This window comes from Balaenoptera acutorostrata, chromosome 2, assembly GCF_949987535.1.
Source record: "Balaenoptera acutorostrata chromosome 2, mBalAcu1.1, whole genome shotgun sequence".
Classification (NCBI taxonomy): domain Eukaryota; kingdom Metazoa; phylum Chordata; class Mammalia; order Artiodactyla; family Balaenopteridae; genus Balaenoptera; species Balaenoptera acutorostrata.
Window position 1 is genome coordinate 183970321 of NC_080065.1, and position 129681 is coordinate 184100001.

General features: G+C 55.8%; 5 protein-coding genes across 10 annotated transcripts; 1 reads left to right on the forward strand and 4 right to left on the reverse strand.

The window, feature by feature from the left end:
• Nucleotides 1–25278: 25278 nt before the first annotated feature.
• Nucleotides 25279–89750, forward strand: NFIC (nuclear factor I C). Of its 5 annotated transcripts, XM_057538068.1 has the most exons (11): nt 31650–31804; nt 41120–41651; nt 67889–67960; nt 71671–71745; nt 72539–72662; nt 73296–73420; nt 80240–80365; nt 82135–82319; nt 82903–83050; nt 85258–85343; nt 89487–89750. In XM_057538068.1, exons 1-11 carry the CDS (start codon nt 31775–31777, stop codon nt 89502–89504), a joined length of 1521 nt encoding a protein of 506 aa, XP_057394051.1. In that variant the 5' UTR covers nt 31650–31774; the 3' UTR covers nt 89505–89750. The 5 variants fall into 5 exon arrangements, with proteins under 5 accessions (XP_057394042.1, XP_057394051.1, XP_057394033.1 ...); XM_057538059.1 differs by lacking the exons at nt 31650–31804; nt 85258–85343 and adding an exon at nt 25279–25436; XM_057538050.1 differs by lacking the exon at nt 85258–85343.
• An 8892-nt stretch (nt 89751–98642) lies between these two features.
• On the reverse strand, nt 98643–101532 carry LOC103003195 (small integral membrane protein 24-like). Its single transcript, XM_007176543.3, has 3 exons — nt 100175–101532; nt 99974–100085; nt 98643–99139 (listed from the first exon to the last, which is right to left on the reverse strand). Exons 1-3 carry the CDS (start codon nt 100251–100253, stop codon nt 99040–99042), a joined length of 291 nt encoding a protein of 96 aa, XP_007176605.1. The 5' UTR covers nt 100254–101532; the 3' UTR covers nt 98643–99039.
• A 103-nt stretch (nt 101533–101635) lies between these two features.
• LOC103002910 (small integral membrane protein 24-like) lies at nt 101636–104507 on the reverse strand. Its single transcript, XM_007176542.2, has 4 exons — nt 104304–104507; nt 103532–103643; nt 103206–103271; nt 101636–102050 (listed from the first exon to the last, which is right to left on the reverse strand). Exons 1-4 carry the CDS (start codon nt 104368–104370, stop codon nt 101918–101920), a joined length of 378 nt encoding a protein of 125 aa, XP_007176604.1. The 5' UTR covers nt 104371–104507; the 3' UTR covers nt 101636–101917.
• Nucleotides 104508–106411: 1904 nt separating this feature from the next.
• SMIM44 (small integral membrane protein 44) lies at nt 106412–106994 on the reverse strand. Its single transcript, XM_057540477.1, has 2 exons — nt 106793–106994; nt 106412–106650 (listed from the first exon to the last, which is right to left on the reverse strand). The coding sequence occupies exons 1-2, from the start codon at nt 106992–106994 to the stop codon at nt 106412–106414; spliced, it is 441 nt and encodes a 146-aa protein (XP_057396460.1).
• Nucleotides 106995–109875: 2881 nt separating this feature from the next.
• Nucleotides 109876–119567, reverse strand: DOHH (deoxyhypusine hydroxylase). Of its 2 annotated transcripts, none has more exons than XM_007176545.2 (5): nt 119440–119567; nt 114976–115300; nt 113258–113334; nt 111911–112151; nt 109876–110650 (listed from the first exon to the last, which is right to left on the reverse strand). In XM_007176545.2, exons 2-5 carry the CDS (start codon nt 115247–115249, stop codon nt 110331–110333), a joined length of 912 nt encoding a protein of 303 aa, XP_007176607.2. In that variant the 5' UTR covers nt 115250–115300; nt 119440–119567; the 3' UTR covers nt 109876–110330. The 2 variants fall into 2 exon arrangements, with proteins under 2 accessions (XP_007176607.2, XP_007176606.2); XM_007176544.2 differs by lacking the exon at nt 119440–119567 and adding an exon at nt 119253–119387.
• Between the last annotated feature and the right edge of the window lie 10114 nt (nt 119568–129681).

Consider the following 129681-nt stretch of genomic DNA (forward strand, 5'->3'; position numbering starts at 1 on the left):
ACAATCTGTCCTCCCCATAATGACCACCAGAGGGTGCAGGTGAGCACCTGAGGCAGGTCCTCCTCCCTCTTCTGCCCACAGCCCTCCAGGGCTCCCACCTCCCTGGGGTAAAAGCCCAAGTCCTCCCCACCGCCCACAAGGCCCTGCACGACCTGCCCCATCCCCTCCCTGCCCTCCCTTCCTCCCTCTCTCCCCCTCGCTCACTCTGCTCCAGACACGTGGGCCTCCTCGCTGTTCCTCCAAAGGAACCAGGCCTGGTCCTGCCCCAGGGCCTTTGCACGAGCTGTGCCTTCCACCCGAGATGCTGTTCCATATCCTTTGGCCAAATTGGCTTTGTCTCATTCCTCAGTTCTCAGCTCAAATGGCCCTCGGACAGTCCCCCTTCCCAACTAAAGCAGGTCCTTCTGCTGTTCTGTCCTTACCCCTCCCCCATTCTTCTCCTGAATGCAACAAACGCAAGTTGCAATTACATTCTGTGTAATTCTGTATCTCCCACTGGACCACAGATGAGAGCAGGGATTTCTGCCCTGGACTTCTCTGGGTCCCCAGCGCTCCACATAGGACATGGCACACAGGAGGCGCTAAATAAATGTTTATTGAAAGATGAACAAAGGAGTAGATAAACATCACACAAATAATGTGCATGACAGAGCAGTCACAAACTCCCATCTCTCCAAGCTCAGCACCTTTATTCGCCCTGCTCTGGCCGACTTGATAATAATTTTAAAATAGTAGTTCATAGATGCCACTCTTTTTTTTTTCGCTTTCCATTTTTAAGATTCAGTTACATACGGGATAAGACAAATCCAGAGGGCAGAAATAGACCTCGATATATTTGGGGACTTTTCCAATTGGTGGAGAAATGACGGATTCTTCGATAAATTTTGATCGAAGGACAGCTTTAAGGAAAAAAACTCCAACATTTTATTTTGGTATAGTTTTAGAGAAAAGTCACAAAGGTAACACAGAGAATTCCCATATACCCTCACCTGACTGCGCTGATGGGAAAATCTTTCTTAACAGCTGTGCATTTGTCACAACTAAGAAATTAACATCAGGATAGTACTATTAACTAAACTCCGTCTTTTAACATCACTACCTGAGTTTTACCATTTTTTCTATTAATGCCCTCCTTTTGCTCCAGGATCCCACATGGCGTTTCGTCACCATGCCTCCTTAGGCTCCCTGGGCTATGATAATTTCTCCATCCTTTCTTGTTTATCATGACCTTGACTGTGACGAGGAGGACTGGCTGACGTCCTGAGAACATTCCCGGATCCGGGTTTCTTGCATATTTTCTCATGATTAGACCGGGATTTTGGGGAGGAAGACACAGAGGTGAAATGCCCTTCTCATTACACCCCATCAGGGGTCCCTGACATGCACACATAAACACCCTGAGGATAACCTTTTTAAAAAAATTGAACAGTAGTTGATTTACAATATTGTGTTAGTTTCAGGTGTACTGCAAAGTGATTCAGTTACATATATATAGTCATATATTCTTTTTCAGATTCTCTTTCGTTATAGGTTATTACAGGATATTGAATATAGTTCCCTGTGCTATACAGTAAATCCTTGTTGTTTATTTCATATATAGTAGTGTGTATCTGTTAATCCCATACCCGTAATTTATCCCTCCCCCCACCTTTCCCCTTTGGTAACCATAAGTTTGTTTTCCATGTCTGTGAGTCTGTTTCTGTTTTGTAAACAAGTTCATTTGTATTATTTTTTAGATTCCACATATAAGTGATATCATATGATAGTTGTCTTTCTCTGACTTACTTCACTTAATATGATAGTCTCTAGGTCCATCCATGTTGCTGTAAATGGCATTATTTCATTATTTTATGGCTGAGTAGTATTCCATTGTATATATATACCACATCTTCTTTATCCATTCCTCTGTCAATTGACATTTAGGTTGTTTCCATGTCTTGGCTATTGTAAATAATACTGCTATGAACACTGGGGTGCATGTGTCTTTTTTTTTTTTTTTTTTTTTAATATCATTATTTTTTATTTATTTATTTATTTATTTATTTATTTATTTATGACTGTATTGGGTCTTCGTTTCTGTGCGAGGGCTTTCTCTAGCTGTGGCAAGTGGGAACCACTCTTCATCGCGGTGCGCGGGCCTCTCACCATCGCGGCCTCTCTTGTTGCGGAGCACAGGCTCCAGACGCGCAGGCTCAGCAATTGTGGCTCACGGGCCCAGTTGCTCCGCGGCATGTGGGATCTTCCCAGACCAGGGCTCGAACCCGTGTCCCCTGCATTGGCAGGCAGATTCTCAACCACTGCGCCACCAGGGAAGCCTGCATGTGTCTTTTTTAATTAGAGTTTTCTCCGGATATATGCACAGGAGTGGGATTGCTGGATCATATGGCAACTCTATTTTTAGTTTTTTAAGGAACCCCCATCCCATTTTCCATAGTAGCTGCACCAACTTACATTCCCACCAACAGTGTAGGAGGGTTCCCTTTTCTCCACACCCTCTCCAGCATTTCTTATTTGTAGACTTTTTGATGATGGCCATTCTGACCAGTGTGAGGTGATACCTCATTGTAGTTTTGATTTGCATTTCTCTAATAATTAGCAATGTTGAGCATCTTTGTTTTTTTGATATTGAGTTGTATAAGCTGTTAGTGTATTTTGGAAATTAAGCCTTTGTTGGTCGCATCATTTGCAAATATTTTCTCCCAGTCTATAGGTTGTCTTTTCATTCTGTTTATACCCTGAGGTCAACCTTGATCACGTGGTTGTGATGGTCCACCAGGTTTCCCCACTGTCAGGCTACCCTTGTCCCCTTTTCCTGCTTTGTTCTTTGGAAGCCAGTCACTAAGTCTAGCACCCTTAGACTCACCTCCAAGAGGGAGGAATAGCTACATGAATTATGTAAAACTCTTCTGCAAGGAAGATTGTTCTCGTCTCCTCCATTTATTTATTTATTAATTCATTTATTATGATCAGTATGGACTGATGACATGTTAATGTTAGGTTTTAGTTTATCATCTAATACTGCATTATTCATTTTTTTGCTTTGATTTTTTTTTTTTGGCTTTGACATTGGAGCTCTTTCAGATGGCTCCTGTGAGGGGGAAGGACAATTTTTTAAGCCTTGGAGAAGAAAACTTAAATTGCCTCCCTATACTATATCTTTCAGCAATATCCATTACAAATGGGTCAACAGTGAAGCCATAAAAAAATTAAAACACAAAAGTACTAGAAGAAAATATGGGAGAAACTGTTTATAGGATCAGAGAGGAAAGGCCTTTCTAAGCAAGCACAAAGTCCCCTGAAGTCATAAAAGAAATGTTATGTTTTATTACATAAAAAATAAAATTTCATGGAGGGCAAAAAGGCCCCCAAATCAACAACAAATGTGAGAGAAATATTTGCATCATACTTGCAAAAGATTTTTGCCAGACAACAAATATGTAAAGAGTGCCTACAAATCAATAAGAAAAGACCAACTGAAAAAAGATGCAAAGAATATGAACGGACCATCCCAGAAAAGACCTGAAAGAAATAAAAATGGATTCAAAATCTGTGAAAAGATGTTTGACCTTATAGGGTGAGACATTCACAATAAAGCTACAATGGGATTTCTATCGTTCGGATTGCTTAAAAGCTAAAGTTTTCTTGTATGCTGCATTGTAAGTCATGGGGCACTGGTTCTCAACCAGGAGTGATTTTGACCCCAGAGGATACCCTGCGATGTCTTAAGACATTTTTGATTGTCATGACTAAGGGGAGGAGGCTACTAGGACCTAGCGGGAGGAGGTCAGGGGATGGGGTTCAATACCCGACAATGCACAGGACGCCTGCCCCTCCCCCAGCAAAGAATGGTCCAGCCCAAAACGTCAATAAGGAAGCAAGCTCTTTTGTGTATTACTTGGGAGAACATACATTTTTTAGAGGCAATTTGGTATTATAGCATCTGCCAAAGTTTAAAGTGCAAACATCTTAAAAAACATTTCTTTTTAATTGAAGTACAGTTGATTTACAATGTCGTGTTCGTTTCAGGTGTACAGCAAAGTGATTCAGTTATGTATATATTCTTTTGCAGATTCTTTTTTTGTAAATTTATTTTACTTATTTATTTTTGGCTGCGTTGGGTCTTCATTGCTGTGCAAAGGCTTTCTCTAGTTGTGGTGCTCGGGCTTCTCCTTGCGGTTGGCTTATCTTACTGCAGAGCACGGGCTCTAGGTGCCCAGGCTCAGTAGTTGTGGCTCGCAGGCTCTAGAGCACAGGCTCAGTAGTTGTGGTGCACGGGCTTAGCTGCTCCGCGGCTTTTGTGGATTCTTTTTCCTTGTAGGTTATTACAAAATATTGAGTCTAGTTCCCTGTGCTATCCAGTAGGTCCTTGTTGGTTATCTATTTTATACATAGTAGTGTGTATATGGTTTTTTAAAAATATTTATTTATTTGGTTGCACCAGGTCTTAGTTGCAGCAGGCGGACTCCTTAGTTGCAGCAGGCAGACTCCTTAGTTGCAGCAGGCAGACTCCTTAGTTGCGGCTTGCCAACTCCTCAGTTGCGGCATGCGAACTCTTAGTTGCGGCACACATGTGGAATCTAGTTTCCTGGCCAGGGATCAAACCCGGGCCCCCTGCATTGGGAGTGCAGAGTCTTAACCACTGCACCACCAAGGAAGTCCCTGTAGTGTGTATATGTTAATCACAAACTCATAATTTACCTTTTCCCCCAACCCTGCAAACACCTTTTAACACCACATTTCCAATTCTTGCAGTATATCCTCCATGTCTGCAGAGATACATGTGTAAAGGTATTTGGCACCATATTGTTTGTGGTAACAAACACTGGCAACAACCAAAATTAGCCTCAAGAGAAGACTAATTTATAGAAACCGTGGTCAGCAGAAAACAGGATGGTGGTTCCTCAAAAAATTAAACATAGAATCACCATATGACCCAGCAATTCCACTCCTGGGTGCATCCCCAACTGAATCAAAAACAGAGTCACAAAGAACTATTTGCACAGCCCTTGTTCATAGCAGCATTATTCACAATAGCCAAAAGGTGGAAGCAACCCAAGTGTCCGTCGACAGATGATGGATAAACAAAGTGTGGTCCATCCATACAATGAAATATATTATTCAGTCTTAAAAAGGAAGGAAATTCTGACATGCTCTCCAACATGGATGAACCCTGAAGACATCATAGTGAATGAAAAAAGCCAGACGCAAAAGGACAAAGTGTCTGATTCCACTCACGTGAGGTCCCTAGAGGAGTCAAATCCATAGAGACAGGAAGTAGATGGTGGGGACCAGGGGCTGGGGGGAAGGATGGGACGTCAGTGTTTAAAGGGAACAAAGTTTCAGTTTGGGAGGATGAGAAATTTCTGGAGATGGATGGAGGGGATGGTTGCACGACAATGTGAATGTGCTTTATGCCACTGAGCTGTGCACTTAAAATGGTTAACATGGTAAACTTTATGTTATATATCTTTTACCACAATTTTTTTTTTTTTAAAGTGTGCATCCATGCAGTTGACTTCAGTCCTTAACAAGCTGCTTTGGCTGTTGATGGGCAACCATCTCTTAGGACAAACCAAGTGATAAAGGCTGCAATGCTTATGGGTCCCGCGAGAGGGCAGCACATGACCGGGAGACCCGCCTTAACGCTTTGATCCACGTTCGCACGTTACTGAAGGTTTCCTTTCTGTTTCCCACCTTTTTTGTTTTGTTTTATTTACCTCTGTATTTCTATCCTTTTTTCCTATTACTGTCCCTCCATAGGCAAATGTCTCAAGTGTTCAGCGTGTGTCTTTTTTACATCTATGTGTCATTGAAAATGTATTCTGTTAGGTTGCATGTATAGGTAATATGCCTGGAAAGATGATGCATGAGTGACTGTGTGGCTGTGTGCCAATAAAACTTTATTTATAATAGCCAGGGATGGGCTGTGTATTGGTCAGGGTTCTCCAGAGAAGCAGAACCAATAGGGTGTGTGTGTGTGTGTGTGTGTGTGTGTGTGTGTGTGTGTGTGTGTGTGTGTATAGACATAGACAGACAGATAGATGTAGAAATAAAGATAATTATTTTAAGGAGTTGTCTCATGCCATGTGGGAGCTGGCAAGTCTGAAATTTGTAGGGTAGGCCAGCATGCTGGAAATTCAGTTATGAGGCAGTGTTGCAGCCTTGAGCCTGAAATCTGTAGGCCAGGCAGGCTGGAGACTCAGGCAGGACTTCTGTGTTACAGTTTTGAGGCAGAATTCCTTCTTTCACCAGGAAACCTCAGTGTTTGCAGTTAGGTCCTTCGACTGATTTGACGTGGCCCACCCACATCCTGGGGGGCCATGTCCTTCACTTAAAGTCAACTGATGCAAATGTGAACGGCGTCTACACAATCCTTGCACAGCAACATTTAGACGAGGGCTCACAAAATGTAACCATCCCAGGCTGAATTCGATCCATAGGCCACAGTGTGCCAACACCCATGTCTTAATTTCCTGGGGCTGTTAGAACAAAATGTCACAAATCAGGGGTCTCGAGCCACAGAAATTTGCTGTCTCACAGCTCTAGAGGCTAGAAGTCCAAAATCAAGGTGTCTGCAGGGCTGGTTCTTTCTGAGGCCACGTCGAAGAATCTGTTCCACATCCCCCTCCTTGGCTTGTAGACATCTGTCTTCATGTTCACACGGCCTCTCCCTGGGTGCACATCTCTGCCCAAATTTCCCCTTTTTAGAAGGACACCAGGCATATTGGATTAAGGCCCACCCTAATGACCTCATTTTTAGCTTGATCACCTCTGTAAAGGCCCCATCTCCAAATACCGTCACATTCTGAGGTCCTGGGGTTTAGGACTCCCGTGTACGCGTTTGGGGAGGATACAATTTGCCTCGTAATACCCTGTTATAAATGTGGTTGGTTCTTTCTCCTTACTGTATAATATTCCATTGTATGAATATACCTCACTTTTTTCATCTGTCCTAGTAAGGATGGGCATTCTGGTTGTTTCCATTTTGGGGTTGTTATGAGTGAAGCTGCTATGGCTGTTCCTATATGTGCCCTCTGGTGGATAGACGTAGCATTGCTGTTAGGTGTGTACCTACCTGTGTCAACTGGTAGTGACGGGCTGCTTCCCAGGGGGCTGCCGCAGTCCACACAGACACACACACAGGTGGGCTCCCAGCAACCCTCAGCATCATCCATCTTTCTCATTTTGCCCCTCAGACAGGTGTAAAGTGATACAGCTGTGCTACTCTGCATTGCTCCTGGGTTGACCATTTCTGCTTTCCTCTGAAAGTCGCCTGTTCACACACGTTGTCCATTTTGCTCTAGGGGTGCCACCTTTTTGTAATGGTTTTGAGGAGCAGGGCCACTGTACGGCACACCTCCAGGGCAAATATTCCCACTGGGATGTCTTAGAACTCAATTAGACTAGAGTGAGAATGACTTCCCCTGCAATATGCAATACAGCAGCCCTGGGTAGGAGTTCCTTGTATACTCCAGCTATTGGCCCTGCCATTTCTCCTCCTGTCCCGTCATCTCTCTATTCACTCTGTTCCTAGTGTCCTTGACTGGACAGAAATCTTTAATTTTAATATCATGGAATTCACACATCCTTTGCCTTCTGGCTTGTGCTTCCGAGGCTTTGTTTAAGAAGTTCTTTCTCACCCCCAGGTCCTAAAGTTCTTTTCCTACATCTTCTTCTATCAATGTTCCTGTTTTTTCTTTCACATTTAGGTCTTTAATCTAGGGGGGCATCCATCTGCAGGTGACATCAGCCAGGGAACCAGTTTGAGTTTTCTCATGGAGCAAGCCAGTTTTCCCCAATGCCGTTGGTCCAGCCACCCCAGTCTTTTCCTCGTTGGCTTGAGGCATCACCTCTGCAGATATCCAAGGATGCACCTCTGGGCTCTCAAATCTCTCTGATGGGCTCATTTGATTATTTTAAACATCTTGCCCCATTGGATGCCGTTGGTGAGGTGTGGACACTTACTCTATTTGACAGTTGGGGAAACTGAGGCTCAGGGAAGGGAAGAGAGCTCCCAAAGTCATACTGTGGGAGGATGAGGGTAGAGTCAGGACCGGAAGCTAGGGCAGGTTGAGTGTTTTCATTGGTTCTGTTTATATCCATTAGTGTAAAGCAGGGGGTCGCAAGTTTTTTCTATAAAGGGGCAGATAATCAATATTTTTAGCTTTGTGGGCCAGTCAGCCTCTGTCATGACTATTCAACACTGCAGTTCCAGCATAAAAGCAGCCATAGATGACATGTAACTAAATGGGATGGCTGTGTGCCAATAAAACTTTATTTATAAAAACAAGTGGTGGACCGGACTTGGCCCCTGGGCTGTAGTCTGCTGACCACTGGCCTAAATGTTTAGCAAATCCTGCTGGGTGTCAAGCTCTGTTCTGGGCACTGGAGATAGAGCAGTGACCAAGACAGATGTGCACAAACACAGAAATGAATAACTTCTAACAATGAGGAGGCTATGAAACAAAAAACAGGATGACAGGTGGGTGGCAAGTGGGAGGGGAGAAGGGAGGGAAGGCCTCATAAAGAAAGTGTCCTGAAAGATGAGAAGCCAGCCTTGAAGAAATTGGGGAAAGATGTCCCTGGCCGAGAGCACAGCCCATGCAAAGGTCCTGGGGCAGGACTGGGCCTGGAGTGTTGGAGGAACAGCGAGGAGGCCCGTGTGGCTGGAACAGAGTGAGCGAGGGGGAGAGAGGGAGGACGGGAGAGCAGGGAGGGGACGGGGTAGGTCGTGCAGGGCCTTGTGGGCTGCGGGGAGGACAGTGGGATTTTATTCTTAGGGTGATGGGAGCCATGGAGAAATCGAGGGCCTTTTTACAGATGGGATGGGGTAGGGGCAGGAGTGAAATCCAGGAAACCAGAAAGGAGCTGCAGCAGCCCCCCTTGGGCAAATGGCTTCACCCTTCAGATTCTCAGTTTCCCCATCTGTAAAATGGGACCCATGAAACCCACTTACTCCACAGCAAAGCAAGAGCCCACGGTATGTTCACACGCGCAGGTCTTGGAGTCAGATGAAGATCCGAGGTCTAACTTGAGCTGCTGGAAACCACCTAGGCCCGGTCAGTGCCCCACACACAGTAGGCCTGCAGGGATGCTACAGGGTGTGGGCAGTGGAGGAAACTGTGTAAATGCCCAATTTCAGGAAGACAGAGGCACGGGATGGGGGTGCAGAGCAGAGGGTGAAGGGTTGAAGCCGTGCCCTGCTTGGCAAGTCCTCGGGGGCAGAACCCCTCCTGTCCTCTCCCGTTTCACTCTCCCTGGGTCTGTGCCAGTCACGGGGTGGGGGGCTCCCCAGAACTTCCTGGTAGATTCAGTTACTATGACGGGTGTGGTTCCTGAAAAGGCTGGGGGCTGGTGGTCGGGATGGGGGGAGGGGACCATGGGGTGAGGCAGCACGGGGACCACCCTGTGGCGCGGCCTGGGCCATATAAGGAGCCTCTCCTGCCCCCTCCCTGCCTCCGGGGCCATCAGACACCTGCAAGGGGCAGCGGGCAGCCAGCCCGGGAGTTGGGAGGAGTGGGAATTCCAGCCTCTCCCTCATCCAGTCCAGTTACTGCTGCCAGCCCAGGCCCTGACCTTTCTCCCAGAGCCCGGAGCTGAGTAATCGTTACCGGAAAAATAAGTCAGGCAGCTGAGTGGCTGCAGCGCATCCTCATGGGGTTGGGGTCACTCTGGGTCCCCAGTCTGGTTGCTGGAGACCAGAGTACCATGGCCATGATGTGTATCGGGTCAAAGTTCCTCCTCCCCTCCCCCTGCACTCTCTACCCACTACTGTGCCCACACTGCCCCCAACACAGGTTCCCCACCCCCCAAAAGTGACACTGCCCACCCGTCTCACAGCTCCCTGCAAGGTCTGACAAGTGGGTGCAGAAAAAGGCCCAGGCATCCCTGGCTGCCCCAAGCATTCTCGAGCCCTGGTCCCGCAGACGCCTGGGTCCAGGAGGAGCAGGGCAGCAACTTGGCTGGGAGTCTTGGACGTCAAAGGGAGCTGGATTTGAACCTCAGCTCTGTCATTTCTTTGCAGGGTGAGCTTGAGCGGGTGAGCTTGAGCAGCTGACCCTCCCTTTCTGAGCCTCAGTTTCCACCTCCGGGAAATGGGAACAATAAAACAGCCCTTCCTGGTTTTGTGAGGCTCCCGAGGGATGCCCACGTGAGCATCCCAGAACAGAGCATGGTCCTGAGTGGCCATGCAGTACACACAAAGAGCTCCCCAAATGTGTGCAGGGTGCTTCCCGGGTGCCAGGTCCCTGTGGGGCTGGAATTCCAGAGAGAGAGACAGACCACAAAGGAAAAAGAACACAGTGTTGAGGGACACTGAGTGCCATAAGGAAAACTGAAATGATCGTTAGACTTTACTACTGTTTCAGCTGGCGTTGTTGATGGCCAGTGGATAGTGTGGATAGCCCATGTTCCACACAAGGCCTCCCAAGGCCTGGGATTATTTAGTGCCAACTGTGTACCATGCTCCAATCGCGGCTTAACCCTGCAAAACGCATTTCCCAGAAGAGAGTGTGAGGTCTCGGGTTTGTCCAAGGTCACGAGCCAGTTGTGCAGGCAGGGCCTGGGAGCGGACCTGCCGGGCAGCACACTTCCTGGACCTGCCGCCCCTCCTTGGGCAGAATTGGCATCCTCCCAACTGCACCGGCCCCACCAGCCCTGAGCTTCCCCCAGCAGGGGTCCAGGAGGTCTGGACTGGGGAGGGGCGTGGGCAGGGCGGACACTGGGGCAGGGTATAGAGGGAGCAGGGTGCCGCCACCGACCCCCAGGGCTGCCTGGGAAGCGCCAACGCCTAATCCTGGCTCCAGAGGACACGTTGTACTAGAGATTATATAAACCAACCTCTCCATTCGTTGGCTTAATTCTTTCAGGCTTTTCCCCTCATCTGTCATTCTTTAATCGCCCTGTTAACGGAGCTCCCGGCCAGGCCTCTCTCTGCAGCCTGACCCCAGCCACTCCCGTCTCTCTCCGTGAAGATCCAAGTGGGGGCCTCTGCCAACCCCCAAGGCCAGGTCGAGGTGGTGGAAGGGGTGCCGGGGGGAGGGGTGGGCATGGCGGATGCAGCGTGTCTGAGAGACGGGAGCATAGGGCCCAGAGCAAGGGCGCCCAAGTCAGGCTCTGACCCCACTCTCAGTTTCCTCCTCCAGAAAGTAGGGGTCCCGACCTCCAGGTTGTGGAGAAGGCCACGAAAGGAGCGAGCACATAGTAGGTGGTCAGTTAACGTGGGCCGGTCACCATTCTGATGAACCAAGGGGTGGGATGCCCACCCCCACCATGGGGCAGTGGGTACAGGACAGCCCGGGACTGGCCCTGGGACCCCATGACACTGGTGGCCCTCGCCAAGACTCGGTGCGTCCCTCTGTGAAGTGGGGAGGCCACCTCCCCTCAGCTAAGCCTGTCAAGAGAGTAAATCCTGAGAGTTCTCATTATAAGGAAAAAATTTTTTTCTATTTCTTTAATTTTGTATCTACATGGAATGATGGATAAATATATGGTGGTCATCTGAAAAATTAAAATAAATTAAAAAGCCTCTTATCCTTGAGAAAAAAGAAAAAGTTAAAACCTAAAAATAAGTAAATAAATACATAAGCCAGGCCCATTGCACAGACGGGCAAACTGAGGCTGGGTTCCCCTGTGCGTCCGGGACAGGGCTGGGAGTTGGTGCCCAGTGGAGGGGAGGCTAAGATGGAGAACTGAGCTGAGGGCATCAGTCTCCATGGCCCGATTCCAAGTCATGGCCACCCCTGCTCTGAACCTCTGTTTCCCTCCTCCAACAGATGGGCCGGGTGGGCGGCGATGTCAGGGTGCCCGCCCTCCCCACCCTGCCGCTCTGCCCCTTTACGTAACCCAGCAGCACAGCCGGAAATCACGGTGCCAACGACTCTCTCCCTCTGTAACCGACTTCCTGCGGTTATGGCCCACCTTGGATGCCAGCCGCCCTCTCCCCACCCCACCCCCCCGGGCCGCAGAGCCAGGGAGTCCAGTCCTTATCCGAGGCTCCCACTCCCAGGAAGCCAACCCCCTCAAGTGGCATGTCTACCTGGGTGACCGTGGCTGCCTCCTAACCCACAGCTGGAGGTCAGAGGGCAAAGGGCAAAGGCCAAGGAGTTCCCTTTTCAGATCTAGAGGAGCAGGAGTTGCCTCCTGATTTCTGGAAGGGAAAGAAACCTCCTATTTGGCAGGACTTTTCTGAGCTGCTGGCAGGAAGTGGGAGGGAGCCCCCACGGTGGGAAGAGGAGACCCCAGCCCTGCTCAAGGGACATGAGGAGGCATCTGTGGGGACACTCCTCCAGCCAGCAGGGCAGCCTACAAATAATGGCAACCATGGCCATCATAAGACTGTGCCCATTTTACAGATGGGCAAACTGAGGCAAGGATGCCTCCTGCCTGAGGCCACGCCATCTGTGAGCAGCAATGCTAGGGTCTGAGCCTCCAAAGGCCTGACTGCTGGGGCCTGGCGGGTGGGGGTGAGGAGAGGAGGTCTCCTGGGCTCTCTGGGGCTGGAAATCACAGTGCCACTCTGCTCCCATTGTTGCACGGAACTGGAAGGTCTCTTCCCTGCAGTGGCCCCTGCCAGGCACGTCAGTGAGTTCCTCTGGGACAGATGGGGAAACTGAGGCCCAGAAACCGGAAGCAGCTTGTCTGAGTTCCCACGCAACAGTGGGAGACGCCTAAGCTGGGCAGTACTGGGGGCCAGGTGGGCAGTGTCCCCACGCCCGCCCTGGATGGCTCAGCAACTCCCACCCCGTGAGATCCAGCCTCAGTTTCTCCAACTGAAGGAGAGATGGCAGAGAGACATGAGCAGGACCTTGGAGGCTGGGCCCGGGGCCGGCGTGTGTGGGCAGGCTTCGGAGTTCCAGGCGGTGCCCGAGCCTACACCCAGGTGCCCGCGCCAGGCCCTCCGGCAAAGGCGCTGGGTGGAGGCCTTCCCCATCGCCTCCGTGGAGGGCTGGGCTTGACTCCGGCCGCCACATTCCATGGTCTTCTCGCTGTCCCCAAACATGGCAAGCTGCCCCTCCAAGTCACTGGGCAAGCATGTGGCAAAAGCGGGATTCCAACCCAGCTCAGCCCGACTCCAGAGCCAAGGCGTCTGGAGAATTTCAAAGCGTTCAGGGATACAGCTCGCCGGCCAGCCAGGAGTCCCCTGCCCACGGGCAACGGCTCACATCTTCCAGAGCCACAGTTTCCCTGTCTCGTCCAGAAGGGTCATCACACACCTGCTCTTTGCTCTGCTCCACTTTCAAGGGCGTGAAATGTGTCCAGAGGGGGAGAAATTTGGGGTAAATTTCCTGTTCCCTGGGTCTCCAAACCCAGGAAGTTCTACCAGGTGTCTAGCCCCAGTCTCTCTTGCTGTTTTGCTTCCCTTCCCTGCTGTTTGGAGGGCTGCAGAGATGAGCCCAGAGAAGCCGGGGGCGGGGGGGGGGTGCTGCACCCTGAGCAGGTCGACAGCAGCACCTCCCACATTCTGGGAGGGTTGGGGTGAAGGGCTAGGGAGGGCCCAGGTCGGCAGAAACAGGGGTGCAAGTCTGAGGTGACCTGGGAACTTGTATGTCGCATGGGGCCACAGAGCCCTGGAACGGACCTGCTCTTCTCTGGGCCTCAATTTCCCCATCTGTAAAGTGGGGGCAATAGTACTACACCCCCCCCCCTCATAGGGTGGCTTTGAGAATCCCTGCATTGAGTGTGTAAAAGATTTAGCACAGGGTCGGGCTCCCAGCAGGTGCTGGTTGATATCGGCTATTGATGTTCCTATTATGATACAAGTGAGTGAGTCTGTCTACACTGCAGGCAGCGGTGCTACGCAAAGCATTTAACAAGTACCAGAGCCCAGGCTGACTAATAAGAATAGATTTCAGCTATGGACGCTGGGAACCCACCTCTGGATAGGTGAAGAGGAGGCTCTGTGTCCCAGGGAAGCGACCATTGTGGGGGGTGGGGGGTGAGCTGGACCACAGGCCCACGAATTGTGCGCTCTTGTGGAGCCCAGGGCAGCCTGGAGAAGCAGACGCAGTGGTCACAGGGCAGAGGACAGAGAGCCCAGGACAGAACCAGGGCAGTGAGGCGGAGGGAGCCTGAGCTGGTCTCGGGCTCAGTGTGTGATTGTGGGTAGGTGCCTCGGTTTGCACTCCTGTGAAATGGGTTGAGGAGAAATAGGCCCGTCGATGGGGGATGTGTGTGTACGAGATGGAGTCACATGTAGAAGAGGCATGGGAGGTACCTGGCATAGAGTAGGTGCTCGATAAACCTGTCGTGCTTTCGTTGTCCATGCCTCCCACAGCTGTCAGGAGGATCAGTGAAGTCCACCCTGTAAGAGCCTGGCCTGCGGCAGCAGGCAAATACATGCTTGTTGAGTAAATGGTGACGTTCAGGCAGCCTCTTTCTTGCACACAATGTTTTCCAGTTTCCAAAGCGCCTAGACCTCTCCTGCAGAGATTCTACCCCCGGGGACCCTGTGGATATTTGGGGCCGCATCATTCTCTGTGGGGCTGTCCTGGGCACTGTGGGTGATGAGCAGCTTCCCTCTCCCCCCGACCCGTCATGACAACCACAAATGTCCTCAGACGTGGTCCAGTGTCCCCTGGGGGGCAGAGCCGCCCCCTTGAGAACCTCCATGGCCTCATTAGCACCCTCACGTTCAGAGATCTCCTTTAGCAGAGGAGAGAATTCAGGCTCAGAGAGGGCGCACAGCACATCAGGGTGGAGCCAGCCCCTGCTGCTGCCCCAGGCGCCCGCGCTGCGCAGGACTCTGGTCCTACCTGGGGAGAGGTGGGCAGTCAACGCCACCGGCCATGCCAGGGTTCCAGGAACTGGCAGAAGGAGCCCAAGACATGCCACAGTTGCAAAATCTAAGGGCGGCATGCTGGCATGCCTGGGCAGTGCCACTGCCTCAGCCCCGTGGGCACCGCCAGGAAAGAAAAAGCAACTCAGAACTGGGCACCAGCACAAACGGTAGAAACCCAGGCATGGGGATGCGGTGGGGGGGGGGGGGGGCGGAGAAGAAGGATCCAATCAGAGACTGCGCCTTGCTGTGTGGCCTATCAGGACACGGCTGGGTACGTGCTGACCAATGAGAATGCCACAAAGAGTCAGGCCCCATCTCCAAGCGAAGCCCATTGGCCCAATGAAGGGGTGCGGGGTGGGTCCATTTGGTCCCCCAAATCTAGCACTCTTGGTCCCTTACAGACATCCCTTTGCTGGTGCTTCTTAACTTGGGGGCCTCAGGGTTGGTTTGAGGGAGCTCCTTGCTCAGATATGTGCCCCAGGGCTGTTATCACCTTATCAAAGCCAGAATTATACGTAAAATTTCAGTAAGTCATTCACTAAACACTTACTGATCAATTGCCACGTGCTGGACAGTGAGCAGGTGAAGATGAGCAAGGCAGATGCGGAGGAAAAGCCACACTGGAAGTAGAGGAGTCTGGGAAGAGGAACAGCCCGTGCAAAGGCCCTGGGGCAGGACCGGGCCTGGCATGTTGGAGGAACAGCTGGGAGGTCCATGTGTCTGGAGCAGAGTCAGCGAGGTGGAGAGAGGGAGGAGGGGATGGCAGGGAGGGGACGGGGCAGGTCGTGAAGGGCCTTGTGGGCCGCGGGGAGGACTTTAGTCATCCTGAGGGCAACGGAGCCCTGGAGGTCTTTAGACAGTGGGAAGATGTGTTGTGCCACCGAAGGACTGGGGTTTGGGGTACGGTCCTTCCTTTCTCTGGGCCATAATCTCCTCATTCATCAAATTGGGGAGTGATAATACCTACCTAGGGAGCTGATGTGACGGTAAAGGAAGGTTCCAGCAAGGTAGCTGGTACGTGGTGGGTACACAGCCTTCACCTGATCCAGCCCAGCCCCCATTACCACCCACCTGGACCAGCACATCCCCTCATCCTTGTCCCCAGCTCCCACCCGTGCCCTCAGTCTGTCCTCCGTGCAGTAGCCAGAGGGCCCCTGTGAGCACCTGAGTCAGGCCCTGCCCCTCCTCTGCCCACAGCCCTCCAGGGCTCCCACCTCCCTCCCAGTAAAAATCCAAGTCCTCCTGGGACACACAAGGCCCTGCACGACTTGCCCCGTCCACTCCCTGCCCTCCTCTCCTCCCTCTCTCCCCCTTGCTCACTCTGCTCCAGACACACAGGCCTCCCCACTGTTCCTCTATTGCACAAGGCATGGCCCTGCCCCAGGGCTTTTGCACGTGCTGTGCCCTTTGGAACACTCTCCCCCCAGACACCTACATGGCTCCTCCTCCACCTCCTTTAGGTCTCAGCTTATTATATTACACCCCCAAGCTTGACCCCCCACTTCCCCTCCCTCTCTCTCCCTTTCTTTATTTTTCTCCGTGTTGCTCATCACCACCTGACATCTCCTTCCACATCTTGCTCCCCATCTGTCTCCCCCACTGCACCATCAGCTCCATGAGGGCAGGAATTTTGCCTTTTTTGTCCCCTATGGCAACCTCAGTGCCCAGAACAGCGCCTGGCACAAGAAGGTGCTCTATAAATGTTAACGGATGAATTAATGAAAGAAGACTTTAATTATCTTTACCCCACTCCCTGAACTGTTCCAGCTCAGCCCCTGTCCCCCTTCCTGTATCCCCTCCAGCCCACCCCTTCCCCACCACCCCCAGCCCTGGGGGCGCCCCTGGGGTTCACTGGGCCAAGAGCGGGAACAGCAGGTGTGGCGAGAAGAACCAGGCAGGGGCCCCCCGGCGCTCCGGAGTCTGGACACGGCCCCCCAGCGCTGGCGGTAGGGCAGCCCCCTCCAGCAGCCGTCAGCCACTTCCGCTGTCCACAGGATTTGCTTTTTGAATTAGAGGAGGGGGAGTAATCAGGGCGGGCCGTGTTTGTGTTTGTGGGAAGACTTCGTGGCCTGGCGGCCTGGCGCGGCCTTGCTAGGCGGCTGGCCGGGACTCAGTTCTGGCCCGATTCCCGGGAGGGAACCGAGGAAACGGGTCCATGTGGGTGTGTGCAGACGTGTGTAGGGGTCTTGACCCCCCATCCGGCCCAGAAGCCCAGCTTGGCTCATCTTGGGGGACGCTGAGGCCTGGGCAAGCCCTCTGCTCCTGTATTTGGGCCCAGGGTCCCTGCCCCGCAGCTCCAGAATCTCTGCCAACCAAACCCCGGTGCTGAGGTTTTCGATGATGAACAGATGGTCTCAGGCCTGGCGGGGAGTGGGGTGCCGGGCTGAGCCCTGGAGGGGCACCGCGGCCCCCTGGAGGGATCACCAGGGCAGGGAGTGCCTCTGCGTCCGGGGTTTGGGGGGGTGCCATCCTCGGAGGGTCCCCCGGTTTGGCCACGTCATGGTTGGCAGAAGACAGCCTTGTGGGGAGGGCGGAGGCCTGGGCCTGCTGCCATGTCAAATTCCTCCCGGCAGCAGTTGGGGGGTGGGGGGAGGGAGAGGTTTTTTTGTTTTTTGTTTTTTTTCCAACAGAATCCAAAGGAGGAGAGAGAGCTTTTGGCAGGAGGAAGGGATTGGAGCTAAGCCTGGGCCCGGCTCACTCTGAATCACGCTCCTGGCCTTGCGCTCGGCAGCTGGAGGGGGCTGGCGGGAAGGGACAATGGCACTTATCCTCTGCCTGCACCACCTTCTCAGAAAAGGGGGTGGCCTCCTCGAAGGACAGCAGACCTGGCCTTCAACCAACCCCCAACCCCGGCTGCTGTCCCATCTCCCACCAGCTGCTCAACGGGCTTTGCTGCTTCCACACCTTTACTTAGGCTGTTCCTTCTGCCTGGATGGCCTTCCCATCCATCTCAGGGTCTCCCCAGGCCACCTCGGATCTGGTCTTCCGTCCCCCTGGGCCTAGAGGCCTGAGGTTGGAGCCTGAGGCCAAAAGAAAAATAAAAAAATCAACAATACCAATCCTGACTTTATTTAAACATGACATTTTGTTTGTCACAGATTTTCTGCAGATGCTTTAACAGATTAGTTGTTTTGATGACTGAGCTTTTGGTGCCCCCTTAAATATTGTACCCCTCTATAAGTGCCTCTACTGGCCTCACCCACGTTTCAGCCCTGGGGATCTAGTTTGTACCAGGCTGAAACCAAGGCCTGAGGACGGAGACAAGGCAAAGAATACAAAGGTCAGGCGTCTGGCCCCCATCACTGGAGACACACACTGAACAGGAGAGAGCCACGCAGGCGCTAGCGATAATGGAGAAGCACCAGCACTGAGAGGCCCACTGGACACTCAGCTTACCTGCTGTGTGACCCTGGGTAAGTCATTTCCTTCCCTGGGCCTGAATGATGCCTCTTCTATCACACAATCTAATAAGGGTTTCCCTGCCGGCCCCGAGGGCTGTTTGTGCATGAAATGGCATAATAGCCGGAGATGGCTGCCTACACAATGTAAGCTGTTATTAGGTTTTCAGGGCCACCCTTGGGCCTCAATTTCCTCATCTATAAAATGGGTGTAATGATACCTGCTATGGCTAACCTCCCAGGGCCCTGGAGGATTCAAAGGGGAATAATGATGCTTTGCAGAGGGACCTTGTGAAGGCTGAGAACGTGGGGACAATCGCTTCTGTTGGGAAGTCTGGACCCCCCGCCCCTCCATTAGAATAACACCTCCTGCAGAAACATTGAAAAGGCGTACTGGCTGTGTGACCTTGGGCAACTCCCTCAACCTCTCTGGGCCTCAGCATCCTCATCTATACTATGGGAATGATGGCAGTACCTTCCACTCGGAACTGTAACAGTGAGTTAATGCAGAGGTCAGCAAACCACATCCTAGGGGCTAGATTTTTCTGTTCAGCGATCGAGCTAAGAATGTTTAAATGGTTGAAAGAAATCATAAAGAATAATATTTTGTGACAATTATGTGAAATTCTCATCTTGGTGTTTGTCAATAAAGTTTTATTGGCACCCAGCCATGCCCATCCGTTGACATGTTGTCCAACGCAGCTTTTGAGCTACAAGGGCAGAGCTGAGTGGGTGCAACAGAGACCCTCTGGCCCGCAAGGCTGAAAAGAGTCATTCTCTGGCTCTCTGCTGAAAAAGTTTGCAAGCCCTGGCTTCCTTTGAACTGCAGTGGGCACAAAATGAGCTTGGTCCAGGTGTGTCCACTGCTGTTATTAAATCTGGGCTACTTTTCCCCTGTCAACGTCTAATCTCCAGCTTTTTCCCCACACCACTGAGGATTCTTGAAAGTCTGCCTTACTCCCCCATCCTGTGCCATCTCCTCCACAATGCCCTGCGGCTGGGCACTTAGGTTGTTCCTATTTGCTAAGGCAGAGCTGCAGTGGACAGCCTCGTGTCTCAAGCTCGTTTATTTTTATGCAAAAAACGCCCTCCATCATTCACTGGGTGCTAGGTCCTGTTCTGGGCACTTGGCAAATATCAACTTATTTCATCCTCGGTATGACTACTGTGTTCCCCTCCCCCATTTTGCAGATGGGCAAACTGAGGCTCAGCAAATTGAGGTGACTTGCCCAAGGTCACACTGCTGGGATTTGAACCCAGGCTGGGTGACTGTCTGTGCCTTGGGCCGCTCTCCTCGTTCCTTGAGGTAGAGACCCAGAAGCCCAGTCCTTGCAGCAGAGGGGACAAGGATTCAAAGACTCCATTGGTTCAGTGGCAAACTGTCCTCACTGGATATATTTGAAGATCACTTAGGGCCAACGTGGCGTTTGATGCTTGAGCCCCACCTAAGGCCTCCCGAAGGCAGGCCCTGGACTCTGAGATTAGCCAGGAGAACTGGCCATTTCTGCCAAGACAGGGAAGTGACAACCCTTGGGTAGAATCCAGGTGTGGATTTGGGGGCCCCGCCCCAAACCAGTAGCTGCTTTTTGATTGGGCCTGGGAAGGGGGCGGGGCCAACAGGGCTCTGCAGAATCCAGCAAGCTTTGGATTTATCCCTCACCTTCCCCGCTCCCCCACCCCTGCTGCCATCTGATTGGCACTCTCCCCATCACTCACCAGGTCTGCAATGATGCATCTGCTCCTCTGTTTGTTCAGTCTTGGCCACCGGATGTGGGGCAACTGAAATTCCCCATCCCTCTGGAGGGCGTGTCAGATGGTGCAACCACTTTGGAAAATAGTTTGGCAGGTTCTTAAAAAGTGAAACACACACCTACCACCGTGGGATCCAGCTTTTACTCCTAAGTCTTTGTTCAAAAGAAATGAAAGCCTATGGCCATGAAAGACTTTGACATAAATGCACTTAGCATACGACTCATTCCACTGCCAGACATTTACCATCACGAGGAACAAAAGCAAATGTTCATACGCAGGCTTGTGCATGGAGGTTCATAGCAGCTTTATTTGTAATAGTCCGGAACTGGAAACAACTCAGATGTCCCTCAGCAGGTGAAGGGATACAACATTAACACATCCAGACAAGGGAATACTAGCCAGTGATAAAAAGGCATAAGCTATTGGTACATGGAACAATGTGGATGAGCTGCAAAATAATTATGCTGAGTGAAAGAAGCCAGACACAAAAGAATGTTATTGACACTTGACCACGCCCATTGGTTTACTTACTGTCTGTGTCTGCTTTTGTGCTAGAGACAGAGCTGAGTAGTAAGTGACTTTGGGTAGTCAGTAAGTAACTCTCTGGGCCTCAGTTCCCACATCTGCAAAAATGGGGCTAGGCATATCACCTACGCACAGGTGTGGGTACCTGTGTGGCTTTCTTCATGTTCTTACGTAAATGTTGGACGCATGTCTTTATCATTCAGCGATTTGGGTTTTCTTTTTTTTTCCTCTGCATAATAAAGGACCTTGGAGATTAGCTCATATCAGTGCTGTGATTGAGGAACGCTGATGCGTGTGTGTGTGTGTGTGTGTGATTCTTTTAAATATACATTTAACATATACACATATTATATAATGTACAAATATAAATTATATAATATATAATAATTATACATGTGTTCCTAATATATACTACATAATACATGTTTAGTACACATGAATTTTATATGATTCATTTTTATATGTATATAAAGACTTAAGATACACACACATATGATTCTTTTTAAAAATGGGATTTTAAACAGGCGTTGTCCCTCTGAGACTTTCACTTATTCAACAAATATGTATTGAGCACCTACTATGTACCAGGCACTGTTCTCAGTGTCAGGGACACAGCTGTGAACCATACAGACAGCACCCCCTCCCCTGACATGGAGTTGACAGTCTGTTCCCAGCACATCCTAATTTTGAGTTCGTGATTTAGCTGTTTATTTGGGCTTTAGATGCTGGCATGAGTTTAATCCCAGTCTGACTCACGACTTGCACTTATCATTGTTCCATTTATTAGTAACTTTAAATGTTTGCTAATAGACTAAATACCCAAATCCTCAAAATAAATACCACCAGGGTAAACAGAACTTTCACAATAACACCTCAAAGTGCTTCTTCCTCATCCTACTTTCTGGGCTCCTCTCCCCAAAGTTAACCATACTCCTGAATCCTCTCTTTTCTTGAAAATAATTGTATCTCAAATATATATTCCCCCAAAATGTTGTCTCATTTTAGTTACTCTGAATTCATAAAGAGGGACTCATGCTGTGTCTAATATTTGGGAGTTTTTTGTTCCACTCCATGTAATGTTGCTAAGTCTATCCTTACTGTTTGCCTGTGGCTGAGAACACCACTGTGGTTGCTGATTAATATGCCACTGGATGAATTTCCCACAATGCATTTCTCCATTCTCTCAGCGATGAGCACATTTGGGTTGTTTCTGGGTGTCCGCCTTCTTCACAGTGCAGTAATGATGATTTTGTGGCATGTTTCCTGGGGCAAAAAGCCAGGGTTTCTTGTGGATATGTATCTGGGTGAGGAAAGGCTATGTTATGTAGCACATGAATGTTCAGTGTTGTCATTAATATCAGTCTGTTTTCCAAAGTGGTTGCAGTGTGGAAGAGCCCTGTGTACCCACAGCCTCTCCATCATTTGGTATTGTTGGACGTTTTAAATTTGGGGCAATGATAATGGGACCTTGATGTGGCTTTGTCATGCATTTCCTTGATCCTTAAAGAGGTTGGACATCTCTTCATGCACTTATTGGTCACCCGTGTTTCATTGTTTGCGTGCTTTTTGCACATTTTCTTTTGGGGTAGCTGCCTTTTTCATACTGAAACTTCTTTTTAAAGGATTGTGTCATCCCATCAGAAGGCTATACCATTATTAATAGCATGCATTCTCAGCAAGGACAAAAATCAGTTCTTGGGGGGTGAAAAAAATCTTACTCTTTTAATGTACAAAACACAGATATACATACAGTATATAAACAAATATTCAGTATATCTGAGTATTAAAATTTCATAAGGGGTGATTAGGAAAAAAAAGTCTAAAACAACTGGGGGGATAATGAAAAAAAGGCTGAGAAACACTGATTTATAGCAATTTTCACAAGTCTATGGCGATTAGGGGCATACATACCTTTTCCCAAGTTCAGGATAGACTCCCGGAAATTGAACCATAAGGTCTGAACTTGGCTTAGGCCTCTGCCATGCCTGCCAAACTGCTTTCCCAGTTCATATACACATTTACCTCCAGGCAATTTATGAAAATGCCTGTTTTACCACATCCTCACCAGCACTGGGTTTTATCAATTTAGAAATCTTTACTGATTTTGATGGGTGCCAAAGCATGGTAGGTTCTTATTGTTCATTATTCTTTCTTTGGTCTCTGTAAGCCTGGACATTTTTTATATGTTTACTAATCAGTCTGTCTTTTGGGAATGTTCTAGGGTGGAAGAAATGTAAGCCAACACATCTGGAAGAAAGGGGATCTTTTATATACAGTGGCAGTAACTTAGCAGAGTTGTGTCCTACAGTTATACAGAAAGCAGAACTTGTAAGTGATGAACTTGGATATTTAGCAGAGGGGACTTTCCAGTCAAGTGTCGAAGGTGCAGCCCCGTTTCTTCTCGCTGCTTATAGCAAAATGTGAGAGGAAAGAGATAGATAGATAGAGGGAAGAACTGTTAAGCAAAAAGGAACCAGGACTTGATAATTTGGGAGATTCTCGCAAAAGAAGCCAAAATCCGGAGATTCACTGTCAGGAAAGCGTCCTCCGGACCATCACTCATCACTTACTGACTGGGTAAAATTGGGCAAGACTCTAAACCAGTCTGAGCCTCAGTTTCCTCATCTGTGAAATGGGGATACAAAGGTAATAGCAATCAACTACGTGCCAATAAAAATTAAAAAAAAAATAAAGGTAATAGCACCACCCACCTCATGGGGCTGCTATGAGGGTAAATGCGTAGCCTCGTGTAAAGCATTTAACTCTATGCCTGCAGGCCCAGGGGTGGCCTTGTGGGGAAAATGATGGGTGGGGGTCAGCTTCTGTGCCCCCACTACTGCCATCTGGACCCGAATCCCTGCCTGGCTGACATCAATCCACCCCCCGCCCCCCCCTTCCCCCCCGCCTCTCCTCCCAGGTACCTAATTCCCTGAGGTAGGGGAGGAGCTGAGGGTTCAAGCTGGGGATTAACAGAGGCCGATTAGAGTCGAGCTGAGAGCAGGGGGTCTCTATCCTCTTGACCCTTTCTTCTCCGGAGCCAGAGCCGGTGTATCCACCCTGGCTCCTTTTGGCTTCAGGTGTGTGAGAGGGGAGGCCACCTCCAGAACCTCCCCCCTCACCTGCAAAGCACCCTGGAAGAGCCGTTAGGATTAGGACCCTTGGGCTTCTGACGTGCTGGTTGAGGAGCTCCCCCTCTCTGGGCCTCACTTTTCTCTTCTTAAAAATGGGGAAAGGAATGTGCAGATCAAGCCGGAAAACCTCAGCGTCCCAGAGCGAACGCTCCCTGCACGCCTGAGATATTGGCTACATACTGAACACCTACTATGTAGGCAGAGCTGCTGTTAACCACCGTTTGCCTGAGATTTTCCGGCCCCTGGGGTGCCCAACCACGCACAGAATTAACTTCCAGAAGACCCCAGAGTCAGCCATGGCTCCAGAAGGGCGGTCCAGGGCCTAATTCTGCTCCCGGGGTGCTGCCTGCCCCCGCCCGAAACCCTGGCGTCCTCCCTGGGGGAGCTGAGAACCACCTCCCCAAAGGGGTCCCTGAATCCTGGAGCCCCAGTTGGGGGGAAGTGAGGTCGCACGCAGGGGGAAACCCAGACAGAAGGACGGCAGCAGAACCTCCTCCATCCCACCAGGTCGCGGCAAGCCCCCCTCCCGTCGTCCCCCAGTTGCGCCAGACGCAGAGCCTGAGAGGGGGCGGGGAGAAGGGGGCGGTGCCTACTCTGCGGCTGCCGGAGGAGGGGGGACTGCGGGAGAGCGCGTGGCGGGGGGCGGGGGCGCTGCGGCACGGCTTCCCAGCCCGCAGCAGCCCGCGCAGCAGGGGCGGGGGCGCTGACCCTCCACGGCCCGGCCCCTCCCCCCGCTGCGGAGGCTTCTCCCTTAATCCCGACCCGGGGAGGGGGCGGCCGCTCCCCCCCACACCTACCGAGCCGCCGCGCGCGCTCCCCGCCCCCCGCCCCGCCTGGAGCCCCTGCGGGACCCCCAGGGAACCCCTGCCCCCCAGGTCTGTCACCCTCAGTGTCCGAGTCTCTGTCTGTGTCCCCATCTGTCCCGTCTCCCCGCTGTGCGTGTTTGTGTCTGTGTATCCGGGACACCTGCACTCAGGGGCAGGAGTGGCTGCCGCGATGGCCTGGGGGAGGGGTCCGGGGGGGTCAGCGTGTGGCTCAGTCCGCTGTCTGAAATGTCTTTCTACGATTGTCAATCTGTGTGCGTGTCTGAGTGACACCCTGCTGGCTGTGAGTCTGTGTATGTGACAGCGTGGAGGCTGTGGGTGTCTGGGTGACACCCCGAAGGCTGTGAGCATGTGGGTCCCCGTGTGTCTGTCTGGGTGACACCGCAGGTTGTGAGTGTGAGTCTGTGTTCGTGGCATCCTGCAGGAGGTGTGCGTCCAAGAACCGCATCGGCTGTGAGCGTGGGCCCCGGTATATCTGGGTGACACCCGCAGACTGTGTGTGTCTGTAACACGCCGCAGGCGCGTCGGTGTGCGTTCTGTGTCGGTGTCGGAGTCGAGGAGGCCCGGGCCGCGAGTGTCCCCAGCTGTCTGCGTGTGTGTGTATCTGTGTGTGTGTGTGCGTGTGTGTGTGTGTGTGTATGTGAGCGCGCGCGCGCCGTGAAGGTGGATCCGCTCCCTCCGCAGCGAGCCCGACCCGGGCCCCACGACCCGCCGCCGCGGCCGTTCGCCTGGCCTCCCCTCGCGCGGGCCGGGCCGGGGATGGAGCCGCGGCTGGAGCCGCCGTAGCCGGGGCCGGGGCGCGGAGCGGCCTGAGGCGCGGGCGGCGCGCGGGACCGGGGGGAGGGCGGGCCGAGGGGAGGGTCCTGGGCTGGGGGGGCGGGAACGGCGCGCCCCCTCCCTCGCGCGCTCGCTCCCTCCCCCGCGCGCCCTCCCTCGCCGCCTCCTCCCGCCGCCTCCGGCCCCCCCTCGCCGGGGACCGAGCGCGCTCGCTCCGGCGCCGGCCTCGCCTCCTCGCAGCAGCGCCATGGTACGTCGCCGCCCCCACTTTCGTTTTCGCCGGGGGAGTTTTTGGGGTGGTGAGTGGGCTCCGGGCGAAAGTTGAGAGGCCTGGGGGGGCAGGGGGCGGGGGCCGCCCGGGGGAGGGGCTCGACGCGGGGACCCCCCACACAACCGCCGCCCCGGGACCCCCGCCCGCCAGTCCAACCCCCCCCCCGCGGCTGGGGGCGGAGCTGGCGCGCGGGGCGCAGCGGGGGACCCCAAGTAGGGGGCCCCTCGCGGGCACCATGGAGTTGGAGGGGAGGGCGGGGCTCCCGGGAGAGGGTCCCCCCCAGGCCAGGCCTCCGCCCCCTCCCTGGCCCGGCGGGAGAAGGTAGGCGGGAGGGCGCGGCTCCGGGCGCAAGACCCCCAAGCGCGCAGCCGCCTGGGAAGCCGGGCCCAGGGAGGGGGCGCCCGACGGGGCCGTGCGGGGTGGGGGTCGCGGCGGCCCTCGCGGGTTGCCCCGGCCCGGGCGAGCGCGGCGCGCCAGCTAGCGGAAAATGGCCGCTGCGGAGAGGGGCGGAGAGCGCGCAGCGGCCGCCGCCGGGCGCCTTGAACTTGGAGCCGGGCGGGCGGCCGCTCTCGGCGCCGCGCAGGGGCAGCCACCCGGCCGGCCCTAGCGCCGCCTGAGCCCCGCCCCCCGGCCGACCCCAGCTCCGCCGCGGTCCCAGCCGGGAGGGGTCACCGGGTCTAGGCCGGGCGCGCCCCAGGCCCGCAAGCGCCGGTAGCTGCACTTGAGGGTTCCGGTGTCCGGTCCGCTGGTGCAGTGGCATCTTCACTCGAGGGGTGCGTTTGGGGGCCCCTGTGCTCTCAAACGAGTCAGCACGGGAATCCGGGGGTGCATTCGCGGGTCTGTGCAGCTAGGTGGTCCCATGCCTGTCCGTGGGTCCGTGGGTCCCCGGGCGTGGGGTCCTCTCCTTTATGTATCTGTGTGTCTGCACATCCACGTGGCTGTGTGTGTGTTGTGTTGAGTGTTGTTAAAGCATTGTGCGGCTATGGGACAGTGTGTGTGTGTGTGTTAGGATAACTGGGCGACTGTGCCACGGGTCCCCGTGGGGCGGTGTTGTGAAGCTGTGTGGCTGAGTTGGATGTCCCGGGGGACGTGATGTCCCTGGATGACCATGGGGGTGTCCACGTATGAGTGTGTGGAGGTTAGGGGGTTGCCAGTGAGTGGGGAACTGTGTCGCGTGGCTGCGTCTCAGGGGACAGTTGGGTGTCGCTGTGTGCGTTTGACTGGCGCTGAGTGACTATTCCTGGGGATGGGTCTACACTCTCCCCCCCACCCCCACCCCCACCCCCCCGCCCAGTTCCTTTTTTCCTGTAACCCGGGCTGCCGGATGGGGAACGGGTGCTTCCTCCACCTCGCCAAAGCTCTGTCCCCTCCTCTCACTCCCTACCCCGTCCGCTCCAATTACCCCTGCCTCGGGGTCCCCTATCTGCATGTCCCCAGGTGGTCCCAGCTTGAGGTTCGGGCGCGAGGTGGCGCCGGGACGCGATCACTCGGCGGCGATGTCTCCCGCCAGGGGCTGCGCGTGCGCGTGGCCCAGAGGGGGCGGGGCGGCGGGGGGGTCCCCCCTCCCCCCCAGAGGAGGTCTCGAGGGATGGGTGGTTACCGAAGCGCGTGGGTTAAGTCTGGACCAGGGGGGTGGCAAAGGAGACCCCCTCGCCCGGATGGGCAGGGAGACGCGCCCCCAGCCCTACCTCCCAGCGCTTGCCCGGGACCGGGCCAGACCGGGCGGGCACACAGGGTTGTTTTCTCCCCTCCAGGGGAATCCCCGTCGCGCCCCCATCCCCACCCCAGGGCGCTTTATATAATTTTCTAAATATAAAAGCCCCAAGGCCAGGTGGAAGTCTCTGCTTTCAACTTTCAACCTGCATTCCCTTTTGGGGGGCTGTTTGGGAAGAGGAGAAAAGGGGTCCCACGTTGACACAGGGATGCATCCATACGCAACACTCAGGGATCCCAGCTCAGGTAAGATCACCCATCCTCACGCCCCTCCGTTCCCCGTGCTCACCCTGCCCTACACCCACTGCCGGTGCTCAGACGCAGCGCTCCCCCACCCCACGCCCGGGCACTGCCCTCCACCACACTGGCCTCCATCCCCACCTGTCACCTGGTGCGCAGTCAGCAGCACACGCTCATGACATGTTCTTACAGCTATCTGTTCACAGCCACACGTGTACAGAATTCTGCCCCCACACAGGTGCACACACAGAGGCACGCAGACACACACAGAGGCACGCAGACACACACACTCGTAAACTGGCACCTGCGTTTGTGGGAGGGGGAGGAGCCAAGCCCGTTGCGCCCTCCCCTCACCTCCGCGTCCGAGCCAGGTCCCTGCAGGATCTGGAGAGCAAAGACCCCAGCTGTGGGCGCATTTGGGGGGAGGACAACCATGAGGGGGAGCAGGAATGCGGGTGCTGTGTGTCACCGTGTGTGTGTGTGTGTGCCAGTGTATAAATAGTGGGAGGGGTTCTGTCCATGGGTTCGTGTGCTTGTAAGTGTATACTTGTGTTCTGGCATGTATGTGTTATTGTGGCTGATTGCACATGTGTTGTGCTTGGGCTGTGCATGACCTCGTGTGGGCCTGTGTGTCTCTGTGTGAGTCTGCATGAGTCTGTATGTGTCCCCTCGGGTCTGGGTGTCTGTATCTGCTGGAGTCTGTGTGATGTGTGAGAATCTGTGTGTCTCCGTGTGGTGTGTTTCTGTGTGTCTTTGTGTCTCTTTGTGGCATGTTGTGTGTGTGTGTCTCTGTGTTGTGCCTGTACCAGCCCATATGTCATACCCCATTACTTCTCAAGGCTGAGGACCTTAACATCCCCTTCTGCAGGCTCAATTTCTCATCTGTAAAATGGGAACACACAGGATGCCCCACAAGGTTGCAGGAGGGGTGGCAATGTCAGCCGTGCATCCACAGGTCCTGGCCCGCTGGCTGTGTCCTCTATTCGCTGGGTATGGCCGGCCGCCGTGGAGTTCCCTGGTGGTCTCAGGCTTTGATCATCCCTCCCTGAGCTGCTCTCACTTTTGAAAGTGCTGCTGTGAATTCCACTCACATGTTTTAAGTTTGCTTTTTAATAACATGAGCGACTCATGAACATCTAAAGAGGATGCAAAAGTACCCAGAGTAAAAATCAAACCTTCCTCATCACCCCCACCCCGCTGGGACCCCCTACTCCAGAAAAGCCCTATTTCATCCAGCTTTGTCTGAGCAACTCCACATGTAACAGATACACATTCTTATAAAGGATACACATATATTCTTATAAAAGATATATGTATATTCTTTTTTTAAAAATCCCAAATGAGATCTTGAGTCTACTTGCTGAGTCTACAGCAAGGGTTCTTAACTGGGGTGGTTCTGTCCCAGGGGATACTGAGTGATGTCCAGGGACACCTGTGGTTGTCACACTGGGGGGCTCCTGGCATCCAGGGGGTGGGGGCCAGGGATGCTGCTCCACCCCACAGTGCCCAAGACGGCCCCACCAGCTATGGTCCATAATGCTGAGGGGGGAGGAGCCCTGCGCTGCAGCATGCTTTCCCCTGCGCGTTTCTTGGAGGCATCTCCATGTGGGGGTCCCTTGTTCTTTTGTGGAGCTCCATAGTATTCCAGCCTGTGCCCCCGGGTGGCATTGCTGAACTGGTCCCCACAGATGGACACGGTGGCTGGCTCCAAATTGTTGGCATTAGTGTTACAGGGTGACAGTCAACACCCTCATGCGTCTGTATCTGGGACAGTCACAGATACAGTCCGTATCTAGCCTAAGAGTGAGTGATGGGGAGCGTGCATTTTTAAACTAAAATGAGCTAAACTGTGCGCCAAAGTGCCAGGAGCTAAATCATGCAGCCCCTTTGTGGGATGTTATACACACAGGTCCAATCCGGCAATTGCTTTGTTTAGAAAACACTAGGTACGGTCCAAACACTGGCTGGTTTACCCACAACAACCCAGAGGGGTAGAAACTATTATCGTCCCATTTCACAGAGCGGGAAGCTGAGGCACAGGGAGTTTTAGCTCCTGGATGGAGAAGACATAGACCCAGGCTGCAACCCTGCACTGCAACTGGCCTGCTTTGGACCTACTGTGTACACTGTAGGGACCACTCCTGCTAAACTGGATGATATATATATATATATGTAACTCTTCACTGATGTTTGTGAACTGGTATCTGCCACCACTAATATATTAACACAGTCTTCCCACATGTTATCTTAAGGATTCCCATCGCCCAGACTTCCAAAATGCGAGATGCGTCTATTGTTGCCATTTTACAGATGTGGAAACTGAGGTCCAGAGAGAGAGAAAGAGAGAGTGTCTGTGGTCTCTCCAAACTGTGCCTTCCAGAGTAACCTAAACTGCCTTGGGAAGGCTGCCCGTGGGGCGGGCGTGGTGGGCAGTCTGGGGGTCACTGCCACCTGGGAGAATGCTCCAAAGCCAACTTGAACTTGGAAATGTCTGTGAATTGGGGATTCTGCCCTCCAGATGTTCATGGCGTTTTATTAAATAATAAAATATTGCTTTATGTTACGTCGGCATTTGGATTCCTAGACACCTGCCCTTCCCTTTCTTTCTGGGGTTTAAATGCCCCCCATGGCTGCACAGTGGATTTTTTTAAAAAACCATCTGTGAAGTGCTATTTGAATGACTGTCACCCACGTGCAGGGGGAGCCGGCGGGACGGAGGGCATATGTGTCCTGTGTGAATCCTGCCCACTTCTGGTCCAGCTCCAGGGCCCCAGGTCAGTAGCATCCGTTCCTGGGGCGTCGGTTTCCTCCCCTGTATCACGGGAGAATAACAGAGCTGTTGGCGTCTTCCATGCCCCTGGGCATGGGGCAGCTGCCTGAAGTTGGCGAGAGGTTATCATTTGTACTCGGGACACACGGGGCAAAATGGCCAAGCTTTCTAAGAATGTCTCTGTGCATATTTGACGGAAGGTCAAGGCGCTGCTAAGTGCCAGTATTCTTATGCTGATCAACCCCATGGGGTGGGCACTGTTCGTCCACTTCACAGGGGAGGACACCAATGGGGGAGCATCCTGGTCTGCTAGGTGGCGGAGGCCTCTGAGAGAGCCTGGGAGGATTCTCGGAGTGAACTGGGGGAGGGGTGAGGCTAGGTCATCAGCAGCAGGTCTGTGCCCATCTATTCCAGAGGGAGAACAACCGAGCTTGCAGAGTGTGGGCCCTGGGGCCAGGTAGCCGGGCTCCAAGCCACTCCGCATGCCTCAGTTTCTGGATCCGTGAAATGGGCACACTGCGGGGGGTCCGTAGGAATTACCAGACACCCGGGAAGAGGCTGCGAGGTTTTATCTGGCCAGCCTGAGGTACTGCCTGGACATCTTCCTCCTGGGGTATGGGGGCGACATATGGGGGAGGCCGAAGCCCCCCCAACTCCCAGTTCCCCTTTGATGCTGGCTGAGGAGGAGAGAGCAGATTTCTGGAGGCTCCCCTGTTGGTTGAGGCCCTTCTGGCCACGGAAGGGCAGTTGTAGCCAAGCTCCTCTGCCTAGGAACTGCAGCCCCTGTCTGGCTCTCGGGAGGAGCAGGGGGAGAGGATGCCGTGGGACCCCTTCTCCCGCCAAGCACCCCGGGTTGTACATCTTTAAGGGGAAAGAGGCGCGCTCGCGCCGGGCCTCTGCACACGTCACTTCTTCGTTCTTTCCCAACCCCCCCACCCCCACCCCGCTCCTTTCTCCAACTTCCCGGCCCGCTCGGGGCGGGTTGGGGGGGGTCTTCAGAATCCACCTATGGCCCCCAAATGTCCTGCAGCAGCCCACCCCCTGCCCACTAGACTCGGGCTGGCGGTCCAGGGGGACCCGCTGTGGTCGGGGTGTGCATGGGCCCGTGGGTCCCCGTCCGGTGGCCCTGCCAGGGCGCCTGGAAATTCGTAATAATAAGCAACGATGGGGGTTCAGGAGGCATGGAGAGGGGGAGCGGCTTTCGTTCCTCGCTCGCGCTCTTTTTTCCCTCGTTTCTTTGAAAGTTGGATGTTGAGAAGTGGGAGGTTCGGGGTGGGAGGGGAGAGAAATTGGGAGAGGGAGAGAGGAGGTTGCCAGAGGGAGGAGAGACAGAGACACAGAGAGAGACAGAGACAGAGGAGGAGGTGGGGGGGGGACAGGAAAGGAGGAGAGAGAGACAGAGAGAGGGAGAGAGAGAGGGAGTCGGGCGCAGGAGGGAGGGAGAGCGCGGGAGGGAGGAGGGAGGGAGACCGAGGGAGGAGGCGGCGAGGAGCGCGCCGGCCGCGGCCGCGGGGGGGGGGGGGGTTTGGAAAAATGACTCAGTAAGTTCAGCGCGCCCGCTCCGGCCGGCCCTGCGCCTCCCGCCGCGCCCGGGATGTATTCGTCCCCGCTCTGCCTGACCCAGGTACGCCCCCCGCCCGGCCCCCGGCCCGCGCCCCACCGCGCCCTGGCCCCGCGTCCCCCGCAGCCCGGCCCCGGAGTTTGGAAGCCCGAGGAGGCGGGACGAAAAAGGCGCGCGTCCCTCCCGCCGCCGCGGCCGGGATGCCCCCGCCGCCGGCCGGGGTTCGGTGGGAGGTTGGGCTGGGCCGGGGACACCTCCCCCCAGCCCGGGACCCTCACCGGGGACTCCCGCCCCGCCCCCCGCGACCTCTCCCCCTGGCTCGCCCTACAGCCTCGCCCTCCCCGGACGCAGAACGCGCTCCCCTACCCCAGCCAGGAAGGTCGGGGGGCGGCCGGGAGAAGGCCAAAGGTGGGGCTCTGCGCGAACCCCCGGCCTGGACCCAGGCCTGCTCCTAGGAGGAATCGAGGGAGTCCTGGTTGGACCCTGGACGCCCGGGGACTCTTGAGACGAGGACCCCTCTGATGCGTTCCCCGGACCACCCCCCCAAGCTTGTGCGCCGCCACCCCGGCCCTGGGCAGCCTTTTCCCCCATTATTGGCCCACGTGTGCGCGGAGGGGGAGGGGGCCCGCAAAGTTGGAGGCGCCAGCAGTGGGGGGAGGGGTGCCCCGACGTCCCGTCTCGGTCTCCCTCTCCCCCCCCCTCCCCCCCGTCCCTCAACCCCATCCCCATATTTTCGCCGCATCGATTGTGAGTTATTGAGCCGCCGCCGCCGGGAGGAGCCGGGAGGCCTGGCGTTCTGGGGTCTGGCCTGGGCACTGCGGCGCTGCGGACGCCCTCGCCAGCCCGGCACCTGCCCCTGCCCCCGCCCGCTGCCTCTCACCCCTGGCCGAGCTCCCAGACTGCCCGGGGCTCGGCCCTTGTGCAATGACCCAGGGGATGTGTGGGAAGGGGGCGGCTGCCCCTGTCCCGGGTCGCCCCTGGGGGACCCCTTCCCTCCCCCAGCTCCATGGCAGGGAGGGGGGGCACCCTCCCAGGTCTACTGGTTCCACCCTCCAGCTCTGCCCCCACCCCGGGTCCTTGTGTGTACTTAGGCCATTGGGGTCCCGGCCTCAGTTTCCCCTGAAGTGACACGGAGCTAAGGCAGGTTCCAGAGAGGGGCAGTGTGGCCTCCAAGCTGTAAAGTGCGGGGCACAGGGAGGTGGGAGTCAAGCGGGTGGCTGAGTGTCCTGAGGACCACTGTACGGAGAGCACGTGGACGCCAGTCTCCAATGGGGGTCCCCCCTTTCCTGATCCTAGGGTGCCCCTCACTCACGGCAGGCTCCCTCTCACCCACCCCCTCCAGCTCCTCCAGTTTCTGACTCCCCAGGGGGGAATGTGAGGGCCGGTGCTTAGGGGGTCTCAGGGCCTGTCCTACCCATCATCCCCGGGGTGACCTTGGGCACGTCCCTGCCCCTCTCCAGACCTTCCTTCCCCTCCAGAGCAGCTTTGGGGGTCCCCCGACGCAGTCATCACTGGCCCCCCTCTGCCTCTTGTCGCCCCAAGCTCCCCAAGAACCACGAGGGTCCTAGTCAGGGTTGCCCGGTGACCTTGGACCTCCCAGTCTCTGGGCTCAGGGGGTGGCCTGGGTGGCCCCGGGGTGCCCCCGCCTCCTCCACCCTTTCCTCGCGCTCGCTCCCAGAGCCGCCCAAGGGGGCTGAGCCCAGGGAGGCTATTCCAGGCGAGGAGGTTGGACGGCAGCCTATTGTCACTGGGCCCTGGAATTCCCCCGTCAGGACTCCTCGGGAGACAGGCCCCCGTCCACGTTGCCCAGAGTGGGTGGCAGTGAGAACCAGAGCTGGTGTTGTGCTCCCCGGGCCTGGCTTTCCCTGGGGCGCAGGGCAAGGATCAGCCAGGCGGGCTCTTGGTGGAAACGTGACAATAAAAATACCTGAGGTTGCTGTGTGCGAGGGACAGGGCGACCAGGAGACAGAGACAGGCAGAGAGGACCAGGGAGCTCCCAGGCTCGGATGGGGATGGGGTGGCCCAAGCGCAGGGGGCTCCCCCTCCTCTGCTTTTTCTCCCGTGGGTGCCCCCACCCTGGAGGGGAACCCAGGTCCCCCTCCCAGGACCCCCTCAGTGTAATCCTCGCAGCTGCTTGCAGGCCCAGCCTGGTCTGGGGTCTCCAGCTGGGGAGCCCGGAAGGACCCAGACTACCCATGCAGGACCCCCACTCCTGGCTACCTCATCGCGCCCTACCCATTGCTCTCTGTCTGTGTCTCTCCTTCTCCCTGTCTCGCTCCCTTTCCTTCTCTGTCTCTCCCTGTCTCCCCCCTTGACTAATTTTACAACCTGAGCCCATCCTAAAATAGCTCCCTTTTAGCCGATCCGACCCGGATCCTGAGCCGAGACCGGCTCGGGGCTCGGGGCGTGTGAAGTGGGGGGGGGGGGCTGCTCCCGTGCCAGCCTACCCCGTGCCCCCGGGATCCTGCCCACCGAGGGGGTGGCAGCCACGGCCCGGGTGGCCCTGGAGGATTCTGGGAGCCCCGTCCCTGTTTCAGTGGTGACTCAAGTGCTTTTCACTTTTACTCTGAAGAGGAACTGTGGAGCAGCCGTTACTTCCATAAATCCTGCCGGCGGGAAGGCCAGCCTCCCCGCGCTTGCCCCGCTCTGGGCCTCCCTCCCACCCGCCTCCACCGCCACGTTAGTTATTCCGGGTTTGGGGCCAAATCCCTCTTGGCTGCAGTGCCCAGGATTCCCCGGGGCCGCAGGCTGGGCCTGGGCTGCAGCCATGGCAGTGCGGCCGCCAGGGCCCCCTTCCTCATTCATTCATTCTTTCCTTCATTCCTTCACCTCGTTGCCTTGCTGGGCAGCACTCTTTTTACCCCATTTCTCCAGTGGGGAGACTGAGGCTGGGAGAGGGTCCCCGACTTTGGCTTGATCGAATATAATAGATCTTCATTAAGCACCTCCTATAGGCCAGGTGTCTGTTGCGGGTTTGGGGGGGAAGGCACGAGGGGCCAGCCTGGTGTGGGTTCTGGGAGGCTCTGCTGGGATTGAGGGTCCCCCAGCACCTCAGGGCTGGGACAGGGGCCAAGACCAGAGAGGGCTAGGGCCTGCCCGGGGTGGCACAGCATGGCTGGTGGGGCTGGGGATTCGGGGCCACTGCCCACCTGGCTGTTTAGCCAGGCCTGGGCAGGTGGGTGCTCCCTGTGCCCCCCCCACCCGTGGTCTGATGGCCTCTGATTGGCTCCTGTACGCACAAGCTCGCCCCACGTCTCTCTCCCTCTTTCTGTCTCTCTCCGTGTCTGTGTCTCTCCCCCATCTTTTCTCTGCGGCGGAGGTGCCTCGGCGCGTCAGGGTCGGGCGCCTTGTAAATCACGACGCTGGGATTCTGGCCGAGTCAGCGTTCTCTCCCTCCCTCTCTCCCTCTCTCCCTTTCTCTCTCTCTCTCTCTCCCTCTCTCTCCCTCCCTCCCTCCAATATCTCTCTTCTTTCTCTCTCTCTCTCCAATGTCTCTTTCTCTGCCTGAACCTCCTACCTCCCTCACACCAAATGGATGGGACACGCCGAATGTCCTGGGACCTCCTGTCCCCCGAAAGCACGTGTTCACAGCGACCCGCACGCGCGTGCACTGCCTCCTCACCTGGGTGTGTGTAGACCCTCGGCACGTAGTGCCTGCAGCCCATGCTCCCACACGTGTGAGCATGCAGACGTGCACACGTGCGTGCCCTGACGGGTCACCGAGCAGAGACCTAGGGCGGCCTTGGATCTGCATGCAGATCTCGCCCAGGTGGCTGTGTGTCTCTGGGCAGGTGACCTAGCCCTTCTTCAGATGTTTCACCCTTAGCACAGGGCCTGGTATACAGTAGGTGCCAAATAAGCTTGGCTGTGATTGTGGTTGTCTCTAAAGTAATAACTGTATTAAACATCCCATAGGCATTTTCCAACTTACCCTCCTTTCCTTCTGTCGCTATCTGCTCAGCTTGGGCCGGGTGACAGGGACAGTGGTGACTCCCCCAAACCTTTAGCCCTGAACCCCCAGCCAGGGTTTTTCTCTTGGTCTTTCCTCCCTGCTCGCCCAGCCCTGTCCAGGGTCTCCCTGAGTTTGGCCAGACCCACGTGGGTACCAGCATCCTTTGTCCGTCGGGGTGTGTGCGTAGGTAACAGGCAAAGGATGAGATTGCTCCTTTGCTGATCTGGATGCTGAGGACGCAGCAGTGGATGAAACAGATCAAAGCCATGCCCTCGAGGGGCTACAGTGTAGGTGAGGGGCTGTCAGGACCGTGCTGCCGCTTTGGCACGTGACCCAGGGCTGAGCGGGGAAGCGGGCCACACGGGATTCAGAGAGAGCAGGTGGGGTGCAGAACGGGCGTTGCTGGGAAGTCCCGAGGATGGGGCCAGACCCTGTACTCAGGGAGCTGGCAAGTGGGGCCAGGGAGTCAGGAGGCACCCAGGTCCAAGTCCCAGCTCGGCTCCTTCCTGGCTGCGTGACTTTGGGCTGATGGCTTCAGTGCTCAGTGCCTCAGTCTCTCCCTCTGGGCAGTGGGCACAACAATTGTTCCCATTTCGTAGAGTTGACAGTTCAGTACATGCTCCGCCTCGCTCCCTGTCTGTCTCCCCCACACCGTGGCCTTCTGGTTCAGCCCCAAGCATCCACCCAGGACACCACAGCACAGAGAGGGAAGTCAGGAGGCCCAGGGCTCAGACTCGCTCGTCACTTTGGCGGGGACTTTCTACTCCCTGGACTTAGTTTACCCAAAGTCTTCCCAGGGGTCCTTACCTTCCTGCCCTCACCACCTCCACTTTCCCTATTGTTCACTCTGCTCCAGCCTCACTGGCCTCCTCACTGTTCTCCCCAAACATCAGGCATGGTCCTGCCTCAGGACCTTTGCATGTACTGTGTTCTCCACCTGCAAAGCTCCTACCGTGGAGTGTCATCTTGTAGGTCTTTGTTCAAGTGTCCTCTCCTATGAGAGACCCTCGCTGACCCCCCCTAGCTAAAAAAAAAACAACCCCCGGCCCCCTCCTCAAACTCCTTTAAATTTCTCCAGAGCATTTTGTTCAACCTGGCATTTTATTCCATGTTTATTAGCTAGTTTAATATCCATCCCTGCCCACGTCAGGATCTGGGTGAGGGCCGAGCCGAGGACACTGCTGGGTCTCCAGCATCATGCATGGAGCTGACACAAAGTACCTACTCAGTAAATGTTTGTTGAACAACCAAATGAATCTCTCCCTCATTGGATAAGAGCTGTTCATAAGCTATGATGCTCTGAGCTTGAGGGGAGGAACCACTCTAGGTTAGGAACACTTACTCTGGCACCAGATAGTCCTGCGTTCAAATATGAGCTCTGCTGTTTGACACTTAACCTGGAGGAGGAGACACTGGAACCAGGGCTTTGAAGGGTGCATAGGGGTTTGGGATAAAAGCTTAGGGATGGATAAGAGATTCTCAGTAATGTTCGTTGAATCACTGAGTGAATGAAGGAGAGAGAATCCTTCGTGGAAAACTTTTGGTTTGGGAATTGGAGTTTCACGTCCTGGTTTGCTGCCCTGGACTGTCAGGATGGGAGGGCTACAGGGAGGCCCAGAGTGGGGCACAATCCAGTGTGCAGTTGACCAGTCCATAGCGCCCAGCAGGGGCTTGAACCCAGGTGTCTACCTCCCAGCTGCTGCTGTCCTCTTTGGCCAGGAAGTCCCAGCAGGGAGAGCAGGAAAGGCTGCCTGAAGGAAAGAACACTGAAGACAGGGTTTTGAGGGATGTGTAGGAGTTCAGGAGGATTCTTGGCATCTAACTTGCCTTGGCCAAGTGGGGTTTCTAGGAAAGGCCTGGTCTTGCTGCCTCCCGTCACCTTGCAGCTCTGATTACCAGGGCAATGGATAAGCTCCCCCACCAACCCCCAAAAGGGTGCAATGTCCTTTTCTGCCCTTTGTACAGAATGAGAAACAGGCCCAAGGTGGAACAGTGATTTGTTCCTGGATCATACAGAAGGTGAAAATGGAGGCTGTTGTCACCCAAGCTCATTCCCTCAACAAGTCTGCCTGGGAGCGAGTGCCTCAGCCCTGGGCCTCAGGGTTGGGGGAGAGCAACTGAGCTGGACTGAGAGACCCCAAGTTGTGTGGTCCAGGCTGGGTCTGGGAGAACCCTGAGGAGAGCAGGAAAGGCTGCCTGAAGGAAGGAACACTGGAGAGAGGGCCTTGAGGGATGTCTAGGAGTTCAGGAGGATTCTTGGCATCTAGCTTGCCTTGGCTGTCTCCCTTGCCCTGCCAGCCAGTGAGGGCATTGGGAAGTGCCTGGGGAAGAGGCCTTGGTTGTCACAGGTCTTATGGGACAAAGAGAGTGACAGGCCTGCCTCTCACCTGGGTTGACCTCCCCAAGAGGATGTGGGAGGCTAGGGCAGCAGGTCCATGACCCAGTTACAGGCTGTTTGTCTTCCTCCAGGACCAGCTGGGGTCACCAGTGACGTGGGCTCCCGCCCCTGCCCGCCTCCCTGGCATCTTTCCCCAGAGAGGGCCCGGGGAGGAGGGGGTAGGGATAAGGCAGGGGCACGGGGGCTTGGAGAGGGGAGGAGCCAGAAGAGGAGAGGAGCTCGGAAAAGGGGGAGGGGGCTCAGAGACAAAGGGGCTCAAGGGGAGGAAGAGTCTGGGCCCAAAACAATCGTAACAACAACATCAATAATAATAATAGCGCAATGCAAGCTTCTGAGAGCCGGGCAGATAATGGGGTTCATATGCTAGGAAGAGACGGCACCCCGTTCACGAAGGCCTGCTGGCTGACGCTCCAGCTGCCCCTTCCCGGCCACCTCTTATTACCGCCCCAATAAGCTCCAGGCCTCGGGGGGCAGCCACAGCCATTGCCCAGGCCTCCTGCCACCCTGGCGTCCCCTCCACAGGGGACAGTGTCCTGCGCCTCCATCGATTTCCCACCCCAGCTTCTCTGGCCAGACGACCTGGGCTCTGCCCCCGGCTCTGCTGACCGGCTGTGTGACCCTGGGCGAATCGCTCCCCACCCCTGGGGCTGGCATGTCAAGTGACATGGTGACACAGAAAAAGCACCTCTGAGGTTGGATAGGACCTGACAGGGGATCGGCCCCCTCTATCCTCCCTCTGCCTCAGCAGGTCAGCTGGGGCGGGGACGGGATGGGGGAGCGGCTGAAAAGGGCCCCGAGGTCCGGTCCCCACCACAGCTGTTACGGTGACTCACACGTTGGGTGCCGTTGGCATGGGGGAGCTGGGCTGGCACAAACGGAGCCCCGTTCCGCCCCACCCCGCGAGGGCAGGAGGCTATTTTCAGAGCCTCAGTAATAGGGGAGATCTGAGGCCAGCCCCCAGCCCCAGCACCAGCACCCCATGGCCAGAGGTGGCCCAGGGGAAATGGAGCTCAGGGCAGGGAGGGGCGCTGGGTGGACGGTACCGTGGGCATCCAGGCCTGGAGGTGGGAGCAAGCCTGGCCACATCCACTTAGAAAAACCAATGCGTGGCCCAGAGCAGCGGTTTCCTTGTCTCCCCGAGAGACCCTGGCCTCACAGAGAGCAGACTGCTCTGAGAAAGGGGCCAATGGGGTCCTGGGTTCTTGTTCTTACACCGACTCTGAGACCCTCCAGGACCTTGGCCAGGTCTCTGCCCCTCTCTGAGCTTAGTTTCTCCATCACACAAGGCGTAGTGGAGCCTCGGGCCTTTTCCTGCCCCTGGGAGATTGTAAGCAACTGAAATAATCTTTACAGCGACAACAATGTCAATAATAATAATAATAATAGCATAACGCAGGCTTTTGAGAGCTGGGCGGATAATGAGATTCACATGCTAGGAAAAGACATCACTCCCATTCAAGAAGCCCAGCACAGGCCCCAGGCAAGAGCGGGGAGGGGGGACCAAAGTTTCTCTTCTCTGTCTTCCTTTCTCCTTGAATTTCTCATCCCTTGAGGCTGAGAAACCAGGTCCTGGATGTTACGCAGACTCAGTTTCACTTGCTGAAAAATGGCGAGAATGAGACAGCCCCCTCCCACCCCTGTAGAAGGGGATGGGGGCCTCCCATGGCCCCACGTTATTCTCTGAGGGGCCCGATGGGGGCTGCCGTTGTTTTCGTGGGGAAGTCAGATGGGTGTGGGTTCCTGTCTCAGCTCTGCCCCTCATGATTGGGTCCCCTCTTGGGGTCTGTTTCTTCATCCATAAAATGGGTGTTGTGGCCACCCAGCAGCACCACTCAGGCAGAGGGAGGGGGATGTTGAAGTCACAGCTCTGGCCAGGTCGCTGAGCCTCCCAGGCCTCGGTTTTTCCATCTGTGGAATAGGTCTGTGGGGGACAGGGTAGGGTGAACTGGCCCCCAGGGGCCTCTCTCTCCAGCTCTAAACCTCCATGGCTGAGCTCCCCTTTCTCTGGTGCATTCTGCTGTCTTGCCTCCTTGGGCCTCAGCTTTCCCCGCCCCTGTAATGGGTCTATGCAGGAACCACCCCCTCTATGCAGGAACCGCCTCCCCACCCTTCCATCAGCCCCTGACATCCAGATGGCCCATCTTGGCCTGTGGACCTCAGCCAGTCCTGTCTGTACATCTGGGCTATAGGAATGACGTCTTGTCCTCATTTTTTTCATCACTGCCAAGAGCTGGTTGAGGCAGGCCTTGGACCCCTGTCTGGTGTCAGCTTCCTCTGCTGAGCAGTAGGTCTGACAGACAAGCCCCAAGTGACCCTCTGAGCCTGGTTGCTCCTGGAATCGTGAGCATCCAGTGTGTGCTCAGCCCTGCTCTGGACATTTGAGCTCACACTCTAGTTCAGTGGTTTGCAAACTACAGTCACAGGGCCCAGTGCCCACCGTCTGTCTTTATAAATAAAGTTTTATTGGAACACTGCCGTGCCCATCCCTTACATCTCCTCTGTGGCCAGTCTTGCACTACAGTGCAGAGTGGAGCAGTTGAAACAGACACAAAAATACTCACTATCCGGTTCTTTATGGTACTTTTAAAGTTTGCTGACCCCAGTTCTAGAAGGCAGAGAATGGATCCGTGCCACCAGCATTCCACCATCCTCAGTTTTCCCCATCTGTACGAAGGGTCCCCATCAGCTTCCACCTGGGACCACCAGCTTGTCCTGCCTGTACATTGGGGTTCAAGACAGTCCTCCATGAACGACTGCCTTGGCCTGTGCCTCCCACGTGGTCCAAGCCTCAGTTTCCCCATCTGGGCAATGGGTTCTCAAACGACCCAGTGAACCTCTGCTGGGTCCCCACTGGCCTCCACTTTTTTTCCCAGGACATGGAGGGATCTGCAGCAGCCCCTTGCACACCTCTGCCTGGCCCTCCTTCTAGCGGGTCTGCCTGGGGCCCCTGCAGCCTCATTCTTACGGGCGGGGCAGTGGGTCCACGGGCCCCAGCGCCTCCTGACCTCTGGTCTCTCCCGCCCCGCAGGATGAGTTCCACCCGTTCATCGAGGCGCTGTTGCCTCACGTCCGCGCCTTCGCCTACACCTGGTTCAACCTGCAGGCGCGGAAGCGCAAGTACTTCAAGAAGCACGAAAAGCGGATGTCGAAGGACGAGGAGCGCGCGGTGAAGGACGAGCTGCTGGGCGAGAAGGCCGAGGTCAAGCAGAAATGGGCGTCGCGGCTGCTGGCCAAGCTGCGCAAGGACATCCGGCCCGAGTGCCGCGAGGACTTCGTGCTGGCCATCACCGGCAAGAAGGCGCCGGGCTGCGTGCTCTCCAACCCCGACCAGAAGGGCAAGATGCGCCGCATCGACTGCCTGCGCCAGGCTGACAAGGTGTGGCGGCTGGACCTGGTCATGGTCATCCTCTTCAAAGGCATCCCGCTGGAGAGCACCGACGGCGAGCGCCTGGTTAAGGCGGCGCAGTGCGGCCACCCGGTGCTCTGCGTGCAGCCGCACCACATCGGCGTGGCGGTCAAGGAGCTCGACCTCTACCTGGCCTACTTCGTGCGCGAGCGAGGTGAGACGGGGCTTGCGCGTGCATGCGGATCTGGAGGCCGAAAGGGGGTGCGTTGGAAGGTCGTCGAGGGGGGGAGGCGGGGCCACGCGAGAGCGGTCTACCCGAGGCGGGGAGGTGGGCGCATGCAAAGGTAGGAGCCAGGAGGCTGTCCTTAAAGTCCGAGGGCGGGGACAGGTGCAGGGGGAGGATGTGAGCCCTGTGAAGGGCCAAGGGGATGAGGTGCAGTTCAGGGAGAGTCTGGGGTGGGGGGCAGGTGCGTCCAGGGGCTCTGAAGGTAGAGGCAGGCCCTGACCTTGGGGGGTCAGGGGTCCAAGGGGAGTGGCAGGTCTCAGGAGGTGAGACCCTGTCCCAGGAGGTCTGTTGGCAACAGGGGTGAGGATAGGCCAGTGACGGATGCGCGGGGGACAATCTTATCCCTCCTGGGAAAGCTGGAGGAGAGCTGGGGTTGCACTTTGTGACTGATGGTTGATCGACTCTCGGACTTCCCCCAGAGACCTGACAGGTCCCATATTTCGGCCGAGTGGGAAGCTGGGGCGCTGTGTGACTTTGGCTAGGTCACCAGTCTCTCTGGTCTCCAGCGGCCCCCACCAGCCAGCTGGGTGTTTGCTGGCTCTGTGGTCAGATGGCCCACATGGAGACTAGCAGGGTTTGCGGATGGGGAAGTCCACGGCAGCTTCCCAGAGGAGGGGGCTCCACGGAGCTGAGCTCTGCAGAACGACTGGGCAGTGATGAGTGTGGGGGTATCCCAGGAGGTCAGCCGCCTGGACAGAGATGTGGAGGCTGACGGTCGGCAGGTCTTGGTGGCCAAGGGCAGGCCCTGGCTGGGAGGGCAGTGGGGTCTGTTGCCCCGCTGTTCCTGGTGGTGTGGCCAGTGGAGCTGTCAAATGGAGGGTATCAGCATCCTTACCTGGATTGGGCCTGGGGAGACTCGCCGAGATTGTGTGTGTGTGTGTGTGTGTGTGTGTGTGTGTGTGTGTGTGTGTGTGTGTGTAGCGCGTTGGACTCTGGCCTGCCACGTGGCGGGTGGCAGCTGTGACTGTCTTCATGCGGATGGAATCAGGTGTGCCCAGAGACCCTAACAGGCACATGTCCCGTGCCCCACCGTGCCCAGCCAGGCTGGTACACACGTGGGTGCGAACCCGCACACACCCGGGGGTGCCTGAGCGTGTCAGGTGGGTGCACTCGGGTTGCAAACCCAGCCCCAAGCCCCCGTAGACCCCACAGGAGCCCATGTGATCACAACCAGAAATGATGGGGGAAGGCTGGGGGAGGGGTGGTGAGAGGAGAGGGAACTCCGGGGCTGGACTGCCCAGATTCCGAACGCAGCCCTGCCAGGTGGTGTGCTGGCTGTGTGACTTTGCCTCAGTCCCCGTCCTGTGCCTCAGTTTCCTCCTCTGTACAGTGGGGGTAACAACCATGCCAACTCTTAGCGATGCTGTGAGGATTCCATGAGGTCTCCTGGTCTCCACTGTGTGTGGGAGGGAGAGCTGGGGCAGAGTTTCCCAGTCTTGACCTTGATTCCTTGACCTTGACCCCATCTGCCCCTCCCCCGCCCCCACCAATTAGCACTGAACGCAGGGGGGCCAGAGGCAGAGGGGTAGACAAGGTGACTGTTTGCTGCGGGCGGGATTGGGGGTGTGGGCAGGGGCAGCCTTGGGGGCTGCAGTGCCCATTACCATGCAGGTCCTGGTCTCTCTCACCACATCCATCCTCCTCCTCCGCGCTGAGCTGATAAAATTTTGAAGCGAGTTTTCTGCCAGCGTCAGCACAATCTCCGGGCGCCTCCCCTCCCCCATCGGTCCCCTCCCCCCTCAGCTCAGCAGGCAGGCCAGGCCTCCGGGCCTCCCCAGACACCTTCGCGTCCGACTGCCATGATTTTGCTGGCCGGTCTGGTCAGCATCCTCACGTGAGGGCCGGGGAAGGTCAAGGCTGCTGCGCCCGCCCGTGCAGGCTCCATCATCCCAGGGGACCACTGCTGCTCAGACAGGCCCCAGCTGACCCAGCTTCAGCTGGCTGGGAGTGAGGGTCGGGCGTGAGGGCCGGGCCGGGAACCCACGCCCAGCTCAGCCGCCTGCCTAACGGCTGGGTGATCCTAAACAAGTCACTTAGTCTCTCTGTGCCTGCTTTCTTTGTTTTTAAAATGGGGCGCTCAAAAATAGCTGTCCGGTAGGAATGTTGTGTTCTCATGGTAAGCGTTCAACAAATAACCCCCATGCGGTCGTGAACACAGGTACCAGGCACAGGGCTAGGGCTTTGTGGACCGTTGTTATCAACGTTATCGTCCTCATTAGGATTATGATTTCCCGCCTCCATGCCTTTGCCCATGCTATTCCCTCTGCCTGGAATGCCTTTCCCGTATGGAAGACTCCTACTTGTGCTTCAAAACCCCAACTCCCAGCTCCACTTTCTCTCCATCAGGCATTTTTTCTGAGGACTTAGCAATTCTTTTCCATTCTCATGGCAACCCTGCAAGGCAGGGATCATTGTACCCATTTTACAGATGAGGAAACCAAAACCCAAAGAAGATAACTGCCCGGTGCAAGGTCACACAGCTAGGAAAGGGCAGAGTTAGGGTTTGGACATGGGCAGGTTCTGTTGCTGACACCCCTGCTAGCCTTCTACGCTCGGTGGCGGAAGGGGATGGAAGTAAATCACAGTGTAGGATGTGGGTATCCAGTCAACGTGGCTTGGCCACCTCCGGGCTGAGTCTGTGTTCTAGGTTCCTACCAGCTAGGGCCTCATCCGGGGTTCCCAGGCTGAGGCTGGCCCCCAGAACCCCCCTGCTGAGCTTCAGCTCCCCAACTTCCACCGCAGGACCCCCGTCTTCATCTGGGCTAGAGTTATGTCTCTCTTCTCAGCCAGGTAGTCATCTGACCTCAGAGACAACTGGTCACCTCCCTCCTCTCAGCTTGTGGGTCCCAGGGCTGCAGGGGGTCCAGGCCAAGGCCAGAGTGCTGTGCCCACTCAAATCAGCCATGCTAGGAGGCCATGGGATTGATGGGGAGTGGGGGAAATGAGCCTCGGTTGTCTTCTGGGGGCGGGTGTCACAGGGTGGGTGGTGGGACAGGCACCCGCCATTCGGCTGAAAGGAGGTACCACCTCTAGCGTCAGAAGCGGGGCCTTGGAGCCGACGGAATGACAGTGAGAGAGAGAGACAGAGAGACCCAGAGACATGGGGAGACACAGAGAGACCCACAGACGCATCATACACTCGACCCTTCCCTGTCCCAAGACAAGGGGACGAAGTCCAGCTCCCCACACGGCCTCTGTCCGTATCTCTCCCAGGGGGTGTCAGGCGGACTGTTGGAACCGCACCCCAAAGGGGAATCCCAGGCCTCCATCCTCGGGTTTATTTTGGAGGAGAGAAGGGTGGGGACGAGCCATGAGGAGGTCCCTTTAGCGCTGGGGCTGCCAGGCTGATCAGAGCCCAGGGCACTGCCTGGGGCCAAATTTGGCTTCTCCAGGCATCCATCTGGCACTGTTGTGGACACAGGGGCCTGATTCCAGGGGTGGACTCCGTGTGTGCCCTGGAGGTGGGCTAGAGGGCAGCTGGGGGGCCATGATGAGGGGGAGACATGAGCTGCACCTTGGGACATTGGAGCTGCCCACTCAATGCGTGCACTTTAGGGGGAGGGATGTGTGCAGTTAAGCAGGGCATGGGCAACCTGACAATTCTCAGTTAAATTAATAAAAATCTAATGACAGGGAAGGGTGTGGAGAGGGATGGCGGGGCAGGCACTCTGGCCAGGGAGGGCCTGAAAGAAGTGAGGGAGCTGCAGAGGGATTTGAGCGAGACTGTGTGGGGCAGTGGGGGGGCACAGACAGTGCAAAGGCCCTGCGGCTGGAATGGCCCCGAGCACAGGTGCTAGAGGGGGAGGTGAGGCCCTGTGCCTGGCGATGGGGAGGCCGGGAGTGGGTGAGCCGGCTCTCCTCTCTCCTGCCTCCCATTTGAGAAGGAGTCTGGAGAAAGCAGGGCCCAGAGAGGGAAGCCGCCTGCCCAGCCCCGAAGCCCAGCCAGGCCTCCCCGCCCCCTCTGGCGGCCAGAGAAACCTGAGGCGCGGGCGGGCACCGTGCCAGGGCGGGAGGGGGAGGGGCTGCCAGGCCCGCCCGCTCCGGCAGCTGCCAGCCCGCCCCGAGCCCCGCCAGCCCAGATGGTGCCCATCTGCTGACGCTGCCGTGGGCTGGCCTCCCGTTCCCGCCTCCTGTTCCCGCCTTGTTCGGTGCCAACCTCCCGGAAGGGCGCTGTGGGCAGGGGCTGGCTTGGGAAGCTCGCAGCTGCTAGAGGAGCTGCCCAGGGTGCCCAGGGAGGGGTCAGGAGGAACTGGGGGCAGGGGTCCCCGTCGCCTCCTGGATGGACCTGGGAAACAATAATAACAACAGAGATAATAGTAACAGCAAACACATATCGTGTGCCCGGTGCTGAGCCCATCCTACATCTGGTTTCATTCTCTCCACCACTCTGGGAAGGAGGGACTATTACCTTCTCCCCTGTTTCTGATAAGGAAGCAGTCCCAGAGATGGTCAGCCACTTGCCCAAGGTCACACAGCTCCTAAGAGGTAGAGCGAAATTAGAACCCACAGATCCTGCCTCCTTGAAATCATTAAAGGAAAAAACCTAAAAACCGCTTTTGAGGTTATCAGATGGAACCCACACCTTCCTAGTTGTACAGATCATGAAAAGAGCTGGCCCGGAATACACAGTGAACAAATGAATGAATATCGGTGAACGTTCCCGAAGTGCCTACCGTGCCCAAGTCTGGGGGCTGGGGTCTCCATAAAGCTCACCCTGGGCTCGGATGGCAGGAGAAAGGGCCTGGAGCAAGGGGGCCTGGATCAGTCTCAGCTCTGCTCCTGGCTTGCTGTGTGACTTAGGGCAGAGCCCTGCCCTCTCTGGTCCGGGGTTGGAGGAGAGCTGAGGCCAGGAAGGTAGGGCCTTGTGGGGCCACAGAGAGAAACAAGCCAGACCCTGACTGAGGGTGCTGCTGTCTCCTCCAACCCCTGTTAATCTTCATCCCAACATTGGCCCTGTGCTGGGGAGACAGAGGGCGGATGTGGACCGGAGCGCGTGTGAGGGCACCGGTTGGCTTGTGTAATGGATACAGTTTGTGTCCACACGTGCTCCAGGCTGTGTGAGGTGCATTCCCCTCTCTGCGCCTTTGTTTTCCCATCTGGAAAGTGGAGAAAATAAGAACTATGTCCACTGCATTGATGATTGGAGTGATCCCCGGACAGCATAGAGGAGGCCCTGGATAAACGCTCAGTCCCTTCCCGGATCCTCTTCCCAGCCCCAGGTGGCAAAGGGGAAGAACCTCAGTGCATCTAGTGAACCAGCAGGGGCACCTGTGACCCAGGATGGGCCCCCACTGGAAGCCGCCTCTCCAGGTGTCTGGGTGGCGGAGGGGTGAGGGGCTCTTGGCAGCCTTGACTCCCCCGGGGCTGAGCAGCCAGGTGGACCAGCCGTCTGTCTGTGCAGAGGAGGTGGCTACCCGGGGGTGAGGTCCAGACACCAGCTGACGATGTATTTATAGCGGCAGCAGGAGGCCTCTGGGCTCCTGGTTAGTGGTGCTGAGGGAGCCGCTAACCCAGCAGGTGGGAGCCCAGTGTCCGGAAGAGGTAGGGGCACGATCTGTAGCCAGATCGCCGAGGTTCAAATCCCGCTGCTCGTGAGCTGTGTGACCTTGGGCAGGTGACGTCACTGCTCTGGGCCTCAGTTTCCTTCCCTCTGAAATGGGCATGATACAGATGGTGCCTGCTTCACCAGGCTGGGTAGGGTTAAATGAGTTAATGCATGAAGAGTGCTAGGACAGGGCCTGGCACACAGTAAATGCTCAAACATGATTTGGTGCCTTAAAAAGGAAGGCTATTCTGACACCTGCTACACCATGGATGGACCCGGAGAACATGATGCTCAGTGAGAGAATCCAGACACAAAAGGACAAATACTGTCTGATTCCACTCACAGGAGGTCCCTAGAGAGTCACATCCACAGAGACAGGAAGTAGATGGTGGGGGCCAGGGGCTGGGGGAGGGGCTGGGGAGTCAGTTTTTCATGGGGACAGAGTTTCAGTTTGGGAAGATGAGAAAGTTCTGGAGATGATGGTGGGGATGGTCGCTGGACAGTGTGAATGTACTTAATGCCACTGAAGTGCACACTTAAAAATGGTTAAAATGGTAAAGTTTATGCTACTGATATTTTACCACAATTTAAAAAATTATTTGTTGTTGATAATAATAATTTGTAAATCAACTAGACTTCAATTTAAAAATTCAAAAAAACCGATAATAATAATGAATAATAGTACATCGTCTATTATACTGCAATGATAAATAATAAAAATAAAATCAGTGATGGTAATATAATCCTAGTTATTATTATCACCGCCTTTATTATCATCATCATTCCTTTTTTTCTAGCCCCAGCTCTGCCCTCTGGCCAGCTGGGCAACCTTAGGCAAGTTAGTGCCCATCTCTGTGCTTCTGTTTCTTCATCTGCAAATTGAGCATAGGGAGTGTCCAGCGATTGGAGTTAAGATCGTATCTATGAGAAAGGAACCTCTTAGCACAATGAGTGCTCAGAAATATTTGGAGTTCTTTCCTGAGTAGCCTGAGTAGGTCCTCCCTCCCCCATGGACACCCCTGCATGGGCGCCCAGCTTGCACGCCTGCACCTGCCAAGGCAGGGCCGCAGAGGATCCTGAGGACCCGAGAGGTGCGGAGCCCTCAGAAAACGGGAGGCAGCTCGATGCACCTGTGGCGGCCACCCCGGCGTGGCGGGGCTGCAGTTGCCACCCTGGCCCTGTGCCCAGCGAGCCAAGGGGAGGCTGAGGGCAGCTAGGGACATCTCCGGGCCCCCCCCCTTCCGCAGACAGCTGCCAGGCCGGCCCCTCTCCCTCCAGCTGGGCGTGGGCAGGAAGTCACAGATGGTCAGAGTCGGTGAGGGACAAGGGAGGGGGCACGTGGGAACACTGGATGTCTTGTCCAGATCAGGAAACTGAGGCCCAGAGAGGGGCGGGGCATTGCCCAGGGCGGCCCAGTAAGGGCCCTTCCTCTGGTCTATTCTGTCCCATCTTCTGTCCCAGGCTGACTTGGATGGGTGCCAGGATGGGAGACCCTGGTACTTCAGGGTAAATGGCTTGCAAATGGGAAAGGGGTTTCAAGGCCCAGGGCGGGGTGGGGGTGGGCTGTGGCTGGTGGTGCTCTAGATTGCCAGAGCTGAGGTCTGCTCTAGATCCTCCAAGGGACAAGTTCTGGAATTTCCAAGGCCTGAGTTCTAGATGCTTCAGAGATGGGATCTTTACCATCTGACAATTCTAGAATTCTCCCGGGTGGGTTCAGAGCAGCACAATTCAGTAGAAATACAACTCGAGCCATACAGGTAATTTTTCTGGTATCCACACTTAAAAGTATAAACCTACAGGGGAAATTAATTTTAACAGCCTATTCTGTTTAACCCAGGACATCCAAAATATTGTCATTTCGACACATAATCAATATGAAAAATTTATTGAGATGCTTCACCTTCTTTTTTGTCCTAAGTCTTTGAGATTCACTGTGTGTTTCGGACTGGCCACATTTCAGGCGCTCAACTCCACACGTGGCCAGTGGATGCCGTGTCAGCACTAGAGCATCTGCGTTCCAGAGAATTCCAAGGCAGATCTCAAATCTCCCAAGTTGGGTTCTTGAGAATGTGAGGACCGATTCTAAAACTCCCAAATCAATCATCAATTATCCTATCAAGTATTGGTTTCGTCAATATCCAAGAAGCCCTTAAGTGTATTCGTGACCATGGACGACAGTTTCCAGAATTCCACTCGTTGGGTTTTCACACGGCCAAGGACAAGCTCTAGAATGTTCTCGAGCTGGGTTCTAGAACATCCAGGGCAGGTTCTAGAATTCTCTGAGGCAGGGATCCAGAAAGTTCAGGTCAGAGTCGAGTAAGCCTGTCCTCAGACCCCGGGTGACTGAGCAGAACATTACAAAAAAGATGCCTGCAGAGGGAGAAGGAGGTCAATTTTCATTTTTTTGAGGCTTTTTGCAGACTGGCTGAGTCAGGGGCTGCGTGCTTGGGGGCAGCAAGGTGGATGGGGGCCCTGTTGTGGGAAAAGGTTTGGGAGCAGTTTGTGAGGATACATGACTATGAGAACCTGGGACTAGGGGGGCCCAGGAATAAGAATCAGGACTTTGTTTAATCCCCAGTAAACGTCTGTTATTTATTAGATGTTTGGACATGGAACCCTGCGTGTGTTTCCAGAGGCGCTTGTGGGGCTGTTGTGGGGAGGGGGCGCTTAGTAGGTCCTCGCTGGAAGGCAGCGGCTATAGTTGGGGATTGTGACATTTGGCAGGAGGCAGGGGTTGTCTGTCTGTGTTTGGGGTGTTGGGGTGCATTTATGGGGGAACTGCAGGCATATTGAGGGCTTACTAAATTAAATTCTCAGTAAATGTCAGGAATTGTTAGTACCATTTCATTTCACCTTGATTCCACAAAGGTAGAGATTATCATGAACCGCATTTATCACATGGGAAAATTGAGACCCAGAGAGGTTAAGACACCAACCTGAGGTCACACAGCTAAAAGGTAGCATCTGGATTCAAACCCAGGTCTGAGGGCAGATCTGAGGGCCTACAATGGTCCCTTGGGAAGGGGCTGTTTGGGGTGTGTCAGGGACCTCCCCCAGAATGTCCCAGGATCCTTCCTTTGGGCCTAGAGGATTTTGGTGCTGGTGAGTGGATGCCAGGTTCAGCTGGATCAAGGAGCACCTTTGGAGGCTGCAGCCTGGCTGGGGCCCGGTGAGGGGGGTGGCTAGCCTCAAACCCTCGACATGGGGAAACCAGGAAGGCGAGAGATGCAGCCAAGGTCACGTGTTCCCTTTCAGTCTCTGTCTCTGGATCTCTTTTTCCGTCTCTTTGTCTCTCTCAGCCCCTGTCTCTGCCCAGCCCCAGTCTCTCCTGGTCTAGGCCAGTCTCCTCCCCTCACCGCCTCCGGGCAGCCTGTGGGCTGCCCGGAGGCGGCAACAGCAGCTGAATGGGCCCCTTGTTCCTGACCACACCCTCCCCTTAGGGTCACCCCGGGACAAGCTCTGGCAGCCTGCTGTCTTAAAGAGCCAGCGCCCAGAGAGAGGGGAAAAGAGGGGGCCGCTTCGCTCTCAAGCCCCACCCCCCAGCCTCCCAAGGATGGAGGAACTGAAGTGCATACATGCGGGGGAGCACCGCACCTGGACATCCCAGCCCCACGTGATCAGACGGTGGCCCTGGGGCTGTGTGTGCATGGTGGGGCTTGGGTTTCATCTGGGACAAATTCCTTCTCCTGTCTTGGCCGCCGTTTGCCCATCTGCACCTGCAGCTCCTTGTGCCCACCCGGCGGGGGGGGGGGGTCGTTGGGCAGATGGAATAGTATCTGGGCCAGGTTTAGTACACAGTCGGCGCTCTTCTGTGCCCATCGTGCAATTATGTAGCCCCATTTTACGGAGGAGCTGAGCGGTAAGGCTCTGGCTGAGGCTACGCAGCCCAGACTTCACCCAACTCTGCCACCTCCACCTTCCGCTTGGGGCTGTGAAGCTTCAGGTTGCTCGCTTGCCGTCTCTGGGCCTCAGTTTCCCCTTCAGAGCAACGGGAACCGCCCCTGCCCACTTTCAGACTAGAAGCCTTTCACTTCTCCCGCCCCGAGGATGCTGTGGCTGGGAGATCCGGGCATCCCCCAGGTAGGAGCCAACCCAGAGGGCCTCGAACGGGGCTGCACCCGGTAGCCACTCTGGGCGGCCTCGGCGCTCCTGTGCCCCAGGCCGGCCCCACAGACAGCCCGGGACAGGTTGCTGCCGGATGGACAAGCCTGTTCCCTGCTTCCTTATGTAACCAGGTTATGCAAGGGCAGCTGGCCTGCTTACATAAGGGGAGGCCGGGCCAGCCCCAGCTGGGGAGGGGGAAGCTCTTAAAGGGGCTGGTGTCTCCCGAGTCTCCCCTCCAGGGCCCTGTGCCAACCCACGGAGGGGCGCCTTATAAACTCTGGCCGATTCTGTACCCATCAGCGCCATCATTGCCATCATTATTATTATTGCTGTTGATGTTGTTTATCATCACTCTGTTCTTTCCCAGGAGGCACAAAGCCCACTCTGCTTCTGACCCTCGGCTAGTCCCTTTTCTCCCTGAGCTTTAGTTTCCCCATCTGGGCAAGGGGGGTGGTGTCAGTGAAGGAAGGCAGTGGGGCGTAACGGGGGTGCTGGCCCCGCCACCTGCTCGCTGTGTGACCTCAGGCAAATGGCGATCCTCTCTGGGCCTTGGTTTCCCCATCTGTAAAATATGCTTGCCTCTCTAGGTTACTGAGAGGGAAATGAATTCAGACATGCGAAGGGTTAAGATGGCATCGAGCACACACTCAGCCAGTACAGCTTCTTGGTAGTCAATAAATATTTATTAAGCGCTTACTGTGTGCCAAGCCCTGTACTGCGAACAAGACAGACAAAATTCCAGGCCTTGTGGGGCTCACAGTCTGGTGGGGGAGATGGACAAAGAACAAGTTCGTGATAAGGGCTATTGAGAAAAATAAAGAAAGGCAAGGAATAGAGAGTGGTGGGCTATTTGGGGAGGGACTGTCTGAGGACTTGACATTTGAGCTGAGACCTGAGGGTGAAGAGGAAGCAGTTGTGTGAAGAAGTGGGGAAGGGCAATTTAGGCAGAGGGCACAGCCTATGCAAAGGCCCTGGGGCAGGACCTGGTGTGTTGGAGGAACAGCCAGGTGGCCCTAGAGGCTGGAGCAGAGTGAGGGAGGGGGATAGAGGGAGGAGGGGAGGGCAGGGACTTGGGCTTTTACACCTAGGGAGGTGGGAGCCCTGGAGGGCTGTGGGCAGAGGAGGGGCGGGGCCTGACTCAGGTGCTCACAGGCGCCCTCTGGCCACTGTGGGGAGGACAGACTGTGGGGGGTGAGGGTGGGAGTTGAGAGACCAGGGCTGAGGCCACCGCACTGGTTCAGGCATAGGCGGGTGACAGTGAGGGCCAGCCAGGCAGAGGCTGATTCCAGAAGCGTGAGAATTCAGTGGCAGTGGTCAGCCTGGGTGGAGCAGGACAGGGCACGTTGGTCACCTGGATTATGGGGCCCCTTCGGAGGCTGGCGCTGGCCCCCTTGCCTCCTGCTTGGACCTAGGCAGGGAAAGGAGGGGCGGGCAAGCGCAGGGCCCCCGGTCACACCCAGGGCCCCTCCTGGAGTCAGGACGTTGTTTGCGGGCAAGCTGGGGTAGGGCTCTGGTGCCTGGGTGGCCCGCGGGGCTCTGGGCGGGCTGCGCGTGCAAACTGCCGGGTGCCCAGCCCCAAGCTGGGTGTTCCACCTGCGTGGCTGCATTGTTCCCGTTTTTATTCCCCATCTCGTCAGGTGAGCTTGGGCTGGCATCTGCCCCGCCCTGCGCCTCAGTTTCCTCATCTGTGAAATGGGAATGATCATCTGTAACTGCTCGGTGGGTTCCAGGAGCACTGGCACACAGTAGGTGCCCATTCAGTGACCAGCAGCAATAGTGCAGGAGGCTTGGGAGTGAGGGAGCCCCCCGCCCCGACATGGGAGGCAGGCATGTGGAAACCCACGGTACTCACTGAGATGAGCCACTGGGCAACTAACTGAGTCCCCGCGACTGAGCCCCTGTTTTGTCCCTGCAAAATGGGACCACAGTCACAGAACCCCTGTGACACCTGGTCAAAGGCCAGCACAGAAAGGCATGTAGGCTGCTAGCACACTGTCCCAGCCCCGTGTGACACCTGGGGAAACTGAGATCCAGAGAGAATGGAGCTGCTTAGCCTGGAGTCACACAGCCAATCGGGCAAGGAGATGCCCCTGGAACAGATGGCCTGGCTTCAAGCCATTCAGAGGGCCTCAGTTTCCAAATCCGTGAAATAGGCACACTGCGGGGGTCAGTAGGAATTACTGGACACCCAGGAGAGGCTGCAAGGATTTATCTGGCCAGTCTAGACACCTTCTTCCTGGGGTACTGGCATGACCTATGGGGGGGGTCTTTGGTCTCCCCCCATCCCCATCACCCAGTTCCCCTTAGGTGCTGGCTGAGGAGGAGATTCCTGGAGGCTCCTGGGTTAGCTGGGGCCCTTCTGGCCAAGGAGGGGGCAGTAGGAGCCAAGGCCCCTCTGCCTGGAAACTGCAGCCCTGTCTGGTTGGAGCAGGCCTGTCCTCCTCTGCCCTGTAGAAGGGCTGGAGCTGGACAGTCTGGCCCACCCCAGACAGACAGGGCTGTCTGTCTTTGCTGCATACCTACCATGTGCCTGCCTAGCCTCTGCCAGACCCAGACACGTTCAGTGAGGCAGCAGGTGGTGTGGCCAAGTCTGTCTGCGTGGGTCGAGTCCCAGCTTTGTGCACTTGGCCCAATTGCCTAACCTCCCTGAGGCCTCCTCTGCCCCTCTGTAAATCTGTATGTAGCTCCTAGGATTATATGTAGCTCCTGGCAATATAAGCTCTCAATAAATGGAAGTTATGATTATTATTATCATTTTCATACACTGTTCTCTCTCCCTACAAGCCCCTTCTGTGCCTGGCAAACTCCTACTCAGACATCAAGGCCCCAGTTCCAATGTCCCCTCCTCCAGGAAGTCCTCCTGGGCCCCCAGGCCAGGTTTCTGTTATTTTCTTGGGTTCCTCCTGCCCAGAGGTCCTGCCCTCTGATATCCAGGACCTGGAGCAGTTGGGTGGGCTTCCCAAAAGAGGATTTCTGCTGATCCTCAAACAATGAAGGGGGCCCCGAGATAGGCAATGCTTAGGTGATATTCTATACCCTGCCCTCGGCCTGTTGTAGAAATCCCTTGTATCACCACTGGTTGGAGTGCACGCCTTTAAACCTGGTCTTTCCCTCTGAATATCCCCCAGTTTTCCCAACATTCCTCAGATTCCTTTGTCTGACAAGCATTTATTTTGCACCTGTTGTATGCCAGGCCCTATCAGGATCATCCCAATTATTCATGCAACAGGCATGTATTGGGTGCTGTGTGCCAGGCTCTGCTGGAATAATCGCACTCACTTGTCTGCAGACATCTGTCGACTGCCAGCTATGTGTAAGCATTGCTTGAGCACCGACTGCATGCCAGGCTCAGGGAAGAGAGGAAGCCCAGGGGAGGAGAAAAGTCTCCCACTAACCCTCCCTCCGGGCTTGGGCCCTCTAGTCTCCACCCTCCTCCTGCATTCCAGGCAGCTGGTTAAAAACGGCGCTGGAACCAGAGTAACTGAGTCGCCATCCGCTTGTCCACTCACTGGCGTGAGACCTGGGGCGAGCCCCTTCTGATCTCTGACCCCCTCTGTAAAGCGGAGCGCCCAGCAAGCTCAAAACCTACTTTCTGCAGAGAAGGAAACTGAGGTACTAAGCAGGCAGGCTCCCCAGAAACCCCTCCGGGCAACACTGGGAGGGAACCCATCTTAGCCCAGAGAGGGGCAGGGCTGGCCCGAGGGCACACAGCTCTGGTCCGGACCCTGCCCTGCTCTGGAGCCCTCCCCTTGGTGCCCGCCTCCCTGGCCTGGCTGCCAGCCTCCGGCCTTCCCCCCACCCCACCCCCGACTCGACTCCCGCGGGGCTGCCGCGTTGGTGACGCAGCCGGAGAAACTTCAGAAGGAAGGGAAGCTGGGAGGGGCCGGGCTCCTCGGCAGCCCCTGGCTGGCCGGCCGGGTGCCCCCACCCCGTCCCTGGCAGGGGGGATGCTGCGGGCTTCCGCCGCCTCCATCCACCGCGTGGCCGCAGACGGCTTCCGGGGCCGCGTCCCCTCCTGCGGCCACACGTGAGCACTTAGCCCGTGGGCACATGTGGCTCCCTGGCTCCCACCCCCCCAACACCCCCCCCCCCACCCCGATTGGGCTGCCAGGGAGGCAGGCCGAGGCCTTGGCTTGGCTGCTGGCAAAGCCAAGAATTTGCTCCAAATGTAAACAGCGAGTTATTTTAAGTCTGCCCCCCTCCCCGGGTGGCGCTGACACATTTGACATTGGAGGGGACCGGGAGGGGGGAGGGGGGGCGAGGTTGCGCGTGTGGGTATTTTTAACCTTGTTTTTCACATCCTTGGTGCCACCCGGAGTCTGGTTTGTGCCGAGCGGCGGCGGTGGTGGGGAGCGCGGGGCTCGGGTGGCAGCGGGCGGGCGCCTCCCCCCGCCTGGCACGGCTGCTACCCTCCTGGCACAAGCGCCTTTAACCCGCGCAGGCCGCCCCAGCACCCCCCCAACCATGGCCGCCCCCCCACCCCACCCCGGGAGGGGAGCCCGGGCTCCAGGCCCCGCCAGCCCGCTCCTCCCGCGCCTACAAAATGGCCGCCAAGGCCAGAGAAGCATCTGGAAGCCGGGAGGGAGCGTTGAGAAAATGGCCGCCAGAGCGCTGATGTCATCGGTGGCGTGGCCGCCAAGAGCGGCCGGGGTGGGACGAGTCCCGGCCTGCAGGCCTCAGAGTGGGCCCCGCGGCCTATGGGGGCCTCCCCGCCGGCTTTTCGGCCCGGACGCCCCCAAACCACCTGTGCCAAAGCCCCCCTGGCGCCCGCCGGACGCCCCAAGTTCAGCCCAAGGCCGCGCGTTCACCGCCCGGGCCTGCGCTGGGGCCGGCGGGGGGCGGTGGACGGCCGCTACCCTGACCCGCTGGCCCGAGGTGTCCACCAGTGCCCGGCAGGGCCTGCAGCCAGGCCGCGGAGCAGGCGGGGGTGAGAGCCAGGCCGGGTGGGAAGAAAAAAGAAACTTTTCTTTGAAAGTGATTCCGAAGCAGGTTGGCTGGGGCCCAGGCGGCCGGCGGCAGGGCAGAGGGAGATGGAAAGTGTGGTCCAGACTCGAGGAACGCGGCGGGTCAGGAAGGACAAGGCGGGGGAGGCCCGGGCGGGGGCCGGCGTCCGGGAGGTCACCCCGGCCGTGGCCTTCTGCCTCTCGGCCCTGACGCCTTATCCAGATTTCCCCCGGGGGCGGATGAAGGCCGTGAACGTCTAGCATCTTGCTTTTTTCCCTTGGATTTGTCCAAACAGCCCTTGGAAGAGTGTTGCCTGGGGGTTTTAGATCCCGTGTACCAGGATGTGGAGGCTCAGAGAAGGAACGTACTTTTGCTGAGGTCACACAGCATTGGTGAGACTGACATCCATTTCTCGTGATTGCTGGCCTTGCGGGCCTGCGGTCTTGAGCCTGCAGGGGCAGGACGGGGTGTCTCCAGGGAGAGTCAGGGTTGTACTGGAATTGCTTGAAGCCCAGGACAATTTCGGTTCTCGTTCTCCTGCTACACTACCAGGGAAGTCCAAGTTCAGTCTAGCCTGAAGCCTTCGTGCTGTGACTCAACTCCTGGCCCTCCTCAAGATGACCAGGAGGAAGCCTTGACCATGAACCTCATGCGGCAGAACTTTGTGTCTGTTTTGTTTGTTGCTGTGTCCCTGGATCCTAGGACAGGGCCTGGTACACAGTAGGTGCTCAATACATGTGTTGAGTGAAAGAATCACCGTTTCCCCTTATGCTTGGGTTTGCACAGACACTCATATGGGATGGGGGTGGAGACTCAGGACACAAAACAGGTTGTAACATAGCTGGACATACACGGGAATCCTTTGTCACACTTCTTAGAAGGGATACGAGGACATGAAACCCAGACTTCCAGAGCGTCAAGCCCAGGTCCTGTGGACACATAATCCCCCCCTTGGTCTCTTGGGCAAGAGAGGGAGCTAGACCAGGCAGGCATTTGCAGGAAAGGCATTCCAGGCAGAGAACAGCATGTGCAAAGGCCCTGTGGCAGGACTCTGCCTGGCATGTTGGAGGAACAGCGAGGAGGCCCGTGGTGTGGCTGGAACAGAGTGAGTGAGGGGGAGAGAGGGAGGAGGGGAGGGCAGGGAGAGGACGGGGCAGGTCGTTCAGGGCCTTGGGGAGGACTTGCGACTTTCATACGTTTAAAGACCCAGAGTCAGTCCAGTGTGATGAGAACTAGGACAAGGTTTGCACAAGGGGCCAGGGGAGGGTGTTCCAGAGAAGGAGACGTTAGAACCGGGCTTGGAGAGATGGTTGGAGTTTGCCTGAGAGCGAGAGGGGCAGGGAAGGTTCATGGCAAGAACGAGAAGGATGAAGGCCAGGGTCGCGTGTACGGCTTGGCCTTCCAGGATAGAGAAAGTTGAACCTCAGCTGGCGATGTTTAAAAATGGCCGGTGACACTGGGGAGCTGGGAATTCCAGGGCCTGGCTTTGGTTCTCTCTCTAGCTGGCTGGTGTTGGGAGGCGGACGTGGCAGCAAGGCAGAGCCAGCTACATTTGGAAGCCCGCTAAGGTTGGAAGAGAAATCCTGCGGGCGAGCTCACCGTGGCAGCCGAGGCGGGTCCAGTGGACACACCGCTGGGCCCCAGTGGGAACCCTAGGCTCTCCCGTATCCCGCCAGGTTTAAACAAGTGCGATTATGGTATCAGCAAGTCCTGTCCTTTGTAAATCCCAAAAATAAATTAAATATGACCCCCCTCCGTACACCCCAGGCCATCACCCTGGGCCAGGCTGTTATGCCCACCGGGATGTTTGCCCACCCCTATCCCTGGACTTCCAGCCTCTGAGAGTCCAGAATTCACTCAGCAGCCAGACTTTTTTAATGTGTGTGTGTGTGTGCGCGCACACTTTATTGTGATAAAATATATATAATATAAAATTCACCATCTTAACCATTTTTAAGTGCACAGCTCGGTGGCATTAAGCACATTCACACTGTCATGCAACCATCCCCACCATCCATCTCTAGAACTTTATCATCCTCCCAAACTGAAACTCGGTCCCCATCAAACACTGACTCCCCAGCCCCCTCCCCCAGCCCCTGGCCCCCACCATCTACTTCCTGTCTCTATGGATTTGAGTCCCTTAGGGACCTCCTGTGAGTGGAATCAGTCAGTATTTGTCCTTCTGTGTCTGGTTTATCTCACTGAGCATCATGTCTTCAAGGTTCATCCATGCTGCAGCAAGTGTCAGAATTTCCTTTCTTTTTAAGGCTGAGTAATATTCCACTATAGGGATGGACCACATTTTGTGTATCCATCACCTGCTGATGGACATTTGGGGTGTTTCCACCTTATGGCTACTATGAATCATGCTGCTGTGAACATGGGTGGGCAAGTATCTGTTTTCAATTCTTTTGGGCGTATACGTGGGCGTGGGTCACATTGGTGATTCTATGTTTAACTTTTGGAGGGACCGCCAAGCCATTTTCCGCTATGGCTGCACCATTTTACATTCCTGTCAGCCGTGCATGAAGGTTCCAATTTCTCCACACCCTCATCACCAGAGACGTTTTAAAATGTAGCATAGATCATCGCCCTTGAGACTAAAGCCCAGGCTTCCCACGCGGCCCACGGGGCCCTGAGTGGTCTCATGTCTCCCTGCTTTGTGTACGTGTTGGGGCTACGTGCTCTCTCTGTTCCCCAAACGTCCCATGTTTGTTGCTGCCCCGGGGCCTTTGCACTTGCTGTGCCGTCTGCCCTCAGCTCTCCCCATGGCTGGCTCCGTCCCATCCCTAGGCCCTTAGAGAGGTTTTGCCTGACTTTTCCGTCAAAAGTCACCTCCCCCACCCCCAGCCACTGTCTGTCCTCTCACCCAGTTTTATTGCCTCGGTGGAACTTAGAACCACTGAAATTATCTCGGGCTCCTTCTGTCGGCTCGTTTCCTGTCTGTCTCCCCCGCCTTGGCTCCCTGCCATTTCCCCAGTGCCTGGCAAGTGGTAGGTGGTCGGTAAACATCTGGGACATGAATGCCGGGGCGGTGCCTGGATCTCCCAGTTAGGAACCGCGGGAACCTCAGCAACCAGGATGGAGGGAGTTGTCCGGTGCAAAGGGGGCGGGTGCTCTGGGGCGGGAAGGGCTGGACCGGAGGCCACGGCGGCGCCTTTGTCATGGGCTGGGACAGACCAAATTTGGGCTCGTGGCCACGGACAGGAAAGAACAGTTTGTACACTCCGGTCAATGGGATCCAGTTTACATTTCTATTGTCGGTATGGTCATGTGTTTGTTTGAGGGAAAGGCCACAGGCGGTGGTGACGTTCCGGCTGCCTATGAACACCCGGCGGACCTGGGAAGTCGAGAAAACTGGTCCCAGGCCAAACCAGGGTGTCACTTGAAATACAGCCGCTGTCCGGGGCCAGTCTCACTTATACTAGCATGAGTGTGGTTAGCTGTGCTTCATGCGTCGTGCTGGAGAGCCTTTTGTGTGTGTCTCGGGAAAAAAGACCTTTCAGGAAGGTCCCGGCGTGAGGGGAGATTGTGAGCCACATAGATACAGAAGGAACCGTGTTGTGGGCAGAGGGAGCCACATGTGCAAAGGTCCTGGGGCAGGACCCGGCCTGGTGTTCTGGAGGAACAGTGAGGACGCCCATGTGGCTGGAGCAGAGTGAGCGAGGGGAAGAGAGGGAGGAGGGGAGGGCAGAGAGGGGACAGGGCAGGTCGTGCAGGTCCCTGTGGGCCACGGGGAGGACTTGGGCTTTTACCCCCAGGGAAGTGGGAGCCCTGGAGGGCTGTGGGCAGAGGGGAGACAAAGTTCGTTTAACTTCTGAGTTTGGAAAAATGCTGTCACCCAAACAGTATTTATCCCTTTGTGATTGGCCCCTCCCCTCCCGGGGCTCCTCTGATTTCAACCTCACACCCGTATAAAGTAAGGCAACAATGGAGAAAGCCCACTTTACAGACGGGGAAAGCTGAGGCTCAGAGGGGAGAGAGGCCTGACTAGTCCCAGGTCACATGCCGGGTTGTGCCAGGGCTGGGGCTTCAACCCAGGTTTCAGGGTATGACTCCAGCTTCTAAAAGATGCCCCAAGGTCATACGAGTTTGGAACCTGGAGCCTCTTCTTCACGACCCCAGTGCATTTGAAAGACTTTGAGGAGTCCAACAGCTGCCCTGAGAAACCCGCAGCGATGCTCATGCTTTTTGACCATGAACCCCACGCTCGGGTGGAGTCTGCAGACACCCCCAAGGCACACCCATAGAAAATCCCCCAAATCCCCTACTCGGCAGCTGAGAGCGTGCATTTTGGTTCCGTGGTCCTGCTCTGGCCTGTTCATGTTTTCCTCGTGCGGTCGGGAATGTATTCTGAGCAGCACAAAGCACCAAATCGAACGCCTGATCTAAGCAGGGCTGCAGAAAGCCACGTATTCAGGGATGGGCAGTGGGGGATCTGGGGGACAGCGACCAGGTCAGGAAAGAACTCGTTAACAGGCAAACGTTTTAAAGCCGGTGATGGACATGATATAAAATTCAATAAGACATTCAAGAATATTCCCCCCCTTTTTTAAAAGTAAGTCTTATTGGAGTATAGTTGATTTACAGTGTTGCATTAGTTTCAGGTGTACAGCAAAGTGATTCAGTTATACATATACATATATTCATTCTTTTTCAGATTCTTTACCCATATATAGATTATTACAGAATATTGAGTACAGTTTCCTGTGCTATGCAGTAGGTCCTTGTTGGTTATCTATTTTATATATGGTAGTATGTGTATGTTAATCCCAACCTCCTAATTTATCCCTCCCCACCACATTTCCCCTTTGGTAGCCATAAGTTCGTTTTTGAAATCTTTGAGTCTGTTTCTGTTTTGTAAATAAGTTCATTTATATCATTTTTAAAATTAGATTCCACATATGAGTGATAGCGTATGATATTTGTCTTTGTCTGACTTACTTCACTTAGTATGATCATCTCTAGGTCCATCCATGTTGCTACAAATGGCATTATTTCATTCTTTTTTATGGCTGAGTGATATTCCATTGTGTATATATATATATACCACACCTTCTTTATCCATGCCTTCGTTGATGGACATTTAGATTGCTTCCATGTCCTGGCTACTGTGAATAGTGTTGCAGTGAACACTGGGGTGCATGTATCTTTTCGAATTATGGTTTTCATGCATATATTTTTGAGAGGAGCAGATAAAACCTGGTCGGCCCATCAGCTTTCCTTGCTGTATGGCCTTGGGTAACTTACTTACCCTCTCTGGGTAACCCATGGTTGTCAGCCTTGATCAAGGATTGCTGGAGGGTGTTAGACAAAACTGTTAAATACGTAGCCTGACATCTGGAGTTCGGTAAGCTGTCTGTGCTTAGCAGTTGCCATTATTATTGTTGTTATTGTTATTATTATTATCATCATCATCATCATCCCATATCTTCTCACTCTACACCTCAGCTCCCACCTCAGTGAGGTGGAGGTGCTCTGAAATTTCCCTGGCCTGTGCATCAGAGTCTGGGGCCTCTGCTCCCATGGAAAGTAGGGTCTGGGGGCTCTGCTTCCATGGGGTGCTTTTCAGCATAAGTGGAACAGAGATATGCAAACAATTTATCTGCCCCCAGCTGTCCCCAGCACCACAATTAGTGACAGAAGGGACCTTTGGCAAAAGCAGAGCAGCAGGGGACCCCCAGCTGGGGCCTTTATCTGACTGGTCAGACAACAGGGTCCAAACACAGGGGGTCACTCCAAACCACTGATAAGAAAGGGGTCCTGGAGTTGGGGCAGGACCAACTGAGCCCCCCTCCAAGGGCCTACTGGACACCTCCTAGTCAAAAGCACAGGACCCAATTGTGAGGCCTCGGGGTGTCTGGGGGTTGATCCCAGGCCCTTTGGTGCCACCTGGTGCTGCCTGAGTTTGAATATGTCGCCTGCCTCTCTTTGTGCCTCAGTTTCCCCATCTGGAAAATGGGGATGATAATCGCATATCCCTCTTGGGGGAGTTTCGAAGATTAGATGAGTCAGTGGAGGGGAAACTTGTAGCTCAACATAGTCAAAGGAGTGACTCACCACGTATTAACTATTGGGATGTACCATTTCACACGGTGTGACCTTGATGACCCTCCCAGGAGCTCCAGTCACAGCCCCTCACCCACCAGGGGCTGCCACTCACATCTCTGGGTTGCATGGCCTCCCTTGCACCTGGCACAGCCTGGAATTATACTCCTGGTTTATTTGCTTACTTGTTCATTGCCTGTCACTCCACCATTAGGATGTCAGTGCCACGAAGGCAGGGGGTTGTGTCCATCTTGGTTGCTGCTGCGTGTTAGACACATGGCACCCTGGAGGTGCTCAGCAATCAGTTTGCCAGGTGATCAAAGGAGACAAGTAAACGGTAGTGCAGTTCAGCTCTAATTTATGGATGAGGAAATGGAGGCTCAGAGATGTCAAAGTACTTGCACAAGGACACACAGCAGAGGTTGGCAGACTTTCAGTGAAGTGAATGCTTTAGACCTGGTAGGTCACCTACAGTTTCTGTTGCATACTCTTCTTTCTCTTTTGACAGCCCTTTAAAATTGTACAAGACCCTTTTCTTTCATTATTGCCTCCCCCTAAAGAGCCCTTTTAGACAGTTTTTTTCCCTAATCACTGCACCTCATGAAATTTTAATAGCACGGGTGTATTATATATCTATTTATATACTGTATCTATATCTATCTATCTATGTTTTATAAATAAAAAGAGCAAAAATTTTTAGCCCCCTCCATTGCCCCAAGAACCAATTTTTGCCCCTACTGAGAATGGATGGATCTGGAACAGAGTCCCTCTGCCTCGGCACTGCTGACACTGGGGGCCGGATGACTCTGGGGGGCTATCCCAGACCAGCCTCCCTGTCCCCGCACCCTCGATGCCAGGAGCCCCCCCAGGTCGTGACAAACACAGATGTCCCCAGACATCGCCTTGGGGTGCAGGATCACCCCAGTTAGGAACCTCTGCGCTAGGCAGACAATTTCTTTGAATTGACATCAGCTTTGGGATATAGACTCCCTGAGCTGGGCCTCAGTTTACCAACCTCATCAATTGGGTAAATTTAATCAGATAGTGCTATGGAGCTCCTAACACAGTAAAAACTCAGCAAATGAAAGCTGCCCACTTGGGGTCTGGGGCATCTTGGGGCTTTGGACATTAGCTGGCCTTTAGCATTATACATTCTGGGTCCATCTGTTCAGACCAAAGGAAGGTCCATTTTAGGACTGGGCCTCTAGATGGGAGGAGGAAGAATTATCGGTGTCCTCTTTTTTTTTTTTTTTTCTTCCCTTGATTTTTCATGGAAACATCCAGAGCAGCTCAGCCCGATAGAACTTTGTGTGGTGATGGTGGGCGTATTCGGTGCCGTCCAATTCGGTCGCCACCAGCCACGTGTGCCTGTCGAGTATTGAAAGGTGACTGGTGCGGCTGAAGTCCTGAAAATTTAATTTCAATTTAGCCAATTTAAATTTCAAGTTGCATGTGACTCGGGGCTCCCATACTGGACAGCTCCAGAAGACAGGGTTTCCAGGAGCCAAATGACAGGCAGGTGGTTAGCAAGTGGGTGAGAAATAGTTCGAGGTTTTAGAGGTGATTAAAGATAAGATGGGGCTTCCCTGGTGGCGCAGTGGTTGAGAGTCTGCCTGCCAATGCAGGGGACACGGGTTCGAGCCCTGGTCTGGGAAGATCCCACATGCCACGGAGCAACTGGGCCCGTGAGCCACAATTACTGAGCCTGCGCGTCTGGAGCCTGTGCTCCGCAACAAGAGAGGCTGCGATGGTGAGAGGCCCGCGCACCGCGATGAAGAGTGGTCCCCACTTGCCGCAACTAGAGAAAGCCCTCGCACAGAAACGAAGACTCAACACAGTCATAAAAAAAAAAAAAAGATAAGATGGCAGGGACTTCCGTGGCGGCCCAGCATTAAGACTCTGTGCTCCCACTGCAGGGGGTGGGGTTCAATCCCTGGTGGGGGAACTAAGATCCCACGTGGCCTGCGGCATGGCCAAAAAAAAAGTAAGATGACACAATAAAAAGGAAGGAGATTCTGACACCTGCTACGACATGGATGAACCTTGAGGACACGATGCTCAGTGAGAGAAGCCAGACACAGAAGGACACACGGTGTGTGATTCCACTCACAGGGGGTCCCTGGGGGAGTCAGATCCACAGAGACAGGAAGTAGATGGTGGGGGCCAGGGGCTGGGGGAGGGGTGGGGAGTCAGTGTTTCATGGGGACAGAGTTTCAGTTTGGGAAGATGAGAAAGTTCTGGAGGTGATGGTGGGGATGGTCACAAGATACTATGAATGTACTTAACGCCACTAAACTGTACACTTAGAAATGGTTAAGTGGTAAAGTTTATGTTATGTGTATTTCAACACAATCTAAAAATCAAATTAAAACAATTTTTAATGAATGGCGTATAATTACAGCATCATATTATTTAGAAACTACACTTATTTAAATTTAAAAAGAACTATCGGGAGTATAGGAGTATAGGAGAAAAAAGAGAGAGAGCTTCTTCAGCCCAGTAAAGGGATCTGCAGAAACCACAGCTAACATTATTCTTAGTGGTGAGAGACCGAATGGGTTCCCCCTAAGATCAGAAGCAAGACGAGGACACCTGCTCTCACCACTTCCAGTCAACAGGGTTCTGGAAGTCCTAGCCAGTGCGATAAACCAAGAAAAAGAAATCAGAGGCATACACATTAGGAAGAAAGAAAGAAAACTTGCCCTATTTGCAAGCGACATGATGGTTTTCATAGAAAATCCCAAAGAATCTACCAGAAAAAGAAAAAGACTCTTAGAACTAATATGTGAGTTCAGCAAGGTTGCAGAATACAAGATTAACACCCCCAAACCAATCGCATTTCTAAATGCTAGCAATGATCAATTAGAAACCAAAATTAAAAACACACTCTCATTTACAATTGCTCCCCAAACCTACCATGTATTGAATATCAACCTGGCACCAACCCTTTTACACTTGTTATTAGCTGACTTGGAGACCCAACAAACCCTGGGAGGTGGGTTTTATTATAGTCCCATTTTACAGATGAGGAAACTGAGGCTCAGACAGGTGATATGGCTGGCCTGAGGTCAAGAGCAGTGAATAAGGGCTCCAGACTAGAGCCAGCCGTAGCCTAGGGCCATGGCTTTCAAGGTACAAAATAATAGCACCCAAGACAAAAACAGCAAGGAGATAGCAATAATAGTAATAAAACCCTCCCTCCAGTTGGTGAAGTGCTTACTACGTGTCAGCCACTGTTTGGGGCCCTTGATTGCATTCATTATCACCTTTTCCCTCCCGAGCAGCCTCTGAGGGAGAGTCTGTAATTGTGCCCATTTCACAGATGCGGGGAGTGAGGCACAGAGAGATGAGGGGTGGCGTCTGAGGCCCACAGCCCGGGCTGCCTGGTTCCAAAGCATAAGCACACAGGCGGCGCTCAAGAAACATCCCCCTTCTCGGGTAGGCCCCTGAGTGCCAGCCGGGCACTGTTGCCCGCTGAATCCGTGTGGGTGCCGGTTCCGGAAGAGGGTCTGTGCCCAAGGCCTGGAGCCCAACGGCTGGCTGCCCGGGCTGGGCCCTTCCCAACCCAGTGGCCACCCGTGCCCAGCCATGCGGCCATCCAAGCAGGACGGGCCGGCTCCAAGGGGCCGCTGGCTGCCCGAGCCCGGGAGCGGCCACAGGGCGTGGGGCCGAGCCGGGCACAGCCCTCTCACCACTGCCCAGCCTGCCCAGCCTAGTCGGCCACGCGGGGGCTGCTCAGCCCAGCCAAGGAGGGCTGCCTGCATCCGCTCCTATCGTGGATGGGGAAACTGAGGCAGGTGGGGCCGCTCCTGTGCTGTTTACAGCATCCCTGGGTCTTGCCCGCCAGTAGGTGCTCAGCGCACAGCGTGTGCAAAGGCAAAAGCGCGATGCCAGGCAGACGGCGAGGGCCCAGTGACTGTTGTGCGAAGTGTCATCATTATTATTATCCCCAAAGCAACCCTGGGTGCACTGAGGCCCCAGCAGGGGAAGTGACCCCCGCCCCCCGGGACCACGTGTCCTTGGAGGCTCCCAGAGCTGGGATGGGAACGCGCGTCTCATCGCAGAATCCAGGCGGCTCACGCAAGCGCCGTACTGGATGTCGGGATGTAAGCACTAGCTACCGAATTAAAACAACAAGGGGCAGGGGAATTCCCTGGCGGTTCAGGAGTTAAGACTCTGCCCTTCCACCTCAGTGGGCAGGGGTTCGATCCCTGGTCAGGGAACTAAGATCCCTCAAGCGGTGCGGACAAAAAATAAATAAATAAAATAAAATGATACACTACTGTGTAAAAAAACAGCAGCAAGGGGTGTGGGGCGGGGCACTTTTTTGTCATTCTAACCCTCCCTTTTCCTTGTGTACAAAATGGGTACACTAACAATGCCAGATTTGTGGCTCTCTTCATGATTTAAGGGAAAGTATGAAATGAGAACAAGAAAACACATTTGTGGTCATGTTAGGGACTTAAAAATAACAGTAATAATAATAACGAGGTGGATGTTACCATGGATCTAGAGCTCAGTATGCCCTAAGCGCTTCATATGTATCAGCTCCTTGCCACCTCCTGGCAACCCAGTCAGGCCTGTGAGATGCTTTCGCACATTTGAAAGAGAAAACTCTGAGGCTCAGGGAGGTTAAGCGACTTGCCTAAGGTCACACAGCAATAAGCTCTGGGCCTTGGAGTATGGCAGGTGGGAGGGGCCTGATTCTCTTTCTCTGGCATTTGATGGTGATTCCCGCCACCTTTGTCCTTGACCTGAGAGACAAATGGGGGGGGGCGTCTAGGGGTCCTGTCTGTCTGGGCTTGTCCATTTCCTCCCCCCCCCCCCCGCAGTCTGGGGTGGAGGGTGTGAGGGCTGCAGAGGGGACTGGCTCTACTCACCCTCCATCTAGGCCTCCGGAGCCAATAATGCTGAGCTCAGCGTCTGTCTGCTTCACCCGGCTGCCAAGGAGCCTGATTATTTTTAGATAAGATGGAGGGGCGGGCGCCGGGGTGGGAGGGAGCCCCCAAGCCCGGCGGGTGGGGCCGGAAATGTCACAGCTGCAGAAATATGCCCCTCGGCCCCCTCTCCGGGGATCCTGAGTGGCAACCCAAGACCACAGGCTGGGCCCCCAGGACTCGGAAGGCAGAGGCGGTGGGGAGGGGGCCCGAGGGGCCAGGGACTCGCCTCTCTGGCCCTCTGTTTTCCTGTCTGTGAAATGGGCATGAGAGTTCCCACCTCATATGGTAGAGGCAGGATTAAATGAGTTATCCTCACTTGACAGATGAGGAAACTGAGGCTCAGCGAGCACTTCCCCACGACTGAGCCAGCCCCTCCACTCGGGTTCTCGCCACGGTTCAGGACACAGGCAGGCTGGCGCTTAGTGACCTCAGACGTCCATGACCCCCTGGGGCAGCAGCCAGGGAGGGGCCATGCCATGCTCCAGACCACGGCGCTGGCCCAGCCTAGCACTGGGCTGATGTCTCCTCCCCTCCTGAGTGGGGGTCCCTGCGATGTCACCAACTCCCCCTCCCTCTCTTTGCAGATGCAGAGCAAAGCGGCAGTCCCCGGGCGGGGATGGGCTCCGACCAGGAGGACAGCAAGCCCATCACACTGGGTGAGTCTGGAGGTGGCGGGGGTAGAGGGCACGGGCCCATCCCCATCTTTTATTTAGGAATCGTTTCCGGAGCGCCCCCTGTGGGTTCTCTGTGTGGTCCTGTGTGAGCACCTGAGTCACTCCTCCCAGCCATGCTGTAGAGTAGGTGCTGCTGTTGTTCCATTTTGCAGAGGCAGGGACTGAGGTCCAGAGAGGAATATGGGCCTTCCCAGGGGCATCCAGGGAGCTGGGGTTGGAACCCACGACCCTGAGCTCCAGCATCTGGGCTCTGAGGTGCTCCCCCCATGGGAGAGGCCCTGGTGGGCCCTGCAGTCTCATGGGACATTGAGTGGATGAGTAGGACAACTCAGTTCTATGTTGCGGGTGTGGGAGCAGAGCCAGAAGGACAGAGAGGATTTGGAAGCTTCAGAGTCCCTGCTTCTACTCTGGTTCCCTGCCTACTCCCTCCCACAGTCTGTCCTCCCTGAAGTGGTCAGAGGGTGCCCATGAGCACCTGAGTCAGGCCCCGCCCGCCCTCTGCCCACAGCCCTCCAGGGCTCCCACCTCCCGGGGGTAAAAGCCCAAGTCCTCCCTGCCCTCCCCTCCTCCCCTCCTCCCTCTCCCCCCCTCGCTCACTCTGTTCCAGACACACAGGCCTCCTCGCTGTTCCTCCAGCACGCCAGGCACCATCCTGTCCCAGAGCCTCTGCACGTGCTGTGCCCGCTATCTGGACAGCTAACTGCTTTCTCTCGCTCCAGATCACCCAGGTCTCAGCTCAAATGCCTCCCTCTCAGAAAGATCTTCCCTGAGCCCCTCAGCTCAAGCAGCCTCAGTCACTCTCAATCTCAGCCCTCTGTTTTATTTCCTTTCAAGGAAGTTAGTGATTGCGTATGTATTTGCTTAGTTGCTTAGTGATTGCAAATGTGTTTGTTTATCTCACATAGTGGAACATCACCTCCTCAAGGGCAGAGGTGTTTGTTTTGATCACTACTGTGTCCTCAGTACCTAGAGCAGGACCTGGTACACACTAGGTGCTCAAAAAACATTTCTAGAAAGCAAAAAAGGAGAGAAGGAAGGATGAAGCAGAGGGAAAAAGAGAAACTAGAGGGATAGTATATTAGGGGCAAGGAAGGAGGAGAGATGAAAAGGGAGAAAGGAAGAAACAGCCAGTGGGTGAGGGCATCCCCGTTGGAAGGTCCGTCACAGGCATGCACAGGGAGGCTGGATGGTTCCAGGAGGTTCACAGGCCCCCAGGCCACACCTCACTGGCCATCTGTGACCCGAGTCCTCCTTGACCTCCTGTGATCCCCAGGCGCCTCCCTCCAAGCCAGATGTTCAAGGCAGGCGGCGGGGGCCATGGCGCTTGGCCTGGTCCCGTGGGGAGCTCCAGCGTCTGGTAGAGGAAATCACTTCCTCCCCGCCCGCCAGGGAGTCCCCTGGAGATGGAGCTGGGCGAGCACTGCACAAACAGGAAACCCCGGTGGGGGTGGGGCGGAGGGGCGTGCTGACAGCAGCCGGCCAGCTGGGTCAGCAGGAAGTGGCCACGGCCACTTCCCCCTGGACACTGGGAGCCACCACCCTGTCCTCCTCGGGATGTTGTGGTCCCGAGCCTCCCATCATGGGCCTGGGCAGGTAGTAATTGCTCAATGAATGGTGGACACAAAGCTCATAAGCAGGGGGCTTGGGTGGCAGACAGCTGGGGAGCTGGGCACTGCTGTGAGCTCCCTGTGGCCACTGCTGCCCCCTGGGGGCCTGGACAAGAACTGCTCCCACCACCCCCCAAAGCCAAGAGCTGCCATTCTGTGGGTCCCACCTCCACTCTGACCACTCTCTCTGGCTCCTTCAACTCCAGCCCTGTTGGCCTCCGATTTGCCAAGTGCATCCCAACCCCAGGCCCTTTGCACAAGCCATTCCCGCTGCCAGGAACATCATAACCCACAGGGAGGTGGCAAAACGTCGAGTTTAAGATCATCCTCATCGGGGCAGCCAGTTCTCACAAGGCAGTTTCCCTGTGCCAGGCGCTGTCTGGGCACTACCCGAATTTTAACTCACGTGTTCGCCTTATCCACCCCTACCTTGAGATCTTGGTTGAATGTCACCCTCCCAGAGAAGCCTTCTCTGAGCCCTTCGTGTAAAATAGGTCCCCTCCCCAGCAGGCTCCCCCGACCTTGACTGCCTCCCCACTGCCTGACACATCTCACATTTAACTGAATCATCTTTAATAACTTTCTTTTTAAATTGTGGTACAACACACATAAATGTAGAATTTTAACCCTATTAAAATGTACCATTCAGTGACATTAAGTACATTCAGAGCTGTGCACCCATCACCTCTGTCTAGTTCCAGAACATTCTCATCAACCCACAAAGCAACCCCATCTCCATTAGTCACTCCCTCTCCCCGAGTGACCATGAACCCACTCTCTGTCTCAGTGGATTTGCCTGTTCTGGACGTTTCCCATCAATGGAATCACACACTGTGTATCCTTCTGTGTCTGGCTTCTCTCACTGAGCATCGTGTTCTCAGGGTCCATCCACGTTGTAGCGAGTGTCAGGGCTTCACCTCTTTTCACGGCTGAGTGACGTTCCCGTGTGTGGAGGGACCACATTTTGTGTATCCATCATGGTTGATGGACATTTGGGTTGTCTCCAATTTCAGCTACTGTAAATCACGCTGCTGTGAACATTCATGTGCAAGTGTTTTTGACTTCCTGCTTTTATGTGGCGTCCTTCGCCCACCCTGGGCTGTGAGTCTAAGAGGGCAGCTGCTCCTGTATGTCTTGTTCCCCACTGTGTCCCCAGTGCCCAGCTCAGGGGGCGGACACTGGAGGTGCCTGGTAATGGGTCTTGCCTGTGAGGGTCGCCGGGTGGGACAGGCCTGCTTCCAGCTGTCTTGGGTTGGCCAGTGCTCCCGCCCTCTCGAGGCCAGCCTCAGTTTCCAAATCCATGAAATGGGTCTAAACCACCCCAGCCCAGAGAGGAGGGTCCCTCTTCCTTTGACATTAGGCGGGAATGGGTCCGGGCACACTGAGGATTTTGACTGCTGTCTGTGGACCCTCCATTCACCCCATGGTTCTGAGCCCCTGCCATTTGCCAGGCTCTGGTCCGCACACTGGGGACACCACAGAGCTCACAGCCTGGAGGCAGAAGGCTAAGAGACTGCAGCACTGCATGGGGTGATGAGTGAGGTAAAGGAAGCAAGCTGGTCCCTCCTAGGTAGTAGCATTCATAGCTCACAACCACCCAAGACGACAGGGTGTATGGTCCCCACTTTTGAGATCAGGGAGCATCAAAGCTCAGGGAGATAAAGTGACTCATCCAAGATCACACACCGAGCGGGCAGCTGAGATGTGAACCCAGGTCTGGCCTCCACTTGTGTGTGCAGCCTGCCACAGCACGGGGGCTCCCGAGGAGGGCTGGGAGGCGGTGTGAAGGCCCAGGCTGGAGAAGGGGAGGCTGGCTGAGGCTGCAGTGAGAAGGACTGAGCAGAGACTCAGCAAAGGAGATCCGCTCCAGCTGTGTTAGGGTGGAGGAGTCCCCGTCGGCTTGGAGGGGCTGAGCTGGCCATCCTCCTGCTGCAGGGCTGTGGTGGTTGGGGAGGTGGGTAGACAGGGTGACTGGCCAGGCTGGGTCCAGCCCCCGGAGTCTGGGCAGCCCGGAGGTGTCAAGGCAGGGAACAGACCCAGCTCAGCTGGCTGCCTGCTGACCCCCATCCTTCCTCTCTTTTCCAGACACCACCGACTTCCAGGAGAGCTTCGTCACCTCCGGTGTGTTCAGCGTCACTGAGCTCATCCAAGTGTCCCGGAGTAAGTGTCCCCGCCCACCCTGTGCTGGGACCCGAGGTGGGGGGGGTGGGCTCACACAGGGGAGGACTGTCGGAAAGGAGAAGTGGCTTTGGGATGGGGGCTCTAAGAGGGAAAGGGACTCGGGGAGGGAGGAGCAAGGAGCCCATCACCCTGCCCCACTCCCCCACGTCCTCTCCAGCTACCCTTGTCACCAAGCCTAAGTCCCTAGGAAGGGCAGTATCCAGGCCTTTCCCAGAGTCCAAGGTCAGGGTGACATGCTCTTCCCCAGAAAAGACTCCAGATGCTGGGTGGAAGGGCTAAAGAACCTTCTGCCCCAGTATCCCCCATTCCTGGGACCTCCCTCACCCCCACCCAGGAGACCCCAGAGGCCCCCCCCCTGCCTATTTCACCTCTTGTCCTCTTACCTATGGACCTGCTGGGGACCCATCCCCATCCCCAGACACCCCCATTTGAATCCTACCCCAGGGACCTCTGGGCACTATCCTGCCTTAACCCTAACCCTTGCCCTCCCCATCCAGATCAGCAGAGCCTGGCCTCTGAGAGTTCTGGGAAGCTTGGCCTCCAGCTCTGGCTATGCCTCTGCCTCACAGTGTGACCTTGGCCTCTCTCAATGGCCTTGTTCTTCTGACCCATAGTATAAGGCCAGTTTCAGCCAAATTAGGAATCAGGCCAAGTTGGGAAGCGGTTCCTTTTCGTTCTGCCAGCCCCCAGATGGCTCTCCCCACCACTCCAGGGCAAAGTGCAGCCCTGGACCTTGTTCCTCCCTCATCCTCCTCTCTGTCGCCCTCTGCAGCACCTGTGGTGACTGGAACAGGACCCAACTTCTCCCTGGGGGAGCTGCAGGGACACCTGGCGTATGACCTAAATCCAGCCAGCACCGGCATGAGAAGAACGCTACCCAGCACATCCTCCAGCGGGTATGTCCCCGGGACCCCACCTCTGGGCACTTCACGCCCCACCCCCACCTCCATCTGGCCCCAGCTTGTTCATTCCTCTCCCTGTTTTCACGTTCCACCTGGGAAACTCTTATTCATCTTTCAAAACCCAACCCCCAAGTGACTCTTTCCCCGGCCCTGACATCCCACGCTGGGCTCCCACAGCCTCGAGTCCTACAGCCCTAGCCCCTGCGACTCCATGAGAACACAGACACCGGTTCTTGCTGAGATATGCTGTGTGATCGTGAGCCGGACACATTCTGTTTGCCTCGGTTTCCTCACCTGCTAAGTGGGATCATAATCCTACCAGGTTGTTCTGAGGATTACAGTAGGTAAAGCGATCAGCCAGGCTTTCAGGGCTTTAGTCTCCACTATGCTAGCTTGCTAGCTTGGCCCTCTGCTGAGTCCCTCCCTGCCTATTGCCCCAGGTGTCCCACCCAAGTGATGGGCAGGTTAAAGCGGATGTCATCTGAGAAGCAGCCGAAAGTCCGCGGCTCGCGTGGCGTCTCGCGATAGCACCCTCCTCGCCCTGCCCCCTAAGAGCCGGAAGTAGCAAAGCCCGCCGGGCCCGTCTCCGTGGTAACCGGTCTGCTGGCTTCCTTCCTCGCCCCTTAGGAGCAAGCGGCACAAATCGGGCTCGATGGAGGAAGACGTGGACACGAGCCCCGGCGGTGATTACTACACCTCACCCAGCTCTCCCACGAGTAGCAGCCGCAACTGGACGGAGGACATGGAAGGAGGTGGGGCTGGCGGCGGGGGCTGACCGACCTTCCGGTCTGGGTTACCGCGGCAGTGACTACGTGTTCCGGCAGGCACTGCGCGGGCGCCCCGGGGCAGAGAGTCGGCCTGGAGCCGCGGGGCCTCCTGGGAATTGTAGTCTCGCAGGCTGCGCGCGGTTGGAAGTAAAGTCCGGGTTCGCGTTCCCGGAGCTCTTTGGTTCCGCTCTGGCGGGGAAGGATGGAGTTTATCCCTTGCCCGACTTTCCTGCCCTCTGCCTGTTAACGGCCCATCTCTGTGGGGTTCCTGCTATACAGAATTGACTCAGTAGCGATTCTGATCAACAGGGTGCTTCATCCTCGGGTCTGCCGTAGACCCTCAACTAGAGCGTCCTGATACGTGGGTTCCCTTTCCACTGGGGTCCTCCCTGGAGTCCTTTTTTTTTTTTTTTTTGCAAGATTCCCATCTCCATGGGATCTTGCTCTCTGTGAGTCCAGTTCCATAGGAGCCCCGCCTCTTTTCTTATAGCGTCCTTTTCCTGGTAGATTTTCTTGTTGCTCCTCTGTCTTCATAGGGTCCTCTCCAGAGTGTCTGTCTCATGTGGCTCCTGTTCTGTAGGGTCAGCAGTTCCGTAGAAGCTTTTTTCTGTTGAGCGCTGGCTCCTCCTGATTCTTTGTTTACTTACCGTCTCCCTAAGGGCATTCTCCAAAGATTTCCCTTCTTTGGAGTTTCCATCTCCATCACGGTTCTAATCTAAAGAATCCCTTTCTGGGAAGTCCCTGGTGGTCCAGTGGTTAGGACTCGGGGCTTTCACCACTGCTGTGGGCCGGGTTCAATCCCTGGTAGGGGAACTAAGATCACGCAAGACGCGCCGCGCGGCAAAAAAAAAAAAAAAAATCCCTTTTACCTTAAGATTCTGCTCTCCAGCGGGCCAGCGTTGCACTTAAAGGAAATGGTTTAGCAGAGTAGCCTGTGGGGAGGACGCCCCTGGCATTCCTCAGATTCTCAGCGGGGTCTGTGCCCCCCCAGTTTTAGAAGCATGTCTCTACCCGGTCCCTTATCCCTTAACAAGGGTTCACCCTACCGTATAGCCCAGTGGTTATGAACGTGGACACTCGGGTCCCTCAGCCCTTACAGCTTCCTGGTGACCCCACCTCTCTGGGCCTCGGTTTCTTCATCTGTAAAATGGGGGTGTTAATACCTGCAGTACCCACCCCACAGGGTTATTGTGGGGATTAAGTGAATTAATACATTTGATGTCCCTAAAACAGGCCTGGCACATAATAGGTACCCTGTATACCTTAGGATTTGTTTTCTTCTCTGCCCCTCCTCCTCTTTCCCTCTTCCCTGTAGAGTCTGATTTCTTATAAAGATCTGTCTATACAAAGTGCCATACCTATAGGATTCTTGAAAAGCAATATAACATTACAATTCAGAGGGCAGGTTCACTATAACAGAAAAGAATCTGATATATATATATATATATATATATATATATGTACACACACACACATATATATATATCTATGGAACTGAAACATTTTGCTGTATACCTGAATTATTGTAAATCAACTCTTCTTCAATAAAAGAAAGAAAGAAAGAGAGAGAGAGAAAGAAAAAGAGGGCAGGTTCAGGCATCAGAGAGACCAGGGTTCAAATCCCAGCTCTGTCTTTGTCTCACTGTGTGGGCTGTGTAACCTTGGGCAGGTGACTTAACATCTCTGAGCCTCGGTTGCCTCATCTTCAAAGTGGGAGTGATGAGACCATCATTCTTTTGGAGAGTTGGAAGGAGGACACGGTAGAATGTGACTTAAGCAACCATCTGGCACATAAGTGACCAGGAAACAGGAGAGTTTCTTTGGTGTTCATGTCTTTATAAAATTCCCATCTCTTGGAATCGGTCTCTAACACAGCTGGTTGTGACATTTGAGGTCCCAAGCCTCCTCCCTCTTCCTCAGTGTGGGCTCCCAGGTATCTAATGCTGGGAGGACCTCTCTATTTATTAGGCTTTAATTTATGGGTCAGAGTGTCTCTACGGTTCTGTCTCTGTGGTTTCCCTATCTTTCTAAAGTTTGTCTCTATAAAGGCCTGTATTCAATAAGCTTTAAGTCTGATTGTAGATAACAGAAAATACAAAAGGAAGTGCATTTCTCTCACAAATAAATGTCCAGCCATCAGCCACCCTGGGCAAGTGTGATGTGAGGGACTCAGTCTCCTGCCTTATGCGCCACTGAATGGGGTTTTCATTCCTACCTCATGGTCCAAGATAACTGCTGGAGCTCCAGCCATCCTGTCTGCTTTCCAGCCAGCAGGAAAGAAGGGTCAAGTCTGGGCATGTCCTCTCCCTTTAAGAATAATTTTCAGAAGATGCACTTACCCCTTCTGCTTATCTCTGGGCCCCTGAGTTAGTCCTAAGGCCATGCTCTGCTGCAAAGGATGCTGGGAAATGTAATCTTATTTGGGCCAATTATGTGCCCATCTCAAATCAAGGGTTCTGTTACTAAGGAAGAAGGATAAAGCAGATATTGAGAGACAGTTAGCTTCTGCCCTATCATTTACTGATTGGGAACTCAAAAGCACTTCTCGCTAACACTGTGATTGAAGAGGTTGTCTACAGATAAAGTGAATACTATTTAGAGCTGAAAGACAGCCTGTGCTGATGTAGCCACCGCAGCCCTGAGAGGAAAAATTATAGCTTTAACTGGAAAAAGAGAAAGGCTGGAAATAAAGAACCCAGCATTCAATTCAGGATGCTCAAAAAAGAAAAACAAAATTTTAAAAGGAAGGAAATGCTAGAGAGAGTCACTGGGGCTTGATCCAACCTTCCTACACTGAGAATAAAGTGGCCATGATGGGGGAGGACAAGGAGGAAGCCCGTACCAGCTTCTGGTGTGCGATGGGGAAATCACAGAGCTGGAAGGGAATGCCAGAGGGAGTCAGTCCTCCTATAGCTCCCATTGGTTGCCTCAGGTGATGGCAGACTCACTCCCCGCTGTGGGAGTCTCAGTACAAACCTCTAGTGTGTGCCTGCCCCTGCCTTCCGGGTGCTCACAGGCTCGTGGGGAGATTAATTCTATCTTTTCCTCCCCCTCCTCTTCTCCCTCCCTCTTCTTCCCCTTCCTGCCCCTCCTCCTCCTCCTTTTTCTCCTCTTCCTGGCTTCCTCCGGCTTCCTGTCTAGACAGCCCCCAATTAGCTGTTCATTAAGGGGGTTAAGCTGATTAGAGTACTCTCTCCCTTCCTCCGCTGTGGCCACCATGGGCAGCGCCCAGCTAACCCCCCAGCCCCAGCCTCCTCACTCCGGTGCCCTGGAGGGGCAGACGCCTGGGGGGGCAGAGGCCTGGGGGAAATCTTGCCAGCCCCGCCCAGGCAAGACCCCTGCAGCCACATCTCTCAGACCCCATACACCAGCTTCCAGCCCTTTGCCCCTTCCGGGCCCGGGCCAGGAGGACCAGGAGTGCCCCTTCTCCTCCTGGCCACCTCCTCCTGAGGCCCTCCCTGATTACCCAGCCAAGCGGGGCAGCAAGGGGGTCCCAGAGTGCTTTGCTCTTGCTGCTTCTGTGGCCCTCCCCCAGGGGACATGGGCCTCCCACAGGCAGTTATTATACGGAGTGAAGCGGGGAACTCCCATCTCTCTCCTCTTCCCGCATCTCTTTTTGAACTTGGGGGGCAGGAGGGGGTGTCAGAGCGTGGCCTGAGGAGTTACAGAGTTGCCTTTGAATCTCAGCTCCACCACTTCTTGGCTCCCCAGGACCTCACAGAGGGTCACTTCTGCCCCTAGAGGACACTGGGCGGTGTCCGGGACATCTCTGGCCATCATGACTGGGGGGCTCCTGGCATCCAGTGGGTGGGACCAGGGACGCTGCTCCACACCCCACAGCGCCCAGGACGGGCCCGCTGAGGATGACCGGCCCCCGTGTCAGCAGTGCTGGGGGTAGTGGGGGAGGCCATCCCACGTGGTAAGTGCCCAGTGAGTGGTGGCCGATCCCAGCAGAACTGCGCTCCGTCCACCCACCCGTACACTCCACACACTCTCTGCCCACCCTGTGTTCCGGGCCCTGGAGACCCAGTGGTTGGCTGCAGTGGGCCCCCCAGGGGAGCTGGCATTGCAGGGGGACAGGCTAGTTTGTCAAGCAGACGGGTGGGTGCTCAGATGGGGGATGTACAGGCCCACCTGTTAGATGAAGCGTGTGTGCTTAAATGGGGGACAGACAGGCACGTGTGACAGGCAAGTGGAAAGATACTTGGGGGTGGGCACCTACAGGCACGTGCGTCCGTTAAGGTTTGTATCTTCGACAGGGGACGTAGGGATACTTGATGCGGACCTGGAGAAATGTATGTTAAGCAGAAAGATGGCCACTCGGATCGGGGAGGTCAAGGGCACGCCTGTTAAATGGAGAGACGCGCGCTTTGATGGGGCATATACGGGCACTGTGTTAACCAACATCGGTTGCTCGTGTGGGGCCGTTCCCAGCGTGTTTGTTGAACGAACGGGGGACATTCAGACGCAGGAACGCAGGCACGAGGGTGACTCTTGCAACACCAGGCGCCCCCCGCCCCCCTCCTGGACCCTGGCTCCCGAAGGCCCCATCTCAGGAAGCTCTAGAAGGGCCTGTGGAGGTGCAGCTGGGGGCGGGGTCCACGCCGGGCTATTTCCATCCAGGACAGGCTGTTCTAGGAAATCCTCCTAAGTGAGCGTCTGACAGCTGTAACCTCATTCCCCCTGCAGCCCTGAGCCAGCCGGGAGCCGAACACACACACACACGCATGCACGCACGCACACACAGCAGGGCCGACCTCCTCCCTGCCGGCCGCCTTGGATGCCACCAGCTCCTTCTGTCCCTGGGAAAGCCCGGGCCTGCACCCAAGGCCCCGCTTGGCCGCCAGGTCCCTCTGGGCCGCCAACCGCATCCCAGGACACGCTCCCCCACTCACACACGGATGCGCACCCAGAGCCGACCAGGGCAGCAGCGTCTGTAACAGCAAAAGCAGATGGTGGCCTGAGTGCCCTCGGGGGGCTGGTTCGCAGATCCGGCTCACCCCTGGCCGTGCCATCGCGGAGGATGAAAGCACCCCACGTGGAAACGCCACGGTGGGGGTGGGGGGAATGCAGCAGCATCCCAGGTGGGACAGCCCTGGGGACCCACACAGATGCCCACTCACAGAACCATCAACCCGAGACCCCAGAAACAGTGGTGGCAGGCCTCGGAGGAGGGCGGGGGCCCTAACTGGGGCGGCTCTGCCCCAGGGGACACTGAGCCGTGTCTGGGGACGTCTGTGGTTGTCATGACTGGGGGGCTCCTGGCGTCGAGTGGGTGGAGCCAGGGAGGCGCCGAGGGCGACCCGCAGAGAATGACCCCGGCCCCGATGTGTGCAGCCTGAGAGGCCACCTTTTGCGGGGTGGCAGGCAGTGTGTCCCTAGAGACTGTCATACTGGGTGAAGTAAGTCAGAGAAAGACGAGTATCACATGATATCGCTTATGTGTGGAATCTAAAAAAAAAAAAATGGTACAAACGAACTTATTTACAAAACAGAAGTAGAGTCACAGATGTAGGAAACAATCTTATGGTTACCAGGGGGCAAGGGAGGGGGAGGGATAAATTGGGAGATTGGGATTGACATATACACACTACTCTGTATAAAATACCTGGCTGAGAGGGACCTGCCGCGTAGCACAGGGAACTCTACTCAGTACTCTGTGGTGACCTATGTGGGAAAGGAATCTAAAAAAGAGGGGATATATGTATGTGTATAACTGATTCACCTTGCTGTGCACCTGAAGCTAACACAGCATTGTAAATCAACTATACCCCAATAAAAACTATTTTTTTAAAAAAAACAACCCTCACCATGTGTGAATCCACTGTGGGCCTCAGTGGGTGTGTTTCACTGTAAAATGAATTTTAAAACAATTCCTAAACATGTCTATCTCCAGTTCCCCACTTTCCCCAGAGCCCAATTCCAGAGAAGGGGCCAGGCCAAGGACTCTGCCTTTTTCAGACACGTCATCATCCTTTGCTGTCACTAGAAAAAGCCTCTGCAGAGGGTGGTGGGAGTGGGGGGTGGGATGCAGGGAGGCAGGCGGGGGGCATTCATGGTTCTTCAGGGCGGACGTGTGCCCCGCATCTCTGGGGTCCGTCTTCCACGTCATGACAAGCCTCCTCCTGAGCCAGCGTCCGTTCTGTGCCACGGCCTCCACGGAGTCTGTATGTGCCCATTTTACACCTTTTATTCATTGAGGCCGAGCTGGAGACCGTCTGGGTTCCCCAGGGCCACCAGGGGAGGTAGTGAGACCCCCGTCTGCTGAGGAATGGCAGCAAGTAATTCCAGTGCGTGGGTGTGTGCCAGGCCCTGATCTAACGGCTTTACATGTTGTATCGCATTTAATACTCACGATGACCCTACAGGGAAGGTTCTTTCCCCCGGGTAAGGATCGGTGGTGGGGGCGGGGGCACAAGCACAGAGCCACTTGGGCTTTGGGGCTTTGGACCAATCCCTCTTCTCTGCCCACCCTGCCGCCTTCTTCAGGGCTCTGGTGTCCCTGGGGGGCAGAGGGCAGCCCTGAGCCGACTTATGTCTGGAAGGAGAGAAGGTGGGGGCCGGACTCTGTGGTCCAGGGGCCCGTGTGGCGTCAGACTCCTCCTCCCGTGGGCCGTGTGACCCTGGGCGGTCCCCTTCCCAGCTCTCAGCCTTGGTTTGCCCCGCCTTACAATGGGCTCCCAGCCCCTTGCCCATGGGTTGCTGGGAGAAGGGGGGGCAGGGGCTCTGCGGGGAGGCCCAGGGGTCCTGGGGGAGTGGAACAACCCTGCCTGCCGGCCCTTGACCCTCTGGCCCTCCCCGCAGGCATCTCATCCCCGGTGAAGAAAACAGAGATGGACAAGTCCCCTTTCAACAGTCCGTCTCCCCAGGACTCGCCCCGCCTCTCCAGCTTCACCCAGCACCACCGGCCCGTCATCGCCGTGCACAGCGGTGAGCGCCGCGGGCCCCGGGCGGGGAGGGGCGGCTGAGCCCTCTAACCAGGCCCCTTATGGCCGGGGAAGTCCCACCGGCTGTCTGACCACGAGTCCTCTTGCTGTAGCCTCCCACCCGGGCAGGAAAGCCTGCAGGTGCCATGGTAGAGAGCACCTGGACCTGACTCTTTTGGGGCCTCAGTTTCCCCTTCTGTACATGGAGGTGCAGCCTAGGACTCACCCCTCAACCTGCTCCCCACGTGTCATACTCGAGAGACCCACCGACAGACCCCGGGGCGGGATGGCCGCGATAGGAGGCAGACACCCAGAAGGACACACACAGGCCACGCAGGGGTACGAGAGCTCTCAGGAAGCACCACGCTCACAGCGTGGGGTGTGAGCTGAGCCCGTCACCCGTCCACTGGGCTCATAAACGACCCCCTCCCAGGGCTGTCCGTAGGACCAAATGAATTCAATCAGAATGAGTTAAATAAGAGCTTGAATGTCACCTGTTGCCCCTTGGTTGTGATAATGATGATTTAGTTCCATACAAGGGCAAATACACATACAGGGCAGAGGCAAACATCAAAATAGCACAACAGTTTAGACTAGGAGCCAGCCAAGCAGGCCCCCCAGTTGCCACCATTCTTGTAAATAAAGTTTTTTTGGCGGAGGGCCACACCCATCTGTTTACATGTCATCTGTGGCGGCTTTCAGGCAACAAGGGCAGAGTTGAGTAGCTGCATCAGAGACCCTATGGCCTGGAAAGCCAAAAGTATTTACTGTCTGGCCAGGGGCTAGAGAGAGAGGAAGGGGGAGTGACCACTAGTGGACACAGGGCTTCTTTTGGGGGCAGTGAAGTGGTTCTGGAATTACAAAGTGAATATACTAAAAGTCACTGACTTGTTTAGAAAAAGAAAAAAAAAAAACAAATACCACACTGGAATATTACTCAGCCATGAAAAGGGGTGAAGCACGGACACTCGCTACAACGTGGATGGACCTTGAGACCACAGTGCTCAGTGAGAGAAGCCAGACACAGAAGGACACACAGTGGGTGATTCCATTTATGAGATATCCACAGACAGAGAGTGGCTTCCCGGTTGTCAGGGGCTGGGGGAGGGGATGGGGTTGGTGCTCATGGGGATGGGGCTTCCTTTCAGGGGGATGAGAATGTTCTAAAAACACAGTGAATTGTACACTTTAGAAGGGTGGATTTTATAGTGTGCAAATAATATCTCAATTTAAAAAAAATATTGACCCACCAGCCATTTATGGAAAGAGCTAGCCGAGCCTTGGGTCAGGGTGTGGCCAGTCAGGCTGGGCTCGAACCCCGGGTCTGCCACCTGCTTGCTCTGTGGCTGGGGCAGAGGACATTCCCTCTGAGAGCCATGGTCATCCTCTGTCTTAAAAAAAGACGTGATGGACTTCCCTGGCGGTCCAGTGGTTAGGACTCAGCGGTTTCAGTGCCGAGGGCCCAGGTTCAATCCCTGGTTGGGGAACTAAGATCCTGCAATCCAAAAATAAATAAATTTTAAAAAATAAAAATAAATAAAAATGCTCAAAGGGGTGACGCCAGAACTCTGTGGGGTCACAGGAGAGTCATCGAATCTGGGCGTGTAAATGACAGCAGGGCCTGGTCATGGCAGATGCCACTGGGACTCCACATATTCGTATTATTAAAGGTGCCGCAGCGTGGGCGTGACGCGCACCCACAAACACAGTCACTCGGAGACAGGGCGGCCTGGCGGGAGCCCCCGGTGACCACTGCCCCCCTCCTCTCCACAGGGATCGCCCGGAGCCCTCACCCGTCCTCGGCCCTGCACTTCCCCACCACGTCCATCCTGCCCCAGACGGCCTCCACCTACTTCCCGCACACGGCCATCCGCTACCCACCTCACCTCAACCCCCAGGACCCGCTCAAAGATCTTGTCTCGCTGGCCTGCGATCCGGCCAGTCAGCAACCTGGACCGGTGAGTTTGGGGGGCACGACCTCCCTGGGGCCCTGGCGCGAGTGTCAGGCAACCCTTCCTCTGCCAGGGCAGCTTCTATTTTACAAACAGCGGGGTCCGCAGCCCCTGGAGCCAGACCGAGTGGGAATTCAGGCTTTTTCAGATGTCTGAGCGGACGGTATTTTAGGAAGCCCCCAAATCAAACACGGTTACGGCTGAGCTCAGGCCGCCTTTGGCCAGACTTCCACCAAAGCTTTTGGTGTTCGGAGCCTTTCAGATCTGGGAACCGCGGGCGAGGTGGTGGATGAATGAATGCGTACTCGCGGCAAATGCGGGGAGATGCGTCTAGGCCGCCCGTGAGGTCCAGCGATGCTGTTTAGGAGGCGTGGAAGGAAAGCAAGTGGGTACACAGTAGCCTGAGGAGGCAGGGAAGGCATGGCGACCCCAGGATGCTGGAGGCCTGCGGGGTCAGGCGAGCACCGGGCACCCACCAAACTCGTCCCGGCCGTGCCCACCAGGCCGGTCCACAGCCCTGGGGTGGACGGCAGCCCGAGGCGGAGGGGGCGCCCGCCGCCTTAACCACCTGTCTCTCTGTTCCCCCCAGTTAAATGGAAGTGGCCAGCTCAAAATGTCCAGTCACTGCCTTTCTGCTCAGATGCTGGCGCCCCCGCCCCCCGGGCTGCCGCGGCTGGCGCTCCCCCCCGCCACCAAACCCACCTCCGAGGGAGGAAGCTCGTCGCCGACCTCGCCCTGTAAGCACCCGGGAAGGCGTCCCCGAGGGGCCCCTCCCCTCCCCGGCCCTGCTTCTGGGGTCGGGGTCTCAGGCCCAGCCCAGTGGGTACCGGCGAGTTTGGTGGGTCCCCAGACGGAGGCCTGGGGCCCACGTGGTCAGGTCCACACAGGGCCAAGGCAGCCTGAGGGGATGGCCAGGGGCAAGTCTGGGGTCCACCCCCGTTGGCCGAGTGGCCTGGGGCCCCCGTGTCCCCGCTCTGGGCCTCTAAACCCTCTTCCATGCAACAAGCATCTGGCAGTAGGTGAAGATCTCAAACTGGAGGTGGGAGGGCCCGACTCGGCCCCCAGAAGCCTTTTGTCTGTGGAAAATGAGAATCTGTCATGGTGATGGTGGTTTTAAAATCAGGACATCTCACATAGAAATTCCAGAGTTCCGGATTCTCCGGGGAAACTGGCCCCAGTGGGCCCTGTTCCTGCTGGTAACCTGGGCTGGGCCACGTCTTTAGACAGGACCCACCCTGCCTGCCCACCTGACCCCAGGAGGCCCTGGGTTGGCTGCCTCGCCTTCTACAACTTTCTGCTCTCTGGATGTGGGTCCAGGTGGTAGCCTGGTGGGAGGCCCTGGCTTGGTCTCCTAACGTGCTAGAACTTTCCACTCTCTGCATGTGGCTCCAGATTATGGCTCACCAGCCCCCAGGGCACCTCCCACCCCCCCCCGCCAGCCCCCAGGGCACCTCACCCCCCCCCCCGCCAGCCCCCAGGGCACCTCCCACCCCCCCCCCGCCAGCCCCCAGGGCACCTCCCCCCCCCCCGCCAGCCCCCAGGGCACCTCCCACCCCCACCCCCCGCCACCCCCCAGGACACCTCCCACCACCCCCCCCCGCCAGCCCCCAGGGCACCTCCCACCCCACCCCCCCCCCGCCAGCCCCCACCCCAGTCCAGGGCTGCTCCAGGCTGGGAAGAGGTTCCTAGAATCCCCATCCTGGGGTCTATCTACCCCATCAGTGGTGGCTCTGCCCCCAGCCTCTCCCTAAACCCCCTTCCTCTCTGGGTGTCTCTCTCTCCCTCGCTCCCCAGATGAGATTCCTCACCCCACCCAAGCAGGAGGGGCCAGCCCTTCCATCTGGGCCCCATCGGCCCCCCTCCCCGCATGCAGCACCCCAGTATTTCTTCCCCAGCATCCACTGCCTGCCGAGACCCGGGGCAGCCTCACGTGCAGACGGGCTTTCTCCAAACACCATGACGGAGCGCAGGGCACTGGGTTGCAATCCTGCCCCTGCATCTTGCTCCCTGTGTAACCTTAGGCAAACGTCCTCCCCTCTCTGAGCCTCAGTTTTCTCAGCCGCAAAATGGGAGAGTCACCAGAGGGTGGTGGCGAGTGAGTCGGTGCAATAGATCAGGGAGAACATTTAGCGGGAGGCCGGGCGCAGAGGACAGAGTTGGCATGTGGCGCTGGTCTTCACCTACTCTCCCTGCTTTCTCATCTGTGAAATGGGCATAATGATCACGTCTGCCGCGTTGAGGCTGCCGAGGGTTAAAATGGGATGGTGCCCAGTGCCTGGCTTACAGTGGCGCTTAATAGACGAGGGAGAAACATGGATTTCTTCTCCTTCCCCTGCACTGGCTTCTGAACTGCAGGTACAGCCTGCTTCCCACCACCGCCCCCCCCCCCCGCAATCCCCTAAGCCTCACCACCTCCCACTTATCTGCGCTCTGGTGGAGACCACGTGGGGACCCTCCCCCCACCCCCGTCCCCTCCCCAGCCTGGGTTGCGAATCATTCAGTCACCGGCAAAACATGGTGCGATTAAAATATAATCGTATATATATGTGCGCACACGCAGCCTTCCCCATGCCCTCTCCAGGAGGGAAATTAATAAATAAAACGCCCTCAATAATTCATGGCACCCCACGCGGTGGGATGCAGGCCGCAGGAGCAGGATGGACCAGGCAGTGGAACACTCTGAATAATTCACAGGCGGTTTCTGGATTATGAAACTTTCATCCTGCGCCTTCCCTCTCGGCAGACACCTGCCCGCGTGACCCCGGGGGCCCGAGACCGTGGGCTTTTCGGGGTGCCCGGACCATCGGGGGAGGGCGGCAAGCTCGGAGGCGCCGGGTGCTGGGTGTGAAGGCCTGGCTGTGTGACCCTGGGCAGCGGCCACCCTCTCTGGTGCTCCCGCGCCGCCCCTGCGCTAACGGGCTTTCGGTCTCTCTCCTCCCCGCAGCCTACTCTACGCCCGGCACGTCCCCTGCAAACCGTTCCTTTGTGGGATTAGGACCAAGGGATCCAACGGGCATTTATCAGGCACAGGTAGGGGCCAAGAGGCCGGCTGGTGGGGGGGTGGGAGGGGCAGGGCAGAGGGGCCGGCCTGGGCGCACAGGGAGAGGTCGGCCTGCTGGGTCCCGTGCCGCTCCCGCCAGCCGCACCCCTGGCACGGTGGCCAGCCTCCCAGCCCCTTCCAGGGCCTCGAGCCCACGCCCAGGGACGTGGTATGGCCCCAAATCCTGCCAGGGGACACTCCTGGCAGAGCTGCTGTGGGGCTGGGGTTTTCACCGCCCTGGCCCCATTTGTACCTATGGGAAGACTGAGGCTCGCAGAGGCAAGGGGATTTGCCCAGGATCACACAGCGCGTCAGCCCAGGCTTTCAACCCCCCAGCCTTCATCCCCTCCCACGCCGGCCAGAGGGAGGGGCCACAGGAGAGGGAGGTAGGGGGTGCCAGAGGACCCCAGGACGCCAGGGGCAGGTGGGAAACTGAGGCAGCCCATGGCAGGGGGCGGGGCCTCCTGGTAGAACATGCAAGCCCTCACCCCTGGCTGCGGCCTGCGAAGTGGGAGTGGGGCAGCAGAGGCGGGGTTGGCATCACCGCAGCTGAGTGTGCACCAGGGTCGGGGGCATGAGGCTGGCTGAGGACGAGACAAGGAGGCTCAGAGAGGAGGAGTGAGTTGCCTGAGGCCACACAGCAGCGCAGGGCAGAGCCTCGATGGGTCTGGAACTGAGACTCATGGCTCCCAGCTTCCCTCGGGGTGGGAGGTGGCCTCAGCCCCTGCCCACGTGTCCCCGACCCCCGCCTTCGGGCCGGGGTCCACATCTGTGTTGCGTGCAAGCCGGGAGTGTGTTGGCGGGGGGTGTTCAAGGGCGGTGGCTGGACCCCAGAGCCGTGCTCCCTGGTGCGTGTTGGGGAGGGGGTCACGGGTTATGAAACAGCCAGAGGGCAGCACCAGCTACTGCAGGCCCACTGAGGTCCAGACGCACAGAGAAACCTCTTCAGGGCTCCCCAGCTACTCCAAATCCCCAGAGCCAGAGAGTACGGGGATTTGTGGGGTCCCCAGGGGTCAGGTTCGGATCCTCAAGCCACTCTGGGAGGGTCCCCTGCAGTGGAGTTCATCGGGAGGGGCTGACCAGGCCCAAGGAACCTCCCGCCACAGCCTGAGCCCCTGGCGACCGTCTGAGGCTGGCCAGGTTGCTGCTGGCAACTCAGGGGGACAGAGTGGGTGGGCAGGACCTGGCTATCCCCCTCCCTCCCTGCCCAGACTTTAGCTGGGGGTGCTGGGGTCAGGGCACCAGGGCTAACTGCGGGGAGCTCTGAACCTCAGTCTCTTCTTCTGGCCTTGGGCACCTCCTGGGAGTCTTTGAAGGGTCTGGAGCATTAGGGGACCAATTTTATCCAGAAAGGGCACTGAGAGGCCAAGACCACCCCAACACACCCTCGCACATCCAAAATATAAGTGTCCTGCTTTACAGAGCCCCAGCCAGGATCCAGACAGAGGGATCACTTGGTCAGGGTCACCCACCGAGTTGGGGTGGCCCCAGGATTCCCCGCTTTGGGTTTTGGGTTCTGTCCCGGCCTAGACACCCCTGCCCCCCGCCCCCGGTGCTCAGGGAGCCGGGCGTTTCCTCTCCCACCCCCACCTGACCCGCTGGAGGCTGGGAATGTCCTAATTGCTGCAGAAAGCAAAGCTAATAAAAGTGACAGGGAGGGGGCCCTGGCCCCTTAACCCTTCCCCAGCCTCCCCCCAACCCCATTGTCAACCCCTGCATGGGGGGATGGGGGACCACCCGGAGCCAATGGCCTGCAAGGGGGGGGGGAAACCAAGGTGCCAGGGAGGGGGGCACCTTTGGTCACCACCCCCCTTGGCCAGCAGGCCCCGCTGGGGACCCAGAGAGAGTGGGTCTGGGGCTGTGGAGGAACCTGGGGGTCGGGGGGCGCATCCAGGGCCCTGCCTGGGTGGGGAGGGGTAAGAGCCTGGCGTCAGGTAGAGCAGGGTGTCCAGGCAGGGGGATCAGCGCTGCCAAGGGCTGGAAATGATGGGGAAACAGCCTGAATGTGGAAGACCTCAAATGTGGGCTTTGGCCTGGGGGCCAAAGGGAGCCACTGAAGGGATGAGAGGGAGGGAGGAGCACAGCCAGGGCTGGGAGTTGGAAAGAACTTTGTGGGGCTGGTGGGGGAGGGTGGCACGGAAGGCGACAGACGGATGAGAGACCCCAAGGCTTATGGGAAAGGCGAGGCCCCCCATCTAGGTCTGGTGGAGGACCCCGCCAGCACCACGCAGGCAGGACCACCAGTCCCTGGACTAAGGGCGCCCAAGTCCCCCAGTGGGTTCAGGCGCCCCCACCCCCACCCCCGGCAGACCCCAGAAGGAGGGAAGGGGGGAGGAAGGGGCCATGAGACCCACTCCCCCCTCTTGGAGCCCCTGTGCAAAGGGCTCAGAGCCCAGAGGCCTCTCCTTTCTGGCCCAGTCAGCACTTCCTCCGCCTTCATTATTCCTGGCCAGTTGGCTTTCCTCTGCCCCCACCCCCCGCCCCTGCCCCCCAGCCTGCAGCAGCTACTCTCCCCGCACCACGTGCCCATCCATCTCCTGCCCTCCCCGCAGTCAGTGCCTTGCCCCCTGATCAATATCCTCTCCCCCAATCAGCGCCCCTCCCCCAATCGATGTCGGTTGATCTCTCCCTGATCAATTGCCCAGCTTCTTTATTCCCTCCACCCCCGTCTCTCTCCATCAGTCCCCCCAGTCCTGAGCCATCCATCACTTTGGCCCCCAGAGTGGGGCTCTTGTGGGCTCTGACACCCCCGCCCCCTCCCCTGTGTGAAGGGGTCCACCCGGCCGAGCATTTTACACCAGAAGCCCTTTGCCCATCACGCCCATTCAGCAGATGAGCAAACCGAGGGCCAGAGGAATTTAAGCCACATGCCCAAAGCCACACTGGTGGCTCCAGCCAGGCCAGGGGGATGCCAGAAGAGCCCAGACCTCACTACTGGCACCGCGTGGCCTCCGTCTCCCCCTCAGCTGATGGGGGACAATGTTGAGTTGAGGGTGCCCCCCCCCAACTGTTATGGGCAGAGAGCCTAGGAGGGGAGGAGGCAGGGAGGAAGGGCCTAGGGGAGGCCGGCCACCACCAGGGAGGGTCACGCCCAGAATCTGTCTGGTTGCCAACGGAAACCAGACATGAGGTAATGGCCAAGATGAACTTGAACTTGGCTGGAGGTGGGGGGCTGGGAGCCATGGCGCCAGTTCGATGGGATGGCCCAGCGGCTGCAGGGTGGCCTGGTTGGAGGGGGTGCGATTGATTTACAGCAGGGGGCGGGGGAGCAGCGCCGCTGTGACCCCAGCGGGGTGGGGATGGGGGTTACCTACCCCCAGGCCTGCCCCACACAGGCGAATTGGATGCATATCCAGGGGAAGGGTCTGTACAGCGGCTTCCCTGTGGAGACCCAGGCCAGAGCTGTCCGTGCAGACCTGGCCACCTGACCCGGAGCCTCAGTCTCCCCCTCTGGAAAGGCCAGGCTAAGGGGTCAGCCCCAGGCAGGGGGACAGGCAAGGACTGAGGCCTCTCAGGCCTGAGTTCGAATTCTGGCTTCTCCCCTCCCACGCTGGTGGACTTGGGCAAGTTACTTTACCTCTCTGAGCCCCGGTTTTCTTCACTGCAAAATGGGGTCGGGGGGCAGTAGTCCCTGTTTCATGGGGGTTCTGGGGGAACCGTTAAATGGGAAAATGTCACCCTCCGCGGACAAGGTGGGCAGATCCCCTCCCCTATTTTATACTCAGGGCAATGAGGTGCGGGGGCGAGGTTGCCGGATTTAGCAAACAAAACCACAGAATGCTCGGGTAGATTTCAATTCCAGATAAAGGATTTTTTTAAAAAAATTTTTTTTTAGCATAAGTATATCCCAGAAGTTGCATGAGATGGACTTATATTAACAGGTTTATCCATAGTTTATCTAGAATTCAGATTTCACTGTACATCCTGAGGTTTATCTAGCAGCTCTGCTTAGGGGCAAAGTCACTTGCCCAGGGTCACCCAGCAGGTTATGCCAGGTCTGGGATAGGGGAGACAGAGGTCCCAGGTCCCAGGGGGTAGGGGGGCCTCAGTGGGTATGGGCAGTGGCTGGCGGAGCCTGACCCCCATCTCTCTCCTTCTCTTTCTCTTTCTCTGTGTCCCCCTCGGCCGCCCAGTCCTGGTATCTGGGATAAGAAAGATTTCTTCCCACGCCCTGCTCCTTCGTCCAGGGAATCGCGGGGAGCCGCACAGCCGGCCCCCGGCCCACGTTTTCGGTGGCAAGCTAGAGCAAGCAAGAACACCCCGCTGACTCCCAGCCCGGCCGAAAGACAAAACACACAGACACATAACACACAGGAGGGAAAAAAAAAAAAGAAAAAAAAAAAAAAGGAGAAAAAAAAAAAAAGACAAACGGGAAAAAAAAAAACAACAAAAGAAAACCACACATAAAAATAAACCCACCCAATCAAGAAGATAAAAGGTAAAGATGGCAACGCTTCGGACTCTTGGGATGCCGCGGCCGGACGGACCGGACCGGAGGGCCAGGCCCCACCGCCCCTGGGAGCGGGCGCTCGGGGCATCCTAAGTTATTCATCTCCTCTCGCTGCTGCTCTGGGAGGGCTGCCTGCCCCCACCTCCGCCCTGGACCAGGTGAGCGCAGCCTGGTGCCCGTGCCCGGCCGACGGGGCAGGACACCCAGCGAGGCCGCCTCTCCCGCGCGCCCCCATCGCCACTGCCACCGGGACAGTGTTTGCCAAGTGGGGAGGCAGCCCCCAGGGGGCCGGCGAGGACCCCGGCGGCAGGCAGCAGAGGCCACCGCGGAGGCCGGGGTGAGCAGGGGTGCGACGGGGGCAGAAGAGGGTTGCGGGGAGACCCCGGGCGTCACCGGCGGACAAGGACGCATGGCCAATACTCTCTCAGGAGTGCCCCGCGGTTGTGGACCTCTCCGCCCCGCCCCAGAGCGCGCCGGGGACTCAGTCTTTGGTGAAGCCCCGCGTGCCGGCCCGGTTTGGGAGACATCTCTATGCAAATGACCCCCAGCCCGCCCCCCCCCCAAGGCATAGGAGGCCACCCTAGCGCACCCCAGCCCCCGGGGGAGGGCCCCACGTTGCACACACTGTAAGAAATGCACTTTCCGAGGAAGGGGCTGGGGGCGGTGGAGCGGAGGGGCCCGGAGCTGCTCTGGACTTTCCATCCACCCAAGCCCTGAACGGGGAGGACCCCACCACCCCGCTTAGCCCATGGAGGTGTGGGAGGTGAGAGCGAGTGGTTTAAGTGCCTGATTCCCACCGCCCGCCCCCCCTCCCCTTTGTCCAGCTGGGACGCGAGTGGCCGTGGGCATCCTCCAACTTCCTCCCCCGCAACCCGGCCCCTCCAGTTGCTGACCCCTCATTGCTATGCCCCCCCTCAGAGCTAGAGCGATGGGACCCCGCCCAGTGGGCCCAAGGGGCAGAGCTGGGCATCCCCCCAGCGTCCTGCCGTGCTGGGGCACGGGGGTGGGATCTGGGGAAGGCGGTGTGCCCCCCGTCAACGCCTCCTCTGCCAGTGCCTTACATCCTGGAGCGACACCCCCTCCCTGGTGCCTCCCGGCCCAAAGGGGGGCCACGGTTTGCACTTTCATCCCCCCACCCCCCGCCGAAGTGGGGCACAGCCGGGAGGTGCATCGCAGCTGGGCCGCCAGAAGGAGAGAAGGCCAGGCCGGGTGCAGTCCACGTGTGCCTGGACAGGGCAGGGGGTTCTGGCTGGGGGCAGGGAGGGTCAGCGCCTCGGGGCTCCCTGCAGCCTTGTAGGGGGCCTCCCATCTGCTAAACATTTTCCGTTGAGCCGCTCCAAAAACACTAAACCTGGGGCCACCGGGTGCCCCCTCACCCCAGCTGCCCGGCCCCATCCATGCCTCCACCCCGGGATGGCCATCTTGGGTGGGGAGCCTGGGAGGGGGTGTTAGGTGTTCTAGGGTCACCAGGCCCAAACACAAGGACCCCTCCCGGCCCATCTGTCTGAACCCCAACTTGCCTCCTCCATGCCTGGCTCTGGGGAATCCTGACGTCCATCCCCGGGCCCAGGCCAAAGCCATGGCCCTGGGCAGGCCTCCGCTTCACCTGCTTCCAGCCTGGCCCTCCCCTCCCTCTCCCGGTGAAACCCCGGTGCCCCGGGCCTGGCCAGCCTCCCCCCACCTCCCCAGACACCAGACTTTCCTCCTCCCAAACCAGCCCAAGGGGCTTGGCGAACCCACTTGATCATAAAGAGAAACGATCCCTCCCCCCGAGACCCTTCCCCACCAGCCCCACTCCCGCTGTCCGGAGGGGTTCCAGAACACTTGGTCCGTCCCTCTGTCCCCAGGGCCCCTCCACTGGGTGGCTGTTGGGGACCAAAGCATGGGCCGCTCTCCGGGAGAGCAGGGGGTTGTGTAGTTGGGGTATCCGGAAAGCTTCTCAGCCGGGAACCCTAGGGTGAGGGTAGGTGGGGGAGGGGAGGGGGCACCTGGCAGCCCCCAGCTACCTAACTTTGCATGGTGCTTAGTCGAGGATTCCTGTGACCTGGCTCCTGACGTCAGCTCGCGGCGGCTGAAACTGCATGGCGAATGATACTGGCTCTATCTCCCTCCCCCAGCCCTCCCCCAGCCCTCCCCCCGACTCCCTCCTCTTTAAAAGAAAAAAAAAAGATACAAAAAAAAAAACCTTAAAAAAATTCCATGTTTCCTAATTTGCACGAAATTTTCTACCACATGATGTGCCTTGCCTTCCAAAAATAAGTATTACCTTTAAACAATATCAGCGCACACAGATAGCTGCATGCACTGCTCGTGTAGTTAAAAAAAAAAAAAAAAAGACAAAGCAATGACATGAAATAAAAAGTAAAAATTGAAAAGGGATGTATTTCTATTTGTAAAAAAAAAAATTAAGAATTAAAAAAGAGAAAAATCACATTGCTTAAAAAAAAAAATCACACGCTTAAAAATCACATTGCTGAAAAAAAAGCAATCCACGGAACAATCGCCCCACGGTTTGCTCCACCCCCAGCCCACCCTTGGCCGCGTCTCCATGTCTTCTGCTGCATTGGGGGTGCCCCCTGGTGCTCTGCGACCCCCCCCCAGCCCCACCCTCGGTCTCCAAAGGGGTTGTTTCCGAATCCCCTGCCCACAGAGGCTGGCGGACAGACCTCAGGGGTGTCCCCTGACACCGGGCAAGGGCTTCTCCCCTCACCGGGCCACAGGCCAGCTCCCCAGACGCCACGCATGCGCCCGCGACCCATGCGGTCCGCCCATGGGGCGGCCGCCCTGCCGACAGCCAGACTCCCCACCCCGTCCCACCTCTCCCGCAGGCTGGCGTCCCCCTGGCTCAGGGTCAAATCGCTGTCCCGCCCCCAGCCCCTTCTCCCCCTGTGCAGCCCGCCCCCCCCCCCGCCTTCTTGCCAAAGGACCCACCCCACCCCACCCCACCCCTGGAGACTGGCCTTGGGTGGCAGGAAGGACCCTCCTGCCCTCCCACCCAGTTCTATTACGTCTTCCAGCTGTTAACTGTGGAGGGGGGTCTGGTGTGAAACAAACAAAAAGACGAAAACCGAACCCAATATATGCAATATTTGTCTGTCTGTACCTGTAGGTCTAGTTCAGCCATCGGAGGCCCGGCCGGGGGGTCAGGGGGCAGGGGCAGCCGGAGGCACCGCGTCCCAGGCCCTGGCAGGGGTGGGCAGGGGGCTGGCCGTGCTGTTGTCTTCTCCTCGGTTTTATTTTCTCGTATTTTCCTTCCTTCCTTTCTCTGTCTCTCTTTCTCTCTTTTTTTTCCCAATTTCCTTTGCCTTTCACTCAACCAAAGCTGAGACAGTAGCAGTTAGTGGGGTGTCCAGGCAGGAGGACCAAAGGGCCGGGTCCTCCAACCTCGCCACCTCTGGCTGGCCGTCCCCGGGCCCCTCAGACATCTCCTCTAGGGATCCACCAGGCAGACGGTCCCCATTCATTCCCCGGCCACCACCTCAGACTTTAGAATTGTCTCCAGAGCCGGGTGGGGCTTTGCAGACAGGCCCGGGCTTTCATCCACCACCATACGTTCATGTCATGTTTTCTTTCGAAAAGTCACCTCAGCAAGCCCCAGGGGCCAGAGGGAGAGCCCAGACCATGGCCTCAGCTGGGCCTTGACACTGCCCTTGGGAACTGCCCTTTGGCCTGAGAGCCCAAGGCCATGCTTGTCAGTTTCCATGGGGGCTGATTTCTGGTTTTCATTCCCTGCCCGCCCCAGGGAAGTGGGAGCAGCCAGTGGCACAGGGAGTGGGTGGCCCGCCCCTGCAGGACCCCTCCCCCACGGGCTTCACCGGGACCTCCTCACGGCCCGCACTCCACAGCGCCCCAGTCCCCACAGCTCCACCCTTCCTCGCCCCCAGCTGTGCGTCAGGATAAGGCAGAAACACTAGGAAGCAGCCCGCTCACCTGCCTTTGCAGTTTGGGTCGATGCCCGGGGAGGGGGGCGGGCAGGGGGTTGGGTGTTGTTTTTGTTTTTGAACATAGATGAAACTGACATCTCAAACCTGCGGCCCACTGGCCCATTGTCCATCCCATACAGAGTCCCCCAGCCTGACCTTGGGGTCCAGCCCTTGCTGTGGAAAAGACTAAGGAGACCTCCCCAATATATGCAAATTGCCCCCATCCCTCTCTTTGGATGAGGGAGGGCACCGGACCCCAACCTGGGTGGAGAGGGAGGTGTGGAGAGGTCAAGCTGACCTGGCCCTATCTGACTGGGGCGGGGTTCCGGGGTGCCCCGTGCCCAGGTCTGGAACCCCGGTTCTGGCTGAGTTCTGAGCCCAGATTCCCACCCTGAGCTAGACAATCAGACCGGAAAGGAACCTCAGAGGAGACATGGGGCGGGGTGGGGGGCTGCTGCAGCTTCAGCCTCAGCGTCCCCCTCCCTGCTCCGGAACTTTCTCTCTGTCCCCAGAGACAGCAGTGTTCAAGAGCAAGCAGATTTGGCTGGACAGTGGCCAGTGAGGCAGGATCCCGGGGCCCGGAGCAACCGTCCAGACCCCTGGAAGAGACAGCGCACAGGACCCCCCCACACGCACCCCTCCTCTGGCTTCTCTGACGGTACTTTGACCTCCAGCGTAGGGCTATACTATACATTATATATATATATATGTGTATAATTTTGGAATTTTTTTCTCATAATACAGATTATACAGTGGCTACTTTTTATTTTGGCCTGGATTCTCTCTCTGAGACCCTGATTTTTACTTTTTTGTGGGGCGGGAGGTTCCAGAGACCCATCCTCAAATCCAGCATCCCCTGCCTCCTCCCATCTTTCCCTGTTTCTGCCACTTTGGACACTTCCTGAGGGTCTCATCTCCACACTGACACCACCTCTCCGCCATCCATGTATCCCTAAGCGTTTCAGAGTGCGTGGGGTCCGAGCTGGCCCCAGAGGCCCACACTCCCCCCGCCCCGGCCCCTTCCCCGGGCAAGGCAGGGAGACAGACCCAGAGCGATCCCAGCAGGACTTGTTGCCAGCGATACCAAAACAGACTTTTCCCAAGCAGTGCCTCACATGTCTGCTGGTGTGGCTTTGGGGTTCTCCTCCCCCAGTCCCTTGGGGTCCCCTAGGCCTCAGGAAAGAGGAGGTGGGATCCAACAGGAATAAGGGCTCCAGGAGAGGAAGGAAGTCCCACACCCCCCAAGCTCCCACCCTCCCTACAGCCCTGCCTTCACGCCACCTGGCTAGAAGGGGACCCACTGGAAAAGGGACAGGAGCTACCTCAGCCCCCCCTCTAGTGGTGAACCCCCAAAGCCCATTCCCAAAAATGCATAGACATCCCATCCTCCCAATCTTGGGCCCCAGCCAGGCCCCCTGAAACCAAAGCCCCTTCACATCCAGGGGTCCTGGCCCCTACCCCCAACTTGTCACCCTCCCACCCCCCAGGGCCGCACATGGGGGCGGGACAAGCCGTGTCTGACGGACAGAACACGTGTCGTGGGGGGAGGGACGACAGAGAGAGGGGAGAGGGACCCATTTTCCTCTCTGAATTTTCTTTCCTTCTTTCTCTCTTTTTTTCTTTCTAAAATTTTTGGTGGTGTTGCTGTTAATTTCCTTTTCCCTCTGAGATGTTTTTTGAGGGGTTTTTTTTCCCCATTTTGTATTTTACCGATATTACCAGGATAGTTTACTCTGCTTCTCGCTTGCTGCCGCACACACCGGATACAACACACACGCGTGCACGCACACACACACACACACACACACACCCCATGCTCATGAACCCATGCTGGGAGAAGGTTCGGGCCGGGCTCACTGCCCTCCTCCTCCTCCTCCCCAAGGTGGGGACAGGATGGGGGACAAGGGGACATCTGAGCAGACCCTGGCCCAACCTTCTCCTTGCCCGGCTCCCCTGCCCTGCGTCCTCACATCATACTCCGATCATAACCTTGTATATTATGCAGTCATTTTGGTTTCCGCCGACGCGCCTACCTAAGTACCATTTACAGAAAGTGACTCTGGCTGTTATTATTTTGTTTGTTTCCCTATGCAAAAAAAAAAGAAAAGAAAAGAAAAAATGAAAAAGGGGGGTTCCATAAAAGATTCAATAAAAGGCAAAAAAAAGAAAAAATGTATAAAAATTAAACAAGCTATGCTTCGACTCTTTCTAGCTGTCTTGGGTCCTCCTTTCTGTGTTCCATTCGGGCTGTTCTGCATTCTGTACCAAAGTGAAGGGAAGAGGCTGGAGGGCAGGCGGCCTCAGGAAACCAGTCCCGGGATTCTCCCAGAGTCTTTGATCAACAAATTCCACGGGCATCTATGGAGTACCTGCTCTGTGCCAGGCACAGGGAACTCCACCTCCTACCTGGCTCCAAGGACAGAGCTGGGCACACAGTTGGTGCTCCAAAAATGCACAGAATGCCTTCCCTCTTTTTTTTTTTCTTTTCCACCTAGCAAACTCCCATTCATTCAGCAAAGATTTCCTGAGTACTTGCTGGGTACCAAGTACTGGGGACACAGTGGAGAACAAAAAAACACCCCAGATGATCTGCCTTCCTGGCACTTACAGTTCCAAGTTGGGAAAATGGACAATAAACAATAAAAATAAGTAAATGTCGGAGGACGTAAGTGCCAAGGAGACAAATGAAGCAGAATAAGGGATAGGAGAGTCGGCCTCACATGAGGAAGTAATGTTTAAACAGAGATTTGAATAGAGGGAGAGAAACAGTCCCCTGAAAATCTGGCAGAAGAGTTTTCCAGGCAGAGGGCACAGCCCATGCAAAGGCCCTGGGGCAGCACCATGCCTGGTGTGTTGGAGGAACAGCGAGGAGGCCCGCGTGTCTGGAGCAGAGTGAGCGAGGGGGAGAGAGGGAGGCGGGCAGGGCAGGGAGGGGACGGGGTAGGTCAGCCAGGGCCTTGTGGGCCACGGGGAAAACTTGGGATTTTACCCCAGGAGGGAGGTGGGAGCCCCGGAGGGCAGTGAGCAGAGGTAGGACAGGACAACTTGGTGCCAATACCCTCTCCTCCAGAAAGCCCTCTCTACCTGCCTGGGCAGAGCCCCTGCTAGCCCTCCTAGCACCCCAGCACCCCAGTCTCTTCCACACCACCCCTGACCACTCAGAGCTGGCAGTATCCATGTCCAGCTCCTACCCCGAAGCCACAGGGGCTCCTCAAAGGCTGGGGTCAGGGAAGCATCATGGATGTGAGGGGCAGTCACTTCTCCTCCTTGGAGGCTGGGGTCTGAAACCTTGTCCCCCATCCTGGCCCCCATTCCAAGTCCCCCAGGGACCCCCAAGACGTGCAGTCAAAGCTCTCCGCTGCACAGGCTCCTTCCATCCTACCCACAAGCCTCCCCGGGAAGGACGTTTATATCCCCTTTCACTGGCGGGGAAACTGAGGCACGAAGCGAAGGCAAGACGCACGGAGAGTGACCCAGGTGCGGTGCGCTGACGCTGACGCGCAGGTGCGCAGCCCCACGCTGCTGCCCAGTAACAGGCACAGAAGACACAATCATTGTGGGGCAGGGGTGGAGTCCGAGACCCCCCCCCCCCCGCCAAGATGGACACGTACCCTTCTCATGCCCCACCCCCAATCGGGGTGGGCTCTTCTGCGCTCAGCGGCGAGGTTCTGGCGCCCCCTTGTGGGCGGACCTAGGACCTGGACCCAGAAAGCGGGTCCCGGATGGAGGGGTCAGCTGACCCGCGTCCCCACAGTCCGGCTCTCCTGGCGGAGGGGTGGAAGGGGAGCTCTAGCAGGAGCTTCTTTGCGGGGTGGGGATCTCATCTTGGGTGAGGGGCTCAGTCCGGGGGTGGGCGTTCAGCTGGGATGGAGGGTTCAGCCAGGGGCTGGAGATTCATCCTGGGGCTGCGTCTCAGCAGGGCTGGGGGCTCAATCTGGCCTTTAATCTCAAGGAAAGCCTCAGTGTTTTTCATCATTTGGCCCCTGGGGTGAAGCAGTTTTTGGCTTTGAGGGGCTGTCCCAGCCCTGGCTCCCCACTAAACGCCATAAAAGGGTCAGGCTTGCGACAACCGAAAGAACGCCCCCCCAGACGCCCCCGACGCCCCCTAGTGGGGAAGTCCCGCCCCCTACGGAAGGGGAGGAGCCCCGATAGGCCCTCCCTTCTCCCTTCCCGACCCCCTCAACACTGCCACCCACCCGGAAGCCCCAGACCTCGAACAGAGGAGACTGGAGGGCAGAAAACTCCTGCCCTCCCAGAGCTGCCGTCGGAAAACACCCTCTGACCTTCAGGATCCCCCGAGTCTGTGGTGGGAGGCCCATTTGCCCCGCCCCATCTTCACCATTTCAGCATAACAAAAAGCCGACATTTATTAGACGCTTTTGGGGTGCTGGGTTCTGCGCTCAGGATTTCTGTAGACCGTATTTCATTCAAACCTCATGACGACTTGTGAAGAATCTATTATCCTCCCCTTTTACAGGACGGAACACTTAGGCACAGAGAGGTTAAGTTACTTGCCTCGGGGCTACACAGCAAAGAAGTGGGGACTCCAACTCCTCCTTCTCCATGGCGCCTCCCCACAAGGAGTGCAGGACAGGAAGAAGGGGTTATGCTGCTGCTTCCCCCCCACCCCACTCCCACTCCTGCACCCTCACCCCAGGCCCTGGGAGTCCCAGCCTCCAGAACAGTGCCCTGAAACTCAGCACAAGGTAGAAGGAGCCTTCATCTCCCAGGAAACGGCCTTGCTCTGAGCCAGCTCAAAGTTCACGTTCAGGAGCAGCAAACCGAGGCCAGGAGAGGGGCTGGGAGACAAGTGATTCCTATGGATTCATTGAAGCAGGCCTGGAAAACTCTTGGAAGAGCTTGCACGTGGGCAAGAGGAGGACCTGGCTTCTCCAATGAAATCCAAAGGGCAATAGAAATCGGAGGTAGGAGAAGAAATCAAAAGGGCCAAAAGCTGCCAGCGATGCAGACTGGGTAGAGATATGAGATAGTAGGGGGTCTCGGGGAGGTGGGTTGCTCCTTGCGCCAGGGGTGTCCTCCAGGCTCAAGAAGAATCATCAGGTGGAGACCAAGCTTGGGAAGGGGTACAGGGCGACCAGGTAACACGCAGAGAGCCCTCCAAGAGGGACTTGGGGCAGGTCCTGAGTCCTCTGCACTCAAGGGCACTTTACCCTGAATCCCAGATGGAGTTATCTCACTGGCCCCAGGACCGGGTCCTTGCTGATGGGTCTGGAGGAGGCACTGGGGCATCTTTAGGTGGCTGCCTGGAGGAGATGAGTGGGAAACCTTCATGAGGAGGAGCTTGCCATTGCTTCATGGTTCGGAGGCCCCTCTCTCCTCCAGTTCCAACCCCCAGTCGCCCTCTCCATCCTTCTCCTCTTTTCTCACAGTCTCCTCTTCCTTCTCTTTATTGCTGTGGAGACAAGAAGGGCCCAGGTAACCCAAGTTAATACGGACTGACAGTGTTCCGGGCTTCTTACAATGCTCACAGAACCTCTGAGTCCTGCAGCCACCCTTGTTGTTCCCATGGTACAGAAGGGGACGACGAGGCTCAGGCAGCTTAGTACACAGGCCCCGTCTGAACATGAAGGAAGTGCTTGAGCCCATAGTTGAGCTGCATGAGCCAAAACCGATAAGGGGTTTCAAAACCGTGGGTGAGTGGACAGGCAGAGAGAAGGGGGATGGACCGACGGATGGGTGGATGGGTGGTGGGAAGGTGGGTGGTTGGATGGATGGACAGATGGAGGATTGGAGGCTGGAGGGAGGGAAGGAGAGAGAAACGGAGGGAGACAGGGAGGGAGGGCTGATGCATGGATGGATGATGGACGGCTTGAGGGAAGAAGGGAAGGACAGGTGGATGGATAAATGGATGGGGTTCGCGTGGGGGTGATAAAGGCTTTACAGACCCCTCCCCCCAAAAAGACTTTACAGACCCTAACTGAAACACATATTAGGGATGGGCTTCTCTGTGAGGAAGCCACCCTCATTTTGCAGGTCGGTAGTCAGGAGAGAAGAGAGTGAGGTTATGTGAGGCCCCCATGGATTCTGAATCAAAGAATTACCCCCTGGTCCTGCCCGGCCTCCTTGGAGGATGTTCGGAGAAGGGAGGGGCTCAGAGAGGGGAGGGGCTCAGAGGGGGCTCGACACGGGGAGGGGCTTAGGGGGCGGGACTCAGAGAGGGGAGGGGCTTAGAGAGGAGAGATTTAGAAATTTCGGGAGGGAGGGGCTCAGAAAGATGAGGACCCACCTGTCCCAGGGCTCGCTGCACCAGATAGCGTAGACCAAGGTGAGGACAAAGATGAGGAACAGGAAGGCCAGCGCAGCCCCCAGCCCTACCAGCCACGGCTTCCGCTGGGCCACTGCGGGCGGGAGCAAGGCGGGGTCAGCAGCCTGGCCGCCAGGTTGGGACTCTTCCCCACCCCGCTCCCACTCCCTCCCAAGGCCTTACAGGGTTGGGCCTTAACCAGCCGCGGGACCAGAGCTGCCAGAAGGGAGAACTGGCCGGGGGTCGTCCAGAATCTATCCATCCTGCTCCGTCTGTCCTCGCCCCTGTTCAGGTTCTGGGGTTGCCGCCCCAGCCAGAGGGGGAAGTGGCCTGCGCAGGGCACCCCAGAGCAGGATGTGGCCGGTGCCGCAGGAAGTCGGAGGTGGGGCCCCCTCACTGGGTTCCGGGCACCATGGGGAGGGGCTCAGGGTCCCAAGCGTCCCAGCCCCCGTCTCCCTGAGGCCCATCCTAACCCTGTCACTCCCCACGGCCAGGGACATGGGAGGGGAGGCTCAGGAAAGATGGGGAACTCATTTCCTGAGCGCCTACTATGTGCCAGGTCTTGCAATGGCTCTTGAGCCCCGGCACCTCCTTCAAGCCTCACACTCTGGTGGTCAGAACTCTTGTCCTCACGTTTCAGAAGAGGAGCCAACTCGAGGCTCAGAGAGGTCAGGCCACTTCCCCTTGGCCACACAGCATCCCAAAAGAACATAGTTCTCCCAGCTAGAAACACCCCCCTACCCCAACCCTCTCCCATCCTGGGACATGAACCTCCAAATTTGACCTTAGCCAGAGCCTGCACATGCCCCGTCCTTTGGGCAGCCTGGGCTTCCATCCCAACTCTGCCAGCAACAGCCAGGGAGAGCTGGGCCAGTGGCTTCCTTCTTTCTAAGTCTCAGTATTTTCAGCCGGAAAATGAGACTAATTGCAAACTGACCGAGACTGAGACCATAACGATGCTAGGCGTTCAGTGGGAGCACCTGTTAGGGAGATTATTACATTTTTTTATTTATGGTTTTTCTGCCCCCTGGTGGACGATCCTGGGATATTCTCAGACAGAAGCTCCCCGCCTTCTGGACTGGATCCTACCAACCCCGGCTACCTGCTCCACAAGGGAGCCCTAAATGCCAGCCTTTATCAAAGTTCTCATTAGGAAATGGTTAACATCCAGGGCAAGGTCCAGGGCCCGGAGAAAGTGAGGAGAGGGGGGAGGTTGGAAACAGGGAGGAGAGAGTCCCTGTCCCTTTCCAAGATCACTCACGTGGGGGCACCGCACCCTCCAAGACCCAGTTCCCAGAAATGGAGTCACGTGACCCAAAACCCTGGGTTGATTGGGGGAGCAAGGCTTTCCTAGGAGACGGCCCTCGGGGCTCAGGACAGCAGAATCGAGATTGCAGGGGGGAGCGCTTAATCTGCCCAGGGTATCTGGGCACCGTGGAGTTTGGTTTCCCACCCTTGCCTGGGCGTTACCCCCAACCCCAAAAGCTGTCTCCTCAAGGGGAAACTAAGTCCCGCGGGATGACAGTAGCCCTTCTGAAGGGCTCTTCCCCAAGAGGCAGTCCCTGGCCGATACTGGTCCTGAAGCTGAGTGGGAGGGAGGAGGCTCTGGCAGATAGATATCAGGCAAAGAAATCAGGCAATGGGTAGAAGCAGGAGGGGCCATGAAATTGCAGGGATTAGGGTTTTCTCAGTAACCAGGAATGCTCTCCAAATGCAAGTGGTACAAATCATAACACATATAGACCACATAACGCACAAAGATCCCTCCTTGAGGTGGGAGGGGTGGTCCCAAGCCTCTTCATTCAGGACGCTGTACTCTCAACCCCAGATGGAGTCACTGCAGTGGCTTCAGGTTCAGGTCATTGCTTCTAGGGTGTGGAAGGGGCACCTCTGGGGGGCTGCCTGGAGGCAGCGGCTGAGGAGTCTTCACATGGCCATGTTCTTGACTATCTCCTGGTCTCTGCGCTCCTCTTTCTCCTCCAGCTCCAGCCCCAAGTTTCTCTCTCCTTCCTTCTCGGCCTTTTTCTCCTTCTCTTTCTTCCCCTTCTTGTCTTCTTTACTGTAGGGACACAAAGGCCCCAGACCACAATAAGAAACAGAGTCACTCCCATTTAACGAACAATTACCTGTGCCAGGTCCTATGATGAGCGCTTTACAAAAAGAATCTTTGCTGAATCTCCAAAACAGCCCTAACAAGGCAGCCTTGTTATTTCCATTTCACAAAGGCAGAAACTAAGGGTCAGTTGTCCCATGGAAGGATGGGTGGATGGGAGGAAGGAAGGAAGGAAGGATGGATGGATGGGAGGATGGATGGATGGGTGGATGCATGGATGGATGGATGGATGAGTGGGTGGATGGATGGATGGAGGAATGAATAAGGCAGGGAGGAAACTACAAATTAGGAGCACCTGTGGGATCTGGAACCTCCAGCACATCCTGGGAGTAGGAATCACATTTTACTGGGGCTGAGCTGGGTCGTAGACAAAGCACAGCCTGGCCCACACCTGTCCCTCAGGCATCTTGGGCTCAGCCGAGAATCTCCCAGCCAGGATAGTGTCCTCCCAGCTCCTGAGCTCCTACTTCTGTCCCCAAGCCTTTGCCCAAATTGGGATCTTGCCCTGAAAGAGCCCCCAGCCCTGCCCGCATCCCTGAGCCAGGATCATGGAAGATGCTGAGCCCAGGAGAGACACCCACACCATATCACACACTTGTGCACAGTCCCTACACAATCCCACACCACGGTCTTGTTCGACAGGTATTTATTAAGTGCCTATTGTGTGCCAGGCCCTGTGCCGGGCCCTGGGGCCAGAGCCAGGACCAAAGCTCAGTTCTGTTCACTTACTGGAAGCCACTATCTAGTGTCGAGAAACCAGTAAATGACTAAGATAATTTCAGCTGGTGATACATGCAAAGAAAGATGCAGGGCTGTGGCGGAGAGAGTGTCAGGACGGCTGGTGGTCAAGGTGGGCTTCTGTGAGGAAGAAACATCTGAGCAGGGACTGAAGGAGAGACGGAGCCAGCCAGAAGATATGGGGAAAGGTGTACAAAGTAGAACCAACAGTAAGTGCAAAGGCCCTGGGGCAGGAACGTGCTTGAGGTGTTCAAGGACAGAAAGAGGTCCTCTGCGCACACCCACCCCTTCCCTCCTCGAGGAGGGGCCTCACGCAGACCCCCTGACCCCCACACACGTCTACACATGCTCACACGGCAGTACCTCAGGTCCACTTCCTCGTTCAAGTAGGGATCCATTCTGAATGCGGACTCCTCTTCATCCTCAGCTCTGCAGAAGAGATGGAGATGGAGGGGTGAGGGCGGGTGAAGGGTGGGAAGTGGGCGCAGCCTCAGCCTCAGTCTCCCCCAGGCTGGGGGGACTGCAGGAAGCAAGAGAGGGGGCTGCATGGCTGTCCTGAGCTGTGGGAGCAGGGGGAGCAGGGAAATGGGGAGACAAGAAAGGGACCAGAGAGGGTCATGAGGTAGGAGGGGATGCCCAGCGCTTTGGGGAGTGGGGAGGAGATGGAGGGTGGGGAAAGGGGCTCCCACCTCTCTTTGGAGCACCAGATACGGTTGGCCAGCATGAGGATGAAGATGATGAACAGGAACCCCACGACAGAAGCCAGGCCCACCAGCCATGGCTTCAGTTGACGCTCTGAGGCTGTTAGGAGGTGGGGGGAGAGGAGACTCAGAAATGGGGAAGGTGGGGGGCCCCCGAAAGGACAGGGGCGAAGGGTGCAGGGGATGCTCAGACAGAGGGGTCTTAGAAAGGGGCTGGGTTTCACAGGTGGTTTTGTTTTTGTTTTTTGACTGCACCTTGCGGCATGCAGGATCTTAGTTCCCCGACCAGGGATCGAACCCGTGACCCGTGCCCCCTGCAGTGGAAGCACTGAGTCTTAACCACTGGACCGCCAGGGAAGTCCTTTTAAATTTTTCTTTCTTCTTTTTTTTTTTTTTTTTTTGGCTGCGCCGCAGCTTTTGGGATCTTAGTTCCCTGACCAGGGATTGAACCCGGGTCCCAGGCAGTGAAAGCGCCAAGTCCTAACCACTGGACCGCCAGGGAATTCCCTCAGAGGTGGGTTTTAGAGAAGGGGACGGGGCTCTGAGAGGAAGGGGTGCTCAGGGATGAGGTGGGAGGCCCAGAGGGAGTGGGGGAGTTAGGGAGGCTGCCTCCAAGAGGGGCCTGACCCCATTCCTCTTCTGCCTGCCCACTCCTCTTGGAGGCCTCGGTTTCTCATCAGATGGGGAGATGGCGAGCCTGTGTCTAAGCCCATCCCCACGACCCGTCCTCCCGCCCCTGCCCCAGAGGTCGGAGCCCTACCCTGCTGGGCCTCAGCCGGCGACAGGAGCAGGGCGCTGAGCAGGAGAAGGGTCTCCAGGGTCCCCATGGCACGGAGGATCCAGCAGTCGAGGTACAGGAATGCACAGTCCGGTCAGAGTCAGGGGAGACCCTGCCCAGCCCCTGATAAGGGGGCAGGCAGGTCTGGGGGCGGGGCAGGCCCAGACCAGAGGGCCCCTCCTTTTGCCCCACCTGGTTGGCATCCACTCCCTCTCCCCCGCCTTCCAGGAGGGCAGACTCTGGACCTGGGGTAATGATTAACACGGGAGTCCGGCCCCTCTGCCCTGCGCCCCACCCAGGACCGCCAGCCTCAGGGTCCCCCAGGCTCCCCGCCACAGGCGCCGGGCTGAGCCGGCCCTGAGCTTCCTTCCCGGCTCAGTGCTTTTACACATCATTACGATTCTTTCTCTGCATGCACCATGAAATTTTGCCACCTGCGTTTTACAGAGAAGCCAGGGAGGCCAGGAGCGTCAGGCCAGGCAGAAGCAGCCAGAACTGAGATGTAAACGCGGGTCTCTCCCACCACCAGCTTATACTGGCTCCTCTTGGGTTCCCGACCCCTGGGGACCCACAGCCAGCTCCAGGGGGAGCAAACGGGGCAAGAAGGGATGGGCCACCATCCACCTCCAAACCCAGTTGCTACCGTGTGGCCGGAGAACGGGGCCCCTGGGGTAGCTGATGACTCAGACTCCTGGCTCTCCTGCGTGTCAACCTTGATCCCCAGGCTGATTAGATAGGGTGCCCTGCCCGGGCGAATGGGGACCCCACCCCAGCTGCCACGGTACAGCCACAACCCAAGCACATGGCAGGAAGGCTGGGGTGGGGAGGCCTGGCCCTTCTCCAGGCCTGAGACCTCTGTCAGACGCCTGGGGGCTGGGGGAACACCAGCATCATTGCCCACGGACGTACGGAGTGCCTGTGCATTCCTGGAGCCCCCTCCCTTCCTGAGGTCTGACCACGGTCGCTGTGCACGAGGGCCACTCAGTGGAGCCCAGGACAAGCCCAGTTCGACCAGCCAGGCAGGCACAGGTGAAGCTCCTACTGTGTGCCCCAGCCCGTGCAAAACTCAGGAGCAAAGGAAGCCCTCAGGCTAGTTAGGAAGTCAGGACCCCCAGAGACGGACCCATCCAGCTGCCGAACCAGGAATGAGGTGAGAGGCGGGGGCCGAGAAGATTCGGAGGTGGAGGAGCCCAGCGGAGCAGGCTTCTGCTTTCCGAGGCAGGTCGCTGGGCCAGCCTCTTTCTGCAAGACGTTCTCTCTACTCTGACCAAGTCATTTCTGGGCTGTGTGCCTCTGTTTCCCCATCTGATAAATGGGTGCAATAAATCCTACCTCGGAGGATTTAACGAGATAATATTAATACAAGGAAAGGGGTTGCTTAGCATACAATAGCAGGCACATTCGAAGCTCTAGCTAAGGGTTGGCCACTATTATTGTTGTTACTATTATTTTTAATCTTCTTAGTGTTTTTTGGTTTACAGGTTGCCAAGGGCTTGGTGGAGGCCGGGTGGAGTTAGGCTCTGGGACTATGGAGGAAACCAGAGTGTGGAAATAAATCAGTGTCCAGGGCTTCCCTGGTGGCGCAGTGGTCAAGAATCCGCCTGCCAATGCAGGGGACATGGGTTCGAGCCCTGTTCTGGGAAGATCCCACATGCCACGGAGCTACTGGGCCCATGCGCCACAACTACTGAGCCTGTACTCTAGAGCCTGCGAGCCACAACTACTGAGCCCAAATGCCACAATTACTGAAGCCCACGCGCCTAGAGCCCATGCTCCACAACAAGAGAAGCCACTGCAAAGAGAAGAAGCCCACGCACCGCAACGAAGAGTAGCTCCCGCTCGCCGCAACTAGAGAAAGCCCGCACACAGCAACAGAGACCCAACACAGCCAAAAATAAATTAAAAATAAAATTAATTAATTAAAAACAAAATCAGTGTCTAATCACTGGAGTCCACCAGCCAAGAAAGAGAACGTTCTCTGTCAAGACAGCGCAGATCAAAGGTGAAAGGGCTCTGATGGGCACAAGTCCAGTTTATACAACCACCAAAGGGGCTGGAACCGGCTCCTGGGCTGAAGAGCAGGGCCCGGCTCAGCCCAGCTTCCAGAAGGAGCTTTGGGCTGGTGGGTCTTTGAAGGCGATGGAGGGGTGGCGACGGGGCTGGGCGGGGGCTTCTGCGGGGGCCCCCTCGCCGCCCTGAGCAGCGTCCTCGTCAACCCGCCAGGCCAGCGCCAGCTGCAGGTCCAGCTCCTCCAGGTCCTCGCCCTCGGGGCTCTCGGGCAGCTCTCGGGGGGCATCCTCCTGGTCCGGCTTCGGGCCGAATGCCCAGTCTGAGGCAGGAGGTTGGTGAGGAGCATCCCCGGGCCCGGCCACCCTCTGCCCCCTCCCTGGTAAGGAGAGGCCCTCGGACACCCCCCATCAAGTGGCCCAGCACTAGCCCAAGCCAGGCTCATCAAGTGGGTAGCGGCTCACCGGCCAGGTCGTGGGCGAGGTCCTTGATGAGATGCCCGACAATGGCGTAGGCTACGGCCACCACCAGGAACGCAGCCAGCAGCAGGTACAGAGCGTACCTGGGGAGGCGGATGGTGTCCAGCGGCGGCGGGCGGTACTCCTCATAGAGTGGCGAGGCCGGGCTCCAGCCCTCCATCCCCTCCTCGACTGCCAGCGCTGGCATGGCAGCCACCTGGAGCAGGAGAGGCCCGGTGGTGACCCACTGGGCGGAAGTATTAAGGAGCTTTTGGGTAAGAGGATTTGGGGCTCCCCCACGGCCTCCATCTGCCTGGATGGATCACATTGCAAATCACTTCCGCCCACTGGCCCCCTCCCTCGCTCAGCTCCAGCCACGCCAGGTACTACCCTGCACGTCCATCCCCACCTCAGGGCCTTTGCACAGAATGCTCCCTCTTCTGGGAAAATCCCTGCTCTCGTGGAGCTGACGTTCAAGATGGAGAAATAGACTGAGAAATGCATAACCTTAGAGTAAATGATACATCGTGTTAGAAAGCAAAGAGTGGTTTGAGGGTACTGTGGGGGGAGACCATGGTCTAAGGGGTGGGACAGCTGGGAGGGAAGGTAAAGTTCACAACAGAGCAGCCAAGCCCATGTTCAGATGACATTTGAGCAGAGACCCAGAGGAGGAAGGAAACCGGCCATGGGAGTACCAAAGGCAAGAGCTTTCCAAGCAGAGGAAACATTCGGTGCAAAGGCCCTGGGGCAGGACCTTGCTGGGCTTGTTGGACGGGACCTGACTCAGGTGCTCACGGGCGCCCTCCGGTGGCTGCTGCGGGGAAGACAGGCTGTGGGGCGACGGTGGACCCGACTCAGGTGCTCACGGGCGCCCTCAGGTGGCTTCTCTGGGGAAGACAGACTGTGGGCTGAGGATGGGAGCCAGGGATGGGGAGGAGGGATTGAGCTGGTCCAGGTGGGCAATAATGTTGCTGGACCAGGTGGAGGCAGAGGCTTGGCGGGGGGGCAATGGGCAGAGCTGGGGTAGATTTTAAACTGATCAAACCCCAATGTTTGCAGGCTGAGCAACTGAAATGGAGTTTCCATTTCCTGTGGGAGGAGCCACTTTGGGAGGTAACATGAGGAATTCTAAGGACATGCTAAATTTGGGATGCCTCATCAATATCTAAGTAGAGATGTCGAAACTGGACCCCGAGTCAGGAGCTCAGAGGAGGCCCCGGGCTAGAGTCAGGACAGTGGGCGTCATTGGGACATAGATGGGGTTGGAGCCCCAAGAGTGGATGAGACCGCCCGGGCGGGGGTGTGGGTGGGGCCGGAGGACTCAGCCCTGGGCCAGTGAGGGAGCGGAACGGGGAGATGGAGGCGGGCCCGGAGGCGGAGTCCCTGAGAATTTCCCAGGAGCAGGGTGGCTGGCCGGGTCAGAGGCTGCTGAGAGGGGGAGGGCGCAGACTGGGATGTGACCACCATATTTGGACACTGGGCGGTCACCTGTGGGCAAGGACGGTTCTGGGGACAGGAGGGGCGGGGTTTGAGAGAGCTGCAAGTCATGGAGTCAGGAAGGGCTGTGGGTGGTGGTGGTTCATGTTTTTAAGAAATTACAGATTGAAGGGGGGAAAATGGCGGAGGGGGTGGTGGTGGGATGAATTGGGAGATTGGGATTGACATATATACACTAATATGTATAAAATAGATAACTGATAAGAACCTGCTGTATAAAAAATAAAATTAAATTAAAAAAAAAAAGAAAAAAAGAAATTACAGCCTGTCTATGCTGACGGGCAAAGAGGGAAAACTGGAGAAGGGAGAAAGGCTGAAGTGATGGCCGAGTTGGCGAGAGGGGCTGGGAGCCAGGGGATAAATGGGGGAGGGGGCCCGCAGCCAGCGCCCGAGGGTGACGTTGTGAGATAACAAGAGCTCTGTTTGGTCTTCGTCCTGGTTCCTGGCTTGGAGCTCCCAGGACCGTGTAATTTCCTGAGTGATGGGGGAGAGGTGAGCCTCCTTTGTGGTTCATAATCAGCCCCTTTCCACCACGCCTGCGTGTATGCTAATGAGGGCGGGGGCGTGGCAGCTTCGGGATGGGGGCTGGTGGCCAGGGGAACTGACCCTGGGATTAGTGGGATGGAACGTCCAGCCCCACCCCTCAGGGAGAGGAGAGGGGCTGGGGACTGAGCTTATTGCCAATGGCCAGTGATTTGCCAAATCATGCCCACGTGATGGAACCTCCATAAAAACCCTACAGGAAGGGGCTTGGAGAGCTTCCGAGCAGGTTAAAAGCATCCACCCCAAACTCCACGGGGACAGAAGCTCCTGTGTTTCCGACCTTTCAGACCTTGTGCCTCTTCATCTGGCTGTTCATTTGCCTCGTTTATGATAAACAGGTTAAGTAAAGTGCTCTCCTGATTCTGTGAGCCATTCTTGCAAATCATCAAATGTGAAGAGGGGGTGGGGGGAACCCCAATTCATAACCAGTCGGTCAGAAGTATGGGAGGTCCGGACTTGGGACCTGCATCTGAAGTGGGGGCAGTCCTGCAGGACTGAACCCTGAACCTGGAGGGTCTGCACTGATTCAGGGTAGATAGTGTCAGAACTGAATTGAATTGCAGGACGCCCAGCTGACATCCACGGAGAAACGGAGAATTGCTTGGTGTGGAAAATGCGTCACATGTAAAATTAGGTTCTCTTGTTAACACCCATTTTATAGAGCGGTAAATGGGCTGCTTGAGACTGCATGAGGAGGAAGTAAGGGAAGGAGGTAGGATGGGAACTCATAGCCCGGACTCTTAGTCATACCACTAAACCCCTTCCCCTATGCCCCCAATAGTAGGTGAGGATGAGGCTTAGAGAGGGCCAGGATGTAGGGCTGTTCCCCCTCAACCCCCTTGGGGGGGGGGGTCTGGCTGGGCAGATTTTACCCCTGGGAACTGATGTGAAACAGGGCCACAGGCTTGTGTCAGTCACACAGTGTCTGGGGCAGGGCAGATCCCAGAGCTGAGCTCTCCAAACGCCCTGGCCCCCCACACTTAGGATATGTTCCTTTAGAGCAGCTGACCCTCACCCCAGAGGCCCCCCAACACACTCTGAGAGTCATCGCTTGGCAAAAATAATTTAATAGTCCATTTGGGGAATGACCTGGGACCTGCTTGTCCCTCCCTGAACTCCAGCCCAGGCCACCCCACCCAGGGACCACCTGCCCACCCCAAGGACAGCTCTCTGATGCCCCCAGACCCTGCCCAAGCCCGACGGGGACGGGTTTGCCCACAGCACCTTTCCCTGCACTCCCTCATTCCTAGAGAAGCTGGGCCACAGCACCCCAACCCCCCAGAGCACAGCCCTGTCCCCGGACCCCCTAGATACCCCTCCCACACCAACACTGCAGCCCTGCACTCAGAGGGGCAGAGAAGAGACCTCAGCCTGGCCCCGGGGAGCCTGCAGTCCACTTGGGGGTTCAAGATGCGAAAGCAGCTGGGAGACAGGGAAGCGAGATGCAATTCATTCCAACACGGTTTATGGGCAGAGTCCTCGAGGGAGACAGCCGGGCGCGGCCCTAGGAGGGGGGTGGGTGCAGGTGCTCCAGCCCGTCCGCGTACTGGAAGGCCGACCCCGTCTCATACTCGTACATGTCCAGGGCCACCTCGCAGCTCTCCCGCACCACGCGCTCGGGGTCTGCCGCGTGGGCCCGCAGGGCGGCCAGGCAGGCAGGCCGGGCGATGGCCCCCAGGGCCTCCGCGCACTCGTGCCGTACCATGGGGTTCTCGGTGGGTCGCGCCAGGGCCTCCACCAACTGGGGCACGGCCGCCTCATGCTGCAGCTGGCCCAGGACGTAGCCGATCTCGTGGCGGAAGAGGGCACTGCCGCAGCGCAGGCCTGCGGGAGACAGAGTTGCGGGCTGGGGGCGCCATCGGGACAGGAGGGGACCTGGGGCGGGGCAGCCTGGGGACAGAAGTGTCCAAGAGGGGTGGAAAGGGTTCCCGTCTCGAGGACACCCCGCCCTGGCGCTCAGCGCTGCTCAGAGGGAGGACCCGGAGACACGGGGCAGGAGAAGCAGCGAGGGTCCAGCCAGGCACTGGGAACTCCGCCCTCCCTCCGGCCGGACCAGGCGTGGCCTCCTCCTTCCCAGGCCCAGGGTCCCTCCCGGCCTCTGCCTGGGCTTCTGTACTCTGCGTTGTCCTCACACCAGCCAGTGCTATTTGCAGGCATGTTGTGCATTTGTGCTTCTGGGTTGCTTCCCACACGACTCCACACACGATAGAGTCGTATCAGTGACACTGGGAGTCCCGGGCCTTTCACCCCACCACAGCCAGACAGGCCACACTTCTCCTGATGGGGACCCGCGGCCGGACCTGGGAGCGACCTGCCTGTGATCAGGTGCCACTTCTCAGGCAGAGCTGGTTTGAAGCAGGCCTGCCAGACTGTGCAGCCCCTGCTCCGAGCATTACCCAGGACAAACCCACCACCCACCCGCTCTGTGCTCCCACCCAGCATCCCCTGGGTGCCGGGTCATGGTGATGGCCGGGCATCTCCTCTGCCAGACAGGAAGCTCCAGGAGGGCAGAGGGGGCTCTGAGTGCTCTGTGGACCAGAAGCAGACCACCTCAGGCATGGGGGCGGTGCCAGGGGACCCCAGGATTCCCTGAGTCCCCCCCCCCTCCTTTTCAGGAGGGGGAACCACAGCCCCGCAGGCTTGCACAGGGCTCCCTGCAGAGCTGGGATGAAAATGACACAAGTAAATGATGACAGGGCCTCTGGGGAATTCCCTGGTGGGCCAGCGGTTAAGACTCTGCGCTTCCAATGCAGGGGGTGCAGGTTCGATCCCTAGTCGGGGAACTAAGATCCCGCATGCCTCGCGGCGTGGCCAAAAAAAATTTAAAAAACAAAAACAAAAACCAAAAAAACAGGGCCTCTGGGGATCAAATCCCAACTCTGCTGCTCCGACCACTGTGTGATCTTGGGCAAGTATCTCTGCCTCTCTGGGCCTAGGCTTCCTCCACAGAGAAGAGGGGGTAATAAGAGGAGTACCTGTCCCAGGATGCAAGTGCCCTGGGACGCTGGGCTGCCCCGTATGACAGATGTGGCCACTGGGCCTCCCCAAGGGGCCCCGACCCTGCCCCCCGGGGCCCCTCCTCACCCTCGGCCAGCGCCAGGGCAGCCTCCTCCCCGCCAGCGTCGCGCAGGGCGAACATGGCTCGGTATCGGTCGAAGAGCGGCCGGGCCTCATCCAGCAGCGCCCCCCGCAGCCGCCCCACGTCGCGCTCCTCGGCGGACGGGGCCGGATCCACGGAGCGGTAGGGCCCCTGAGCCACCGGCTCCCCGCTGTGCTGCTGCAGCCACTCCAGCCGCCGGACGGCCAGCTGGCACGTCTCTGCCACCTGCGGGGACAGCGGGGTGGATGTGCCGGGCCCTCCCCCAGCCCCCAGGGCTCCCGGTTTAGCAGGGGTGGAGCCAGCAGACACAGGACCAACTGATCCTTCCAGACTGGAGACAAACCAGCAGGGGCTGCTGTGATTAGAGAGTGACCAGGGGCAGAGGGCCAGGAGGGGCTAGCTCGAAGGTGACATCAGAACCAGGGAGAGAGACGTCAGGTGGAATCAGCCAGTGCAAAGGCCCCGAGGCAGGACGTGCCGGACCCCTCAGGGAAGAGACAACAACAGAGGTGACCTGAGGTGGCTGGGCCAGACTACTTGGGGCCTGCGGGCTTGGGATTTTGTCCTAAAGGTGATGACAAACCGTGAGTCTTTAGGCACAGAGTAGGTTAACAGATGATGGATAAACAAATGTGGTCCCTCCACACACGGGAACATCACTCAGCCAGGAAAAGGAGAGAAGCCCTGACACTCGCTACCACATGGATGGACCCTGAGAACACGATGCTCAGTGAGAGAAGCCAGACACAGAAGGACCCACGGTGTGTGATTCCATTGATGGGAAACGTCCAGAACAGGCAGATCCATAGACACAGAGAGTGGGTTCGTGGTTGTCAGGGGCCGGGGAGGGGGTGGGGAGTGACTGCTGATGGGGGTGGGGTTTCCTTTTGGGGGGGATGGAATGTTCTGGAATTAGATAGTGGTGATGGCTGTACAACTCTGTGGATGTACTAAAAACCACCCAAGTGTATATTTTCAAAGGGTGGATGTTATGGTATGTGACATATCTCAATAAAGATGTTATTTAAAGAAAAAAGAAGGAAGGAGGAAGGCAGCAGGGAGACCCTGGACGAGGCTGGGTGGCCCCGGGCGGCAGAGGTGGAGAAGTGGGTGGGTTGGGGGATCTCCCACAGGTGCAGGGACTGCCGGTGGGAGTCTGGGAGAGGGGAGAGGGGGACGGGGCCGGCCGACCAGGGCAGGTGTTACACGTGAATCAAGAGTTCAGCTTTGCCCAGTGGGGCAGTGGTCCTCTCTTGGCATCCCTGGGCCAGGTGGTTACCCTGGCAACCAGGCACAGGGTCTGAGGGGGTGTGGGGGAGGGGCTGCGTTACCTCGATGACAGGGTCGGTGGAGTACTGCTTCAGGATCTCCAGCACCTCTGGGTTCCCAATGGCCCCCAGGGCCTCCCCTGAGAAGAACGGGGCAGAGAGCTCATGTTGGTTGGCTGGAAAACGCCCTGAATGCCTTGGCAGGTGGAGAGGCGCTAACCAGCACCAACGCCTCCTCCGTGATCCCCCTCCCCATCGCTCTGCCTGTATCCTGCAGGCCGCTCCAGCCACTGAGGTTTGGAGCTGGAGCAGGTCCAGCCCTGAAGCTGTGCCAATTAGAGTCCCTTCCCCAGAAATCAGGCTTTGCTGGAACCAGACTCGGACCCCGCCCCGGCCCACACCCCCAGAGCTCATGCCCTAGAGGGGAGACACAGACAAGCGTGTCATTACAACTTGGGGACACGGGTGGCAAGGAGCCAAGAACAGCTGGCTGAGTCGAGCCCATCATGGGGAGCCCTGAAAACCTGGAGGAGGTTTTTAAGTTGCAGTGTGGGCAAGGAGGGTCAGCAGACCAGCACCATCCTGCCTCAGGGCCTTTGCAAAGGCTGCGCCCGCTACCTGGAGCACCTTTCCCCAGACATCTACCTAGATAACTCCCTTACCTCACTCGGGTCTTTTAATTGGTAACCACCAATTAAAAATGGCAACACCGGACTTCCCTTGTGGTCCATTGGTTAAGGCTCTGCGCGTCAAATGCAGGGGGTGCGGGTTCGATCCCTGGTCGGGGAACTAGGATCCCACATGCCCCGTGGTGAGGCCAAAAAAAAAAAAAGGCAACACCTCCAGCATCCCCATCCCGCCCCTTGCTTTATTTTCCTCCTTAGCACTTACATAAGTGTTTCCACCATAACACGATTGGGTGTTCTACAAAATCACACACTCAAACGAACAGCACTTATGGGACAAGAGAGGTTTGGGGTCGAACATTCTTTGTAAGGACAGCTCCAACAGTATCAGTGATTGCGATCTTGAGAGGTCCCCAGGGCAGCCTGGCATAGCTGGAGATTATCGTGCGGAGTATTAAAAAGGCCCAAAAACAATCAAATGGAAACAATGCGCCCTGCTGGCTATGAGCTCGCTAGATATATCAATACAAACGCAGCCTCGGCTGCACAGACCCGCCAGGGATGTTCCTATTCCATCTTGTTTGCCGTCTGAGTCCCTTGTGAGAACAGGGCCTGGCCCACAGCAGGCAGTCCATAAACATGTCCGGTGAATGAACTGAATGAGTGACCTCAGGGGTTGACCATCCATGGCCACCATCCAAAGACACCATATGTCTTTGTATGAGCGAAGAATGGTTTTTCCGTTTTTAAATGGTTTTTTAAAAATCAAAAGGGGACTTCCCTGGTGGTGCAGTGGTTAAGAATCTGCCTGCCAATGCAGGGGACACGGGTTCGATCCCTGGTCTGGGAAGATCCCACATGCCGCGGAGCAACTAAGCCCGTGAGCCATTTAAAAAAAAAAAAAGGAAAAAAAAAAAGTCAAAATCAAAAGGATCACATTTTATGACACATAAAAGTGATGTGAGATCCAAATCTCAGGGCCCATACAGTTGGACTGGCTGGTGGCCACACGCCCATCTGCTGACTGGGGTTCAGGGTGGCGCTTATGCTGCAGTGGCAGAGTTGAGACCCGGGACAGAGACCGTGGGAAGATATTTATCGCCCACCCCTTCCAGAGCCAGCCTGGTATAGCCCGCACCCTCACCCGCCGCTCACCTGCCTCGTGGCGCACCATGGGCTCCTGGCGGGTGTCACGCAGCACGGCCACCAGCACGGGGATGGCCCGCGAGTCCTGCATCTGGCCCAGGCAGTAGGCCAGCTCGTGCTTGAGCAGGGCCGAGTCGTCGCTGAAGGCCCGGCTGATCCAGGAGATGGCTGCTGGACCCCCGAGCCCGCGCAGTGTGAACAACGCCCGGAAGCGGGCCTGCAGGGGCTTCTGGGGGTCCACCAGCGTCTGCCCCACGCCCTCCACCTCCTGCTCCGTCACCATGGCGCCGCCGCTGGGCTTGGGCTAAACCAGGGGACTTGTGGGCTCGAGAACCTGTGGCAGAAAACCAAGAGGCCAGGTGAGAGGCGCCCTTCGCCGCTCGCTGACTTGTTCGTTTCAGAGTTAGGACCTCGGGGGTGGGGATGGTTTCCTAACTGCTGACCAGCCTGGGCATCTGGGTTCAAAGCCCGGCTCCGGCCCTGCCTACTTGCTGTGTGGCCTTCCCTAAGGTACTTTCCCTCTCTGAGCCTCTGGCCTATACGGTAAGTCCCCTACATACAAACGAGTTCCCGTTCCGAGAGCGCTTCTGTAAGTCCAATTTGTTCATAAGTCCAACAAAGTTAGCCTAGGTACCCAACTAACACAATCGGCTATAGAGTACTGTAATAGGTTTATAATACTTTTCACACAGATAATACATAAAAAAAACAAAAACAAAAAAATAAAGGAAATTGAGAAGTTTCTCTATCTCCTCCATCACTTTTCCACGCTTCTTTGGTATTATCGTCGACATCATTGGTACAGCAGATTTCACACGTTCCATGATCTTGTCCTTGTTCTTTAGAATTGTTCCGATGGCTGAACGATTCATGTTACAAGAACGAGTGACGTCTACCATCTTTTCGCCTGACCCCAGTCTCTCAATTATTTTCACTTTTGTTTCCATCGTTATTGCTTGGCGGTTCTTAGCAGTACCAGCTACATCACCGCTGCTTTTACACTTGCTTCCAGACATCCTGGGCTTGAAATAAAGATACTGTACTACTGTACTCTACACAATACTGTACAGTAAAGTACACAAAAGCACAACCACTTGTAGAGGATGCACACACGTGACAAGGTACGCCAGACACATGAACTAACTTACTGGACATGTGAACGCACGTCCACGTCTTTGAAAGTTCGCAACTTGAAGGTCTGTATGTAGGGGACTTACTGTCCACTGGCAATGACCTCTGCTGGTCTGCTCTCTACACAGCAGCCAGAGGGAATGTGGTAGCTGGTCCCCAAGATGACCCTCAATGACCCCCGCCTCCTAGTATCCGTGCCCTGTGTGGCCCCCTCCCACACCAAATAGGGCTGACCTGGGTGAATAACAGGATATGGGAGAAATGGCAGTGTGACTTCTGAGGGTCATAAGAAACACTGTGGCTTCCTCCTTGCTGGCTCTAGCGGAAGCCAGCAGCCATATTGTGAGGAGGCTCAACCAGCCGTATGTAGGGGCCCAATGGTGGGGAACGAGGCCTCCCACCAACAGCCAGGTGAGAGCAGTGGGTTGAGAGCAGCTTCTCCAGCCTTCAGATGATGCAGCCCCAGCCAGTGTCTGCACTGCAACATCACAAGAGATGAGAGCCACAACCACCTGGCTAAACCAGGCCCAGATCCCTGGCCCACAGAAACTGTGGGAAGTAGTGTTTACTATTCTTTAAAGCTACTAAGTATGGGGTAATTTGTTACAAAGCACAGGTAACTGATACAAGAATCCTTTCAGTATATAAACTTGGACCCTGTGACTCCCTCACAAAATCCTCCTATGGGCCTCAAGACTCCAAACTCCTTAACTGTCCCAATGGCCCTGCACGACCTGCCCCCATCACCTCCCCACTCTCCCCTCCTCCCTCTCTCCCCCTCACTCACTCTGCTCCACCAACCAGGCTTCCCCACTGTTCCTCCAACACACCAGGCACGGTCCTGCCCTGGGGCCTCTGCACGGGCTATTCTCGCCCTCAGGAACACTCTTCCCCAAATGCCCCCATGCTCACTTTCTCATTTCCTTGGGTCGCAAATGCCACCTCCTCGGGGAAGCCTTCCCTGATCCCGGTCTTGTTCTTATTTATCTTTCTTCGAAGCAATTACCACCACGAGATATCATATTTGATATTTCGGTTTAACTGCTTATGGTTGGTCTTAACCCTCGTATGAGAACTCTGAAGGCAGGGACTGAGTCTCTCTTAGTCACTGCTGTACTCCCAGCCCACAACTCCTCAGTAAGAACAATGACCATAATAATAACAGCAACTGACATTTACATAGGATGTGCTATGTGCCACACATCTCTTCTAAGCCCTTTACATTCCTGAACTCATTCCATCCTCGCCATAACCCTTTGAGACAAGCACCATGATTGTCACCGTTTTACTGGAGAGGACACACAAGCACAAAGAGGTGAATCACTTGCTTAGAAACCGCTGAAGAGTTATAAATCCAGGCAGCTGGGCTCCTGAGTCAAGCTCTAAACCACAAACGCCATGTTGAATAGATGGATTAAGATTAAAGGACACAGCTGAGGCTGGGCTCCATCCTCCAGACCAATGACATGCTTCGTGAACCTGACAAGCAGGCTGTAGCTCCCAGAGGTGTCAGTAGGGCTGAGCAGGTATAATGGGGGAAGTGCAGCTGCCTGCTCACAGGTGACCATCAAAGGAGATGACATGCAAAAGAGTGGTCATCAGAAACCACAGAAGCCAGGGGTGAGCAAGCTGGCAAGGCATTATGGACCATCGAGACCCAACTCTTTCTTCTACACAGATGAGCTGTGACCTGTCTGGGGTCACACAGCAAGTCAAGTGCAGACAGCGCCCAGGACTCCTGAATCCCGGTCTGTGCAGGGCCTCCCTCAAGACACAAAGGAGAGACACACACTATTTTGTTCACTGTTGTATCCCCAAGGCCAGCACAGTGTCTGTCGCTATGGCAGCAGGCACTCAATAAGTACTGTTGAATGAACTGAGCATCCACTGCCTGCCAGGCACGGTACTGAGTGGTTTATACACAGTATAAATCTGTATCATCTGTAAAATGGGCGTAAGGGGCACATGGACATCACAGAGTTGCTGTGAATGGAATGATGCTCATAGAGCACTTAGTACCCACTGCTGGTACTTAGTAGGCACTTGATAAACCAGAGCTCGTATTAAATATTTCCACAGGGAGGGCCTTCCCTGGTGGCGCAGTGGTTAAGAATCCGCCTGCCAATGCAGGGGACACGGGTTCGAGCCCTGGTCCGGGAAGATCCCACATGCCGCGGAGCAACTAAGTCTGTGCGCCACAACTACTGAGCCTGCTCTTTAGAGCCCGCGAGCCACAACTACTGAGCCCGCGTGCCACAACTACTGAAGCCCGCACGCCTAGAGCCTGTTCTCCTCAACGAGAAGCCTGCGCACCGCAACGAAGAGTAGCCCCCGCTCGCCGCAACTAGAGAAAGCCTGCGCGCAGCAACGAAGACCCAACGCAGCCAAAAATAAATAAATAAATTTATTTTAAGAAAAATCTCCACAGGGAGCCCAACACCCACCTCTATACGCAGGAAGCCAAGTAAGGGGGTACACCTGGAAGCCTGCTACTCATATTTTAGGCCCATTTTTCAGTGGGAAGGGGGACAGGGCTATGGACATGGGGTTGAGGGGATCAGTCCCCAACCAAGGCAGAATCTGGGAATCCGCTCACCCCTGCGAAGGTGTGTCTTAGAGACAGACACATAGAATTAGCAAGGGATGGAGTAAGAGACGTTCTGGATACTGGAAATCAGCCCCCTTGAGAATTCTCTAAACCAAGAATTCCCAACAAAAAGATCTCCGATAACTAGACGCGCCCCTCAGAGAGGGGTCGCCACGACACGGCATACCTCGGGGCTGCTCGCAGGATCCCCCAGCGACGACCAGCTCCCCAAAGCTCCTTGGAAGAGACTCCCAGGAACTGGGTGTCTCTAGCTCTGTTTATATGGATCCCCCAGTACTGGATCCCTCACAGGTTGGTTCTCCCAGAACCCCAATAAAGGCGTTGCCCAACATGGGACCCCCGCCCCACGTGCTGACTCTTTAGTGAAGAGATCCCCGGAGGCAGAGTCTCCAGTATTCGTGGGGAAGAGCTCGCCGGGACCTGTCAGAAGAAAACCCTTCAACACCCCCAGCCAAAGAATCCCAGAGCCGGGACCCACAACGAGGCGTCCTCCACGTTCCCCCCGCCGCCGGAACGCCCCAGCGAGCTCCCGGATCAGAGGACCTACCGGACCGGCCTGCACCCGCCGCTGCCACCACCCGCGACGCCCCTAAAGCGCTTTGGGGGCCGCCATCTTGACGCCCACGTGACAGGGCCGGACGGTACCAACGCAGCACCGAGGGGGAAATCTAGTCAAAGGCTCCGCAGCGTGAGGAGGCCCGGAAGCGCGAGTTAGCACTGGTGCCATAGCTCACCCTCACATATCAGGCGGAGTCTAAGGGAATTTCTCAGGGAAAGGGAAGGGCAACTTCCATCCTTTCCCTGCAAGAGATTTTCTCCGGCCTCCCCAGCCAGTACGACGAGTGGAAATGGTTTGTGCCGATTCAGCCCGGAGGTGGGGCCGGCTAGCGATAGAGCATGCGTAGCGTCCCTGGGGCGTGGTCAAGTTTCAGGGGCGCGGCCAATGGAGTCGCGTGGCTAGACGCGAGATTGGGAGGGATGAAAAAAAGGACTTGACTCAGTCGTTCGTTTATTCATTCATTTAACAAATAGTTTATGGGCGCTGAGGACAAGACGGCCTGCAGCCCTTACCCTTATCAACCTCACAGTCTGGTTGTCTGAAGGAGACAAACAGTAATAGGATAAGTAAAAATACATATTAGGTGGTGACAGGCTAAGGAGGAAAAAACAGTCACGTTGGTGCGTGTATGGGGTGGGCAGTTTTAGGAAGAACTTGGCTTTACTCTGACAAAATGAGAAACCACTGGAGTGTCGTAATCAGGGAAATGGCATGCCCTGACTGTTAACAGGATCATTCAGGCTGGTGAGTAGAACACAGGAGGGACGGTGAAGGGAGAGAGAAGTATTCAGATTCTGGATTAATTCTGAAGGTGGAGCAAACAGGATTTGTGGCTGGATTGGATATGGCATTTGGAAGAAAGAGTTCTGTTAAGGCTAAGTGCAAGGTTTTGACACGTAGGAGGGATGGAGCAACCATGAACCATTAGCCTCCCCATCCTAGACATCCAGGGTCCTGTTAACTCTACCTCTGAAATAGAGTCGTAATTCAGGCACTTTGCTCATCTACCGCCCCCATGAAGGTCCAAGCCACCACTGGCTGCCACCAGCCAGAGAAAAGAGAGCTCGTAAGCGATTGTGTCAAAAGAATATAGCGGTGCCTCCAAAAGTTAAACATAGAACTACCATAGGACCCAGCAATTCCACTCCTAGTTACACCCAAGAGAAATGAAAGCAGGGACTCAGATAATTGTACATCCATGTTCATCAAAGCATTATTCACAGTGGCCTCAGGCCCTGGTAACCTCTATTATATTTTCTGTCTCTGATTTTGACTACTCTAGGAAGCTTAGAAAGTGGGATCGAACAATATTTGTCCTTTTGTGTCTGGCTTATTTCACTGAGCATAGTTACCCTCAGGGTTCATCCACGCTGTAGCGTGAATCACAATTTCCTTCCTTTTTAATTTCCTTCCTATTGCATGAATGGACCACCTTTTGTTTATCTGTTCATCCATCAATGGACATTTGGATTGTCTCCACCTTTTGGCTATTTTAAATAATGCTGCTCTGAACATTGGTGTACAAGTACCTCTTTGATTCCCTATTTTCAAATCTTTTGGGCATATACCCAGGAGTGGAATTTCTGGATCATATGGTAGTTCTATGTTTCACTTTTTGAGGAACTGCTGAACTTTGTCCACAGCAGCTGCACCACTTTACATTCTCAGCAGCAACATTCAAGGATTCCAATTCCTCCACATTGTCACCAGCACTTGTTATTTTCTGTTTTGATAGTAGCCATCCTAATGGATGTGAAGTGTGTGACTTATTTGGAGATGCATAAAAAGTGAGATATATTGATGGATGGATAAAAGGATGGATAAATACATAATAGGGCAAATATAGTAAAATGTTCATTGGAGAAAGTGGACGGTGGGCATATGACAGTGCACTGTAAAATTCTTTCAACTTTTCTGTACATCTGAAAGTTTCCTCAATAAACTGTTGGAAAAATAGGTGGCAGGGAAAAGGAGAGCTACTTCTATTCTCAGTGTTTAAACATTTCAAAGTTAAACATTTGACAAGTGTCTTAACTTTTAAATGTGGAACCTTTGAGTCTGCAAATCCATTTTGAGGAATTTCGCTGACGCTAGTGTAAAGAAAAGTGAAAAAAGAAGTATTCATTGTAACATTATTTAAAATGGCAAAAAAGGGCTTCCCTGGTGGCTCAGTGGTTAAGAATCTGCCTGCCAATGCAGGGGACATGGGTTTGAGACCTACAAAAGGATGGGAAGATCTACCCACGTTGAATGAAAACTGGTCCAAGATGTACTTCCAAAAAGTGAAGAGAGCAAGGCACAGCATCAATAATGTGATCTCATTTACATAAATGGATTTAGATATGTAAATTACATATGGGTAAAATTTTTGAAAAATGGCCAACAATTTACCCAGAGTACTTACTTTAAATCTTATACCTCCCTGTGCTGCTTGAATTTTTTTTTACTGTACTATTTTATTTTGACATTTGTTAGGGATGTGACAGCAGCCCCTTCAGGGGCCTTCACAAGGTGGTCACTTTGATCAGCGGACAGAATTCGCCTGGCTACTCAGGGTCCTGTTCTCAGCCATCTCCTGCTTTCTGGCTCAGGCAGGAAGCATAAGGGGGTGAATCAAACATAAGGGGGGCCTGGGGCACCCAGGCTCCTTCTATGGGTGGCTGCCACCCCTCTCCAGCCAGTCATTGCCCTTTGTGGCCAGATGTTCCTTTTTTTTTTTTTTAATTTTAAATCTTTATTTATTTTTTGGTCGCACCGCGTGGCATGTGGGATCCTAGTTCCCTGACCAGGGATTGAACCTGAGCTCCCTGCATTGTGAGCATGGAGTCCCAACCACTGAACCACCAGGGAAGTTCCCTAGATGTTCCATTTTTAAGGGAAGCCAGGCAGCAATTGATTTTACATGCGATCTCTCCTTTAAAACATGAGGGCGATTAATGAAAAACATCAACATGCCACGCACAGCAAATAAGTCACTTTGATAGGCCAACTGCTGGTTTAAACATTCAGTTATTCATTTTGCAAATATTTATTATCTGCTGTGTGGCAGGCGCTGTCCTGGGACAGAGGGCAGAAAACGAACAGACCGTCTCTGGCCTCATGGAGCCGACATCCCGATTATTGTTACTTTTCTTTTCTTTTTTTAAATTTTATTGGGGTATAGTTGGTTTACAATGTTAGTTTCAGGTGTTCAGCATAGAGGTTCAGTTATACATATACCTATTTCCATTCTTTTTTAGGTTATTTTCTCATATAGGTTATCACAGAATATTGAGTAGAGGGACTTACCTGGTGGTCCAGTGGTTAAGACTCCACACTCCCAATGCAGGGGGCCCGGGTTCGACCCCTGGTCAGGGAATAGATCCCGCATGCCACAACTAAAGATCCCACGTGCCATAACTAAGACCTGGCACAGCCTAAATAAATAAATAATAAAATAAATAATTTTTTTTTGAAGTATATTGAGTAGAGTTCCCTGTGCTCTACAGTAGGTCCTTGATGGCTATCTAGCTTATACATAGTAGTGTGTTACTTTTCTATTATCTTTCTGTGTGTTGGAAAGCTGACGCAGAGAACTGGCTTTACAGTGGACCTGCCTGGCTTGCAGGGCCGCCATCTGGACCACGTTTGGTGGCTCACACTAATGTCCACACAGGACTACCCTGGGCACTGTGTTGACTCTGGAAGGCTTTGGGGCAGCGTGCCAGGTGTGATCAGGCCCAAGGATGCTCTGGGAGTGAGTGGAGATAGACCCAGGGGTGCAGGAAGCAGATATGGGAGGCCACACCCAAAAGCCGGGCCTGTGTATGTCTGAGAACTTGGAATCTTGAACCTGCAGATCTATTGACAATAGATCTAAAGCCAATCTATTGACACTAGGTTGTGGTATAGAAAGTGCAGCGTTTATTGCAGGGTCAAGCAAGGAGTCCAGGTAGCTAGTACTTAAGAGACCCAAACTCCCCAAAGCCTTTCAGGGAAAGGTGTTTTTGTTTTGTTTTGGTTTTTGTTTGTTTGTTTGTTTTGTTTTGCTTTTTAATTGAAGTATAGTTGATTTACAATCTTGTGCCAATCTCTGCTGTATAGCAAAGTGGCTCAGTTATACACATATATACATTTTTTATATTCGTTTCCATTATGGTTTATCACAGGATATTGAATATAGTTCCCTGTGCTATACATTAGGACCTTGATGTTTATCCATTATAAATGTAATAGTTTGTTTTTACCAGCCCCAAACTCCCAGTCCATCACTCTCCTTCCCCCCCCACCTTGGCAACCACAAATCTGTTTTCTATGTCTATGAGTCAGTTTCTGTTTTGTAGATAGGTTCATTTGTGCCATATTTTAGATTCCACATATAAGTGACATCATATGGTATTTGTCTTTCTCTTTCTGACTTACTTCACTTGGTATGAGAATCTCTAGTTGCAACCATGTTGCTGCAAATGGCATTATTTCATTCTTTTTTTACGGCTGAGTAGTATTCCATTGTATGTCTGCACCACATCTTCTTTATCCATTCAGCTGTTGATGGGTTGTTATAAACAAAAAGTCCATTGGAGAAAACTGGGGGTTCAGACTGTAGTTTAAGTTGTTTCCACGTTTTGGCTATTGTGAACAGTGTTGCTATGAACATAGGAGTGCATGTATCTTTTTGAATTATAGTTTTATCCAGGTATATTCCCAGGAGTGGGATTGCTGGATAACATGGTAATTCTATTTTTAGTTTTCTGAGGAACCTCCATACTGTTTTCCATAGGAGCTGTACCAACTTACATTCCCACCAACTGTGTAGGAGGGAAAGGTTTTTAAAGACAGGGTAAGGGAGAGGGTTTGTGGGGTGTGTGATCAGCTCATGGACATTCTTCTGATTGGTTGATGGTGAGGTAACTGGGAGTCAACATCATCAGCCTTCTGATTCCAACCGGTCTGGGGTCTATGTGCTTGTGGGCATCATGCAGTTAACTTCTTCCACCTGGTGGGGGTTTCAGTATCTGCAAAACAGCTCAAAGGACATGGCTCAGAATATCATCTATAGCCCTTGAGGACGAACTAAAAGTCCTTGACTTTGTTTAATGGCTAAAATATTATTATTTTGTCTTGCTTGACTGTTTTCCTTCCTTTCTGCATTTTCTCACTTCTGATAAAATTTACTCTTTTGAACTTGGGGAAGGCCTAGAAGGCTAAAGTCCTTCTACAGACAAGAGGCAGGCAGAGACTTCCTTGGTGGTCCAGTGGTTAAGAATCCACCTTCCAATGCAGGGGACGTGGGTTCGATCCTTGGTCGGGGAACTAAGATCCCACATACCACGGGGCAACTAAGCCTTCATGCCACAACTAGAGAGCCCACACACCACAACTAGAGAGAAGCCTGCGTGCTGCAACTGGAGAAGCCCACGCACCGCATGCCGCAACTAAGATCCAACGCAGCCAAATAAATAAATATTTAAAAACAACAACAAAAAAGGAGGCAGGCGGAGGACATGGAGGTGGGGGTGGTGTGTCTGTTCCGGGAAGGCTCCATAGCGTCCTGCTCAGTTACAGTAGAAATTAAGAATGCCCCATTCTGGCTTCCTGACTCCACTTTTTTTTTTTTTTTTTTTGGCCGTGAGGCACGTCTTGCAGGATCTTAGTTCCCCGACCAAGGATCAAACCCAGGCCACAGCAGTGAAAGCTCCGAGTCCCGACCACTGGACCTCCAGGGAACTCCCTACTCCATTTTAAATGAGGTTTCTGTTTACTAATTTTCACACAGATCTTCAATTGTAGGAGTGGAATAGCTGGGCCATCCGGTAATTCTGCATATAACTTTATGGGTAACAGCCAGTGTTCCCATAGTCGCTTCCCTATTTTACAATCCCACAGCAATGTATGAGGGTTCCACGTCTTTGTCAACACTTATTTTCCTGGGTTGGGGTGATGGGGTGTTTACTTTTATTATTATTTTTAAAATCACAGCCATCCAGAAGGCTAAAGTGGTAGCTCTGTGGTTTTGATTTGCATTTCTCCATGGACTAAAGGTGGTGACCATTTTCTCATGAATTGGCCATTATTTTCTTGGGAGAAATGTCCGTTTGGATCCTTTGCCCATTTTTTGAGCAGAGATTTTTATCTGTTTTGTTCCCTGCTTGGAGGGCCTGGAGGAGCACTCATAGGAACGCAATAAGTGTTGCTGAATGAATGAGTGAATGTGTTTCAGTAGGCAGTGGGGTTTGCACGACCCTCACCTGCACCTGTTGTGGGTCTCACCTGCGCTTATCACGCGGTGTGACTACATCCTTGCGGTGTGCATCTGCCCAGGAGTACCTGTTTCTGCGACCGTCCCCTACTAAGAACGACACCCTAAACTGAGAAGAGCCACTCCCCCCAGATTCCCACGTAGCCGCCTCCGCGGGCCTCGGATCCTGTTCCCGCGCGGTTACCCTGGGCAACCCGTGGCGCCACGCTTCCTGTATTGATTCGAATCTCGGGCTACGTCACGTCCTCCAGCGACGCCTGAGGCGCGCAAGCGCAGCCGCACGCAGTGGGGACGGGGTTGGCGCACGCAGCGCGCCGGCGCGGGGGCGTGGCCGGCCGCGGGAGCGCGCCCGCCGGAGGGCGCCGGACGGCGGGGAGTCGCGACCGACGCCATATTAAGGAGCGCGGAGCTCGGGATACCGTCAGCGGCGACCGCGGCCGGACGCGGCGTAGCTGCGCTCAGCGGAGGCGGGCACGGCGTGGCGCCGGGAGAGGCGGGGCCGGCGGAGCCAGCGGGCGACGGGAGCGAGCCAGGTGAGACGACCGAGGTCTGGGGACCCGCCACTTGGATCCGAGCGCGACCCCCGAGCCGGGCGGGCCTGCCCGGCCCCCGAAACCGAGCCGGCGGCCCGGCCCGCCGCCCCCAAGCTCAGGCCCCCCCCCCCTCGGTAGCCGGCCAGACGCCGGCGCGCCGCCCCGCAAGCCGAGCTAGGCCCAGGTGACCTCAGCATCCCATCTCCCGCCCTAACCCCCACGTCCGAGTCTCCGCCTAGAGCAGGCCCTGCGTGACCTCCGCAAGCCGAGACACCTGCGGCCCGCCACCTCCCCGCGTGGTCAGCGTCCCTATCGTTTTGTAATTAGCAGGTTGAGCTCCGACCGCTCCCCGCCCTAAACCGGGGGACTCCCCACTCCGTCCCCCAGAACGGCAGGCCCACGCCCTAATTGGCCATGGCAGCTAGTAAACAACAGCTTAGAACCTTTTTAGGTTGGCAGGCTTCTGCCGAATTTGTATCCCTACTTATGGCCTGTTAATTAAGTCTCTTCATGACGCTCTCAGAGGACCAGAAGATCTCACTCTTAAATGGATCCCTGAAATGGAGGCAGCCTTTAAACAAATAAAGAAGACCCTAGTCACGCCCCGGCCCTAGGCTTACCAGACTTAACAAAATTCTTCTCTCTCTTTGTTCATGAGAAAATGGGGGTAGCTCTGGGAGTGTTGACACAATCCTTGGGACCATCTTAATGCCCAGTGGCCTACCTATCTAAAACCCTAGAGTTGACACTTTAGGGATGGTTTCCCTGTCTAAGGGCATTAGCTGCTGCGGCACTACTAAGAGAAGAAGCCTCCAAACCGACAACAGGACAACCGCTTACTGTTGACACTCCGCACCAGGTCGTGGATGTCCTTAATTCCAAGGCATTCCGTTGAATTTCAGATAGTAGAATCCAAAAATGTCAAGCTGGGGCTTCCCTGGTGGCGCAGTGGTTAAGAATCCGCCTGCCATTGCAGGGGACACGGGTTCGAGCCCTGGTCCGGGAAGATCCCACATGCCATGGAGCAACTAAGCCCGTGCGCCACAACTACTGAGCCTGCACTCTAGAGCCCACGAGCCACAACTGTGGAGCCCGCGCTCCACAATTACTGAAGCCTGTGCGCCTAGAGCCCACACTCCGCAACAAGAGAAGCCACCGCAATGAGAAGCCCGCGCACCACAACGAAGAGTAGCCCCCGCTCACCACAACTAGAGAAAGCCCTTGTGCAGCAACGAAGACCCAACGCAGCCAAAAATTAAAAAAAAAAAAAAAAGAAAAAATCAAGCTTTATTCTTAGAGGGGTCAGAAATATCAGTCAAGCCTTGTACCACTCTAAACCATGACACTCTCTTGCCCAGCCCAAATCCCAACACCCCTCTACTACATTCCTGTTTAGAAGTTGTTGATCATGCCTACAGTGCTAGGGCAGCTCTACAGGACACCCCTTTACCCAACCCAGATACAGAATGGTGTACAGACAGCAGTCCTTTCATTTGAGAAGGTCGAACGGTTTCGGGATATGCAATAGTCAGTTTAACAGAGGTGGTAAGAGTCAGGCCCACTCCATGGGGCAACTACCTCTGCCCAGAAAGCAGAGCTTATAGCACTAGCTAGAGCGCTCCAACTGGGAAAAGGACTACGAATTAACATTTACACAGACTCAGCATACGCCTTCCATGTAGTCCATGCTCATGCGGCCATTGGGAAGGAAAGGGCCTACTGACCACACATAACACCCCAGTCAAACATGGACCAGACATCCTGGACCTATTAGAGGCCATAAAATCCCCTAAGGAATTAGCTATCATCCACTGCAGGGCACACCAGAAGGACCTGCTGGACATAACCAAAGGAAATAATATAGCAGATAGGGAAGCCAAAGGGCCCCCCAAAACGTCCTACAGGTTCTCCTGATCCGAAGTTTAGACCCTTCACCACCACAGTACTCACCATCGGCACTTAAAGAGGGACAAAACCGTGGGTTCACTCTAACCCCTGAAGGGTAGCTACAGAGCCCAGACACCAAACTTCTTTTACTAGAAGCCTCCCAATGGAAGATTCTAAACCACCTTCAGCAGGCTACCCATTTAGGAGCCAAATCCCTCTTCAGACTGGTGGGGACAATATTCACAGGAAAACGAATCCTCTCAACCCTCCAATCTATATCCCAGGCCTGTCCGGTCTGTCACCGGGCCAACCGAGAAGGGGCTATAAACACCCCCACCGCTGTTCCATTCCATCCAAAGGCAGGGGAGCCAACCAGGAGAAGATTGGCAGATGTATTTCACCCACATGCGCCCTTGTAAAGGCTTCAGGTATTTCCTAGTCATGGTAGATACCTTCATGGGATGGGTAGAGGCCTTCCCTACTAAGACTGAGAGCATCCGAGGTTACCACTACCCTCGTGGAACATATCGTACCTCGGTTTGGAATGCCACGCTCATTACAATCGGATAATGGCCCTGCATTTATTTCAGGTATGACCCAAGGCATCAGCGAGGCCCTCCAAATCAGTTATTATCTTCATTTGGCGCCCTCAGGCATCAGGCAAGGTAGAAAGAGCCAATCAAGCCCTCAAGAAATATCTAAGTTAGCAATAGAGACACACCAGACATGGGTCACCCTTCTTGCTATTGCTCTCTTAAGAGTCCAGATCACTCCAAAGGCCAGGCCTCATATAAGGCCTTATGAAATCTGTGGAAGATCATTCTTAAGCACAGACCTCCTGGGCGATCCAGAGACCCGCTATTTAGTACAGTATCTCCCAACATTAGGATTGACTCTTAAGAATATCTGGGAATACCAGGACCAAAATAGTCCTAAGCCAGATCCCAATTTCTCAGAAACTGCTCCCCACTTACATCCAGGCGAGTGGGTATATGTTAAGAACCTTCCACAGGAATGGAGACCACTCGAAGCAGTGTGGACAGGACCATACAAAGCCCCGCTGGCCACCCCTACAGCTGCCAAAATACAAGGCTTTACTCTTTGGATCCATATGTCATGACTAAAGGCAGCCCCTCCTCCAGAGGACAAGAATCCTCAATCCACCAGTGATTCACCAGATGCCTCCTATAGTTGCGAGCCTTTGGACAGCCTCCGCTTTCTCTTCAAAAGACAGGTGATGCCTCCCCAGCCCTCAAGCCTCGATAGCCTGATTTTTTAATCTTATCACCCTCCTTTTCTTTTTCTGGGCTTTTTCCCTCCCATGGGTTATTCTATTCTACTCCTGTGGAACTGCCTCTTGGTATTTTTGTCTTAACTCAAATATCCCAAAGGTGGTATAACTCTTAATTCCACCCACACCATCCGCTCCTAATTTAAATGTGCACTATGAGTCAACTCCTCAGTCTGACCTTTCCATCGTCGCCCTCCAATTGGCCTCAGATTTCTGCCTCAGCGCTCTGCTTTTATTGCTCCTTATTACAAGATATAAACCTCCAAAACCCCCATCTATTGAATCTAGCCCCAACCCAACAACGACAGTACATATATCAGTCAGCATGGGACAAAACCCTCCAAGGCGACTTTCAAGATTATACCCCGGAGCAACTTTATCAATACTTAAACATAGCCTCCTAAAAACAGTTCTGACTCTTCTCCCTTTTTCCATTCCTGTGCATACATACAGTCGTCACCCGTATTT

Excerpts from the sequence above, each read along its gene's own strand:
- NFIC (XM_057538050.1), top strand. The coding sequence starts at position 31,775 with ATGTATTCGTCCCCGCTCTGCCTGACCCAG. Across the intron at positions 73,421-80,239 it reads GACGGAGGACATGGAAGGAG|GCATCTCATCCCCGGTGAAG; the intron begins GTGGGGCTGGCG and ends CCCTCCCCGCAG. Across the intron at positions 80,366-82,134 it reads CGTCATCGCCGTGCACAGCG|GGATCGCCCGGAGCCCTCAC; the intron begins GTGAGCGCCGCG and ends TCCTCTCCACAG.
- DOHH (XM_007176545.2), bottom strand. The coding sequence starts at position 115,249 with ATGGTGACGGAGCAGGAGGTGGAGGGCGTGGGGCAGACGCTGGTGGAC. Across the intron at positions 113,335-114,975 it reads CATGGTGCGCCACGAGGCAG|GGGAGGCCCTGGGGGCCATT; the intron begins GTGAGCGGCGGG and ends CGTTCTTCTCAG. Across the intron at positions 110,651-111,910 it reads TGCCCTGGCGCTGGCCGAGG|GCCTGCGCTGCGGCAGTGCC; the intron begins GTGAGGAGGGGC and ends TGTCTCCCGCAG.
- SMIM44 (XM_057540477.1), bottom strand. The coding sequence starts at position 106,994 with ATGCCAGCGCTGGCAGTCGAGGAGGGGATGGAGGGCTGGAGCCCGGCC. Across the intron at positions 106,651-106,792 it reads CCTCGCCCACGACCTGGCCG|ACTGGGCATTCGGCCCGAAG; the intron begins GTGAGCCGCTAC and ends CTCCTGCCTCAG.
- LOC103002910 (XM_007176542.2), bottom strand. The coding sequence starts at position 104,370 with ATGGGGACCCTGGAGACCCTTCTCCTGCTCAGCGCCCTGCTCCTGTCG. Across the intron at positions 103,272-103,531 it reads ATCTGGTGCTCCAAAGAGAG|AGCTGAGGATGAAGAGGAGT; the intron begins GTGGGAGCCCCT and ends TCTCTTCTGCAG. Across the intron at positions 102,051-103,205 it reads AACGAGGAAGTGGACCTGAG|TAAAGAAGACAAGAAGGGGA; the intron begins GTACTGCCGTGT and ends GTGTCCCTACAG.
- LOC103003195 (XM_007176543.3), bottom strand. The coding sequence starts at position 100,253 with ATGGATAGATTCTGGACGACCCCCGGCCAGTTCTCCCTTCTGGCAGCT. Across the intron at positions 100,086-100,174 it reads GCTGGTTAAGGCCCAACCCT|TGGCCCAGCGGAAGCCGTGG; the intron begins GTAAGGCCTTGG and ends TCCCGCCCGCAG. Across the intron at positions 99,140-99,973 it reads TGCAGCGAGCCCTGGGACAG|CAATAAAGAGAAGGAAGAGG; the intron begins GTGGGTCCTCAT and ends TTGTCTCCACAG.